At 41.7% G+C, this 144,179-nt stretch overlaps 2 protein-coding genes across 3 annotated transcripts; both read left to right on the top strand.

Annotated features, from left to right (window-relative positions):
- The first annotated feature begins 27,905 nt into the window (after window positions 1-27,905).
- Window positions 27,906-61,319, top strand: actr6 (actin related protein 6). Its single transcript, XM_034175762.1, has 12 exons — window positions 27,906-28,075; window positions 32,878-32,995; window positions 33,116-33,184; window positions 33,269-33,392; window positions 35,544-35,679; window positions 36,392-36,448; window positions 36,579-36,677; window positions 46,728-46,806; window positions 51,367-51,538; window positions 52,614-52,752; window positions 59,387-59,595; window positions 59,665-61,319. The coding sequence occupies exons 1-11, from the start codon at window positions 28,008-28,010 to the stop codon at window positions 59,514-59,516; spliced, it is 1,191 nt and encodes a 396-aa protein (XP_034031653.1). The 5' UTR covers window positions 27,906-28,007; the 3' UTR covers window positions 59,517-59,595; window positions 59,665-61,319.
- An 847-nt stretch (window positions 61,320-62,166) lies between these two features.
- sycp3 (synaptonemal complex protein 3) lies at window positions 62,167-142,038 on the top strand. 2 transcript variants are annotated; one of them, XM_034175763.1, is made up of 8 exons: window positions 62,167-62,528; window positions 69,244-69,328; window positions 69,456-69,490; window positions 97,180-97,297; window positions 100,387-100,486; window positions 114,274-114,372; window positions 118,413-118,517; window positions 141,699-142,033. In XM_034175763.1, exons 1-8 carry the CDS (start codon window positions 62,408-62,410, stop codon window positions 141,750-141,752), a joined length of 717 nt encoding a protein of 238 aa, XP_034031654.1. In that variant the 5' UTR covers window positions 62,167-62,407; the 3' UTR covers window positions 141,753-142,033. The 2 variants fall into 2 exon arrangements, with proteins under 2 accessions (XP_034031654.1, XP_034031655.1); XM_034175764.1 differs by lacking the exon at window positions 114,274-114,372 and having other exon boundaries at window positions 141,699-142,038.
- Window positions 142,039-144,179: the final 2,141 nt, after the last annotated feature.

The following is a 144,179-nucleotide window of genomic DNA, read 5'->3' as shown; positions in this document are numbered from 1 at the left end:
ATAAACGAGGGACCACTGTAACACTTATTGATTATATACTACAAAACAATTGATACGACGGCTGCTTTTGATGCTCTATTGGCACGTGTCGTGATTGGTGGAGTTCTTTTTCTTTGCCATCTTCCTGGCTTCCATGTCGTAAAATGAGGGTGTGTCTGAAGCGGAGTCTGAATATTTATGGGCGTGTTTATTATAATTACGATTGTTTTCACCCGCCGCATTTATCAAGGTCACGTCAGGCGTACGCCGGAAATGGGCAGGTGTGCACTGCTTGATACATGTCACGGCAACTTTGGTGTACTTCAAATTTACACCGGAAATTTACGCCACAAGTGAGCAATGTTGATTCATGAGGCCCATTAAGCGTTTGGGAACTGAGGACACTAATTGTTGAAGCTTTGTAGGTAGAATTCTTTGCCATTATTGCATGATGTACGACTTCAGTTGTTCAACAGTCCGGGGTCTCCGTTGTCGTATTTTGCGCTTCAGAATGCGCCACACATTTTCAATGGCCGACATATCTAGACTGCAAGCAGGCCAGTCTAGTACCTGCACTCTTTTACTATGAAGTCGCGCTGTTGTAACACGTGCAGAATGTGGCTTGGCATTGTCTTGCTGAAATAAGCAGGGACGTCCCTGAAAAAGACGTTGCTTGGACGGCAGCATGTGTTGCTCCAAAACCTGGATGTACCTTTCAGCATTGATGGTGCCATAACAGATGTATAAGTTGCCCATGCCATGTGCACTAACACAACCCCATACCATCACAGATGCTGGCTTTTGAACTTTGCGCTTTTAACAGTCTGGATGATCTTTTTGCTCTTTTTGTCCGGAGGACACGACGTCCATGATTTCCAAAAACAATTTGAAATGTGGACTCATCAGACCACAGCAGACTTTTCCACTTTGTGTCAGTCCATTTCAAATGCGCTCGGGCCCAGAGAAGGCGGCGGCATTTCTGGATGCTTTCACTTTGCATGGTAGAGTTTTAACTTGCACTTGTTGATGTAGTGATGAACTGTGTTAACTGACAATGGTTTTCTGAAGTGTTCCTGAGCCCAGGCAGTAAGATCCTTTACACAATGTCGTCGTTTTTAATGCAGTGCCGCCTGAGGGATCAAAGGTCATGGTCATTCAATGTTGGTTTTCGGCCTTGCTGCTTACGTGTAGAAAGTTCTCCAGATTCTCTGAATTTTCTGATTATATTATGGACTGTAGATGATGGAATCCCTAAATTCCTTGCAGTTGAACGTTGAGAAACATTGTTAAACTGTTGGACTATTTTTTCATGCAGTTGTTCACAAAGTGGTGATCCTCACCCCATCTTTGCTTGTGAATGGCTGAGACATTTGAGGATGCTCCTTTTATACCCAGTCATGAGTGTCCTCAGTTCCCAAACGCTTATTGTGTGTTCTTAGAAGGAAAGGTGATGTAACACAGTGGTAAACATACAACTGTCCCAGCTTTTTTGAAACGTGTTGCAGGCAGCTTCAAAATGAGCAAATATTTACACAAAAACAAAGTTTTTCAGTTTGAACATTAAATATCTTGTCTTTGTGGTGTATTCAGTTGAATATAGGTTGAAGAGAATATGCAAATCATTGATTTGTGTTTTTATTTACATTTTACACAACGTCCCAACTTCATTGGAATTGGGGTTGTATGTCCTCTGCTCTGTAGAGTGACCACAATGACCACAAGCATCCATGTACATGTAAAGTTAGACCCTTTAAACGGGTAAACAGGACCTTACAATGAGCCAAAAAATATTATGAAATATTCTCCTAATGTACCTTGGTGATCACATTTATGTCGGTGAATCGACCATGAAACCCGAAGTCGGGGTGTCCCATGACAAAAACATGAAAGGACTTCCCTCCATCTCGCCAGGATTGACAGCAATCGACAACCTTAATCCACCTCGCTGCGGTCATTGGGGCGGATTTCTTATTATTTACGGATTCAAGGTGGAAAAAGTGTAATTTCTACTTCTCTAGGCAGCGAGCCGGCACTCGCCATGTTGTTTACACGCTGCTAGGATGTGATGTGCAGTGATTGGTTCTCCGGTTCATGTGGGGTTCAGTGAAAATATATTATTTCTCGCATATATATCTCGCTGCTGTGCAGACCTTTGGAGTTAAATGTATTTTTGTATATTTTTAACAAAATTATTGTGTAAAGATCATTTAGACTGATTTTACTGGAACAGAATGTAAAGAAGGATTTTTTTCATCCGATCACCTTACAGTGGGTCACACATAACGACGACAAGTCACGAATGTCACGAAGTACACATTCTTGGCCGCTGATCACGAATGTGATTATTCGGGGCAGAGGCGTCAGGTGTCCTCAGGAACTGCTGCAACCTGTTACCATACGTTACAATTAATGGCACGAGTTGCTGGAGAATTATCAGGAACCATTACGCACGGTCAAGAATAGTGTTCCGCGTTATTGCGCGCTATTGCGTGTAACAGCGCATCGTTAAGTTCTGTCACGTTGTGAACGAGGTGAATTGTCTCCACACACACTCATATTCATCAAACTGAATTCAGATCACTCCAGTTTTTCAGAAGAACTTTGTGACTGCATGCGTAGTTGGGCTCAGTGCCATGGAGTGGTGCAGAGAGGAGGAGGACAGAGCCAGATGTGTGGCTTCATGCGGCTCTCGTCTTGCGCATTTTCCCAAACATCAGGTACATGCAGCAGGTGGAACACCTGCAGGAGCGCGCTGAAGAGCACTGAAATTAGATTTTTAGCCGACTTGGTGTCAGAAATCAAACTGAATGCGTTGCAGCAGGGTTTAATTGTGTGCACGCTTCTTCCTCCGCCGGATTGGAGGATGTGCAGAGATGTCTGGCTGCACGTGAGTCTCGCTCCTCTGGTTCCTCTGGTTGCTCAGACGTGTTCTCCCGCTCAGGTGGAACACCTACAGGAGCGTCCTGAGGAGCTTCAGCAGGAACCATGGAACAACATTTGGAGCCGAGTTTAATTGTGTGCACGTGACAGAAAACGAATTTGTCATGGCGCGCAGTGAAATGTGACTCCGCGTTACAAGTCGTGTCAAAACCTGACAGTTTCCGTGTCACTTCATAATAACCTGTGACAGTCTGGGCTCCAAGAACCATCACAGGAACCACTACGAACGTTGTCAGATTCTATTAAGGATCACTACTCATCAAGACGGATCAATACGCTCAGTTGCGACCTCCACAACATGAGACGAGATGAGGGTGGTGTGTGACATTCGTGGAAGATTTTTTTGACAGGCAAAAACATGCTCCACGAATATCAAGAATATCATACACCTACACACACTATTAAGAAACCTACTCAGATGCGTTAAGTCACATTAAGAATGTCAGGAATGTGTCACGAATGACAGAAAAATGACATTCGTAACGCGTCTTGGTTATGTGTAAACGCACCTTAAGTCTGGTCTGCTTGAGGTTTCTTCCTCAAAAAGCCCAAGGGTGTTTGTCCTTACCACTGTTGCCTTCATGCTTGTTCAGGGGGTGGGTAAGGTTAGACCTTACTCTTTTGAAGTAGCTTGGGGAGACTTAAGTTGTGATTTGGTGTTATATAAGAAAAATTAAATTGAATTAAACAGTGCTATACTGTTCAGTTCAGTGAATGTATTAAGACTTATGAACTTATTCGGACTTATGTCTTCCAAATGAGTCTGATGCCATGCCCACTGCAGTTTCAAATCAGTGAGCAAAAAGAGGACATTTTATCCTTGTATGGGCCATCTTGTGCGTGTCCTTGTGTGTATCATTAATGTGGGAACTTGATGATAATGCTAAAATTTACTGGGTAGTGAGCTCAACAGAAGACAACCAGATACTGCAAGAAGATATCTGTTGGGAAAGTGTAGGAACACGGACCCACAACAGGGGGTGCAAATGAACGGACAATGGAGTAAGTCAAAATAACAACGCTTTACTGTTGTGAATGTGCACAACGAATACAACCAATTACAGAAATGGACAACAGTCAATTCACAAAAGTGTCGTGTGGGCAGGCTCGAAGATAGGAGACGCCTCTCCAAGGTAAGACCGGAACCACACGGCTTCCTCCGCCACAGGACCCCGGGAATACTGGAGCCGCCAAGTCCCGAACTCCCAGGTGGCCACTGCCTCCGCGTGTCGGACCTGGTACTGCTGGCGAGGAACAAAGAACAGTTAGATGGGGGCGCGTTTGCACCCAGAACTCCGAACGGCAGGAAAGGTACCTCCACCTCTCGTTGGAACAGTAATCCAATAAGCTAGCTCAGTCACAAAATATGTACTCTGTGTGCTTCGATATGTTACCTCTCCGGTAGAAACGCTATCTCGGCGATGAGGTGGAGATGCCGTCCTGCTGATATACCCCACTGATGATTGCCGTCAGCTGTCTCAGGTGATGGGTGACAGCTGTTACCGAGGCTGCTCCTGTGGGGCGGCGGCGCCCTCTGGTGCCTGGAGCCCGCACTCCAGGCAGGGCTCCCTCTGGTGGTGGTGGGCCAGCAGTACCTCCTCTTCAGCGGCCCACACAACAATATCACTGAAATGTTTAAATTGTCCACCACTTAGCAGCTATGTACCCTTCAATGCGAAAACTGAAAACCTCACCACATAGGATGCAAAACCCCCAAACACGTTTTCAGTATAAGCATTCAACCACTGCACATTACTGAAGTAGAAAAGAATCTGGGTCTCCAAGTCAATAATAACGTTAAGTTTCATGATCACACAGCAACTGTAATGAGGGGAAAAAAAGCACACAGACCTTAGCAGTTATCAAAAAAGCTTCATACAGCTCGACCAAGAGACATTCCCCCATCTATTTTACGGGATGGTCTGATCAAAAATAGAGCATGCAAACCAATTGTGGGGCCCCAGTAGAAGACAAATATGGACAAATTATGGAAAGTGCAAAAAAGGACAACAAGCTGGTTGTGATCGGGCTTTCTGCTGCCTTCCCCCGCCACCCTCCACCTTTTCAGGGTTACCACCACAGGTCCAGTAGAGATCCATATACAGCAGGTAAAATAATATTGAACACATCACCATTTTCTCAGTAAATATGTTTCTAAGGGTGCTATTGATATGAAATTTTCACCAGATGGTCAGTAACACCCAAGTAAACCAAACCTACAATGAAACCAAAACAAATACGTACAGATATTAAGTAATATGCAATAAAATTGATTAAACATGGAAAAAATAGTGAACACACTCACTGAAATTTATTTAATACTTTGTACAAAAGGCTTTCTCGGTAATGACGCTTCAAACCCATCCTGTATGGAGAAACTAGGTCTCATGCATTGCTCAAGTGTGATTTTGGTCCATTATTCCACATAAACAGTCTTCAAAATCCTGAGGGTTTTGGGAGACCTCCTCTATGATCTTGGTCTTAGTTATTCCATAGGTTTTCTATTGGATTCAAGTCAGGTTGATTGGCTGGGCCATTCTACCAGCTTTGTTATTGTTCTTTGAAATCAAGTGAGTTTCCTTGGCTCTGTGATTGGGATTATTGTCTTTGCTGAAAAATGTCCACCCGTGGTAGATTTTTATCAAGAATGTCTTGGTACATTTTTCCATTTCATCCTTCCTTCAATTATCTGAAGTTTGCCAGTGCCGTATGCTGAAAAACCATGATGTTCCCACCACCAAACTTTACTGTTGGTATGGTATTTTTGGGGTGATGTGCAATGAGTGCCCTTAGGGTGTGTATTATGACATCAAAAGAGTTCAATTTTGGTCTCATCTGACCAGATTATATTGTCACAGTATTTCACAGGCTTGTCTAAATGTTGCGCAGCAAACTTTAAACACGCTTTCAGCATGCTTTTTCTTCAGCAATGGAGTCTTGCATGGTGAGCGTGCACACAGGCCATGGTGGTTGACGGCATTACTTTTCAGTTGTTCAGTTGCTCTCCACAAGTGGTCCTTGGAACCAACTGATATTAATTTGCACTAACAAGGGGAAGGATTGCTTTCTAATTACTGATAGATTTCAGCTGGTGTCTTGATTTCTATGCCTTTTTCTTCACTTTTTTCCTTCACATTACTACACATCACTTAATTTCTGTACGTATTTGTTTTAGTTTCTTTACATGTGTGCATTACTTGGGATGTTAGACATCTGGTGAAAATTTCATGTCAGTAGTACCTTTACCTTTAGAAATATGTTTAATGAGAAAAACGGTGATGTGTTCAATACGTATTTTGCCCACTGTCGATTTTTGGCACGTTATGTCAGATGCCCTTCCTGACACAACTCCAGTTGTACCTGGATAAACGGAGGTCTCCGACCCAAGTTCTAACCAGGAGCCAATCTGCTTAGCTTCTGAAAGCTGATAAGATTGAGGGTACAAGGGCATCAAAGTTGGTAAAATCCATCTAACTTAATATACCACGACTGTTCTACCAGAGGGGCCATGATCCAAGTGTTTCAAATTGTATGAAATATAGACAGAATTTCATCTGAATGTTTGTTTTTTTAACAACACCCACAATTACCATATCAAGAGGCCACTCCCAGAAGCAATATGAGAAACATGTTATCAGTCAACATGCCATCAACTTATGGAACAGTCTACCTGAAAGATTAATTGAATCTGATAATGTGTAACAGTTTAAAAGTCATCTAGATTGGCACTGGGCTGGCAAAAAGTACACAATTTCACCTCTCTAGTGAATACTTGAAGTAATTAACTAAAAATACAGCATAGAATCAGGATAGACAGGCACATGCTTTATTACGCCAGAATTTGAGCTGAATTAATGATAGGCATGTGTGCGTATATCGTTGTTGCCTAAATGATCCTGAGCCACCCAGCTGTAAGCAAAGATTTACATGCATTCTATTAAAGAAAGCTCATTAAATATTCAGTTAGTTTATGTTTGCGTTTGTTTCATTTACATAATATTTTGGAGGTTTGTTCACTTTTAAATTGGAGACCATTGAATATATATTTTCATGTTATGAAAAAAAGGTACCCTTAGGTACCCAAACCTTTGCTTGTATCAAATGTATGTACACTCAACAAAATATAAATGCAACACTTTTGGTTTTGCTCCCAATTTGTATGAGATGAACTCAAAGATCTAAAACTTTTTCCACATACACAATATCACCATTTCCCTCAAATATTGTTCACAAACCAGTCTAAATCTGTGATAGTGAGCACTTCTCCTTTGCTGAGATAATCCATCCCACCTCACAGGTGTGCCACATCCAGTGTTGGGGAAAGTAACTTTGGAAAGTTACTTCATTAGTTAATCTATACAGTTATATTTTACAGTTACTTCTTACATTTACTTCATTAGCAGCTGCGGACACCTTGTCGGCAGCTGCTGAATGTAATTAATAAAGTTACTCATAATCTAATTTGGTTATTTTTAAGATTTAGTACTCAGAAAAGTAACTATTCGTTACTTTGCTGATTAGTTACTTTTCTGATTGCTCGTTCTTACGAGTAACCAAGTTAGATTACTCGTTACCTTATTAGTTACATTACTTATTAGTTGCAAGTTTTCTGCAGATTCTAATAAAGTAATTGCATAAAGCTGCTAATGAAGTAACTGCATAAAGCACCTGTATGAAGCAACTAAAAAAGTAACTTGTCAAAGTTACTTTCCACAACACTGGCCATATCAAGATGCTGATTAGACACCATGATTAGTGCACAGGTGTGCCTTAGACTGTCCACAATAAAAGGCCACTCTGAAAGGTGCAGTTTTGTTTTATTGGGGGGGATACCAGTCAGTATCTGGTGTGACCACCATTTGCCTCATGCAATGCAACACATCTCCTTCGCATAGAGTTGATCAGGTTGTCAGTTGTGGCCTGTGGAATGTTGGTCCACTCCTCTTCAATGGCTGTGTGACGTTGCTGGATATTGGCAGGAACTGGTACATGCTGTCGTATACGCCGGTCCAGAGCATCCCAAACATGCTCAATGGGTGACATGTCTGGTGAGTATGCCGGCCATGCAAGAACTGGGACATTTTCAGCTTCCAAGAATTGTGTACAGATCCTTGCAACATGGGGCCGTGTATTATCCTGCTGCAACATGAGGTGATGTTCTTGGATGGCACAACAATGGGCCTCAGGATCTCGTCACGGTATCTCTGTGCATTCAAAATGCCATCAATAAAATGCACCTGTGTTCTTCGTCCATAACAGATGCCTGCCCATACCATAACCCCACCGCCACCATGGGCCACTCGATCCACAACATTGACATCAGAAAACCGCTCACCCACACGACGCCACACACGCTGTCTGCCATCTGCCCTGAACAGTGTGAACCGGGATTCATCCGTGAAGAGAACACCTCTCCAACGTGCCAAACGCCAGCGAATGTGAGCATTTGCCCACTCAAGTCGGTTACGACGACGAACTGGAGTCAGGTCGAGACCCCGATGAGGACGACAAGCATGCAGATGAGCTTCCCTGAGACGGTTTCTGACAGTTTGTGCAGAAATTCTTTGGTTATGCAAACCGATTGTTTCAGCAGCTGTCCGAGTGGCTGGTCTCAGACGATCTTGGAGGTGAACATGCTGGATGTGGAGGTCCCGGGCTGGTGTGGTTACATGTGGTCTGCGGTTGTGAGGCTGGTTGGATGTACTGCCAAATTCTCTGAAACGCCTTTGGAGACGGCTTATGGTAGAGAAATGAACATTCAATACACAAGCAACAGCTCTGGTTGACATTCCTGCTGTCAGCATGCCAACTGCACGCTCCCTCAAATCTTGTGACATCTGTGGCATTGTGCTGTGTGATAAAACTGCACCTTTCAGAGTGGCCTTTTATTGTGGGCAGTCTAAGGCACACCTGTGCACTAATCATGGTGTCTAATCAGCATCTTGATATGGCACACCTGTGAGGTGGGATGGATTATCTCAGCAAAGGAGAAGTGCTCACTATCACAGATTTAGACTGGTTTGTGAACAATATTTGAGGGAAATGGTGATATTGTGTATGTGGAAAAAGTTTTAGATCTTTGAGTTCATCTCATACAAAATGGGAGCAAAACCAAAAGTGTTGCGTTTATATTTTTGTTGAGTGTATGTACATATTTATAGTATACAGGGAACACGAGGTAAACCTTTGAATCGGTAATTACAACCTGTTGTCTTTTTGTAAGTGCAGTGATATTTCAACTGAAAGTCTTGATTTGCTGTTTTTTAAAAATGTCCTTTAAAAATGTTCATTACTTTATTCTGTACACGCATAAAAGTACAAAAACTTAATCATTCTAGAAAATGCTGCATTTGAGTGCTCAAACTCAAATCTGCAACTTGACTTCATGAACATGTTGAAACTTTTCATGCTGTTGCAAAATTCCATTTTAATTTACAGTAAAGGTGGGTAAAGTTGCTGGCACTATACTGTTATTCTACAGTGTGCTGACTGCAAAATACACGTTTATCACTTTAAATGAATTTATTCTATTAAAAAACCAAAAACAAACAGTACAACAACTCGAATCAGATTTTATCAGGCTTCTTCCATTTTGCTCAGGGTTACTGGAGGAGGGTCAATTTGGGATCCACATGTTGATTTAACGTTTTCTAACACCTCCAGCTGTATACAGAGAACCCGACATGGGAGGACTTTATCCAGGGATATTCTGGTCAGGATACGAGCGTACTAACTGAGTGTGTCCCTGTGCAACACTCTAATGTATTGGTCAACTTAACTCATCTGTTTTGCCTCATAGCCTATTTAACTGTAAACTGATGAGATTTCCAACACTCATCTTAATGTGAAGAATTTTGAAAAATATCATTTCAGTTATAGAATAGAACCTTTATTTTCATTGTACATACATACAACGAAATTAGTCCTCTATATTTAACCCATCCTAATTACAGTTAGACACAATCTAACCACTAGGAGCAGTGAGCAGCCACAGCCTAGCGCCCGGGGACCAACTCCACATGTAGAGACGCCGCCTTGGTCAGGGGCAGAGAAAGGAGCAGGCCCTAAATAAGCATGTTTTTGATTGTGGGAGGAAACCAAAGTGCTCAGAGGAAACCCACACAGACATGGGGAGAATGTGCAAACTCTACACAAAAAGGCCAGGAAGCGATCCTATGACCTTCTTGCTGTGAAGCACCAGTGCTAACCGCTAAGCCACTGTGCCACTTGTAGTATAGGCTTTATCAGGCTGAAACAGATGAGTTAAGATGACCAATACATTAGTGCCTTGCACAGTGGCACACAGTTATTATACTTGCATTACAACCAGAATGTCCTTGGTTCAAGGCCGGCCATGCACTCTTGTCCTTGTACAGTTCTGTTGGAAAAGCCATGTCAGCATGTGGATCTTGAACTGAACCTCCTGTGGTGACCCTGAGCAAAATGGAAGAAAGCCAATGAAATGTCATTGAAACTTTTGAATGGAATAATTCTGGCACCGCAGTTGCTTTGTGTAACTTGAAGGTGCCTTCACACATAACACGAACGTTGGTGAATCAGCTCGATCCAGTCTGAAGCAGGCCGAAAAGGCTACTCCTGAAAAAACTGAACCGCATTTGGGAGGGATTGAAATTTGGCCAGGTACTAACGAATGGTGTCCGAATGGCCAGAATGCAGTTCGAGGCTGTCAGAAATGGATCGCTTACAGTGAGCGTGCGGCAGTTCCAAAATCGAAGTAGCCTGCGCCCGAACACAGTACGAAACAGGAACAAAAAAAAAGAAGGAAAAAAAAGAACACTGCACCTCGACAGTGGTGTCCTTAGGCCTCATGTTCAAAGCGTGCGTACGCACAAAAACCTGGCGTACATCCATCTCCCACATGCAGATGTATCAAATGTGACTTGAGTGCAGAAATGTCACGCAAAATCCTGGCTGACGTACACACATTTCTGCAAATGTTATATCTGCAACATGTACAGGTGATGCGGGGAACCGTTAATAATGTGAAAACAAGAAGTCGTCAGCACACTGATGAACAATTAACGCACTCACGTGTTTGCAATTATATGGATGGATATAAAACCACACGCAAAGTGATGCATAAAATGGCACGAACAGCGGCTGTGTTAGAGGACCTTGCAAATGATGCAAGCTGACGTAAGTGTGTATTCAGGGAATGTGAGGATTTACTTTCAAATGAGGATAATTGACTCATAAACCAATTTTGATTACCAAGGCCACTGTTACAGAGCGCAATACGGTGAGGAGCCAGGGGTTGTCTGTGCGCACAGAGGTGCTGACCATGCTGGGCATCCTGGCATTAGGGGCATTCCAGCGTGAGCTGGTTGATCAGTCAGGAGTGTGCCAGTCAAACTTGCGCCGAGCCACCAGTTGTGTGGAAAACAACCATCCAAATGTCATCCAGGTACAGTAGTGTTAAGAATAATAGTAGTGCTATGTGACTAAAAAGATTAATCCATGTTTTGAGTATATTTCTTATTGTTACATGGGAAACAAGGTACCAGTAGATTCAGTAGATTCTCACAAATCCAACAAGATCAAGCATTCATGATATGCACACTCTTAAGGCTATGAAATTGGGCTATTAGTAAAAAAAAAAGTAGAAAAGGGGGTGTTCACAATAATAGTAGCATCTGCTGTTGACGCTACAAACTCAAAACTGTTATGTTCAAACTGCTTTTTTTTAGCAATCCTGTGAATCACTAAACTAGTATTTAGTTGTATAACCACAGTTTTTCATGATTTCTTCACATCTGCGAGGCATTAATTTTCTTGGTTTGGAACCAAGATTTTGCTGGTTTACTAGTGTGCTTGGGGTCATTGTCTTGTTGAAACACCCATTTCAAGGGCGTGTCCTCTTCAGCATAAGGCAACATGACCTCTTCAAGTATTTTGACATATCCAATGATCCATGATACCTGGTATGTGATATATGGGTGATTCTTTAACTACGGGCACTATTGGCCTTGTAAATGTAATTTCCACCACACCATTGCCTTACAATATAAAGCGCCTTGAGGCAACTTTTTGTTGTGATTTGGCGCTATATACATGTGCTCTGATGTCACTGTTTATCTCCATAGAAACTACCCAAACAATCTTTCATACAAACTGTTTAAAGGGACATTACAGTGTTGTGGTGGGAATTACAGCAATAGTGTGGGACAACTACATTTTGTTTAAAAAAATCACAACAGTTGTATGACATTGAATACCCAAATTATGTTTTGATTATTTTACTGATATTTTATTCAGAGATATTTTAAAACATTAGAAAAACGTTTTTTTACCATTTTTATCATTGAAGATCAAAAGTCTGGGTGTGGGACAAGCACAAAACGGCAATATTTGCATATAATGATGCTGAAAAAAGGTGAAAAAGTCTTCATAGACTACTAGAACAAATTTCTTAAAACACTTTCATTGTAAAGATAACTATAAAAGTGTGAAATTTCTCCTTTTTTCTGTTTTTCATACAATATGATCAAAGGACATAATAAGTGCCCGTAGTCTAAGAATCACCCATATATGGCCAACACCATAGTAGGAGAAACATGCCCATATCATGATGCTTGCACCACCATGCTTCACTGTCTTCACTGTGAACTGTGGCTTGAATTCAGAGTTTGGGGGTCGTCTCACAAACTGTCTGTGGCCCTTGGATCCAAAAAGAACAATTTTACTCATATCAGTCCACAAAATATTCCTCCATTTCCCTGAATTGTGACATCACACGGATTCTGAAGGTCAGTTTTTTTCAGAGGATAAACTACAGATTGTCATAATTGTATTCCTTACAAACTCTATAATTTCACTGTGTGAGAAATTTGGCTGATCCCAGAGGACCTTTTGGTTTTATTGTTTGAAAGTTTACTGCTACATTTCTTCTTTTTCTTACTTTGAAGATTTCTAAAATGGACTCTGTGTTCCTTTAGTGTCATACTTTATGCTCTTTGAAGTGTTTACTGACTGTAATATTACAGTATACATCTGTACTGTGTGTACTGTTTACTGTATGTACTATCTGTGTTTACTGTACTACCTGTGTGTACTGTATGTACATCTTTTATCTTTTAGTTTTAAAGTAATGCACTAATTCTAAATGTTTGAGCATTAAAACTCACAGATGCCCAAAGGCATTATGGGAAACTGAGCCTCCTCATCACTGGTTGGTTGTAAAAAAAACAAAAAAACAAACAACAAACATACAAGTTACTGTAACGTGTGTTGGTTTTTACAAATAAATCTGTATTTGTAAATATGTATTTTTTTTATTTGTAAAAAAAGGCATCTGCAAAACTGAATATTCTATTTAAGCCAGTGCTTTCTCATGAAATATGAAATTTTACTGCTTGTAAAGAAATAAACAGTCAAAAACTGAAGTACGAGGTCTGTCAATAAAGTATAGGTCCTTTTTATTTTTTTCAAAAACTATATGGATTTCATTCATATGTTTTTACGTCAGACATGCTTGAACCCTCGTGCGCATGCGTGAGTTTTTCCACGCCTGTCGGTGACGTCATTCGCCTGTGAGCACTCCTTGTGGGAGGAGTCGTCCAGCTCCTCGTCGGAATTCCTTTGTCTGAGAAGTTGCTGAGAGACTGGCGCTTTGTTTGATCAAAATTTTTTCTAAACCTGTGAGGCACATCGAAGTGGACACGGTTCGAAAAATTAAGCTGGTTTTCGGTGAAAATTTTAACGGCTGATGAGAGATTTTGAGGTGATACTGTCGCTTTAAGGACTTCCCACGGTGCGAGACGTTGCGCAGCACTCCCAGGCGCCGTCGTCAGCCTGTTTCAAGCTGAAAACCTTCACATTTCAAGCTCTATTGATCCAGGACGTCGGGAGAGAACAGAGAAGTTTCAGAAGAAGTCGGTTTCAGCATTTTATCCGGATATTCCACTGTCAAAGGAGATTTTTTTAATGAAAGACGTGCGGACGGATTGCAGCGTCGGCTCGCAGCCGCCGCAACGCGCCGCCACAGGAAAAACGCCTCTGTTGGAAGCCTTAAGGACAAGTTGGAACATGCCCAACTGTTAAACAATTTCTCAGATACTCACTCCACTGAAAGCCATCAAAAGCCGCCTGGATTTTACAAATGGTTATCAACACGGAGGTGTTTTTCCTGTGCCGCCACACCGGACGGGTCCACGCGTCTTTCATTAAAAAAATCTTCAACAGTGGAATATCCGGACAGCCCTCGTATATTGACAGCCCTCGTATATCTCAGACATGTTACATAGCTATTTGGATCCTGTGGAATGTTTCCTTTTCTGTTCTCGGGTTGTTTTTGGTTTATGTGGATGTACTATGTAAAGCACTTTGACATAGCCTGTGTGGCATGCATTATGCTTCTGGATATAAATAAAGCTGAGCTAAATATTTCCTAACTCATCACTTTGTTTCATTTAATGACTAAAGGCTGTTTTTGTTTCAGTGGTAAAACCACTCTTTCCTACAAACCTACGATGGACATGAACTGTTTTGCAGTTGTGAATCTCGCACCATTTCGCGGTCCATGACTCGCGCGCGAGGTCAGTTTCAGCAGAGTTCCAGTTCAGGGCACAATGTAAACAAACCTAGTGAAGTGTGGACAATAAGACAACGTTGGGACGCACAACTGAAGTCCATCACAGGTGCTACACCTCCTCTAGATAATCCTCTCAACTTGGGAGAACGTGTCATCACCTTTCCTTCTAACAACACTCAATAAGTGTTTGGGAACCGAGGACATTAATTGTTAGTGTCATGATTGTATATAAAAGGAGCATCCCCAAAAGTCTCAGCCGTTCACAAGCAAAGATGGGGTTAGGATCACCACTTTATGAACAACTGCATCAAAAAATAGTCCAACACTTTAAGAACAATGTTTCTCAATGTTCAGTTGCAAGGAATTTAGAGATTCCATCATCTACAGTCCGTAATATAATCAGAAGATTCAGAGAATCTGGAGAACTTTCTACACATAAGCAGCAAGGCTGAAAATAATGTTTTTATTTACATTTTACACAGCGTCCCAACTAAGTCGTCAAGGTGTGACAGGGCGTTTACCTTTGGGTTTGTCATTTAGAAAGGTTTATGCCATTTAAAGCTTCTAATGTGGAAATTATGATTGATGGAAAAAGAGGAGACAATTTCTCACATCGACAGTGCAATGGTATGTCGTTTATTTCAAGATCAAGGTTAAAACTCTTCAGAAACAAAGCTTGGCACCGCCCACAAAAACACAGCAGTCCCAGCACCAAAATATCAAAAGGACCCTGTCCCTGTAGCCTTGATAGAGACACACATTGATGTGTGCAGCACACACCTCAAGACATTGTTAAACGTACAACACAGAACACACTAACCACAAATGATAACCAGGAGAACTTTCTACATGGAAGCGGCAAGGCCGAAAAGCTACATTGAATACTGTGACCTTCGATCCCTCAGGCGGCACTGCATTAAAAACCGACATCATTGTGTAAAAGATCTTACCACTTGGGCTCAGGAACACTTCAGAAAACCATTGTCAGTTAACACAGTTCGTCGCTACATCTACAAGTGCAAGTTAAAACTCTATCGTGCAAGTTAAAACTCTATCATGCAAAGTGAAAGCCATACATCAGCAACATCCAGAAACACTGCCGCCTTCTCTGGGCCTGAGCTCATTTGAAATGGACAGACGCAAAGTGGAAAAGGGTGCTGTGGTCTGATGAGTCCACATTTCAAATTGTTTTTGGAAATCATGGATGTCGTGTCCTCCAGACAAAAGAGTAAAAGAATTCTTTCCCAACCAGCGCAAAGTTCAAAAGCCAGCATATGTGATGGTATGGGGGTGTGTTAGTGATGGCACCATCAATGCTGAAAGGTACATCCAGGTTTTGGAGCAACACATGCTGACATCCAAGCAACGTCTTTTTCAGGGACGTCCCTGCTTATTTCATCAAGACAATGCCAAGCCACATTCTGCACGTGTTACAACAGCGTGGCTTCATAGTAAAAGAGTGCAGGTACTAGACTGGCCTGCCTGCAATCCAGACCTGTCGCCCATTGAAAATGTGTGGCGCATTTTGAAGCGCAAAATATGACAACAGAGACCCTGGACTGTTGAACAACTGAAGTCGTACATCAAACAAGAATGGGAAAGAATTCCACCTACAAAGCTTCAACAATTAGTGTCCTCAGTTCCCAAATGGTTATTGAGTGTTGTTAGAAGGAAAGGTGATGTAACACCGTGGTAAAAATGTGTTGCAGGCATCCATTTCAAAATGAGCAAATATTTACACAAAAAACATAAAGTTTATCAGTTTTAACATTAGATATCTTGTCTTTGTGGTGTATTCAGTTGAATATAGGTTGAAGAGGATTTGCAAATCATTGTATTCTGTTTTTATTTACATTTTACACAACGTCCCAACTTCACTGGAATTGGGGTTGTAAATGTGGAAAAGACAAAGGTACACTTTTTCTCTGTATATGGCAGTGTTCTGAAATGAAGAAGTTCTGGGAAGCGGTGAGAAAGTGTATTCAGGATATAATGACCATTCAAATTCCTTTAGATCCAAAATTCTGCATACTGAGTTTAGAGCCAATCAACTATAAGATCACAAGGGGACAGCAAATTTTTTTTTTTAAGATATAGACTTGCAATGTCATGGAAAAATGTGAGTGGGCCAAGTGCAGGTAAATGGATTTCAGAATTACACTCAACAAAAATATAAACGCAACACTTTTGGTTTTGCTCCCATTTTGTATGAGATGAACTCAAAGATCTAAAACTTTTTCCACATACACAATATCACCATTTCCCTCAAATATTGTTCACAAACCAGTCTAAATCTGTGATAGTGAGCACTTCTCCTTTGCTGAGATAATCCATCCCTCCTCACAGGTGTGCCATATCAAGATGCTGATTAGACACCATGATTAGTGCACAGGTGTGCCTTAGACTGTCCACAATAAAAGGCCACTCTGAAAGGTGCAGTTTTATCACACAGCACAATGCCACAGATGTCGCAAGATTTGAGGGAGCGTGTAATTGGCATGCTGACAGCAGGAATGTCAACCAGAGCTGTTGCTCGTGTATTGAATGTTCATTTCTCTACCATAAGCCGTCTCCAAAGGCGTTTCAGAGAATTTGGCAATACATCCAACCAGCCTCACAACCGCAGACCACGTGTAACCACACCAGCCCAGGACCTCCACATCCAGCATGTTCACCTCCAAGATCATCTGAGACCAGCCACTCGGACAGCTGCTGAAACAATCGCTTTGCATAACCAAAGAATTTCTGCACAAACTGTCAGAAACCGTTTCAGGGAAGCTCATCTGAATGCTCGTCGTCCTCATCGGGGTCTCGACCTGACTCCAGTTCGTCATCGTAACTGACTTGAGTGGGCAAATGCTCACATTCGCTGGCGTTTGGCACGTTGGAGAGGTGTTCTCTTCACGGATGAATCCCGGTTCACACTGTTCAGGGCAGATGGCAGACAGCATGTGTGGCGTCGTGTGGGTGAGCGGTTTTCTGCCATGGTGGCGGTGGGGTTATGGTATGGGCAGGCGTCTGTTATGGAGGAAGAACACAGGTGCATTATATTAATGGCATTTTGAATGCACAGAGATACCGTGACGAGATCCTGAGGCCCGTTGTTGTGCCATACATCCAAGAACATCACCTCATGTTGCAGCAGGATAATGCACGGCCCCATGTTGCAAGGATCTGTACACAATTCTTGGAAGCTGAAAATGTCCCAGTTCTTGCATGGCCGGCATACTCACCGGACATGTCACCCTTTGAGCATGTTTGGGATGCTCTGGACCGGCGTATATGACAGCGTGTACCAGTTCCTGCCAATATCCAGCAACTTCACACAGCCATTGAAGAGGAGTGGACCAACATTCCACAGGCCACAATTGACAACCTGATCAACTCTATCCGAAGGAGATGTGTTGCACTGCATGAGGCAAATGGTGGTCACACCAGATACTGACTGGTATCCCCCCCAATAAAACAAAACTGCACCTTTCAGAGTGGCCTTTTATTGTGGACAGTCTAAGGCACACCTGTGCACTAATCATGGTGTCTAATCAGCATCTTGGTATGGCACACCTGTGAGGTGGGATGGATTATCTCACCAAAGGAGAAGTGCTCACTATCACAGATTTAGACTGGTTTGTGAACAATATTTGAGGGAAATGGTGATATTGTGTATGTGGAAAAAGTTTTAGATCTTTGAGTTCATCTCATACAAAATAGGAGCAAAACCAAAAGTGTTGCGTTTATATTTTTGTTGAGTTAGGAAAAAAAAAAACACTTATTCTCTCGGGGGTAAACGATCCCTCTTTGAGGACATCTGGGGTACTTTTTAAAGTTATCTAGAAAGGACAGATCAAACAGTTTTGATGGAAACATCTGGGGATACATAAGTGGCCCTCTGCAGTGCCAGAAATTGTCAAGTTTCTTTCTCTCACTCTTTCTCCTTCCATTTATAATTCTTAAGGATTAGGAATATGGAAAGACTGGAATATAATAAATATAAACCTCAACTAAATTATTGTGTGGGGGTGGGAGGCTGTTCTCTGAGTGAGTGTTAAGCTGCTGCTAAAACTTCTGATTTTGATTCTGATGAATGAATCTTAAAGCTGCTATGTGTATACGAGTACCACATCTTTAATTGTGTGGCTGTATTTATGTGGTTTTGCTATGTGTTTGTGTTGTTAAAATAAATAAAGATAATGTTGGAAAAACAGCAGAAATACATAAAAATTAAAAATGACCTAAAATGGTATCATCACAATTAAGTTTCTTGAATGTGCATTCATGGCTGATTTGGCACTTTGACACTCATGACAACTGTTTGGCTTGTTTTTTGTTTTTTTCAAAAACAGCTCTTGAACTGATCGTGGTTGACTGTTCCACACACCAACTCTTGGCACTGCTCATGAGGTGTCACTAGCTCTCGTTCTGTATCTGTGCTGATTACGAACCAATTTAATTTTCCACTTGAGGTACTGTGGGACAATACTGTTAACAATATTGTACATAAGTTTGTCTTTGTGGTGTATTCAGTTGAGTATAGGTTGAAGAGGATTTACAAATCACTGTATTCTGTTTTTCCAAGTTCATTGGAATTGGGGTTGTATTTACAGAAAGTGTGCAATAATTACTTAAATAAAATTAGGCAGGTGCATAGAATTTGGGCACCCTTGTCATTTTATTGATTTGAATACATGTAGCACTAATTATTGGAACACAAAATTGGTTTGGTAAGCTCACTGAACCTTGACCTCCTTACACAAGTGAATCCAATCATGAGAAAGGGTATTTAAGGTGGCCATTTGCAAATGTTTCTCCTCTTTGCATCTATTCTAAGGAGTGGTAAGCCTCTAAACAACTCTCAAATGACCTGAAAACAAAGCTCATTCAACAACATAGTTTAGGGTAAGGATACAAAAAACTCAGAGATTTCAGCTGTCAGTTTCCCCTGTGAGGAAATGGAACACCACAGACACAGTACGAGTTAAGGCCCAAAGTGGCAGGCCAACAAATAGGATAGTGAGAACAGTCATAGTCAACCCACAGACCTGCTTCAAAGACCGACAACATGATCTTGCTGCAGATAGTGTCTCTGTGTAACGTTCAACTATACAGTGCACTTTGTACAAAGACATCCTGTATGATGCTGTAATGCAGAGGAAGCCTTTTTTGCATACACACCACAAACAGAGTCTCTTGAGATATGCTAAAGCACATTTGGACAAGCCAGCTTCATTTTGGAAACAGGTGCTGTGGACTGATGAAACTAAAATTGTGTTATTTGGACATAACAAGGGGTGGTATGCATGGTTGAAAAAGAACACAGCATTCCAAGAAAAACACTTGCTACCTACAGTAAAATTTGGAGGTGTTTCCATCATGCTGTGGGGCTGTGTGGCCAGTGCAGGTACTGGGAATCTTGTTAAAGTTGAGGGTCACATGGTTTCCAGTCAATAGCAGCAGATTCTTGAGAACAAAGTTGAAGTTGCGCCGAGGCTGGATCTTCCAACAAGACAACGACCCTAAACACTGCTCAAAATCTACTAAGGCATTAATGCAGAGGAACAAGTACAACGTTGTGGAATGCCATCTCAATCCCCAGACCTGAATATTATTGAAAATCTGTGGTGTGATTTTAAGCGGGCTGTCCATCCTCAGAAACCAACAAACCTGAGATGTTTTGTAAAGAAGAATGATCCAAAATACCGTCAACCTGAATCCAGACTGTTATTGGAAGCTATGGGAAGCGTTCAGAGGCTGGTTATTTCTGCAAAAGGAGGATCTACTAAATATTGATGTATTTTTTTCTATTGGGGTGCCCACATTTATGCACCTGCCTAATGTTGTTTAAAGAATTATTGCACACTTTCTGTAAATCCTATAAACTTCATTTCACTTCTCAAATATCTCTTGTGTTTTTCTGCTATATGACATATTTAACTGAAATTACTGATCCAAACAACCAATGATTTATAAAAGGAAATCATGGAAATCATCAGGGGTGCCAAAACTTTTACATACAACTGTAGTAATAGCACGCCAAATGATGAGCTGTATTGCCAAAATATATTTTGTAAATCCGAATCAATTTCACAAGGAATGCATCTGCCATAGGATTTACATCAGATGGTTTCCTGACACAACACATTCCATGGGGAAATGTGGCAGGGGTGGGGTTTGAACCGGGGGCCTTCCACACTGAAACCAAGCTCACTAACCACTTGTCACCTGCCCTGTCCGACTCATATTCCAGCAGATTGTTGTTTAATTCAACACATTTGCACTGTTCTTCTTATTTATCTGTACCTATAATAATTGTTACATCCGCTAAGGATGTAATAAAATCACTGGCATTTATTTATTTGTCTGTCTGTTAGCTGGATTATATCAAAACTACTGCACAGATTTTGACAAAATTTTTACTACAGATACCTGTTAGGCCATGGAAGACTTCATTAAATTTTGGCGGTGATCCGGATCCAAATTCTGGATTGTTTCACTTTATATATGCTTTGAAGGATTACGTTAAAACTACTTCACAGAATCACACCAAATTTGCCCCACACATACATCTTAGGCCATGGAAGACTCCATTAAATTTTGGAGTTGATACAGATTCTGGCTCAGGATTTCACTTTATAGGCTTTTAAGGGTTACGTCAAAATTACTTCACAAATTCTCACCACACATATACAGTATTAGGGCATGGAAGACTCCACTGAATTTTGAAGGTGATGTGGATTCTGGCTCAGGATTTCACTTTATAAGCTTTTGCACCACACATAGATATTAGGGCATGGAAGACTCTATTAGATTTTGGAGGTGATCAGGATCTGTATTCTGAATCAGGTTTCATATTATATAGGCTGTTAAGGATTATGTCAAAACTATATGTATTCTCATTAAATTTGCACGGCAGATACCTATTATAGATAGATATTAGGGCATGGAGGACTCTGCTAAATTTTGGAGGTGATCCGGATCCGGATGGCCAGATGTCAGAAATCTCTTTGCTCTTGATTAATTTTAAGTTGGGCAGCACGGTGGATAAGTGGTTAGCACTGTTGCCTCACAGCGAGAAGGTTGTGGGTTCAATTCCTGTGGCCTTTCTGTGTGGAGTTTGCATGTTCTCCCTGTGTTTGTGTGGGTTTCCTCAGGGTGCTCCGGTTTCCTCCCACATCCAAAGACATGCGGGTTAGTTGGATTGGGATCTTTAAAAATTGTCAGTAGGTGTGTGTGTGGGTGTGTCTGTGTTTGTTTGTCTGTTGATTCAGTTGATTCAATTCAGTTGATTTGACATGATTTGGAAAGACACACACCTGTCAACATATAAGGTCCCACAGTTGACAGTGCATGTCAGAGCGCAAGCCAAGCATGAAGGAATTGTCTGTAGACCTCTGAGACAGGATTGTCTGGAAGCACAAATCTGGGGAAGGGTACAGAAACATTTCTGCTACTTTGAAGGTCCCAGTGAGCACAGTGGCCTCCATCTTTCTACAGCTAGCCAGGCCCCTGTAGTCGGTGCGGACCAAGGTAGCTTAGCCGCCGTTAGTTACCCCCTGGCAGATCCCGAGCAGCCGGGAAAGCAGGCTGACTGGGTGACTGTGAGGAGGAAGCGTAGCCCTAAACAGAAGCCCTGTGTACACCGCCAACCCGTTCACATCTCTAACCGTTTTTCCCCACTTGACGACATACCCGCCGAGGATCAAACTCTGGTTATTGGCGACTCTGTTTTGCGAAATGTGAAGTTAGCGACACCAGCAACCATAGTCAATTGTCTTCCGGGGGCCAGAGCAGGCGACATTGAAGGAAATTTGAAACTGCTGGCTAAGGCTAGGCGTAAATTTGGTAAGATTGTAATTCACGTCGGCAGTAATGACACCCGGTTACGCCAATCAGAGGTCACTAAAATTAACATTAAATCGGTGTGTAACTTTGCAAAAACAATGTCGGACTCTGTAGTTTTCTCTGGGCCCCTCCCCAATCAGACCGGGAGTGACATGTTTAGCCGCATGTTCTCCTTGAATTGCTGGCTGTCTGAGTGGTGTCCAAAAAATGAGGTGGGCTTCATAGATAATTGGCAAAGCTTCTGGGGAAAACCTGGTCTTGTTAGGAGAGACGGCATCCATCCCACTTTGGATGGAGCAGCTCTCATTTCTAGAAATCTGGCCAATTTTCTTAAATCCTCCAAACCGTGACTATCCAGGGTTGGGACCAGGAAGCAGAGTTGTAGTCTTACACACCTCTCTGCAGCTTCTCTCCCCCTGCCATCCCCTCATTACCCCATCCCCGTAGAGACGGTGCCTGCTCCCAGACTACCAATAACCAGCAAAAATCTATTTAAGCATAAAAATTCAAAAAGAAAAAATAATATAGCACCTTCAACTGCACCACAGACTAAAACAGTTAAATGTGGTCTATTAAACATTAGGTCTCTCTCTTCTAAGTCCCTGTTGGTAAATGATATAATAATTGATCAACATATTGATTTATTCTGCCTTACAGAAACCTGGTTACAGCAGGATGAATATGTTAGTTTAAATGAGTCAACACCCCCGAGTCACACTAACTGTCAGAATGCTCGTAGCACGGGCCGGGGCGGAGGATTAGCAGCAATCTTCCATTCCAGCTTATTAATTAATCAAAAACCCAGACAGAGCTTTAATTCATTTGAAAGCTTGACTCTTAGTCTTGTCCATCCAAATTGGAAGTCCCAAAAACCAGTTTTATTTGTTATTATCTATCGTCCACCTGGTCGTTACTGTGAGTTTCTCTGTGAATTTTCAGACCTTTTGTCTGACTTAGTGCTTAGCTCAGATAAGATAATTATAGTGGGCGATTTTAACATCCACACAGATGCTGAGAATGACAGCCTCAACACTGCATTTAATCTATTATTAGACTCTATTGGCTTTGCTCAAAAAGTAAATGAGTCCACCCACCACTTTAATCATATCTTAGATCTTGTTCTGACTTATGGTATGGAAATAGAAGACTTAACAGTATTCCCTGAAAACTCCCTTCTGTCTGATCATTTCTTAATAACATTTACATGTACTCTGATGGACTACCCAGCAGTGGGGAATAAGTTTCATTACATTAGAATTCTTTCAGAAAGCGCTGTAACTAGGTTTAAGGATATGATTCCTTCTTTATGTTCTCTAATGCCATATACCAACACAGTGCAGAGTAGCTACCTAAACTCTGTAAGTGAGATAGAGTATCTCGTCAATAGTTTTACATCCTCATTGAAGACAACTTTGGATGCTGTAGCTCCTCTAAAAAAGAGAGCTTTAAATCAGAAGTGCCTGACTCCGTGGTATAACTCACAAACTCGTAGCTTAAAGCAGATAACCCGTAAGTTGGAGAGGAAATGGCGTCTCACTAATTTAGAAGATCTTCACTTAGCCTGGATAAAGAGTCTGTTGCTCTATAAAAAAAGCCCTCCGTAAAGCTAGGACATCTTTCTACTCATCACTAATTGAAGAAAATAAGAACAACCCCAGGTTTCTTTTCAGCACTGTAGCCAGGCTGACAAAGAGTCAGAGCTCTATTGAGCTGAGTATTCCATTAACTTTAACTAGTAATGACTTCATGACTTTCTTTGCTAACAAAATTTTAACTATTAGAGAAAAAATTACTCATAACCATCCCAAAGACGTATCGTTATCTTTGGCTGCTTTCAGTGATGCCGGTATTTGGTTAGACTCTTTCTCTCTGATTGTTCTGTCTGAGTTATTTTCATTAGTTACTTCATCCAAACCATCAACATGTTTATTAGACCCCATTCCTACCAGGCTGCTCAAGGAAGCCCTACCATTATTTAATGCTTCGATCTTAAATATGATCAATCTATCTTTGTTAGTTGGCTATGTACCACAGGCTTTTAAGGTGGCAGTAATTAAACCATTACTTAAAAAGCCATCACTTGACCCAGCTATCTTAGCTAATTATAGGCCAATCTCCAACCTTCCTTTTCTCTCAAAAATTCTTGAAAGGGTAGTTGTAAAACAGCTAACTGATCATCTGCAGAGGAATGGTCTATTTGAAGAGTTTCAGTCAGGTTTTAGAATTCATCATAGTACAGAAACAGCATTAGTGAAGGTTACAAATGATCTTCTTATGGCCTCGGACAGTGGACTCATCTCTGTGCTTGTTCTGTTAGACCTCAGTGCTGCTTTTGATACTGTTGACCATAAAATTTTATTACAGAGATTAGAGCATGCCATAGGTATTAAAGGCACTGCGCTGCGGTGGTTTGAATCATATTTGTCTAATAGATTACAATTTGTTCATGTAAATGGGGAATCTTCTTCACAGACTAAAGTTAATTATGGAGTTCCACAAGGTTCTGTGCTAGGACCAATTTTATTCACTTTATACATGCTTCCCTTAGGCAGTATTATTAGACGGTATTGCTTAAATTTTCATTGTTACGCAGATGATACCCAGCTTTATCTATCCATGAAGCCAGAGGACACACACCAATTAGCTAAACTGCAGGATTGTCTTACAGACATAAAGACATGGATGACCTCTAATTTCCTGCTTTTAAACTCAGATAAAACTGAAGTTATTGTACTTGGCCCCACAAATCTTAGAAACATGGTGTCTAACCAGATCCTTACTGTGGATGGCATTACCCTGACCTCTAGTAATACTGTGAGAAATCTTGGAGTCATTTTTGATCAGGATATGTCATTCAAAGCGCATATTAAACAAATATGTAGGACTGCTTTTTTGCATTTACGCAATATCTCTAAAATCAGAAAGGTCTTGTCTCAGAGTGATGCTGAAAAACTAATTCATGCATTTATTTCCTCTAGGCTGGACTATTGTAATTCATTATTATCAGGTTGTCCTAAAAGTTCCCTAAAAAGCCTTCAGTTAATTCAAAATGCTGCAGCTAGAGTACTGACGGGGACTAGAAGGAGAGAGCATATCTCACCTATATTGGCCTCTCTTCATTGGCTTCCTGTTAATTCTAGAATAGAATTTAAAATTCTTCTTCTTACTTATAAGGTTTTGAATAATCAGGTCCCATCTTATCTTAGGGACCTCGTAGTACCATATCACCCCAATAGAGCGCTTCGCTCTCAGACTGCAGGCTTACTTGTAGTTCCTAGGGTTTGTAAGAGTAGAATGGGAGGCAGAGCCTTCAGCTTTCAGGCTCCTTTCCTGTGGAACCAGCTCCAAATTCAGATCAGGGAGACAGACACCCTCTCTACTTTTAAGATTAGGCTTAAAACTTTCCTTTTTGCTAAAGCTTATAGTTAGGGCTGGATCAGGTGACCCTGAACCATCCCTTAGTTATGCTGCTATAGACGTAGACTGCTGGGGGGTTCCCATGATGCACTGTTTCTTTCTCTTTTTGCTCTGTATGCACCACTCTGCATTTAATCATTAGTGATCGATCTCTGCTCCCCTCCACAGCATGTCTTTTTCCTGGTTCTCTCCCTCAGCCCCAACCAGTCCCAGCAGAAGACTGCCCCTCCCTGAGCCTGGTTCTGCTGGAGGTTTCTTCCTGTTAAAAGGGAGTTTTTCCTTCCCACTGTAGTCAAGTGCTTGCTCACAGGGGGTCGTTTTGACCGTTGGGGTTTTACATAATTATTGTATGGCCTTGCCTTACAATATAAAGCGCCTTGGGGCAACTGTTTGTTGTGATTTGGCGCTATATAAAAAAATTTTTTGATTGATTGATCTTCTGTAAATGGAAGAAATTTAGATTCACCAGCATTCTTCCTAGAGCTGGCCGTATGTTTAAACTGAGCGATTGGGTGAAAAGGGCCTTAGTCAGGGTGGTGACCAAGAACCCGATGGTCAGTCTGTAAGAGCTCCAGCATTCCTCTGTGGAGAGAGGAGAACCTTCCTGAAGGAGAACAATCTCTGCAGCAATCCACCAATCAGGCCTGTATGGTAGAGTGTCCAGATGGAAGCCACTCCTTAGTAAAAGGCACATGGCAGCCCACCTGGAGTTTGCCAAAAGGCACCTGAAGGACTATTAGACCATGAGAATCAAAATTCTCTGGTCTGATAAGACAAGATTTGGCATGAATGCCAGGTGCTGTGTTTGGATGAAACCAGGAACTGTCCCTACAGTGAAGCATGGTGGTGGCGCCATCATGCTGTGGGGATGTTTTTCAGCAACAGGAAGTGGGAGACTAGTCAGGATGGAGGGAAAGATGAATGCAGCAATGTACAGAGACATCCTGGATGAAAACCTGCTCCAGAGCGCTCTTGACCTCAGACTGGGGCGATGGTTCATCTTTCAGCCGGACAATGACCCTAAGCACACATCCAAGATATCAAAGAAGTGGCTTCAGGACAACTCTGTGAATGTCCTTGAGTGGCCCAGCCAGAGCCCAGACCTGAATCCAACAGGACACTGCAGTCTCGTTTGAACCCTGCATGATGTCACAGGATTTGACCACTTATGAGGACCGCCAGTTCCATTGTGCAATATATACACACCATAACTTTACATGGAAAAATGGTGTTCTATTTTGCTTTCGGCTACAATCACAGAAGCGGTCGTAAAAAATGATTTTTTTTTTCGGTGGAGAAGGGAAGACGAGGCAAATGAGAGACGTTGTGTTGATAAGTGTTAGCCTACACAGCTAACCAGAGTAACTGTGTTGCCTGCAAAACCGCCTCGACATGTTTGTGCTCTGGGTCATAAACAACCGCAACACATGTCCACTTTCCACTGCATCCTGACTTTTTCTTTGCACTTTCACTTTGTTTGCATGTAATTTGCCGAAAAACTCAGCAAATAGTATAGAAATTACATCATTTGAGTCATATTTTACCCCTTTAGCGCCCGCCCTGAAACGAGACTGCGGTGCCCAACTGAATATCTACTCTGGAGAGATCTGAAAATGGTTGTGCAACAGCGCTCCCCATCCAATCTGATGGAGTTTGAGAGATGCTGCAAAGAGGAATGAACAAAACCAAAGGGGTGCACCGAGGTTGTGCATCACCAAAGTATTGAGAATGTGTGAGTACTTATGTACATGTGATTTCTTATTTTTTTAAATTTTTTTAATAAATTTGCAAAAATTAAAAAAAATAAATACATTCTGTTATCATTATATTGTGTTGTGAGTAGAATTTTAAATGGGGGGGGGGGGATTAGAAGGCACACCAGGGGGAATGAATTTATTCCATTTTGGCATAAGACTGTAATATAACAAAATGTGGAAAAAGTGCTGTCAATACTTTCCGGATGCGCTGAAGGAATAGCGGTTTACCGCCGAGATCCAACCTCTGGGTTGGGTTTGTGACATTACGTGAAAACACTCTATTTGGGAACTTTAATACATTAGACCCGGTTGTACCCGGACATTTTTCGAAAAGGACCAAACTAAGAGAATGATTGGTCGGTGCAGCGCACATGTGATTTGCATAACAGAGTTTGATTGGCTGCGAGGTATAGAACCTTTTATTGTGGTTGCCTGTCTCGTTAAAGGCACATTGATTCATTTTATTGTTATTCTCCGCGATTAAGCTAAGTTTCTTAGTGTAATGTATCAGTTTAGACTGTAAAATGGCTACTTTGGTGCTGGACAACGGCGCTTACACTGCGAAAATAGGATACAGCCACGAGAAAGTAAGGTAAGCTGTTTGTGTTAGCAAACTGCTAATATAGTGAGGCGAAGCGGTGTGTTGAAAGTGACTGGATCAGTGGGTTAGTGCTTTAAAACTGACCGAATCAGTGGGTTAGTGCGTTAAAACTGACTGAATCAGTGGGTCAGTGCTTTAAAACTGAATCAGTGGGTTAGTGCTTTAAAACTGACTGGATCAGTGGCTTAGTGCTTTAAAACTGACTGGATCAGTGGCTTAGTGCTTTAAAACTGACTGGATCAGTGGGTCAGTGCGTTAAAACTGACTGGATCAGTGGCTTAGTGCTTTAAAACTGACTGGATCAGTGGCTTAGTGCTTTAAAACTGACTGGATCAGTGGCTTAGTGCTTTAAAACTGACTGAATCAGTGGGTCAGTGCTTTAAAACTGACTGAATCAGTGGGTCAGTGCATTAAAACTGACTGAATCAGTGGGTCAGTGCATTAAAACTGACTGGATCAGTGGCTTAGTGCTTTAAAACTGACCGAGTCAGTGGGTTAGTGCTTTAAAACTGACTGGATCAGTGGCTTAGTGCTTTAATACTGACTGGATCAGTGGCTTAGTGCTTTTAAAACTGACTGGATCAGTGGGTTAGTGCTTTTAAAACTGACCGAATCAGTGGGTTAGTGCTTTTAAAACTGACCGAATCAGTGGGTTAGTGCTTTAAAACTGACCGAATCAGTGGGTTAGTGCTTTAAAACTGACTGGATCAATGGGTCAATGCGTTAAAACTGACTGGATCAGTGGCTTACTGCTTTAAAACTGACTGGATCAGTGGCTTACTGCTTTAAAACTGACTGGATCAGTGGCTTACTGCTTTAAAACTGACTGGATCAGTGGCTTACTGCTTTAAAACTGACTGGATCAGTGGCTTAGTGCGTTAAAACTGACTGGATCAGTGGCTTAGTGCTTTAAAACTGAATGGATCAGTGGCTTAGTGCTTTAAAACTGAATGGATCAGTGGCTTAGTGCTTTAAAACTGAATGGATCAGTGGCTTAGTGCTTTAAAACTGAATGGATCAGTGGGTCAGTGCGTTAAAACTGAATGGATCAGTGGGTCAGTGCGTTAAAACTGACTGGATCAGTGGGTCAGTGTGTTAAAACTGACTGGATCAGTGGGTTAGTGCTTTTAAAACTGACTGGATCAGTGGGTTAGTGCTTTAAAACTGACTGGATCAGTGGCTTAGTGCTTTAAAACTGACTGGATCAGTGGCTTAGTGCTTTAAAACTGACTGGATCCGTGGCTTAGTGCTTTAATACTGACTGGATCCGTGGCTTAGTGCTTTTAAAACTGACTGGATCAGTGGCTTAGAGCTTTTAAAACTGACTGGATCAGTGGCTTAGAGCTTTTAAAACTGACTGGATCAGTGGCTTAGTGCTTTTAAAACTGACTGGATCAGTGGCTTAGTGCTTTTAATACTGACTGGATCAGTGGCTTAGTGCGTTAAAACTGACTGGATCAGTGGCTTAGTGCGTTAAAACTGACTGGATCAGTGGCTTAGTGCGTTAAAACTGACTGGATCAATTCACAATGTAGGTTATTGAGATCACACCAATTCATTGTTTATTAAATCTAAAATAGTAAAACTTCACAATATGACTATGTTTAAGACTGCGCAAATAATGTATAAAGTGAAAAATAAGCAACTGCCCCTCAGAATTCAAGAATTTTTCAAGGAAAGAGAGGGAAAATATAATTTAAGGGACTTGTATCATTTTAAAATTGCTGGCGCTCGAACGACCAAGAAAGGTTTCTGTGTTTCCCATCCACTAGCCAAGCCTAGTGGATGGGAAAATCCTTATTGTTTGGACTGTGCTGGTCTTCTGGAATCTGGTAGGACTGATAATTGCAAGCGCTAAAGGACGTGTTATGGACCACTCCTCATAATTATTTCCTTGGACAAGAAAAAAAGAGAAAAAGAAAGAGTTTGTGGAAATTGACTGTATTTAACGCTCTGGGGTCCAAGGGCATTTTTTGGACAGTTCACTCGCCTGGCATAAATGTTTTATTATTGCTGTTAACAGCTCTCCCTGCATCCCACAATCAAGTTTTATGTCTCTTTTTCAGGACAACCTGGTGCTTGTCAGAATATACATGTTTTTGTTGTGTTTTATAAGTGTAATAAAGGTTTACAATCAAAAATAGGCAAGGAAAAAATAAAGCAAAAAATAATTTTCCACACACATTTATTCAAACACACACAACAAACTATAATAAACAATTATTTTGACACTTTATAAAGGTAATTTGAGGTCTTGTGTGAAAGACTGTACAATAAAAAGGTTCAAACAGTAAACACAAATGCACATTTTGAACAATATATACAAAATGGTCTATGCATTTTGTTGTTTTGATAGGGTAAACAAGTGCTTTATGACGAGAAAGCATCCAGTAACATTCACATAGCAAACTAGTGGAGCAATCCTGATAGTTACACACTCTTTGTTTGGGCATGCGAGATTGTCATCAGAGGCTCTCTGTCTGCTTTCATTGATTGCTGTGAAGTAATGGCGCAAGGCACATTCAAGACCCATAGTATGTAGTCATTGGAGCACCCAGGGGGCTATTAAAATGGGCCAACTAGTAACATATCACTCCTGAAACGATCTTTGGCTTTTCACATGAGTTTAAATCTGTCCTACGATTGGATTTTGGAAAACCATGTGATGGTGAACCAATTCTGATTGGACACTCCATTGCGCACGTCATCACACAGCTTCTGTGAGGAGTACAAAGATGGCCGATGGCTGGCTCGAAGTCCCGCGGAGTTAAACTTTTCAGCAAAAACAAGAGTAAGTTTATATCTCATATCATTAAAAGTTATTTATAATTTAGTAAAGCTTGGTCTTAGGCCGTTGTATAAGAACGGCGTCGGCACCAGAGGGTGAAGGTACTAGTGTGAAAGATTTTTGTCATTGTGTAGTGAACTGATGTGAAATTTGAAGTAATGTACAGATATTTCTTTCCCTTTGAGAGGGTTTTCATTTGATTTAAAGGTGTATTCCAGTTTTTTTTGTTCATAAAGTGTCCTTAAATACACCAGGGTTCAGTTCAGTAACCACACTGTAGGTTAAAGTACTTTCCAGTATCACCTAATAAGTTTCTCAAATAATTCAAAGTTGATCAAGAAAAAAAGAGATTAAAATTAGATTTAACATACTAAAATAGGACCGAAGTTAGTCTTGAATAGGTTAAAAAGCATATTGCAAAAGGTTTGAAAAAAGTCATCTGGGTTTAAAGCTACGTCAATCTCATTCGGTGAGTGATTTATTAATTTTTTTTTGAGAGACCTATTGTGCTGATTGCTGTTGTTGGATTGTCAGAAAACTTTTTTAAATTAGTGCCATCATTATTGTTCTTTGTTATTCCATCCTAGGTTCTTTATCTAACTAATACAGCAGTGTTCTACAAAACCTAAATGTTACCCATGAGTCTGGTTTAATCTTGCTACTTGGTTTTCAGTCTTTCTCTAGAGAGTGAACCTAAAAATTTGATACACACATTGTTAATGTAGTCTATGTGCCACTCAGTATCTGATGCAGTAATTAGGCCTGAATTTGGTTACACAGGTCTGTCCAAAGTCCTTCCCCACCCTCTGATCCAACATATGACCAGATGGTGATCAGTTGACAACTCTGCTCCTCTCTTCACCTGAGTGTCCAAAACATGCGGCTTCAGATCAGATGATACACTCACACAATTGATCATCAACTTTCGGCCTAGGGTGCTCTGGTACCATGTACACTTATGAAGATTCTTATGTTCGAACATGTGTTTTGTTTTGGGACAGTCCATGACTAGCACACAAGTCCAATATCAAACGACTGCTCGGTTAGGGGAGGGCTGTTCTCCCATCATGCCTCTCTAGGTATCCATGTCATTGGCCCACTTGTGCGTTGAAAGTTCGCCCAGCAGAACAGTTGCTGGTCGGTGCATACGCACAAACAGTTGGAGGTTGTCCCTTACGCCACAATCTGAAGGCGCAAGGAGGCAGGGAGGGCGTGGTGTTGCGAAACGAAAGGGGCCCCCTAAGAAGCAGGTCCCCCCTAAAAAAAAACGTTCCCCTAACCTTCACTGTGCATATGTCATTTCGGTGCATCAGCAGCAATTCACAGATTATCGCCTCATTTCTGCTTAAAACTGCACTGTAGTCATCATCTGTCTCAGGGACAGATATCTGAAGCTTTTGTACAACAGTCATTTCCACATAAATTTAGTATTATTCCATAATAAAAGATGAGGTGGGATACAGGGCGATACAAAATAAGACATTGAAAATACCAGGCTTTGTATTGTGCTGCTTTTCATCCAGTCAGGAGCCCCCATTTCTTGGCCCCACCAATGACACCCCCCATTTTGTGTTACCGTTGTGGTAAGTGCAGGATCCTGATACAGGATCCAGATCGAGTCTCATACTGAAGTTGTGAGACATCAATGAAGAGGACACTCATGACTTTATAGAGAGACATAAAGCATTCCATAATTTACATATTGATTGCATACATCATTTACCTGCATTGTTTGTTCTACATGATTCATGTGTATGATTAATGTTCTTTATTTTTGTTGTAATATGTGATAAATATCATTACACATCTGTTTTTGTATCACACCCTGTATCATTCCCCAATGTACATTGGGGAGTGATACAGGGCGTGATACATAAACAAACACACGTTATAAGGTATACCTACCATTTACCATATTGAAATGAATTGTGATAAATAATCGTGAGTTACAGTTACTGCAATCATTACTGTATTTCATCCATTGTCTCTCTCCTCTCTTTCTCAGTGTCATCCCAAATTGCCAGTTCCGCTCCAAGACGTCCAGATTGAAGACTTTCACTGCAAGTCAGCTGGATGAAATCAAAGATCCTTCTGGTCTCTTCTATATCCTTCCCTTTCAGAAGGTGACAGTGTAACCATGTGTATACTTTACATTTAAGCAGCTGGTCACATTTGGATGTTTCTTTTTTTAAAATGGTTTTTAAAAATGGCTTTGTCGCTTCTTTTTTTTTTTTTTTGTTCAGGGATATTTGGTCAACTGGGATGTCCAGAGAAAAGTGTGGGATCATCTCTTTGGAAAGGAGATGTTCAAAGTATTGTTTTTGCTTTATTTTCCATTGGATTTTTTTGGGAACACCACGTGTTGCGCTGCTAATGCCTGTATGTTTTTGGTCCAGGTGGAGTTTGCTGACACAAGCATCATCATCACAGAGCCTTACTTTAATTTCACCTCTATTCAGGAATCGATGAACGAGATCTTGTTTGAGGAGTACCAGTTCCAGTCGGCACTCAGGATTAACGGTGGGTCAGGCTGGATGCTGGGTTTCTGTCTTCTTTTCCAAGTCATCCTCAAATAAAACACACTCAAAGACAGTCAGTGTGTTCTAATTAGTTTTGGTTCTCATCAAAATTTTGTGGTAAGACTATTTGCCAAAAATTCTCCAGACAGCTTTTTAAAGGATCTTTTTTTTTTTTAACCAAACAAACGTGCCATTCCATAGCAAGTCAAGTCTGGGACACAGAGGTCAGTCCAAGAACTAGAGTCTGCAGTCACATTGAGCTGTGTCCCGGCAAGGAGGCATGGTTGTCATTTTGGATCCGGGCAACTCGATGGGAATCGTGAAAGGACAATTGGTCGATAAACAGGTGTATGTTGCCTGCCATGCCTTTGTCAGGACAAATACCATTAACTCTTCACTTATGTCTAGTTGATATTTTGCCCTGCTAAGCTGAAGTCTTGTTAAAATGCTTGTAGTTAGTAATTAAAATTGCTCAACAAGACCGCCAATTTAATTTTTTTATTTTCCGCCTTAAATAACCAAGCCGCTGCTCGCAGATTATAATGATCCACCCTGTGCCGGGTCACAGCCTCACACAGAGATATGCACCCACACCACTGACTTCATGAATGAAACTCAGCCCATAAAGTATAATTGTTTTAAAAAAAAAAAAAAAAAAAAAAAAAAAATATATATATATATATATATATGTGTGTATATATATGTATATATATGTCTCAGATTGCAATAGGCAATCACAGATTAGCCTTTCTGTCCATCATTTACCTGTATTTTGGCATGCTTGGCGCCAGAAAGTTATGTTGGATCCAAAGGGATCCAAAAAGGCTGGGACCAAAAGTTATATTGGATCGGTTCTCACTGACCAGTAGCGTTAGAGCTTACTGCCAATAGCTGGCCAATCAAAGCGCGGCATACAATTATTCATGAGATGACATCACTAATTACGTAGGGGAGGTCAGGAACTTGCTGACAGACGCTGGTTGAAAAAATGGCAACAAACATGTCAACAACAGCAGAAAATTGTCTGCCAGCGAGGTTTGCTGAGTTCACAGAGGAGGAACTAGTGGAAATATTGAACTCCAAGGATGCCAGAAACACTAAGAAGGTAGACAAGCATGCTATTGACATTTTAGAAGCATTCATATGCTGTTCACAACAAAATAAATTGATCTAATTTACTTGACTCTTTGTTGTTTGCTTAATTTGGGAGGGGGGTGGAGAACATAACAATTGACCCTAAAGACTTGGACCTTTTTTCTCCTGCAAAGATATCAACATCGCCACACAACGCTGTCCATTGACCTCATAACTCCATAGCCTTCATGAGCTCTCAATCTCAAAGGGCCCAGAGACATGTATGTTACTGCTGAGATAAGTGAATGTCTCTACAAGTTAAACACTTTCTCCACATACAGATACAAGTGTGATGGCCGACTCCATGAAGTCATTCAAAACCTGGCTCTTAGCCTTGATTCAGGACAATCGCAAACCAAGGCACTCAGACTTCTCACTAAGCTTCTCAAGTGCTGCAATCAGTGCATCCCTTGATTCTGCAAAAATCACAGCATTGTCTGCGAGGCTTAGGTCACTGGTTTCCACAACCCTATCCAACATCCAGTCCATGGAAGCATTGAACAGTTAGGTGTCAGAAAACATCTTTGATGCACACCAGTTTTCACTGGGAAAAACTTGCCGTCTCGGCCTCCATTCTGTGCAGCACTTACAGTATCTGTGTATAGACTGGCTATGATGTCCAATACGTTCTTGGGGAACCTATGAATTCTCAGGATGTCCCAGGGAGCAGTCTGAAAACCTGAATAGACTGCTTTGCAAAAATCAACATTGGCTTGAAAGAAGAACTGCAGATAGCACAGGCGGGACAAAGTCATTCTCAAGTCATGAGTCGGCAAGTCTCAAGTCAGCTTCCAAACAATTGGTGGTAATTATGACTTGACACTTGATTTGGGACTTGACTCGAGACTTGTGACTTGCCGATTCATGACTTGAGAGTGATTTGCTGGTGACTTCGTCCCACCTCTGGCAGATAGTCACACTGTTCCAGAGTAAGAACACATTTTAAAGATTGATTTTATATTTACTTAATTAAAAAAGTTAAATCTGATTTCTGCTTAGCGTCTCTTCTCTGCTCTAGCTGGCTCTCTCAGCGCACATCACTACTTCAACAGAAAGCCATCAGCGCTCTGCTGCTTGGTGGTCGACACTGGTTTCTCGTTCACCCACATCGCCCCCTACTGCCGCAGCAAGAAAATGAGTGATGGCATCTACAGGTTAGAGGGAAGCAGTGACTTTATGTGTCTTATGCCTGGTTCACATGGCAGGATTTTAAAATTATCTGTAGGTTTCCAAAACCTGAGAGAACACACGTGGAGATAAAAAAAATTCATAGCTCTAACAGTTTTGGTCGTACAGTGTGTGGTGTTCAGCCACACAGTAAGAACAACACCACACATGAACAGATTTCACACACGAACATTCCCAGGTCACACAGGAAATCTTGCAAAATCTCTCGAGATTAAACATGACTTCAGAGTAAACAAACGGTGATACTTTGTGGACTATTTACAACAGAGGGAAAAAAGGATACAAAAAGAAAAAGAAAAGGCGCTCCGTACATCCGTCACCTTGCTTTCTGATTGGCTATACGTCACATTCAGCAGACTGCATGCTCGTTTGTGGTCGGAGGACACCACACAGGCTGCGATATCGGGCCAAGACAGTCCAACATGTTGAATATCCGCGATTTGCGATTGGAGCGCCCCTGACGTCCTTCCGAGCAGATCAGAGTGCTCTTAACACACCACACAGGGCAGGAATATCTGAAAGATTATTTTTAGCGTCATCATGATTGTCAGGGCATCCTTAAGATTGTCCTTAGATTGTGTGGAAGATCGGGTCCAATATTGGCCTAATTATCTTGCCGTGTGAACCAGGCATTAGCAGTGAGATCAACTAAGTTGATAGGTTATTTATGTCTTACAGGATCAATGTCGGCGGGAAGCTGCTGACCAATCACCTGAAGGAGATTATTTCATATCGGTAAAAGCATTTTGCACACTGATCCCTGATGCTGCTTTGAGTCATGTTTGGTTGGAGTGGATTAGAACACAGCTATTTTAATGTGCAAATGGTGGTGCAGTGATTTAATTCAAATCCATCTTCTTTCCAGCCAGTTACATGTGATGGATGAAACCCATGTGATCAACCAGGTGAAGGAGGATGTTTGCTACGTCTCCCAGCAGTTTTACAAAGACATGGAGATCGCACAGTAAGCCCAAATACACAACAGGAACAAATATTGAACAGAATGTGGTTTAATGTGAGAACTGAATAACCGAGTGTGCTGTTGTCAACACTGAAGAGCTGCCTGTGGTATGAATGAGTCAACAATAAGCTGTCAGTCACTAAAACCCCCTTTACTCAGGGACGAGGTCCGTCCAGCGGTTCTTGTACAGTCATGAAATCGCGTTGAATGATGCATGACACCAAAGAGGTGCTCAGCTGCCAGCAGGACCTGACAGGGTTCGTTGGTATCCTCTCTCAAACCACCATGATCGCAAAGGTCGCTGTGAAGTGTGAAGCTGCACCTGGTTTCCACAGAAGAGTCATCAAGCCCAGAAGATGTATAAACACCACACAGGTCATGCAAAAACACCTCACAAGCACCCTGTGACCACCCAATGTGTGCCGAAGACGGCGGCGGTGTTGCCAAGGCAATAGCAGGTTGTCGACTGACGTGACGGGAGTGACATGAGTTTGGATGTGAACTCAGGGAAAAAAAAGTGTAATATCATTTCCATAACACAATCAGTGGGCGCGCAATGATTGGGGCTGTGTGCTGTGATTTTTATGAATTAAGTTCATTTTGTAAAGCTGTTTATAAAGCGCAAAATGAGTTCCTTTTCAGATGATGCCCACAGAGTTCATCAGAAAGTTTTGTGCGTGTTTAAATCTGAGCGGAGATCAGGAGGAGAGATTTGTCTTATATTTTTCCTGTGGCTGATGATTCATTGTGGGCTTCTCAAAGCTCTGGTGTCAGTTCAGTGCAAGTGGACATGCAGCTCAACTGTTTTCACGGGGCAGTTTTGTTGCAGCCATAAAAAGTCCAGTGAAAGTTGTTAATTATCCAATGATGTCATTTTTCTGTGGACTTAGCTGACAGCGCCCTTGAATGACGAAGAAACGCACACAAGATAAATCCAACCTGACGAGTGTTAAAAATGAACCATTTAGCTTGTTTTATGCTTGTTCTCTCTCTCTCTCTCTCTCTCTCTCTCTCTCTCTCTCTCTCTCGTAGTGTGCATGAACAAGTGAGGCAATGTGACGGCAAACTGCTCTCAATTGAGCATATATATCAAAAAGCGGCAGATCTCTGTGGAAATATGACGTCGTCCGTAGCGCACAAACTCCATGTGAGACAACACCTCCCCACAAGGGCTGCTGAAGTAGTTACAGAGAAAGGTGTTTTTGCATCACATTAGTGGATCGGGCTCATTTTATGCCGCATGACAGACTCAGCTGCCGCCATCCTGTGTATAGGGGACCTAAATATACCTCTGTGGGTTGTTTTATTTACAGTTGGGTTAATACGATCACGTTTCATTGCACAGTTATCACACATAATAAATCCCACTGGGAAAGCCCTAATTTTGATCCAGGTTCTATCGAGCATAGTACCCAGGAAATGCTTGGGTGTGAGATTTAGTAGATATTTGTGATTGCTTTGCCTCTGACAGTCCAGGTTTGTAGATGAGGCTTCGTGCAGCCACCGCGGATCCATCAGCGCGGAAACACCGAGGCTGCGCGGCACCAGCACAGTGCAGATCCATCCCGGTGACAAACAACGCAGGCTGTTAACATCGGCGATCGTCAAGCTGCCCATAAGCCGACCATGGGGCCTAAGAAGGTTCTGACAGCGGAGGAAGGTGACGATATTAAAAAATCTCTGGACTTTCTATCAGAGGAGATTTCTGTTGTGAAGCAGCAACAGAAATCAATCATGGATCTGGTGGAGGAGGTGAAGGCATTACGGCTCCAGAACGCTGAGAAAGACCGGCGTCTGGTGCAGCTGGAAAATAGAGTGGCTGAATTGGAGCAGTACACCAGAATTAACGACGTCATCATCACAGGTCTTCACATCAAACCACGGTCCTACGCACGGGCAGTAACAGATGAGAGCGGAGGGGAGCCCAGTGAACAGGAGGTCAGCTCTGTGGAAAAACAGGTTGCTGATTTCCTCCTATCTAAAGGTATAGAAATGGATTTAAATAACATTGAAGCGTGCCACCCTCTGCCCCGGAGAAATGACGGTGATAAACGAACTGTCATCATGAGATTCATCAACAGAAAACACAAAACAGCACTGTTAAAACAAGGAAGAAAACTGAAAGGGACAAATGTATTCATCAATGAACATCTCACCAAACGGAATGCCGACATCGCCAGGAAAGCACACTTCTTAAAGAAACAGGGAAAAATCCAGCACACATGGACTTCAAACTGTAAAATATTCATTAAACTGAACGGATCACCAGAACAAGCAAAGGTTATGGCAATAAGGAACATCGAGGAGCTGGACAAATATGAACAATAGGTATGAGGACTCAAACACATCACAGCACCATGATGCAGACTGGAGCAACCCACTCATCCACATCATCTACACCCGGAGACAAGAGAGACATAATGACTAAGGATAATGATCCGTTATTTCTGCCCAGGAGCTCTGTCTAGATACATTTAATTATAATAACTCTGCTAACCACCCCTTCGAATCTGAAAATGATCCTGATACCTTTTTCAGTGAGAATATTGTGAGACAGTGCAATATTTTACAGAAGAACAATTCAAAAATTATAAAATCAATGATGAAGATTTTTCAATTATACATTTCAACAGCAGAAGTCTTTCTCGTAATCTGTCCACTATTAATGATTGTTTGAAAACATCCAAAAAACGTTTTTCAGTTATTGCAATTTCAGAAACATGGTTAAATGAGGATAATAAAGATCTGGTATATCTTGATGGTTATGAATTGTTCCTGGTTAATAGGCAGACGAGAAGGGGCGGAGGCGTTGCATTGTTTGTAAGGTCAGATTATAACTGTAAACTCATCAACAACATGTCATTTACAGTGGACAACATCATGGAATGTGTTACCATAGAAATTACATCTATAAACTCCAAAAACATACTTGTTAGTTGTATTTACAGAGCTCCTGGGACAAATATTGACACCTTTGTGTTATGTGTCGGACGCAGCTCGGAGAACCGACCATCGTTTGAAGGACCCAGTATGAAATAAGCAGAGCACGGTACAAAGGCTAACTGAATTTAATACATAACAGTGATGTGATACAAAACAACAAAAGAATGTGCGGTCTGGCGTGGTGGTGATACGGTGCGCTCCCAGCAGCGCTAACGGTCCGGAGCCAGAAGCCGTTCGGACCCAAGGACCCCGCCGACACCCCCCAGGTGGCCGCAACAAACCGAGTCTCAGGAAGTGTGCTGACGAGCGTGAGACCTCACCCCCTCCTCTTTCACAGACCGTGCATCAAACCCTGGACGTTCTCTGCATCCACTGATGATGAGATGGCTCCCGAGACGACGATCTCACCCGTCTGGTCACAAGGTCGAGTCTCTGGCAAATACACACTGTATACTCCAGTCTTAAATGCCACCATGTTCCAATCCATATAGATGCACCACAGCTGTGAGTCCTGACGAGCTGCAGGTGATCAGGGTGAGGTCCTGATAACCTCAGCAACACAGCCACTCAGTCCCAAATGTAAGCCACCTGGAAGGAAAAACAAAAGACAGAAACAAAAAGGCAGCCAGGCCCCCCAGCCATACAACACTTTGAAGACATTATCTTAGGAATGTACAACAAAATCAACAGAAATAAGCATTTATTTGTCTGTGGAGATTTCAACATAGATTTTTTAAACCCTCACAATCATCCACAAATCACTTCATTTATAAACACCTTGTATTGTTTAGGACTGTTTCCAACCATCATTCATCCTAGCAGAATAACTATGGACTCAACAACTCTCATTGACAATATTTTAACTAACGTTATATCCGGTAATCTTAGTGGGGGACTACTGGTCAGTGATATCAGTGATCACTTGCCAGTTTTCTCAGTCTTTGCATTGGAGGGTTGTTGTAAGTATCGAAGCAATACCAAATTCATGAGTAGAAAAGTAACACCTGAAACAATTGGTAATTTAAGGGAGGATTTATCAAGTCAGAATTGGTCAGATGTTTTTGTTGATGATGTTGACAGGTCATATGATGCTTTCATCTCCATTTTTTCCAGTTTGTATAATAAACACTGTCCATTTGTTGACAAAATATATAGAAATCAATATAGCAACAAACCATGGATAACTAAGGGGCTTCAGAGGGCATGTAAAAAGAAAAACGTACTATATAAACATTTCATAAAACTACGAACTAAGGAAGCTGAAAGTAAGTATAAAACATATAAGAATAAGTTAATATCATGAGACTCAGTAAAAAAATATATTATAATGAGTTACTTGTCAAAAATAGAAATAACATCAAAAACACATGGAACATATTAAATGAAATAGTAAAAAAGAATAGAGTAACTAGAGATTATCCTTCATTTTTTCAGAGTAACAACTACATCATGATTGATAAGGACGAGTCTATTGCTGAACACTTTAATGAATACTTCGTTAATGTGGGTAAAAATCTTGCCAGTAAAATTGACTCATCAACTAATAACTTCTGGGTAAATAATTCAACGTTTAACAAATCTGTTTCAATGTTCATTGGTGGTACTCATGAAAGGGAAATACTTGATCTGGTTCATGGTTCAAAAAGTAAGAAATCGACTGATTTTAATAATTTGGATATGGCTTTATTAAAAAAAGTTATTGATTGTATAGTAAAACCATTCAATTATATTTGCAATATGTCATTAAGTACTGGTAAATTTCCTTCTCAAATGAAAATAGCCAAAGTAATTCCTCTGTTTAAAACTGGTGACAAACACACATTTTCTAATTATAGACCTATATCAGTCCTGCCACAATTTTCCAAAATTTTGGAAAAAATATTTGCTAAAAGATTAAATGATTATTTACTGAAGCATAACATCATTTGTGAAGAACAATATGGATTCAGAAGGTCTCGAACTACATCACATGCTTTGATGGACTTTGTGGAAAGTATAGCAACTGCAATTGACAATAAACAATACACAATAGGTGTTTTTTTTGATTTACAGAAAGCGTTTGACACAACCATGGAATACTATTAATTAAACTGCAGAAATATGGAATCAGAGGTCTGGCATATGAATGGATAGCTAGTTATTTACAAGGCAGATTTCAGTATGTTCAATTCAATAATACAAATTCTGAACTCAGGGATGTCACATGTGGGGTGCCGCAGGGCTCAGTGCTGGGTCCTTTGTTGTTTATAATCTATATAAATGATATAAGTTGGGTGTCGAGTTCACTGAGATGTGTCCTTTTTGCGGATGATACAACTGTGTTCTGTAGCAGTGAAAATCTTGAACAGCTTCTGGACATAGTGGAGAAAGAACTGGAAAAATTTAAGGTTTGGTTTGACGCTAATAAGTTGTCACTCAACCTTGGGAAAACTAAATGTATTATATTTGGAAATAAACAGGCACCCAAATGTAAAAATTTAACTATAAACAATAAGGAAATTGAGTTAGTAACAGAGAATAAATTTTTAGGTGTTATAATTGATAATAAACTTAGCTGGAAACCACATATAAATTATGTGAAATCAAAATTGTCAAAAACTATAGCCATTCTGTATAAAGCCAAAGACCTACTGCCGCAAGAAGGGTTACTTACTTTATATCATTCTCTGATGGTACCATATATGACATATTGTGTTGAGTCATGGGGAAACACTTACAAATCAAATACCAATCCAATATTCCTTTTGCAAAAACGAGCCATACGAATCATCTGCAATAAACAATATCGTGAACCAACTCCTTCTTTATTTGTGTCTTTAAATTTATTAAAATTCATAGATTTGGTCGATTACATTACAATTCAAACTTTATTTCGAGTGAAAAACCAAGCCTTACCGAGACATGTCCAGAGTCTGTTCCGATTGAGGGAATCCAGATATAGTTTAAGAGGTTGTGCAATTTTTATGAAACCACCAGTAAGAACAAATGTAAATGGTTTTTGTGTGTCTGTGGTTGGGGTGAGGAAATGGAACAAATGTTCAACAGAGGTTAGAATGAGTAGTACCTTAGTAAGATTTAAGAAACTACTCAAAAAGAACATCATGTCTAAGTATCATAAAGAAGCAAATATAATTTGATTTATATGGAATGTTCAATTTATAAGTGGGACTCATTGTATATTTGAATGTGTGGGTATGTATATGCGTATGTAGATATATAGATATGGGTAGGTGTATATGTATATAAGTGACTGTGTATATGTATGTATGTATATATTTATGTTTGTAAAGTATATAGGTATGTATACTGGTATATATGGCACAGCCCAAGCAGAGGGTCACCCCCAAGAGCCTGGTCTGCTTGAGGTTTCTTCCTCATAGGGAGTTTTCCTCACCACAGTTGCCTAGTGCTCGCTCTGGGGGTTGGTAAGGTTAGTCCTTACTGGCGTAAAGTGCCTTGATTCGAATTTCTTGTGATCTGGTACTATATAAATATAATTATAAGTGAATAGTATATTGATGTGTATGTCTGTGTGTCGACATGTAGTAGTGAATTTGTATTTATGTAAATATGACTGATAAGAATTGTTGGACTTGTACGAGCAGGGGTGGGCGCTAATAAGCTTTGCTTCAGCCCACACCCTTTCGGACTCACTAGTTTTGTCTGTGTTTGTTTGTGGAATTGTTCATTTGTCACTTTGTCATGATATGCCATGGAATTCAATGGCGTATTGTTTTGGGAATAATTTAATAAAAGCACTGAATTCATATACTTACTTAGATGGTGGTCTGTACTTCTGTATGACATGAGGGGTGGTGATTGTATGAATTAATATACCGGTATATAATGAAAGTTTTTTTTCAAAAAAATTAAGGTCGAAGTTAAGTCAGTGTATATGTTACCTGGCTATAACAGAAGTGTGGTATCCACTGCTTCCTGGTATCATGATATAACGTGCCGCTTGACACTGAACCATAAACCTAATGGCAAAGATTCAGTAATACTATTGTTATGCAACACTGGATAGTGGGGTGGGCATTCTACAGCCTTGAAATGCCTCCTGGTGGCAAATGCATGAACTACAGCAGTGGTTCTCAAACTTTTTCTTCAGGGCTCCCCTTTTGTAAGAACATTTTTGAGTTCAATATATGGTGGCTGGGAAGTGCAAAAACACTTTTACAAGAAGTCCTGAAACAAATGACAGATTCTGATGGAAAGAAAATGTACCAAATGCCGAACGTGACACAAGGGGAATGTACCAAATGACGTATTCTGACAGAATGGAAATGTACCAAATGCCGAACTTAAGGGAAGGGAATGTCTGTCATTTGGTACATTCCCCTTCTGTCAGAATCTGTCATTTTAAAATTTGTTTTGGGACTTGTAAAAATGTTCTGTAATTTGTAAATTTGGTTTGGGTCTTGTAAAACTGTTCTGTTTGTAAATTTGTTTCGGGACTTGTAAAAATGTTCTGCCATTTGTAAACTTTGTTTTGCATTCTGTAATTTTGATTTGCACTTCCTAGCCACTGTATCAGCATTCTAGTTTATACAAAACTTCAACTTCTTCTGGAACAAAACCAAATATATAAAGTAACAAATGATCTTTAGAGTAGAATAATTAAAAGTGACATGTATTTTCTTTTTTTTTTTCTCACAAACCTGTCCATTTTCTGCTGGAAGTCCTCAAGCATGATCATTATCAGTGTTACCAGATACAGCTGATGGTTTCCAGCTCAATAACTCTTCAAAAACAGGCAAAATGCACACCAAATTATCGGACTGTAAAATATTACTTATTTAAAATATAAATATTTTCTGTACCCACCCACTTATATTTCAATTAAGGGTCACGTGGGGGTGGGGGGGCTGCAGCTTATCCTAGCAGCTATTGGGTGAGAGGCAGGGTACACCTTTTATAGGCCAGTCTAGTGTGGGACCAACACATATAGATCGCAAACATAAACAAACATATTAAGTCCTAGGGTCAATTTAAAGTCTCCAGTTCACCAAACCTGCATGCCTTTGGGCACACACACACACACACACACACACACACTACTGAACTAGATTATGAATTCAGTGCTTTTATTAAATTAGTCTCACCTAATGCACTTAATGAATGTATTCCACATATTCTGGACAATAAAATGAATATTATGATGGCCCTTTTTGTTGGTCTGTGATGGACGTGGTGAACGTTTTCTGCAGACACTTGTGCATACAGCTGCCTGTTATACGGTAGTGTTCAGAATAATAGTAGTGCTCTGTGACTAAAAAGATTAATCCAGGTTTTGAGTCTATTTCTTATTGTTACATGGGAAACAAGGTACCAGTAGATTCTCACAAATCCAACAAGACCAAGCATTCATGATATGCACACTCTTAAGGCTATGAAATTGGGCTGTTAGTAGAAAAGGGGGTGTTCACAATAATAGTAGCATCTGCTGTTGACGCTACAAACTCAAAACTGTTATCTTCAAACGGCTTTTTTTTAGCAATCCTGTGAATCACTAAACTAGTATTTAGTTGTATAACCACAGTTTTTCATGATTTCTTCACATCTGCGAGGCATGGAGTCAACCAACTTGACAGCTGTTATTCCACTACAAGATTTTTTAACAACATTCCACAATTCATTCACATTTCTTGGTTTTGCTTCAGAAACAGCTTTTTTGATGTCACCCCACAAGTTCTCAATTGGATTTAGGTCCAGGGATTGGGCAGGCCACTCCAAACATTAGTTTTGTTGGTTTGGAACCAAGATTTTGCTCATTTACAAGTGTGCTTGTGGTCATTGTCTTGTTGAAACACCCATTTCACAGGCATGTCCTCTTCAGCATAAGGCAACATGACCTCTTCAAGTATTTTGACATATCCAAACTGAACCATGATACCTGGTATGCGATATATAGGCCCAACACCATAGTAGGAGAAACATGCCCATATCATGATGCTTGCACCACCATGCGTCACTGTCTTCACTGTGAACTGTGGCTTGAATTCAGAGTTTGGGGGTTGTCTCACAAACTGTCTGTGGCCCTTGGACCCAAAAAGAACAATTTTACTCTCATCACTCGACAAAATATTCCTCCATTTCTCTTTAGGCCAGTTGATGTGTTCTTTGGCAAATTGTAACCTCTTCTGCACATGTCTTTTATTTAACAGAGGGACTTTGCGGGGGATCCTTGCAAATAAATTTGCTTCACACAGGCATCTTCTAACTGTCACAGCACTTACAGGTAACTCCAGACTGTCTTTGATCATCCTGGAGCTGATCAATGGGTGAGCCTTTGCCATTCTGGTTATTCTTCTATCCATTTTGATGGTTGTTTTCCATTTTCTTCCACACGTCTCTGGTTTTTTTTGTCCATTTTAAAGCATTGGAGATCATTGTAGATGAACAGCCTATAATTTTTTGCACCTGCGTATAAGTTTTCCCCTCTCCAATCAACATTGTAATCAAACTATGCTGTTCTTCTGAACAATGTCTTGAACTTCCCATTTTCCTCAGGCTTTCAAAGAGAAAAGCATGTTCAACAGGTGCTGGCTTCATCCTTAAATAGGGGACACCTGATTCACACCTGTTTGTTCCACAAAATTGATGAACTCACTGACTTAATGCCACACTACTATTATTGTGAACACCCCCTTTTCTACTTTTTTTTTTACTAATAGCCCAATTTCATAGCCTTAAGAGTGTGCATATCATGAATGCTTGGTCTTGTTGGATTTGTGAGAATCTACTGAATCTACTGGTACCTTGTTTCCCATGTAACAATAAGAAATATACTCAAAACCTGGATTAATCTTTTTAGTCACATAGCACTACTATTATTCTGAACACTACTGTATGTTGGATGGGACTATCTGCTTTGTCCAGATGAAAAGGACAAAGTGATTATCAGACATTAGAAGCAGTGGAGAGAAGAAAGTTTTCCTTCTCAATCAAAGTTGCTGACTGACACTTTGTGAGTCAGCCTCTGCTGCTGGAAGCGCATCATGTGACGCAGTAGTTTTCTCACTGGTCATTGAGGTCTGCAGCTTGTGGCTAACCCCGAGCCTGTCCTGTGGTGGTAGCTGTTGGAAGAATAATGGTTCTGTTTGTCAGGCTAAAAGGAGAAGACAACACAGTGATGAGGGATTATGTTCTTCCAGATTTCAGCTCCATCAAGAAAGGCTTCTGTAAGGTGAGGCGGCATCTGTGTTTTATTACTTTTATGTTCTTTTTTAGAGTGATGTGAATTGATGACCCCGTGACCCGTTCCCAAGTAAGCAGTTGAAGATGAGTGAGTGAATGAGTGAATTCTTGAAAAGCATCAGCGCTGCAACTGTTTTTATTCTTCAGTCAAAACATCCTGAAAGTATTCACAGCGCTTCACTTTTTCCACATGTTGTTGTTACAGCCTTATTACAAAATGGCGTAAATTAATTGTTTCTCTCAAAATTTAACTCACAACACCCCACAATGACATGAAAAAAGAAATTTTTTTTGAGATTTTTGCTAATTTATTTAAAAAAAAAAGAAGATGAAATCTGTGTTTAAAAAAAAAAAACAACTGACAATTCAACATGCACATCTACGTTGAAATTGCTGTGGGGACCCCGAGTGCAAACAAGGGAGCAGCCGAAGGGGCTTACTTAAATGTGTACACAAGTATTCACACCCTTTGCTCAATATGTTGTCGATGCACGTTTGGCAGCAATTACAGCCTCACGTCTTCTTGAATATGATACCACAAGCTTGGTGCACCTATCTTTTAGCAGTTTTGCCCATTCCTCTTTGCAGCACCTCTCAAGCTCCATCAGGTTGGATGAGGAGCATCAGTGCACAGCCATTTTCAGATCTTTCCAGAGATGTTCAATTGGATTCAGGTCTTGGCTCTGGCCGGGCCACTCAAGGACATTCACAGAGTTGTCCTGAAGCCACTCCTTGAATATCTTGGCTGTGTGCAGTCTGACGTCAAGAGCGCTCTGTAGCAGGTTTTCAACCTGGATGTCTCTGTATATTGCTGCATTCATCTTGCCCTCAATCCTGACTAGTCTCCCAGTTCCTGCTGACAGCATGATGCTGACAGCATGATGCTGCCACCACCATGCTTCACTGTAGAGATGGTGCTTGATTTCCTCCAAACATGATGCCTGGCATTCACGCCAAAGAGTTCAATCTTTGTTTCATAAGACCATAGAATTTTGTTTCACATGGTCTGAGAGTCCTTGAGGTGCCTTTTGGCAAACTCCAGGTGGGCTGCCATGTGCCTTTTACTAAGGAGTGACTTCCGTCTGGCCACTTGACTATACAGGCTTGATTGGTGTATTGCTGCAGAGATGCTTATCCTTCTGGAAGGTTCTCCTCTCTCCACAGAAGAATGCTGGAGCTGAGTGGCCATCAGGTTCTTGGTCACCTCACTGATTAAGGCCCTTCTCCACGATAACTCAGTTTAGATAGGCGGCTAGCTCTAGGAGGAGTCCTGATGGATGTGAACGACTTCCATTTACGGATGATGGAGGCCACTATGCTCATTGGGACCTTCAAAGCAGCAGAACTATTTCTGTTCCCTTCCCCAGGTTTGTGCCTCGAGACAATCCTGTCTCGGAGGTCTACAGACAAATCCTTTGACTTCATACTTGGTTTGTTCTCTGACTGTCATCTGTGGGACCTTATATGTAGACAGATGTGTATCTTTCCAAAACATGTCCAATCAACTGAATTTATCCCAGGTGGACAACAATTCAGCTGTTGGAAACAGCTCAAGGATGATCAGTTGAAACAGCGCAATAGAGTGCAATTTTGAGCTTCATGGGAAAGGCTGTGAATACTTATGTACATGTGATTTCTTAGTTTTTTTAATTTTTAATAAATTTGCAAAAATTGCAAATGTTTTTATGTTGTCATTATGGGATATTGTGTGTAGACTTTTCATGAAAAAATGAATTTCATCAATTTTGGAAAAAGGCTGTAACATAACCAATTGTGGAAAAAAAGCACTGCGCTGTGAATACTTTCTGGATGCACTGTATCTGCTGTCAGTGTTTTTTTTGTAATGTTGTTCTCCTTTTTGGTTGCTGCCATTGTGTTTGGGGTCGCCACATCAGATATAGTCAGAGCCTCATTAGTATAAGGCACATTTTATGCTGGATGCCCTTCCTGACACAACTCTAGTTTGACTTGGAGAAACACGCACAGCCCCTGGTGTTCTGAAGAGGTCTTCCATCCAAGTACTAACCCGGACTTACATTGCTTAGCTTTTGAGATCTGATGGGATCAGGCTAACACAGAGCAGACTGGCTACCAGTGGCTCATACAATGATGGCTGTTAATGCGCAAATTCCTCTTTTATATATGTCTGTCAACACCACGTTATGACTGCTATGAACTGTGCATTTGTCTTAGCAAATCACTTACAAAAGAGTTGCCACTCCACCATACAAATGTTTGGATTGCCCTTGCAATTTAGCACTCATTATCTGGAAGGGCTTGATTTACTAAATGTTTGCATGTTGTAAAATATGCGCAGAGATAATTGTACACCTGCTTACTGAGTTACTAACATCGTGCAACACAGATTGCATTTCTCAAATGCACAAAACAGCACTTATTGTTCAGTTAGTGTTTGCATTCATACATACCCATTTTGGGGTTTGTCCACCTGAGTGTGCAAATGTCAAGGAGGGAACATGCAAATACAGTGGGGTAAAAAATTATTTAGTCAGTCCCTGATTGTGCAAGTTCTCCTACTTAGAAAGATGAGAGAGGTCTGTAATTTTCAAGCCAGTCTCCAGACCTCAACCCCATAGAAAGTTTGTTGAGGGAGTTGAAAGTCCATGTTGCCCAGCGACAGCCCCAAAACATCACTGCTCTAGAGGAGATCTGCATGGAGGAATGGGTCAAAATACCAGCTACAGTGTGTGCAAACCTGGTGAAGACTTACAGGAAGCGTTTGACCTCTGTCATTGCCAACAAAGATTATGTTACAGAGTATTGAGTTGAACTTTTATTATTGACCAAATACTTATTTTCCATCATAATTTACAAATGAATTCTTTAAAAATCCTACAGTGTGATTTCCTGGATTTTTTTTTTTCTCATTTTTGTCTCTCACAGTTCAAGTGTTCCTATGATGAAAATTACAGACCTCTCTCATCTTTCTAAGTAGGAGAACTTGCACAATCAGGTACTGACTAGATACTTTTTTACCCCACTGTAAGTGAGGTTTGCACACACATTACAGTTGATCAAAGTCAAAAAGGAAATTGAAGAGATGCTGATGGCGTCTGTGTTTTGCTTCTTTGAAACCTTTGTGTTAACTTATTAATCTTGTCAGAATGCTGCTCCAGCAGCAGAGACGATTGTACAGAGAATAAAACAAACCCATTCAATGTCAGCATCTTTATTTTTTTTAAAGGCATAACACACACACACACACACATCCGAGTCTGTGTGGACATCACAGCAGTGCACAAAGGGTACACAGCAAGAGAACATGCTCATGCACTGGCTGTTACAACAAACAATCTCCAGTTTCAGACATCATTGCTTCATCCACACTTTTAAAACAAAGTGGAAAATAATTGTGCTGCATACTCTGTGTGTAATTTGTCAATCTCTGTGGGACCATCACTGCTGATGTAATACATTCTGCATAGGTAAAGTCCACAGACAGCTGGTATGTACACACATTCTTCTGTCTGTGAGCATGCCACCGGCAGAATGCAGCACAATAGCATCATTATTCACCAGTTTGCTTAAATACTGTGGGTGGAGCAATAATTAAGTGCCTGAAGTACATTTTATTTACATGCCACTGCATATATATTCCAAGTTCAGACTTATTTTGCTCAGCCTCCTTAGTTATCCTATGTAGAGCTCTTTACTTCAGTCAGAGCAGCTGTGCAGTATTTTATTGTGAAGCTTCAAAATTGATATTTTACTTCAGACCCACGCATTAAATAAGTTGCTGTAGAATGGTTGTACTGAGCTCAGAGTTGCCTGGGGGGACTGTTTAGCAGAACTATGTTGTTTGTTAGTTTGTATGTGGCCCCGTGACAAGTTGCGTCCTGTCCAGGGTGTACCTCACCTCACGCCCTATGACTGCTGGGATAGGCTTCAGCTCCCTCGTGAGCCTTAATGGAAGTAAGCAGTTGAAGATGAGTGAGTGAGTACTTAAGCAGACTCATTTGAACCCCTGTGTGATATCGCAGGATTTGACCACTTCTGGGGACAGCGTGCACAAACACAGCATCACTTCTCATGGAAAAATGATTTACTGTTTTGTTTTCGGCTGCAATCACCGAAGCACTTCTAAAAAGGGCAGTTTTTGTCATTTCCCAGTGGAGAAGGGAAGACAAGGCGAATGGGAGAGGTTGTGTTGGTGTTTTAGCCCACACACCTTGACATAGTAGCTGCGGTCTCTCGCCTGTACAACATGTTTAAGTGCCGGGTCATAAAAAAATCTGCAACAAATGTCTGCTTTCCACTGTAGCTTCACTTTTTCTTTGCATTTTCACGTTATGTGTAATTTGCCCAAAACCTCAGCGAAAGTGCCATGTTTCTGATGGGGACAGATGAGGGCTGCTCCCAGAAGTAGAATTATGCTTTTTCATTTTACCACTTTAGCGCCCACCCTCAAACGAGTCTGTCTGCGGTACCCAGTTGTGTGTTCTTTGTGGTGTTTTTGTCACAGTTTTCTTAGTGACTTGTTGTTTTTTTTTTTAAGTTAAATATATTTATTAATTAATCTTTCCACCAGCCACGTGAGGAGATGGTCTTTACAGGAAAGTACAAGACAGGAGAGCAGATTCTGAGGTTGGCCAACGAGCGCTTTGCCGTCCCTGAAATGCTCTTCCACCCATCAGACATTGGTATTCAGGAGATGGGCATCCCTGAGGCAATTGTTCACTCCATTCAGTCGATGCCAGAAGGTCAGAAAACACACTGCCTTTTCTGCTTAGAGGTCATTTTTAACAGCAATATTTTTAGAGCACTCTAATGGTGTTACTTTATAGCCACAGGTTGTTCACTCTGTCACTGAAGAACTGTTATTATTTTGAATGTCATTGAAAATCATGATTTTGATTTTGTTTTGAAAGTTTTTAAACTACAAGTTTGTCAGACTGAGCTTATCACAATTTTTCACTGTGGAGTGAAACTAAAATGTGATTTTTTTTTTTTTTCTTAAAGACAACACACCATTCACTTGTACTTTTCGTATTGTCCCTGAACCCTGCTCTTAAGTGGAAAATGTAATAAACATAGTGTTAAAAGTGATTTAACCTTGACTGAATCTTAGTCCTCTGCAAAACAGGACATCACTGACAGTTTTAATATGTCTCAGTATCTAAAAGTTCAGGAGTCAGGTCTTTGGAGTTTTAGTATTTAAATATAATGTAATGCTAGAATGTCCTCGGCTGTATGAACATTAAAATAGGAAACAATGTGACCTTTTGACCTCTTCAAGGTCAAGGTTAGCCATCTTTGAACTTGTCCAAGGTCTGTGTCTCAAGAATGTTCCCTGTGAATTTGAAGACCCTGGAAGTAATAGGGCTGGACTTATGCTGAGCACAGACGAACACACGCAAGAGCTTCGCAATACCCTCTGGCCATTTTGGCCTTGGGTTAAAACTATTGAGCATCACTGCAGACAAGGGATCTCATTTCTATGTTGTGTTTTCTAACCGATCTCAACATGTCGTTGGGGTCTGTGACGGTTGTGAACACTTTGGTCATGTTCTTCAATAAATAAATAATTGCAACACAGAGAAGTACGAGGGTAGGCTGAAAAGTTCCAAGGCTCACTATAATGCAGTTAATGCATTACTCCTTCATGGGGAGCCTTGGAACTTTTCAGCCTACCCTCGTAATCTGGATTTTCTTGCCAGGATATTAGCTGTTCATTTTTCAGTATTGTTATGACTGTGTGTGTGTGTGTGTGTGTGTGTGTGTGTGTGTGTGTGTGTGTGTGTGTGTGAAGCCTCTAACTGTGTCCTCTGCTTTCAGAGATGCAGCCCCACTTCTACCAGAATATTGTTGTGACTGGAGGAAACACTTTGTTCCCCGGCTTCAGAGAGCGGCTTGAGGCAGAACTGCGGTCCCTCGTCCCAGCACACCTCCCGCTGTCAGTCCTACTACCTGCAAAGTAAGTGACTACAACTGACAAACTCTGACGTGAAAGCAAGAAATCCTTTCTGTGCTATTGGAAAAGATGAATACGTCTGTCCTCAGGAGTCCAGACTCTCCAATAGTAACATAGCAAATCCTACAGTGCAGTGTTGTCGGTCTCTTGATATTAAAATGCACAGTTATCTTTAATTTAGTAAATCCAGCTTTGTTCAGGCTGCATTCACACTGTCAGTCCAAACGAGACACTCTTCCCCAATATCCAGATTGACTTTTAAAAGTCTAAAAACAAAAAACAACAAAAAAAAAAACAACCCATGAAATCCAATTTGGTACATTTGGAGGTGGTGTGACGTATGATTCTAAGCAGGTTTATTCAGATCACTGTTTCCTAATCCTGGTCCTCAGGAGCCAAAGTACTCCACATTTTCTATTTGTCACTGAACTAATTGGAGCAAATCAGTTCAAAGAGGGGGGATGCAAACCAATGCGCTCCTTATAGTGGATAGAGAGAGTCTCTACACTCTTGGGTTTTTACTTTCAAATTTTTTGCCACCATTTTAAAAAGAAAACCAAACAAACAGCATGTCACTCTGTTAAATCTGTCTGGAGCAGGCAGTTCTCAAAAACTGGGGAATTATACAAGAAGGAGACTCGTGATGGAAGCCACCAAAATGCCTGTTTAAACTCTGGAGTTATAGGCTTCTGGGACTGTGATTGTAGAGAGTGTGCATAGTGCTAACTTAGTCTGTTCCACCACCAGTCACTGGTCACTGTAGAGTGGAACAGAGAAGAATTTTTATACAAGGAAGTGGATCAAAATGAGATTTGAGTCTTGTGCTTTCTTCAGCAAACTATAGCTGAACTTTCCAGTCTCCTTTTTAAGAAAATCAATTTCTGCTCCACACCATTGAGGTGTCATATAATTTGTGATGCAAAATACAAAAGTTGCACTATTCCCAGTTTTTTTTTTTTTTAATATATGGCCATCGGGTATTGCGAAGACCTGGCGTCCGTCCGTCTGTCCGTCTGTCTGTCTGTCTGTCTGTGTACAGCATAAGTCCAGTTCTATTACTGCCACAGTCTTTGAATTCACAAGGAAAATTCTTGGGACACAGACCTTTGACAAGATCAAAGATGGTTAACCTTGATGTATTTTAAGAGGTTTAAAAAGTTGGTTTCTGTTATAAACTAATCTGTTTCTTGCTTGAGTGACATGGGTGAGAGCCAATTAGAGTAGAGCTGCACTGTGACGTCAGTTGCTGATTTCTTCAAAACCGCTTCCTTTTGTGTGTTTATATACAGTAGTGTTCAGAATAATAGTAGTGTTATGTGACTAAAAAGATTAATCCAGGTTTTGAGTATATTTCTTATTGTTACATGGGAAACAAGGTACCAGTAGATTCTCACAAATCCAACAAGACCAAGCATTCATGATATGCACAATTTTAAGGCTATGAAATTGGTCTATTAGTAAAAAAAAAAAAGTAGAAAAGGGGGTGTTCACAATAATAGTAGTGTGGCATTCAGTCAGTGAGTTCGTCAATTTTGTGGAACAAACAGGTGTGAATCAGGTGTCCCCTATTTAAGGATGAAGCCAGCACCTGTTGAACATGCTTTTCTCTTTGAAAGCCTGAGGAAAATGGGGCGTTCAAGACATTGTTCAGAAGAACAGCGTAGTTTGATTAAAAAGTTGATTGGAGAGGGGAAAACGTATACGCAGGTGCAAAAAATTATAGGCTGTTCATCTACAATGATCTCCAATGCTTTAAAATGGACAAAAAACCAGAGATGCGTGGAAGAAAACAGAAAACAACCATCAAAATGGATAGAAGAATAACAAGAATGGCAAAGTCTCACCCATTGATCAGCTCCAGGATGATTAAAGACAGTCTGAAGTTACCTGTAAGTGCTGTGACAGTTAAAAGACACCTGTGTGAAGCTAATTTATTTGCAAGAATCTCCCGCAAAGTCCCTCTGTTAAATAAAAGACATGTGCAGAAGAGGTTGCAATTTGCCAAAGAACACATCAACTGGCCTAAAGAGAAATGGAGGAATATTTTGTGGACTGATGAGAGTAAAATGTTCTTTTTGGGTCCAAGGGCCACAGACAGTTTGTGAGACGACCCCCAAACTCTGAATTCAAGCCACAGTTCACAGTGAAGACAATGAAGCATGGTGGTGCAAGCATCATGATATGGCCATGTTTCTCCTATGGTGTTGGGCCTATATATCACATACCAGGTATCATGGATCAGTTTGGATATGTCAAAATACTTGAAGAGGTCATGTTGCCTTATGCTGAAGAGGACATGCCCTTGAAATGGGTGTTTCAACAAGACAATGACCCCAAGCACACTAGTAAACAAGCAAAATCTTGGTTCCAAACCAACAAAATTAATGCCTCGCAGATGTGAAGAAATCATGATATGGGCATGTTTCTCCTACTATGGTGTTGGGCCTATATATCGCATACCAGGTATCATGGATCACTTGGGATATGTCAAAATACTTGAAGAGGTCATGTTGCCTTATGCTGAAGAGGACATGCCCTTGAAATGGGTGTTTCAACAAGACAATGACCCCAAGCACACTAGTAAACGAGCAAAATCTTGGTTCCAAACCAACAAAATTAATGTTTTGCAGTGGCCTGCCCAATCCCTGGACCTAAATCCAATTGAGAACTTGTGGGGTGACATCAAAAAAGCTGTTTCTGAAGTGGAATAACAGCTTGGAGTGGAATAACAGCTGAAAGGTGCCACAGGTTGGTTGACTCCATGCCTCGCAGATGTGAAGAAATCATGAAAAACTGTGGTTATACAAATAAATACTAGTTTAGTGATTCACAGGATTGCTAAAAAAGCAGTTTGAATATAATAGTTTTGAGTTTGTAGCATCAACAGCAGATGCTACTATTATTGTGAACACCCCCTTTTCTACTTTTTTTTTTTTTTTACTAATAGCTCAATTTCATAGCCAAGAGTGTGCATATCATGAATGCTTGGTCTTGTTGGATTTGTGAGACTCTACTGAATCTACTGGTACCTTGTTTCCCATGTAACAATAAGAAATATACTCAAAACCTGGATTAATCTTTTTAGTCACATAACACTACTATTATTCTGAACACTGTACATGTTCAGAATATATACTGAATATACAGAATTTATACTGTACATGTTTCTCATATGTTATGTAAATGCTAGCGAGCAGTAAGCACTTCTACAACTAAAAAGCTGTTTTTGGGACACATTTGCACCTCTGAACTTATTTATGACACTTTACAGAGGTTAGCCAGGGTTGCTAACTCTCACACTGCACATCTGGCGTGACACTCATGCTTTCAGCATCAATCTCACGCTCTCATGCTCAAGTAAGAAATGTCACACCAAAATAAAAATATCTCCCGTTTATTTTCTGTTGATGACTAGATTAGACCAGACCAGACCACAGCTCATTGTTTCTTAATGAAAAGAGAGGATAAGGAGTGCACCCAAAACAGCTGTTAACATCTACTGACAACATTCTGACTGCAGTATTCTGTGATCACTGATTCACTGAAAACCTGTCACCTGATACATCAGCTGCCTCATGAAGAATTTAGAGAGAGTTTGAGCAAAGCTTCATTGCTTATGGTTCTGAGTCAGCCACTGAGGCGACATAAAAAGTTTTGGATAACAAGGTAAGCCCATAAAAAGCCTAACTTTGGGTCCCTTGCCACTACAGATGGAGCCTCATCAAACTAATTGTGTGTTGAGACAGTTGGCTACAGACTAGTTGCAAACTAGGTAATTTAAAGGACATATCGTATGTTATTTAATGTCCTGGTTAGCAAGTATTAATGATTGTAAGTCTATCTGTGCACATGCTCTGAAAACGTGTGGTTGGTGATGCATTTTATTGATTATATTGACGGAGAAACTGAAGTGTTTTGAACCACTGAATCAATACGAAGCAATTGTGTTGAAATGGTTCAGTGTTTGAAGCAGTTAAATATGTCGACGCCTGCTGGCTAATCTTTAATATAGCACCTGCATGGAACAATTTGAATTTGTATAAAATGTAAATATGCAATAAATAAATAAATAAATAAAATAAAAATACAAAAATATATTAACTATACACATAAATGTAGAAAATACAGGGTAACAGAAAAAAGCCAAAAAAAAAAAAAAAAACTTGTTTCCATTATAGCCCAACAAAATACTCACAGGCAAAAATACATTCATACATAAAAACCCATAACAGTTAATAAAATAAAAATATATAGTATTTTTTAATTTTTTTCTCAATAATAAATAAATTCATTGTTCTCCTGTTGAGCCAATTCTTGGAATAAAAACTGTCTGACACTGTTTTTAAAAAGAGGTTTCGATTCACAAACTCTGATTTAACGAGGCGGATAGTTAAATAATTTAGCTCCAGTGTAGTTGAAGGACGAAGCCCCACAGGTCTTCACCTGAGGAATGACCAGAAACAAGGTACTCCACCGAGTATTAATATTGTGCTGCGCAGCTGTAAATTTAAATGAAAGTGACCAAGTAATTTGAGGCTTGCTTATTCACTATATTAAACATATGATTTAATTTTAATTGTTGAACTCTGAGCTCACCAGGCAACATACTGACCATTCTAAAGTTGGCCTGGCTTTTGTGGGTACGGGGTTGTGCAGACAGGAGAAAGCCAATGATCTTGTTCTGCATAATCTGAAACCTCCCTTGATTACTCTTGGTCAGGCCAGAAAACCAGGCTACACCGGCACAGTACATGTGACACAGTATCAAGGCTGATGGAAGAAGTTTTCTCATGCAAATCCAAATCTTTGGCCTGTCTGTATAAGAACTTTAATTTTGCATTTGACTTGCTGTTCACTTTGTCAGCTATAATAATGGCAGCCAGATAGGGTCTGATATAAATCCAGACCAATATATTTTACACAGGATTTACTCATAATTTTATTTTATTTTACCAGTGTTGTCATTCACTAGGTTGAAACAGTCAGGTGTTTAAAGACATTAATAATATACTTGTTATAATGTGATTGTGGCATCATAAAATACTGTATGTAATAGAGATATAAATTGTGAAATATTTGTTCAGCTAAGCACTGTTATGACCATATTGTACAAAATGAAGGGGGCTTGGGGGCTTCAAATGTTTTTATTTAAAAACAAGATCAATTCAGCAATGTCTGTAGTTCTTCTCTCCAATTTTGGAGAAGACTCATGGGAACAGAAGCTGATGAAGATAGATTTTTTTTTTTCCCAGCTGCCTCCATCCTCCCTATGACTCCTTGCAAATTCACTGCAGAAAATGGTTCTGGGAAGCATTAGCATGGCTAAAAACCATCAGTGAAGCCCCAGCTATTTTAAGCATTTTTCATTATTTGCCTCTTACATGCCGGTAGATGAGCTTACTGAAATATTTTGGAAGAAGGAAGGATCATGGACATGAGAGAATAATCAAACACAGTTTCCCTTCTATTATTATTCTTATTAGTAAAGGAGGACTGCTTTTTTTTTTTTTTTTAAATTAGGGTTGGGGTGCCCAAATTTTTTTTTTTGACGCACGCGCGCAGACTCACATCCAAAAGTTGGCAACCCCGGGTTAGCATGGTGATGTCACTTCCTAGTTTAGCTACTTGCTAACTGCTTCGTTTCTGGTATATTATGTAAAAGCAAGCGAGAAATAAACACTTATAAAAATGAATAGGCTGTTTTTGTAACCTCTGTAACTAAATAACACCTCTGGTGTCATTTTCAAGACATTTGATGGATGTTAGCTTTAATGCTAACTATCGCTAACTCAAAGATAACTTTCTATGGAGTTAAATTTGTCTCATTAATATTAATATGTGCAAATGCACAGAGGGTGATCTACAAATCTGCATATTCTATGACTTGCACAACATCATCAAGTGATGATTTGATTTGAACATGTACAAGACAATAGGATCCTAAAGATTAACTAAACAAATACAAATTATAAATACAATGCTCATACGGGCGAGGGTATGCGTTATTTTAACTCTTATTGTTGTCTTTGCTGTCTTGGTGACTCCCCTCACTAGTCTCCTTCTGGCAGTCAGTTTTTGAGAACTGCCTACTTCAAACACATTTGCCAGAGAGTACAGTTCTGTTTGTAGTTCTTAATGATTGATGTGTAAAGTCCAAGACATATTCACTGACTCAAAAAATGTTCATTTATCCATCTCCCCACTTGTCTAAAGAAAATTGGCTGTAAAAGTGATGATATACTTGTTATACTAAAAGATGCCTTTACTCAGGTGACTCATTACATTGGCTTTGATATTTTTAAACTTATGTCATGTTGTAGAGATTTGTTTTTTATTTGAGTTTAAAGGGTATCATTTTAGAAATCTTAATATGAATTATTGTTATTATTTATTTAATTGGCAGAAAGAAATTGGAATATTTAAAAGCCCATGGGTGTGTGGACTTTCTACATCCACTGTGTGCTGTCAGCAGTTGTGATGTCTGGATGCAAGTCTGATCTGATCACTGCAGACTGTCAAATGATCTGATTTGGGGGGAAATAAATCAGATTTGAGGTCAAGTCTTGCATGCATCATAGGAAGTTTTCCTGGCTTCCTGGTAATTTCTAAAGTATAGTGTTTTCTGTCTTGTCTGCAGTCCGATCTGTTTCTCGTGGGAAGGAGGGAAGCTGTTGTCCAACAATCCGGACTACGATGAGATGGTAGTGACACGGGAGGATTATGAGGAAAACGGACATTATATTTGTGAAGAAAAGTTTGATATTTGACTGGCTGATACTCTTGAGCCTAAAATTTTCCTGGATTTCATGAACATGTAAAATATGTGTCTGAATGAATGAATGAGAAGTGGTGATTGACCTGCTGCCTTTCTGGGTGGTTGGCATCCAGGATCACAGGCATTTCTGCAGTTTGGAGGATGTGGCACCAGCACATGCTCCCACACCTGACCAGACTGAAAATCCGAGCGAACCTGCCAGGTGACTGTATAGCTTAATTCTAATATATTTTTATTAAGAAACAAAATGTTTTTCCTTATGGATTAAGGTTATTTTTTTTTAAGTCAACCTAATACTCATCTTTTCAAACCTGTAGCCACATTTGTTCTGTTAGCCTTGCTATCAGTTGTTTGCGTGGAGGCAGCGTTGCTCTGCACGGATTTTGTATGCTGTTGTGCTTTAGTTTATTTTTATTTTTTGTTTGTTACATGTGTCTGTATTCTAGCTAATGGGCTGAAATGTGTTTTTATTTTTAAGTATGACATATGGCGTATGATGTTGGTTTTAGTTTGCTATATTCACTACGACTGACAACGAAACACATTTTGTGTAATCATTTGTATGTAGGAACAGTTTGCCTTGAAAACTCTCAATTATATATTAACTTATGAGTTAATAAACATTACTTGTAATAGTAATGTGTATTAACTTCTGAGTTAATTGTGATGTTTGTGACAGTTCTCACATTAGCCACCGGGTGTTGTGTTACGCTGGTGTACAAAAGAGGCTTGCTGGAAGTGCTGAAGTTAATAGAACTGCTAGGCTAAGCACTGAGCACGTCGTTCCCAAAGAGGTTATAAATGAGAACCTCTTTTGTTGTTCCGCAGTTCATACATGTCCAAAAATGTTAATAAAACTAGTTAACGAAACCAAAGCTGGGTAGTTCATGACATGGTGTCAGAAGTGGCCTGTGAGAGGAACCAGTTTGAGGCAGTGAAATGGCAATGTTTCATGCACCACAGTCATTTGACGTCATCCAGTCATCGACCTGGCCCATCTGAAGACAACGTTCTCGCTGCGAAGCTTGATGGGAAATTCAAGTCAACACACTGCTGTATGCCATGAGTAAGGAGGCAGAGCCTGTATTCAGCACGTTCACTTTTCCGGAGGACGTTGAGGACTATTATGGAAAAGTTATCAAGCAGTTTGATGAACAGTTTGTGCCGAAGTGGAACATTATTCACAAGCGCATTTTTCCACAGATGCTCACAATGGCAGGGGGAGGTGATCAAGACACTTGTGAGATATTTGTATGAACTGGCGGAATGTTGTGACTTTGGAGCTGCAAAAGATGAACAGATAAGGTATCAGATTGTCATTGGAATTGCAGACATCAAAGTATTTCAGAAACTGCAATTAGAACCAGACGTAACTTTGGAAAAGCCATCAATATTGATCACCAATCTGAGGCATTTTATTGTGGCCAGCCTAAGGCACACCTGTGCAGTAATCATGTTATCTAATCAACATCTTGATATGCTCAGAATTGTGTGGTGGGATGGATTATCTTGGCAAAGGAGAACTGCTCACTAACACAGATTTAGACAGATTTGTGAGCAATATTTTAGAGAAATAGGCATTTTGTGTATGTAGAAAATGTTTTAGATCAGTGTACAAACCGACCAGGGAGTAGTTACCCACCGGAACCGGAGACACCCTCCCAAGTAGAATAGTAAATCTTCCTTGCCAGATGATGATAATAATAATACAAGAAGAAAATGGAGTGTAACACTGTAAGGAATGTGTATTTTTTATGGTATTGAGTTATTGGTATGTTCTGAGAGGTAGTCATACGAAGATCCAGCCACAGTATTTTGTTTTATGTATGTTTTGGTTGTGTACACTGCTGGGAATATTTTTGTTGTTATTAAGGACTGATTTATTTATGTCTTTTTTGGCTAATTTCTTTCTCTTTTTTTATGGAACACAATAAAACATAACATTAAAAACATACATTTTCTCGTAGGGGCAATAAAGGCATTGTCGAAATACAGAGAAATATAAAATAAGAATTACCTAAATAAATACAAGGACTGGGGTTTTACGGATCACAAGGCATGCAATGATATATATATATATATATATATATATATATATATATATATATATATATATGAAGCAAAATCTGGGTATAATTCAAATAAGCACGAAGCGAGATCTATCTCCACAGATCTTTCTATTATGTGGGGAGTATAATTTGTTAAGGGATAAGAAAAGATAAGAAAATAATTTGAAATAATTTATAAACCACTCAAAGGAGGGTTTACTATTTCTCCACTTACTATAATGAATACATTTACCTATTAGTATAATCATATTTATGACGGATATAAAAAAATCGATATAAAATAATATATGAGAAATCTCAAACGCTAGGATGCCATTTATTCTAAGTAACCAGTTTCTTATTTCTACCCAAAACTTCCAGGACATGGGGCATAAGAAAAACGATTTTTTGGTTTAATGCTATAACTAAGGGGGGAGATGTGGTGTGATGTTTGTGACAGTTCTCACATTAGCCACCGGGCGTCGCTGTTAGGCTGAACAGTGTGATGTGAACAAGACTCTTGCCGGAAGTGCTGCAGTTAATAGAAGTACTAGACTAAAATGTTAATAAAACCACTTAACGGAACAAAGGAATGTGCTTAAATCATCTTTACAGTTTATTAGCAAATAATTCCCTTTCAAATTTCCCCGAGATTCTGTATTAAGGAAACATGCTACTACAAGTCAAAAGTCTAATCAGGTCACAGAATCTAATGGTTCACATAATTTTGCGCAACACAGCCTGGACTACCTGTGGCGGGAAGAGCGCTTCGGCCCAAAGAGCTAACAAAGTTTGAAACTGATATAGCTGTGCTAAAATAAGACAGACTGAGAGAATGGCGACAGGGAGAAAACAGATGAAAAAATACAATAACGACAAACTTGATAAAAAACTATTTGAATTTAAGCAAGAGGAAGAAAAGAAGGAGCTGAGTGGTTCAGAGGATGATGGAAAAGGTAAATGTTAGCTTGATACTAGCTAGATAGTAGATATTAACAGCAGTTCACACTTTTATCTTTAATATAGTTCAACTATGACATTTAATCTACTGTAATATTTATTAGAATTCTATTTTCTATGTATATAATACTATACTATAATATACTGTTGTTGACTATAGTTAAACTGTGACATTAAACTCAAGGCTGTATGTGTGTGTAGGTGGTGGGTATGGCACTTGCATGCTTCCATAGTTTAAAAAAAAAAAAAGGAACTGATTCCGTGGCTATGACGTGAAATGATTATAATAATAATTATGTGTGTGTGTGTGTGTGTATATATATATATATATATATACACAACAAAAATATAAACGCAACACTTTTGGTTTTGCTCCCATTTTGTATGAGATGAACTCAAAGATCTAAAACTTTTTCCACATACACAATATCACCATTTCCCTCAAATATTGCTCACAAACCAGTCTAAATCTGTGATAGTGAGCACTTCTCCTTTGCTGAGATAATCCATCCCACCTCACAGGTGTGCCATATCAAGATGCTGATTAGACACCATGATTAGTGCACAGGTGTGCCTTAGACTGTCCACAATAAAAGGCCACTCTGAAAGGTGCAGTTTTGTTTTATTGGGGGGGATACCAGTCAGTATCTGGTGTGACCACCATTTGCCTCATGCAGTGCAACACATCTCCTTCGCATAGAGTTGATCAGGTTGTCAATTGTGGCCTGTGGAATGTTGGTCCACTCCTCTTCAATGGCTGTGCGAAGTTGCTGGATATTGGCAAGACCTGGTACGCGCTGTCATATACGCCGGTCCAGAGCATCCCAAACATGCTCAATGGGTGACATGTCCGGTGAGTATGCCGGCCATGCAAGAACTGGGACATTTTCAGCTTCCAAGAATTGTGTACAGATCCTTGCAACATGGGACCGTGCATTATCCTGCTGCAACATGAGGTGATGTTCTTGGATGTACAGTATGGCACAACAATTGGCCTCAGGATCTCATCACGGTATCTCTGTGCATTCAAAATGCCATCAATAAAATGCACCTGTCTTCTTCGTCCATAACAGACGCCTGCCCATACCATAACCCCACCGCCACCATGAGCCACTCAATCCACAACATTGACATCAGAAAATCGCTCACCCACACGACGCCACACACACTGTCTGCCATCTGCCCTGGACAGTGTGAACCGGGATTCATCCGTGAAGAGAACACCTCTCCAACGTGCCAAACGCCAGCGAATGTGAGCATTTGCCCACTCAAGTCGGTTACGATGACGAACTAGAGTCAGGTTGAGACCCCGATGAGGACGATGAGCATGCAGATGAGCTTCCCTGAGACAGTTTCTGACAGTTTGTGCAGAAATTCTTTGGTTACGCAAACCGATTGTTTCAGCAGCTGTCCGAGTGGCTGGTCTCAGACGATCTTGGAGGTGAACATGCTGGATGTGGAGGTCCTGGGCTGGTGTGGTTACACGTGGTCTGCGGTTGTGAGGCTGGTTGGATGTACTGACAAATTCTCTGAAATGCCTTTGGAGACGGCTTATGGTAGAGAAATGAACATTCAATACACGAGCAACAGCTCTGTGGGTGGGTGTGAATGTCTGACCAAACAATCAGAAACAGACTTCATGAGGGTGGCCTGTCCTGTAATGGGCCCTGTGCTCACTGGCCAGCACCATGGAGCTCGATTGCCATTTGTCATTGAACACCAGATTTGGCATGTCTGCCACTGGCTCCCTGTGTTTTTCACACATGAGCGCATGTTCAATCTGAGCACACGTAACATATGTGAAAGGGTCTGGAGATGCTGTGGAGTATGACCAGTTTGGTAGAGGGTCAGTGATGGTTTGGGGAGTTATGTCCCTGGAAGGATGCAGAGACCTTTACAGACTAGACAATGGCACCCTGACTACGATAAGGTATTGGGATGAAACCCTTGGACCCATTATAGGACCCAGGGTCCACGCTGGTTCAGTGGACCATGGGTTCCTCCCGGTGCATGACAATGCCCGGCCTCATGTGGTGAGAGTATGCAGGCAGTTCCTGGAGGATGAAGGAATTGATGCCATTCCCTGGCCCTCACACTCCCTGACTTAAATCCAATAGAACACCTCCGGGACATAGTTTCGGTCCATCCCACTCCGCCAGGTTGAACCTCAGCCTGTCCAGGAGCTAAGTGATGCCCTGGTCCAGATCTCGGAGGAGATTTTCCAGGACACCATCTGTCATCTTATTAGGATCATGCCCCGATGTTGACAGGCATAAATACAAGCATATAGGGGCCATACAAACTACTGAGTTCCATTTTGAGTTTCTGCAATGAAATTTTGGCAACGTGAACAAGCCTGCTGCATCATCCTTTTGCTTTAATTTTCAGGGTGTCTTTGAATTCAGTCCTATGTAGGTTGACAGTTTTCATTTCCGTCAAACGATGTGACATCCTTTTGTTCCTAACACATTACCCAGTCCATATCAGGAAAGGTATCCAGAGATCTGTTAGTTCTTTAAATTTGTGTGCGTGCGTACATTATGTTACATTATCAACTATTTGGACGGGTTTATTGCTTCTGCCAGTGAAGTTGGGCAGAGGTTATGTTTTCACGCCAGTTTGTCTGTGAACAGCATGTAACCTACAGTTTTTCATATATAGTTATGAATTTTTTTTTCATACAGAGGATTCATATTCTGATAGGCAAGAACCAATTAAATTTTCAAGGTCAAAGTCAAGAGAAATGTTGGAAAATTGGATAAATCCCAATCCCTGAACACTAGGGATGGGTATTGATAAGATTTTATTGATATCGATGCCATTATCGATTCTGCTTATTGATCTGAATCCTTATCGATTCCCTTCTCGATATCTCATGAATTTTGTACTAAAAATAGGCTTTACAGGTTTTCTGTGTATTTCATTGAGTCTTAAAGTAAATAAATATGAAATTAGTCACTGTATCCTTGATCTCTGGACATAAATAAAAATAAACAAAACGGTGTTTCGCTTTGAAGTTATTAATTCAGACTGGATTCTATCGTTCTAACTTGACTCGTCAGAGAGCTGCACAACATTTGGAGCTGTGTGAACAGAACGGAGACAGGAGTCCCAGTTAGTAACTTTAATCCGCACAAAAGTGAATCACGACTCATATTCAGGGATGAAAGTGGTGAAAAACAAAAAAAGCTGAAACCCAAAATTACCCCCCAACACCACCCGCACGAAAATGTTTCAATTCTAGAAGCTCTGAAATGCAATCTGGGACTATTCCAGACGATAAATTGGAGTGAGTGCAGCATCCCATTTAGTGAGGAAAAAAACCAACAAAAAAAACCAACTTTCCTTATTCAAATTCATTCCAGTAGTATTCTGCTCTTACTAGGATGCAGCAGTTTTCTAGTTTGGCAGATAGTTCTGGAGGAAATCACTGAAGAAATTAACACACTGAAAATATGGTTTGACCGAAACAAACTGTCATTAAACTTAAATAAGACAGGGAAGAAATGGAGATGTAAGAGTCACTAGGTGTTCACAGGAAACAATTATTTATTTCTGTATATATGTATGTATGTATTTATTTATGTTCATTGTTAATTGCTATTATATATTTTCTGTTGTGTTTCTATTCGGGTTCTTTTTGTCTCGTTCTCTAAAATTGTATATAATAATCATTAGATTATTAATATATAAACAAAAATAAATTTAAGAAATATTACAATTTGAAAACAAATGCACCTGAACGTGATGAAAGCTTCAGCTACTAAACGCTAACTTTTAACATTGAAAATGCCATAGACATGCTAACGCGTTAGCATCGCTCCCGTTTTTAAGTTATAAAATACATCTATCAACTGTTTCAGAAGACCATAACAGGTCTGTTTAACATAGAAAAAGTAAATAATACGCACAGACGTATGCTCTTTGGGGTTTTAGCGGGGGAAAATTAAACGAAAGAAAGAATAAACGAAGCAATCGATCGAAGCATTGCTTCAATCTGCGAACCACTGCTTCGATTGGTTCAAGGTTCAAAACAAAGCCGCGCTGCAGAAAAGTTGATTAAGGACCCGCTACAGGGTCTGTAATCAATGTAGAGAAATGATCATTTTCCTGACAAACACCCGCCAAAACAACGGCCACTCTGAAGGACCGATAACAGAATCGTTAAGCACAAAGCTTATTGATGTCGGTGGATCGAATAATTTCTTAACGATACCCGAAAGGAACCGGTTCTCGATACCCATCCCTACTGAATACTGAATGAATTTTCAAAAATTCATAACTCTGTCAAAAAAGATGCATGTAGGATGATATCCTTTATCGACGGGCAAAGTTAGTGTGGATCAGATCTGGATTACAGATTTTGTGGTCATTTAAATTTAACATTGAAAACCCCATTTAATGAATATTTTACATTATGTCTTAATCAAACGTGCCCCAATCACTCTCATATTTGAAAGTGAGGTGCAGACTGGCGCTCACTATCGCCTGACAAAGTTTGATCCGGATTTTGGAGTTTGTGGACATTTGAATTTAATATTGAAAAGCCCATTTGGTGTACATTTTGCATTATATCTCAATTGAAAGTGCCTCAGTCACTCTCATTTGTGACAATGAGGTGCAAACTGGCACTCTGAATGAATAGACTAAGTTTGATCTCATCTTCTGATCCGTATTGCGGATTCAGCAAATATTTGATTTTAACATTGAAAAGCCCCTTTGATCTATATTTTGTATTGTATTTTAGCTTATAAAAAGCCACTTCTAACAGGACTTTGACCTTGAAAATGTTTTCCAAAGTAAGAATTGGTGGAATTGGAAACTAGTGTTGATGGAGGTTTGCACTTTATGAGCATGGTGCTATAGTTTAGATATGTAACATAAAAGGAAAAAATAATAATTATACTAATTTAGTCACTCAGATCGTCCTTTGGGATCTTGCTGTTCCATTGTAAAAATGTGTAGGATGCAAATGTGATGTACGGTAGCTCGTTTCCACTCTTGTACTGGGCAAATTTGCCATTTCCACTTTTGCATCCCACATATACCATCCACGGAACAATGTGTACCTGACATGCTGCTTTAACACTGCTTAAAGCTGCTAATGTACAGTGAGGAAAATAAGTATTTGAACACCCTGCTATTTTGCAAGTTCTTCCACTTAGAAATCATAGAGGGGTCTGAAATTTTCATCTTAGGTGCATGTCCACTGTGAGAGACATAATCTAAAAACAAAAATCTGGAAATCACATTGTATGATTTTTTTAATAATTTATTTGTATGTTACTTCTGCAAATAAGTATTTGAACACCTGTGAAAATCAATATTAATATTTCTACAGTAGCCTTTGTTTGCAGTTGCAGAGGTCACACATTTCTTGTAGTTTTTCACCAGGTTTGCACACACTGCAGCAGGGATTTTGGTCCAGTCCTCCATACAGATCTTCTCTAGATCTTTCAGGTTTGGAGTTTCAGCTCCCTCCAAAGATTTTCTATTGAGTTCAGGTCTGGAGACTGGCCAGGCCACTCCAGGACCTTGAAATGCTTCTTACGGAGCCCCTCCTTAGTTGCCCTGGCTGTGTGTTTGGGGTCATTGTCATTCTGGAAGACCCAGCCATGACCCATCTTCAATGCTCTTACTGAGGGAAGGAGGTTGTTTGCCAAAATCTCACAATACATGACCCCATCCATCCTCCCTTCAATACGGTGCAGTCGTCCTGTCCCCTTTGCAGAAGAGCACCCCCAGAGTATGATGTTTCCACCCCCATGCTTCACGGTTGGGATGGTTTTCTTGGGGTTGTTCTCATCCTCTAAACATGGTAAGTGGAGTTGATTCCAAAAAGGTCTATTCTGGTCTCATCTGACCACATGACCTTCTCCCATGCCTTCTGTGGATCATCCAGATGGTCACTGGTGAACTTCAAACGGGCCTGGACATGTGCTGGCTTGAACAGGGGGACCTTGCTGCCCTGCAGGATTTTAAACCATGACAGCATCATGTGTTACTAATTTAATCTTGCAGAATAAGAGGGCTTCTTAAAGAAAAATTAACAGGTCTGTGTGAGCCAGAATTCTTGCTTCTTGGTAGGGGATAGTTTTAGATTATGTCTCTCACAGTGGACATGCACCTAAGATGAAAATTTCAGACCCCTCCATGATTTCTAAGTGGGAGAACTTGCAAAACCGCAGGGTGTTCAAATACTTATTTTCCTCACTGTAACTTTATGGGCAAAATATAAATAGATCACACACTCCAGTAATGCGACTTCTACGCTTTGTTTACTAAAGTAGGTAAACGTGAACTTTGACTGGAGGATTAGACATTGTCATGGCACATGCATGTTGATAATGCTGATTTAGCTTATAATGCACCTTATCTCAGATCAACTGTGAGCAGATACACTCAGCTAAATGGTTCACCTTCACAATAATGTTAGCCATCAAGCAAAATAGAACACAATGTAGTTTGGTTTTTTTTTTTGTTTTGTTTTTTTAACCTTGCCAAAATCACATACTCACTTATACTTTGTGGCTCTATGTACCTACCTCGTTTATTACATTTTTGCAGTTATTGACAATTTGATAAACCGTTGACCAATTTCTCAAAAAACAAAACAAAAAAAAAAACAAAAAAAAACAGAAAAAAAACATTTTAAGTGTCATTTGCTTTACAAATGGTTTTAGTAATTTGGGTTTTTACTCCCACTGTTACAAGATAAAATATTAGCTGTGGACAAGTCATCTAAGAAGAGGCCTGCAGCTGACTTTGAAGAGGAGGAACCAACTAGTGCTGTTGGGTACTCGACATTAGTTTTATTTTATTACATATATTTGATATGTTCCAATTATATATTTATATTTGACATGGTTGTTTTTGACCAAATGAATTAAATACTAAATTCATTTTTTTCTTAACTCCTCCAGAAATGAGGTGCAGTCCATGTTGGAGAAATTCGGAGGTAAGCAGTTTTGTTGTACTTTGTCCTCATTATTAGTACAGTGTGTTTAACCTCAGTACTTGCACTGTAGGCTAATAAAATAAATTTGTTACATTTAGTCAAGTATGATTTATAAGGAAAAATATATTTTTAAGTATTCAAGACACTTTAGAAAATCTTCTAATATTTTGGCAAAAAGGTGTATTGGTCCAAGAATAAAGTGACTATTTTCTGGAGTATAAGTCATGGTATGCTTACTAGTTTGGGAGGCCCTGTGACTTATACACTGGTGTGACTTAATATACCAAAAAAAAAAAAAAAAAAAAAATCACATTTGTTATTATTAATAAAAAACTATTGTGACTCTTTACATAGGTATTTCTCAGGAATCAAAGCAATAAACAAAATAAATAACATAAAAGAGTAATTGGCAATAATTAAAAAGTACACCTCAACAATGCACAAAAATCTCAAAGGGCTGATAATATAGGAAAAAAGGTATGACTTATCTATGGGTTTTTCCCTCTTCAGGAAACATTTTGGTGTGACTTATACACCGGAAAATATGGTAAATTATGATGACAGTAAAGTTGTAATTCTTAAAACATATACTCACAGCTGAATAAAATTGTAATTTTATGAAAATGAGACTGCTTCTGTCTCACAGATTTCATCATATTTCCAGAAATGGTTTGTAATATTTATGTTCATAAGTTGTTTTATGTGGTGCTGATTCTGAAGCATTTTGCTATAAAATATCAAACATTTTCTAACCACATTGACTTTTTTGACTCGTAACTCTGCATTAATTCTTGGTGAGCAAGTGAGTTGAGCATTGTGAGTGTGTAGGGAGCATCCAGCAAGTACTTGAATGTACCTTTGCACCAATACTTTTCCTCGTACAGATATTGTACTGTGTGCTCAGAGTGCAGAATTGCTCCCTTGTGAGGATAGTTTTCTGCTTGCATACACTGTTCTTTCTACTTGTGTTTCATTATTTTTATGTGTGGGACTTCTGGAACAAAATTAACAACATACACCTTGTCACCAAGCTGTGCAGTTTGTCTTCTCTGGATCATATTCAGAGTCTTTTAAGACAAAAAGAAAAAAAAAAAAAATGCCTCCCCCTGTGACTGTTAGCATCTCCACTGCAGTCCCTGGCTACCTTCAATGTCTTGTCATAGATGAACTCCCATAACAAAGAAAGTGAATTCAGCCCTGTTAAAACATTTTGGAGGAAGAAAATACATAATTATGTGCTTCTGCCAAGCGGTTCATGTGGTTCCTGGTTGAAGACCGCCCCTGTCCATTTTCCATGTAATGTGGAGTTGTATCAGGAAGGGCATCCGGTATAAAACCTGTGCCAAGTCACCTTGCAGGTCCATAGCAGGTGTGCTGTGGTGACCTCAAGTGAAAACCAGAAAACCATTTCTACCTATAGCGGTAGGTAGAAATGCGCCTTGCTCGAAGCGTGGTGTTGCCAGATACAGACGATGGTTTCCACCTCAAAAGTTATAAAACCATTTCCATCTACTGCAGCAGTCTGAGTGGCTGAGTTCTCTATGAGGAAAGAGTTCATGCACTCTTTAGTTTTGTTTTAAAATGTTGTGTGGGCCGCTGAAGAGGAGGTACTGCTGGCCCACCACCACAAGATGGCGCCCTGCTTGAAGTGCGGGCTTCAAGCACGAGAGGGCGTCGGAGCAACCGGGAGTGACAGCTGTCACTCATCATCCATACCAGCTGTCACTCATCCACTACACATCACCACCACCATAAAGGCCGGACTGCAACTCCAACTCCCCGCCGAGAAATCAGCTACCAATCAGGTAATTTCTCTGCTAAGCTTAACTGTGACTAATAGTCTGATCTCATTTGCAGCCGTATCTGTTGAATTGGCGTTTGGTGTGGACTGCGACGGCTTCGCCTCACACCCCAAACCAGATAAGTGGTTTCACAGGAGCTGTACGAGTGTGTGATTGGAGGTGGAGGTTCTCCCTCCTAACTAAACACTGACTGTGGGATTACTGAGTGTGCAAACTCACACTCATCAGTACTGTCTCTGTTCTCTGCCAGCAGTACCGGGTCTGACTGCTGAAGACAGTGGCCACCTGGGGCGCAGGGCTTGGCGGCTCCGGTGTTCTTCAGATCCGTTGGTGGTGGAAGCTGTGTGGGATCCGGCTCTTCTCTCGCCAGATGTCTTCTATCGTCGAGCCTGCCCACACGTCATCTTGTGTATAATTGACATTCCACCATATTGTTATTGTCTGTACTTCGTTGTGCGATTCACAACATTAAATTGTTACTTTTTGGCTTATCCATTGTCCGTTCATTAACGCCCCCTGTTGTGGGTCCGTGTCACGACACTTTCACAACATTAAAATATATTTAAAATATGCCTAACTGATCCCAAACCAGACAGCATTTTATTCATCCACCCAATTCTATTTTTACAATTTCATCAGATGAGACAAGACGAAATACCTTCACCAATGACCTTTTTTTTATGACAGGCTGGACGCAATATATAATATAACACAATGGTAAAATACCCTCGGCCGTATGAGCATCTATATTATAATAGCCAAGTGGCCTGTTGTGTGCATCTGTGTGTATGGCTTCAATCACCCAAAAGCGGGGAGAGCTGACATTTGCCATTTGGTATGCTTATGTATTTTGGGTCAAGGATAAATGTTTTGAAAACGGAAAGTCTATAGGACAAATATTTTTTGAGAAATTATTGATTTTATCTAACCAGTAAACAATGGACTTTGTGCTCCCAAGCACCATGGGAGTTTGGGGATTTGGGGTTTTAAATGTTGTTGTGGTTCATGTTAGTTTTACAATGTTGTTAGTGTTATTGAGTTATTGTGTTTTGTAGTTCAGATGATTTAGTCAGTTTAGTTAAGTGTTATGTTGCTGTTACCATGAGCGACTTGAGTATCATACTCTTGGTACCATAAGTGAAAAGTGTAGAGCTTTTAATGGCTTCTGCCACAGTCTCTGTTCATCAAATTAAAAGCACCTGCTTATAGCAGAATTCAGAAAAGACAAAAAGCTCTGCTTCTATGCATACAATTTTGATCGCAAACTGTGGAGAGCTGACCCTTTCCATTTGTTATGTTTATTTATTTTGGGTCAAGGACGAATGGTGCCAAAACTGAACGTTGATACGATTAATATTTTTAGAGAAGTTGCATATATTAGCTAGCAACGCTGAACAGTGGACATTAATATTTACATTATGACTCTATGAACATGGCATTTCAGCCGGGGGCAGTAAATCATCTATATATTAAAAGCGTGTGTGTGTGTGTGAGTGAGAATTTATTTAATAAATTCAATGTAAGTATATAATTGTAAATATGTTTAAAAATACATGGATGACACAAGAAAGTGAAAACACTTATTTCCATTGTGGTCCATTTAAAAATCAAATGACAAACTGTGTGGGCGAATGTGACAGACAAATTCCCTCGGCTCTTTCTTTCTGGTGGTGCATTTCACAATCATTCATATGGGCAAGCTACCACTGCCAGAACATGTATGATGTTTACAGCAGCTGCTACAGAAAACTCTGATGTACTTGTCTGTGCTGTGCTTTTGTTTCGCCATTTTAACATTTCTGACTTGATTCATTTAAGGAATTTTACCACCATTCATCGTAGTCTGAGTTCATCATGTTACTGACTTGCAGTAATGATAAAAATTTCAGCCCCACTGCTGCATGTCATTTCCTGATTTATCAGTCTCTCTCTCTTATCATTCTTCCACTGCCACTATCAAATGAAGTCACAACACTAGAGTCCCTTGATTGATGAGAGTAGTATCAACTCAGAACATGACCCCACTTTGGTTCCAACTGCACTGAACTACTGAAAGAACCTTTTATGTTTTGAGCAATTTTAAAAGTAATTTAACCACATACAGCAACACATCCAGGTACAGGTACTATCAAAATAAATATAAAAATAGTTAAGCTATCACATTTACATAAATTTACAATTTATGATGATTTATGTAATTAATTTAAAGCCTGATTTATGCCTCTGCAGCTCTGTACCTCTGTGCCATGCAATGATGTGCGTGACAGTTTAAAGTTCTCCATCACTGGATTATGTTTTATTCTGGACTAATTTGACCCTCAACAAGCTTTTCTTTCTGCAGTCATCACATCCAAATCAAATTTAAGCTGAACAAGTTCCTCTTTTATCGACTTCATGCTTTCAGAAAGCACTGTAACTAGGTTTAAGGATATGATTCCTTCTTTATGTTCTCTAATGCCATATACCAACACAGTGCAGAGTAGCTACCTAAACTCTGTAAGTGAGATAGAGTATCTCGTCAATAGTTTTATGTCCTCATTGAAGACAACTTTGGATGTTGTAGCTCCTCTGAAAAAGAGAGCTTTAAATCAGTGCCTGACTCCGTGGTATAACTCACAAACTCGCAGCTTAAAGCAGATAACCCGTAAGTTGGAGAGGAAATGGCGTCTCACTAATTTATAAGATCTTCACTTAGCCTGGAAAAAGAGTCTGTTGCTCTATAAAAAAGCCCTCCGTAAAGCTAGGACATCTTACTACTCATCACTAATTGAAGAAAATAAGAACAACCCCAGGTTTCTTTTCAGCACTGTAGCCAGGCTGACAGAGAGTCAGAGCTCTATTGAGCCGAGTATTCCTTTAACTTGACTAGTAATGACTTCATGGCTTTCTTTGCTAATAAAATTTTAACTATTAGAGAAAAAATTACTCATAACCATCCCAAAGACATATCGTTATCGTTGGCTGCTTTCAGTGATGCCGGTATTTGGTTAGACTCTTTCTCTCCGATTGTTCTGTCTGAGTTATTTTCATTAGTTACTTCCTCCAAACCATCAACATGTCTATTAGACCCCATTCCTACCAGGCTGCTCAAGGAAGCCCTACCATTAATTAATGCTTCGATCTTAAATATGATTAATCTATCTTTATTAGTTGGCTATGTACCACAGGCTTTTAAGGTGGCAGTAATTAAACCATTACTTAAAAAGCCATCACTTGACCCAGCTATCTTAGCTAATTATAGGCCAATCTCCAACCTTCCTTTTCTCTCAAAAATTCTTGAAAGGGTAGTTGTAAAACAGCTAACTGATCATCTGCAGAGGAATGGTCTATTTGAAGAGTTTCAGTCAGGTTTTAGAATTCATCATAGTACAGAAACAGCATTAGTGAAGGTTACAAATTATCTTCTTATGGCCTCAGACAGTGGACTCATCTCTGTGCTTGTTCTGTTAGACCTCAGTGCTGCTTTTGATACTGTTGATAAAATTTTATCACAGAGATTAGAGCATGCCATAGGTATTAAAGGCACTGCGCTGCGGTGGTTTGAATCATATTTATCTAATAGATTACAATTTGTTCATGTAAATGGGAAATCTTCTTCACAGACTAAGGTTAATTATGGAGTTCCACAAGGTTCTGTGCTAGGACCAATTTTATTCACTGTATACATGTTTCCCTTAGGCAGTATTATTAGACGGCATTGCTTAAATTTTCATTGTTACGCAGATGATACCCAGCTTTATCTATCCATGAAGCCAGAGGACACACACCAATTAGCTAAACTGCAGGATTGTCTTACAGACATAAAGACATGGATGACCTCTAATTTCCTGCTTTTAAACTCAGATAAAACTGAAGTTATTGTACTTGGCCCCACAAATCTTAGAAACATGGTGTCTAACTAGATCCTTACTCTGGATGGCATTACCCTGACCTCTAGTAATACTGTGAGAAATCTTGGAGTCATTTTTGATCAGGATATGTCATTCAATGCGCATATTAAACAAATATGTAGGACTGCTTTTTTGCATTTGTGCAATATCTCTAAAATTAGAAAGGTCTTGTCTCAGAGTGATGCTGAAAAACTAATTCATGCATTTATTTCCTCTAGGCTGGACTATTGTAATTCATTATTATCAGGTTGTCCTAAAAGTTCCCTGAAAAGCCTTCAGTTAATTCAAAATGCTGCAGCTAGAGTACTAACAGGGACTAGAAGGAGAGAGCATATCTCACCCATATTGGCCTCTCTTCATTGGCTTCCTGTTAATTCTAGAATAGAATTTAAAATTCTTCTTCTTACTTATAAGGTTTTGAATAATCAGGTCCCATCTTATCTTAGGGACCTCATAGTAGCATATCACCCCAATAGAGCGCTTCGCTCTCAGACTGCAGGCTTACTTGTAGTTCCTAGGGTTTGTAAGAGTAGAATGGGAGGCAGAGCCTTCAGCTTTCAGGCTCCTCTCCTGTGGAACCAGCTCCCAATTCAGATCAGGGAGACAGACACCCTCTCTACATTTAAGATTAGGCTTAAAACTTTCCTTTTTGCTAAAGCTTATAATTAGGGCTGGATCAGGTGACCCTGAACCATCCCTTAGTTATGCTGCTATAGACTTAGACTGCTGGGGGGTTCCCATGATGCACTGAGTGTTTCTTTCTCTTTTTGCTCTGTATGCACCACTCTGCATTTGGACCATTCAAGATCCTCAAAATCCTCAGTCCTGCCGCAGTGAGGCTCCGACTCCCAGCTTCACTGCGGATCCACCCGGTTTTTCACGTGTCCAGACTCAAGCCTCACCACACCTCACCCCTCTGTGCTCCCGGTCCGGCGCCGCCTCCTGCCCGGATCATTGACGGGGAGCCGGCTTGGACAGTGTGCCGGCTCCTGGACGTCCGTCGAATGGGCCGGGGGTTCCAGTATTTGGTGGACTGGGAGGGGTATGGACCCGAAGAATGCTCCTGGGTGAAGAGGAGCTTCATCCTGGATCCGGCCCTCCTGGCCGATTTCTACCGTCGACACCCGGACAAGCCTGGTCAGGCGCCAGGAGGCGCCCGTTGAGGGGGGGGGTCCTGTTGTGTGGGCCGCCAGAAGAGGAGGTACTGCTGGCCCACCACCAGAGGGCACCCTGCCTGAAGTGTGGGCTTCAGGCACGAGAGGGCGCTGCCGCCACGGACAAAGCCGGGAGTGACAGCTGTCACTCATTAATTCCTGACAGCTGTCACACATTCTTCATCATCGCACTCCATAAAACCCAGACGTCATCTCCACCTCATCGCCGAGATATCGTACTTCATTGGAGGTAATATCCTCAGCCATTTGTGTTTACTGATATGCTGTATATTGTGAGTGTTTGCAGGAGTACCGGTCCCTCTTCCTGTGGAGGCTGAGTGAGTGCAGGATGGCACTCTTTTCCTCTGAGGCATCACTGTAAATACATCAGCATATTGAGTGAGAGGTGGAGGTGGTATTCCCACCGTTGTTGTTACTGGGTGTGCACACAGCTACACTTGACTGTCTTTGTTCTCGCCAGCAGTACCAGATCCGACAGTCGGGGACGGTGATCACCTGGGAATTCGGGACTTGGCGGCTCCAGTATTCACCAGGTTCGGTGGCGGCGGAAATCGTGTGGTTCCGGCTCTTCTCAGGACAGAGGTCTTCTATCCTCGAGCCTGCCCACACGTCACCTCTGTGGATTGACTGTAATCTTATTCTGAGATTGTCTGTATGTTCGTTGTGCTCCTTCACAACATTAAATTGTTAATTTTTGGCTCATCTATTGACCGTTCATTTGCGCCCCCTGTTGTGGGTCCGTGTCACTACACTTTCACAACAGCCACAATGGAGTTGGAAAAAACAATAATTAATAATTAATTTAAGGGGTTTAACAAAAATATCACTTATTTATTGAACATGGGCAGTGTATACATTAGTCTCCATTTGAAGGCCTCATGTTGCTATGAGTCACTTTTACAGACAGTTTTTCTTTGGACAAGCGGGGATGGATACATGAATATTTCCAAGACACTGAATAAGTGTTTGACTTCCCTTACATCAGGCCTTAATGAATACAAACAGTGTGGCACTGGGCCTCATGTATCAAAGTTGCGTACTTGTGGTGTAAATTTATGGTGTAAATTTGAAGTACACCAAAGTTGCCGTGACATGTATCAAGCAGTGCGCACCTGCCCATTTCCAGCGTACGCCCGACATGACCTTGATAAATGCGGCGGGTGAAAACATTCGTAATTATAATAAACACGCCCATAAATATTCAGACTCCGCTTCAGACACACCCTCATTTTACGACATGGAAGCCAGGAAGACGGCAAAGAAAAAGAACTCCACCAATCACGACGCGTGCCAATAGAGCGTCAAAAGCGGCCGTCGTATCACTTGTTTTGTAGTATAATCAAAAAAGTGTTACAGTGGTCCCTCGTTTATCGTGGGAGTTACAATCTAAAAATAGCCCGTATTACGCGAAATCCGCGATGTAGTCAGCGTTATTTTTTACAATTATTATAGATGTTTTAAGGCTGTAAAACACCTCACTACACACTTTATACACTTTTCTCAATCAGGCATGAACATTTTCTCACTCTTCTCTCGTGTGTAAACACTCTCAAAGTTCAAACCTTAGTAGGAAAATAAGACCAACCTGTTTTCAGGCCCAAACATTTGAGAAATAAAAATAGAACGTTTTCCTATAAATAATTATGATGGCTTTTAGAACTAACGAATTTAATTTTAACGATCAACCTACGAGGTTGGACACATAAGAAATTATTAATAGTGACTGACCAGTATTTCACAGATCCTCTGATCGCGCCTCTTCGTCCTGGCGCCGCGCCTTTTTCCACTGAATCAAACCTCGCTGCAGGTGTCTTTTTCCGCGTGAAGAACACAGTTATGAGTAGTTGTTGGCGCTCTTTTTTCTTCTGGGCGAGAAGATTCTTATTAACAGACACGCAGAACACAGAACACTGTAAAAAAAAAAAAAAAAAAAGCATGCAAAATTTGACTAAAAAATCTGCGAAACTGCGAGGCCGCGAAAGGCGAACCGCGTTATAGGGAGGGACCACTGTATTCTCTTTTCACATGTCAATAATTCTTGACGTGGATATTTGCTAGCTCAGTTAATAAGACACGCCTAATTTTTCAGATTCCTTTATTTTTAAAATGTATTTATTTATTTTATGTTAACAAACGAATGGAGAAGTCAAAACCTGATTGCAGCACGGGCGAAGGGAATGACAACACTACAGTTGTAATTTTCAATTTCATTGTCTAAAACGATCACACCACATATAGTTAAGCTCAGCGCTGCTCTGGCTCCAGGCTCTGGAGAAAAAGGCGAGCAGCGCTTTCTTTGCGGTCAGCGCTGTGGCCACGGATCGTGCTCGAGCAAAAGCAGGATTTGTATTAATTATTATGTAGTATAATCAAGAAAGTGTTATTTATGTAACATATGCATTGATTTGTATAATGGCACTGTTTATCATGTTGATCATTTTCGTTTTTATGTGGATTCCAGTGCTGGTTCATTTTGGCATATAATTTACACCACCTCTCGACCTGGTGTATATTTTCAGTGCACCGTGCGCCAACGACCACATTGATAAATGCCAAGTAGCGCAGCCATTTTGGCGTACACCCCATATACGCTCAAATATCGCCGTACGCAACGTTGATACATGAGGCCCAGTGTGTGGTAAATCTGTCTGAAGTAGGCATTTCAACACACAAGAAGCACCTGTCATTGTGTCTTCATCCCTAAACTCATACCTGATTATGGTGTCATTTCATGCCTCTTCACCAGCTCTTGTGTCCTTGCCTCTCACTTTGATTCTGTCTGCTTTGTGTTTTCATTCACTCACACTCTTGGCACCTGCTCACGTACCTTTGTCCCCCCCCCTTTCTACATAATTCACCTCAGTGCACCTTGTTAACACCTGTCTATTTAAACTCCGCCCAGCCACCTCACCTCTGCCAGTTTGTTGTCTGTGTACCCATCAAGCTCTTGATTTCAGTCCTGTTCTTGCCTTGCCATGTCCCGTAATCTGCTCTGTGTTTTTTTGACTGCACCTTTTGCCTCATCTCTGATGGCTGTGTTTGTTCTTGCCTGACCCTGATTGTACCTCTGCTCTGCTGAATGACCACATGTGTACCGTACCTAAGCCTGGAATAAAGACCATGATTTCTCTTACACCTAAGCCTGGTCTGGGAGTCTGCAGCCGCTTCAGGTGCGTGGCACCCGCCCATCATGACATACACAAGATTTAAGAAACAGTTTCCTTTAAGGCACACGGGAGACTTGAGCCTCAACTTTATCTTGTATGAAAATTCTCTCTCCCTCTCCTCTGTTTTGCACCGTCATCCACCTGTGTGGTTGCCATCCAGGATCCAAAGGGATTCTGCATTGTGGTAGATGAGGCAACACTCGGCACCAGCGCATACTCCCAGGTCTGACTTGTCCCAGTCCAGACAGATTGACCAAACCGTGCCGTAATGTTTGCATTTCTTCCTGACTGATGTAAATTAAGTCCAATACATATTCAAGGATTTGCAAATGTTCGTGTGTCTATTCCCTGAGAGGACCACATACTGGAGAAAGACGTACAACAACCCAGCAAGCAGCAGAAAAAAATCATAATTGAAAGAGTTAATGACTGCTAATAGTGGCCAGGTGTGAGCATTTGCATAACCAGTGATAAGTTCAAGGGACTTTGGAAAAGTGTATACTGGAGCAGAATAAGCTGGAAACATGCATTATATACCTCTAAATGTGCTTCATTATAAAAGCATATTAAGGCCAGATCAGCATGCGTGCAGTCTACGTGGCCCCTGACTTAGTTCAGGTCATAGTGAGTGCAGGCAACAGAAATGGGAACAGCTACAGAACTAACTACTTAACAAATTTGATTAAGTGGTTATCTTTAATTCATTGAAAAGGTTTCACACTACTTCACTTTCAAAGATGCTGTCTTGGTCAGGTCACTCTTGGAAAAGAGATGTCAATTTCAATGAGTTTTTTACCTGGGTAAATAAAAGAAATGAATGAAAAGACTTTATTAGCAAGGTGGCCTTCTGATATTGGCTACATTGCCTTTTTTTATTACTATTTTAATACGTACAATTACAATAACTGTTGCAGTAACTTTTCAAGTTTGACTTTTTCTTCAACTGTCACAATGAAAATGTTTTTTCCTTAAAGAATAGAAGCACTTCACTTACAACAGCCGTCATTTCAGCGACAGTCTGAAATGTCATCTCTTGTTCAGCGCTGGGATTCAGTTACTATAACCACCTTTAATCTCAGCGTACACTGTGCCTCCGAGAGGAAACGCAATCCCTCACCAGCACTAATGAGAAAAACCGCACACCAGGATTCTTCGTTGGCGATGTCAAATAATCTACAAAGGGCAGTTATTTATGGAGGGGAGTCACATTAATAATACATTAAAAATGCACCCTTATTTCTCGAAAAAGAACCTTTTATCTTAAGCTCATCGCTGCCTTTCAGTGACCTTTGCTGTTGTTGGGCTTTTATGTGCGGTTTCCCCTCGGGTTGGGCTGATGTGAACAGGCCTGTTACAGATGGATGGTTGTAATGGCTTCCTTCCATCTCAGCAAAACAAGACTCTGGGGACCATGCATTTTTTAGTGTTATGCTAATAGATGCCAAGCTTCCACACTGAGCACTGATGCTTTAAAACAAGCTGTTGCAGTTTGCTACTGTGGCGCTCCAGTTCTCTTCCTGGTCTAATATATCCTGGGTTTCGGTGTTAGATATTGATATTTGAGTCGCCTCTCTAAATAACAGGCTGGAGAATGTATAGGGGAATGAATATGGCCCTGTGTTGTTTGATTTAGCAGATTTCTCTGGCAGTCTCCAGAGCTGCACTCATCAGGTAAATGCTGTCAGACTCCAGTCAGCCAGTTTCCACTTCAGTCACATAAAGTTTATGGTGTGTAACATTTACCTCTGCCGAGGACCTTATGCTTTTTGTTTCCGTGTGTCTGTTAGTTGTTGGCTTATTTAGCAGGATATTTCAAAAGGACACTGAACGAATTATTTTAAAATTTGGCTTTTGTATAGAAAGAAGTGGTTAAAGTTTGATATGTCTCTGGGATCAAGGTGCAGGTCTGTCCTTTAAACTTTGATCCTGATTCCTTTGATCCGCATCCTATTTGATCATTAATTCTGATCAAGAGGCAGATGCTGCGTTGCAGCCTTGATAGATAGATAGATAAATATGTGTGTGTGTGTGTGTATTAATGCTGTCACGCAATAAAAAATTATTACAAGGTTTGCAACGAATTTAAATTAATTACATGTACAGTTTTTAATCACTCTTCTGCTCTCGGCTGTTCCCGTTAGGGGTCTCCACAGCAGATCCATTGTTTCCACCTCACCCTGTCCTCTGTATCTTCCTCTGTCACACCATTCACCTGCTTGTCCTCCCTTAGCACATCCATAAGCCTCCTCTTTGGCCTCCCTCTTCTCCTGCCTGGTGGGTCTATCCTCAACATCCTTCTCGCTACATTATAAAAATAATATAATTACTTGTTACAGTATGGAGAGTTAGCTTAACTGAGTTGGTTACTGGTTTCTTTCTTTGCGCACGATTGTTTCTTTTGTTGTGTTGAGACATTTGGTTCACTGATTAATCTATATTGTCTGCGCTTGTTTTTGTTTTTCCTCTTCCTTTTTGGCACTTGTTATGAATATGTATATATATATGTGTGTGTGTGTGTGTGTGTGTGTGTCTATATATATATATATATATATATATATATACACACATACACACACAGTTGTATGTAAAAGTTTGGGCACCCCTGATAATTTTCATGATTTTCCTTTATAAATCATTGGTTGTTTGGATCAGAAATTTCAGTTAAATATAACATATCACAGATGAACACACTGATATTTGACAAGTAAAATAAAGTTTCTAGTATTTACAGAAAGTGTGCAATAATTATTGAAACATAATTGGGCAGGTACATAAATTTGGGCACCCTTGTCATTTTATTGATTTGAATACATTTAGCAATAAATATTGGAACACAGAATTGGTTTGATAAGCTCATTGACCCTTGACTTCCTTACACAGGTGAATCCAATCATGAGAAAGAGTATTTAAGGTGGCCATTTGCAAATGTTTCCCCTCTTTGCATCTCTTCTAATGAGTGGCAACATGGGAGCCTCAAAACAACTCTCAAATGACCAAGATTGTTCAACATCATAGTTTAGGGGAAGGATACAAAAAGCTATCTCAGAGATTTCAGCTGTCAGTTTCCACTGTGAGGAACATATTGAGGAAATGGAAGACCTCAGACACAGTACTAGTTAAGGCCTGAAGTGGCAGGCCAAGAAAAATCTCAGATCAGCTGAAGTGAAGGATGGTGAGAACAGTCATAGTCAACCCATAGACCTGCGCCAAAGACCTACAACATGATCTTGCTGCAGATAGTGTCTCTGTGCATTATTCTACTATACAGCACACTTTGCACAAAGAGATGCTGCATGATGCTGTAATGCAGAGGAAGCCTTTTCTGCATACACATGACAAACAGAGTCACTTGAGGTATGCTAAAGCACATTTGGACAAGCCATCTTCATTTTGGAATAAGGTGCTGTGGACTGATGAAACTAAAATTGAGTTATTTGGACATAACAAGGGGCGGTATGAATGGCAGAAAAAGAAGACAGCATTCCAAGAAAAACACTCACTACCTACAGTAAAATTTGGACATGGTTCCATCATGTTGTGGGGCTGTGTGGCCAGTGCAGGTACTGGGAATCTTGTTAAAACTGACGGTCACATGGATTCTAGTCAATATCAGCAGATTCTTGAGAACAATGTTGAAGAATCCGTGACAAAGTTGAAGTTGCGCCGGGGCTGGATCTTTCAACAAGACAGTAACCCTAAATACTGCTCAAACTGTATTAAGGCAGAGGAACAAGTACAATGTTCTGGAATGGCCATCTCAGTCCCCAGACCTGAATGAAAATCTGTGGTGTGATTTTAAGCGGGCTGTCCATGCTCGGAAACCAATAAACCTGAGATATTTTGTAAAGAAGAATGGTCCAAAATACCTTCAACCAGAATCCAGACTCTCAGTGAAAGCTATAGGAAGTGTTATTTCTGCAAAAGGATGATCTACTAAATATTGATGTATTCTGTTTTCTGTATTCTGTTGGGGTGCCCAAATTTATGCACCTGCCTAATTTTGTTTAAAGAATTATTGCACACTTTCTGTAAATCCAATAAACTTCATTTCACTTTTCAAATATCACTGTGTTTGTCTGCTATATGTTATATTTAACTGAAATTGCTGATCCAAACAACCAATGATTTATAAAGGAAAATCATGGAAATCATCAGGGGTGCCCAAACTTTTACATACAACTCTCTCTGTGTTTGTGTGTGTGTGTGTGTGTACGAGGTCTATTAGAAAAGTATCCAACCTTATTATTTTTTTCAAAAACCATATGGATTTGAATCACGTGTGATTGCGTCAGCCAAGCTTGAACCTTCATGCGTATGCGTGAGTTTTTTCACACCTGTCGGTTGCCTCATTCGCCTGTGAGCAGGCTTTGAGTGAGGAGTGGTCCACCCCTCTCGTCGTTTTTTTCATTGTTTAGGAATGGCTCAGAGACTGCCGCTTTGCTTGATCCAAATTTTTTCAGAAACTGTGAGGGACATCAAAGTGGACACCATTCGAGAAATTCACATGGTTTTTGGTGAAAATTTTATGGGCTTCAAAGAGATTACGGAGTGTTACTGTCACTTTAAGGACGGCCCAGAGCGACTGGTGGTGTGCCGCGCTCCGAAGCTGCCATCGACAGGCTGAGCGACCATTTCATTTCTAAACGGATGACTGTATGGATCCGTGACCATCGTGTGCAATTTCTCTGGTTATCACAAGAGCTGGACATCAACCATTTTCCGGCAGATTTCACTTTTAACAAGAGATTTTGTCATGGAAAGCCGAGCGGAAGCTTCGCGCAACACGATGGATTCGCTACTGGAGTAAGACAAAGCCACCTCCGTTTTGGTCTCACAAGACGGCTTTGAGATGGCATTCAGACAGCTGTCAGTGGTTTTTCCATCAAGTGATTATCCGAGAAATTGTGGATGTGCCTGGACATGCCAGAACATGTCCTGTGAGGCTTCATCACCGCACTGCCGCGACGCGCAGAATTCCTCCGCACGTCTGTCTCAATGTGCCCAAAAAGTGCTGATGTCCACGTCTTTTCACAATTCCTGTGCTAGCCAGATGACATCCCGGATAAAACACAGCGTCCAGTTTGGAAATGAATGGTACATTCCACTGTTACAGGAGTTTTTGTCATGGAAAGAGGAGCGGAGGCTTCGCGCGTCGCGGTGGAGCCGCATGTCGCAAAGCAACGCCGTGATGAAGCCACACAGGACGTGTTCTGGCATGTCCACGCTCATCCACAATTTCTCGGTTAGTCACACGACTGAAAACCCACCGACAGCCGTCTGAAAGCCATCTCAAAGCCGTCCTGTGAGACCAACACGGAGGTGGTTTTGTGCCGCAGTCCTCCACTTTTCTTTCCATGAAAAAAACTCCTGTAACAGTGCCGAAAAAGTACTGATATCCCTCCTTTTCTTTACTGCATGCAATTTCACAGTGGACTGAATTTTTTTTTGTTTTTGTTTTGTTTTACATTTTGCTTCTGTAAAAATGAAGGTTTCTTTTTGCTTCACAATCAACAGGTTTATACTGTAAATTTGAATGTGCAAAACTCAAATAATACTGTAAAATTTAAGGTCTTCAGATTTTTTTTTACATTACAGTATTTTCTTTTAAACTTTATGGATATTTGCTCATTTTCACGGTAAATTTTATCATTAAAAATACAAAAAACTGTAAAAATCAAAGTTTTTTCCAGTCTCTCAATAAACTGTTATTTAACGTATTTCATACAGTAAAAGAAAATTTTTGGTTTTACGGTGCTTTACTGTTGCTGTTTGATGGTCTTTTGCTGTATATTTTGCTGATTTTTTTTTTTTTTTTTTTTTTTTTTACAGTATAGATGAGACGTACGTATGCACGTCATTTAGGAGAGAATAACTCAACTGTTTCAGACAAATATCAAAATTTAAAATTTTATACTCTTCTGTGACCCTTCTAAACAAGTACTGGTCATTCTGAACATTTTGAATACCTTGGAAAATCTGTAGCTGCTGCAGTTTCGCAAATACAACTGTATTTGAAGCAATATTTGTGACAAAAAAGGCGTGGTCATGGTTTAAAAGGGTGTGGTCATTTTGGGGCTGTTCATCCCGGATAGAGATTTTGGCACATATCCCAGGTTGTTCACTGGGGTCATACTCGTCTAGAAGAGTTGAGTTATCCTCTCCTAAATGATGTGCAAACATGTATAAGCTGGGAACTAGACTATAATCAAAGCTCACTGATCAGCATCACAGGGCATGTTCAAAGTTCATAATGACCACGATGATGGGGTGGAGATTAGTTGTTTAAATCAGAGAGAATCTTTACTGTGGGCGGATGGTTTATATTTAGCAGCGGGTTCAGACGCCATCAGAGCTGATCCAAGCATCTCTACCACGTATTTCTGCTCACGCGTTAAGTTCCGGGGGGAAAACTCGGCATATGGAACAGAGAATACATCTTGTTAGAACAATGCACTTACACTTCTTTAGTTGTTTATATGAGATGCAGCAAAACAGACTTTGCTGACTGGTGCGTCAGCTGCACTTTCATCTAAATCCACAGAGGAAAAGATTTCAGCATGAACAGCTTTAAAAACTACTGGGTGTTTTATTAGATGGAACAACAAAATTAGATCAAATTTATTCATATTTCAGTCAAAGTCTTTGTGTTGAAGAGTGGGATCACCAACAGGATTTTATCAGACCACTTCTGAAGAAGTAGTGATTTTTTTTTTTTTTTTTTTTTTTTACAAAGTATATATTTGTTGATACAAATGAAGAGCAATAAGAGATGATGCATCTGAAGTTCTCTGAATAACAGACCACACTTGACAAGTTTCAGTGAAACAATCAGCCAACTGGGGCAAAGTGTCCTCACAGGGGCGGTGCTCATGCAGTGCACATGGTGAAAAGCAACTACAGCACCTGATGACAGGTGTCTTGGTGCCGCAAAGTTTTGCCGTCAATTTTCAATTTCAATTTATTTTCATTTATAGAGCACCAATTCACAACAGAGTTGCCTCAAGGTGCTTCACACAAGTAAAGTCTAACCTTAGTAACTCCCAGAGCAACAGTGGTAAGGAAAAACTCCCTCTGAGGAAGAAACCTCAAGCAGACCAGACTCAAAGGGGTGACCCTCTGCTTGGGCCATGCTACAGACATAAATTACAGAACAATTCACAAAACGAATATACAGTGGTTCCTCGCTATAACGCGGTTCACCTTTCACAGCCTCGCAGTTTTGCGTTTTTTTTTTTTTTTTGTGCAATTTTGCGTGCTTTTTTTTTTTTTTTTTTTTTACAGCGCATTGTGTTGTGCGTTCTCATCAGGCGGGCCGGTCACGGCACTGGTCGGCATCACCGCGATTGGCTAAGGGAGAGCACACGCATTGTGTTCTGCGTCGTGATTGGCAAAGGGACTGTACACCATTGTCAATCAGTCTCCTCCGTGCCGTGTCTGCTGTACAGTACAGAATGCGGTCAGCTTGCCAAATTTGTTTATAAGAATCTTCTCGCCCAGAAGAAAAAAGGAGCGCCAACAACTACCCATAACTATGTTCTTCACTCGGAAGAAGACACCTGCACCGAGGTGTCACTCAGTGGAAAAAGATGCTGCAGCGGAGCAGCGCCAGGACGAAGTGACGCGGTGGAACTGTGAAATACTGGTGAGTCACTATTAATAATTTCTTATGTGTCCAACCTTGTAGGTTGATCGTTAAAATTAAATTCATTAGTTCTAAAAGCCATCATAATTATTCATAGGAAAACGTTGTATTTTTATTTCTCAAACAAATGTTTGGGCTTGAAAACAGGTTTTGATCTTTGTTTCATTCTATAATACTGGACTTACTGTTGTGAAAGTGTTGTGACACGGACCCACAACAGGGGGCGTTAATGAACGGACAATGGATAAGCCAAAAGTAACAATTTAATGTTGTGAATTGCACAACGACGTACAGACAATAACAATATGGTGACTGTCAATCATACACCAGGTGACGTGTGGGCAGGCTCGACGATAGAAGACGCCTGGCGAGAGAAGAGCCGGATCCCACACAGCTTCCACTGACAACGGAGCTGAAGAACACCGGAGCCGCCAAGCCCTGCACCCCAGGTGGCCGCTGTCTTCAGCAGTCAGACCTGGTACTGCTGGCAGAGAACAGAGACAGTCCTGATGAGTGTGAGGTCGCACACTCAGTAATCCCACAGTCTGTACACAATTAGGAGGGAGAACCTCCACCTCCAGCAACAATTTCACCCGTGCAGCTCCTGTTGGTCTCTTTCCTGGATGGAGTGAGAGGCGAAGAATGTCGTCCTCTCACTGTCCGCCAATCCAGCCTCCGACAGAGCCCGCAGGAACATGGCTGCACACAGAACAATGTTTTGGACAACAATGATTACAGCAGAGAAGGTTACCTGAATGGTATCTGATTTCTCGGCGGGGAGGTGGAGTTGCAGTCCGGCCTTTATGGTGGTGATGATGAGTAGTGGATGAGTGACAGCTGGTACGGATGATGAGTGACAGCTGTCACTCCTGGTCGCTCCGACGCCCTCTCGTGCTTGAAGCCCGCACTTCAAGCAGGGCGCCATCTTGTGGTGGTGGGCCAACAGTACCTCCTCTTCAGCGGCCCACACAACAGGACCCCCCCCCCCCAACGGGCGCCTCCTGGCACCCGACCAGGCATGTCCGGGTGACGGGTGTAGAAGTCGGCTAGGAAGGCCGGGTCCAGGATGAAGCTCCTCTTCACCCAGGAGCACTCTTCGGGGCCATAACCCTCCCAGTCCACCAGATACTGGAACCCCCGGCCCTTTCGACGGACGTCCAGGAGCCGGCGTACCGTCTACGCGGGCTCCCCGTCAATGATCCGGGCAGGAGGCGGCGCTGGTCCCGGGGCACACAGTGGTGAGGTATGGCAGGGCTTGAGTCTTGACACATGAAACATGGGGTGTATCCGCAGTGAAGCTGGCAGCTTCAGCTTCACTGCGGCCGGACTGAGGACTTTGAGTATGGGAAAAGGTCCGATGTATCTGTCCTTGAGTTTGTGGGATTCCACCTGCAGGGGGATGTCCTTAGTGGATAGCCAGACCTCCTGCCCGGGCTGGTATGCAGGGGCCGGGGAACGCCGGCGGTCTGCATGGGCCTTAGCCCTTGTCCGGGCTCTGAGCAGGGCAGAGCGGGCGGTACGCCACACCCGACGGCACTTCCTCAGATGGGCCTGGACCGAGGGCACCCCGACCTCTCCCTCCACTAGCGGAAACAATGGGGGCTGGTACCCCAAACACACCTCAAACGGGGAGAGGCCGGTGGCAGATGAGACTTGGCTATTATGAGCGTACTCGATCCAGGCCAGATGGTCACTCCAGGCCGTTGGGTGCGTGGAGGTCACGTAGCGGAGGGCCTGCTCCAGTTCCTGGTTCGTCCGCTCTGCCTGCCCGTTCGTCTGGGGGTGGTACCCAGACGAGAGACTGACGGTGGCCCCCAGTTCCCTGCAGAAACTCCTCCAGACCTGGGAGGAGAACTGAGGACCACGATCCGAGACAGTGTCTGATGGAATCCCATGCAGATGCACGACGTGGTGGACCAGGAGGTCTGCAGTCTCCTGGGCCGTCGGGAGCTTCGGGAGGGCCACGAAGTGGGCCACCTTGGAGAACCGGTCCACTATCGTTAAGATGGTGGTGTTGCCCTGGGACGGCGGGAGGCCCGTGACAAAGTCCAGGCCAATATGAGACCAGGTGCGACGAGGCACGGGCAGAGGCTGGAGGAGGCCTTGGGCCTTGTGGTGGTCGGCTTTGCCCCTGGCACAGGTGGTACAGGCCTGGACATACTCCCGGACGTCGGCTTCCATAGACGCCCACCAGAAGCGCTGCCGGACCACTGCCACGGTCCTTCGCACCCCTGGATGACAGGAGAGCTTGGAACCGTGACAGAAGTCAAGGACTGCAGCCCTGGCCTCTGGTGGGACGTACAATTTGTTCTTCGGACCTGTCCCCGGGTCCGGGCTCCGTGTCAGGGCCTCCCGGACGGTCTTCTCCACGTCCCAGGTAAGGGTGGCCACGACAGTGGACTCGGGGATGATGGTGTCAGGGGGGTCTGACGGCTCGGTCTTGACCTCCTCTTCATGCACCCGGGACAGGGCGTCAGATCGTTGGTTTTTTGTCCCGGGGCGGTAGGTGATCCGGAAGTCAAAACGCCCGAAGAACAGTGACCAGCGGGCTTGCCTGGGGTTCAGACGCTTCACGGTCCGGATATACTCCAGGTTCCGATGGTCCGTGAAAACCGTGAATGGTACCGATGCTCCCTCCAACAGGTGTCTCCACTCCTCAAGAGACTCCTTCACCGCAAGAAGTTCCCGATTGCCGACGTCATAGTTCCGTTCAGCTGGGGTCAACCTGCGGGTTGAAGACCGCCCCTGTCCATTTTCCATGTAATGTGGAGTTGTATCAGGAAGGGCATCCGGTATAAAACCTGTGCCAAGTCACCTTGCAGGTCCATAGCAGGTGTGCTGTGGTGACCTCAAGTGAAAACCAGAAAACCATTTCTACCTATAGCGGTAGGTAGAAATGCGCCTTGCTCGAAGCGTGGTGTTGCCAGATACAGACGATGGTTTCCACCTCAAAAGTTATAAAACCATTTCCATCTACTGCAGCAGTCTGAGTGGCTGAGTTCTCTATGAGGAAAGAGTTCATGCACTCTTTAGTTTTGTTTTAAAATGTTGTGTGGGCCGCTGAAGAGGAGGTACTGCTGGCCCACCACCACAAGATGGCGCCCTGCTTGAAGTGCGGGCTTCAAGCACGAGAGGGCGTCGGAGCAACCGGGAGTGACAGCTGTCACTCATCATCCATACCAGCTGTCACTCATCCACTACACATCACCACCACCATAAAGGCCGGACTGCAACTCCAACTCCCCGCCGAGAAATCAGCTACCAATCAGGTAATTTCTCTGCTAAGCTTAACTGTGACTAATAGTCTGATCTCATTTGCAGCCGTATCTGTTGAATTGGCGTTTGGTGTGGACTGCGACGGCTTCGCCTCACACCCCAAACCAGATAAGTGGTTTCACAGGAGCTGTACGAGTGTGTGATTGGAGGTGGAGGTTCTCCCTCCTAACTAAACACTGACTGTGGGATTACTGAGTGTGCAAACTCACACTCATCAGTACTGTCTCTGTTCTCTGCCAGCAGTACCGGGTCTGACTGCTGAAGACAGTGGCCACCTGGGGCGCAGGGCTTGGCGGCTCCGGTGTTCTTCAGATCCGTTGGTGGTGGAAGCTGTGTGGGATCCGGCTCTTCTCTCGCCAGATGTCTTCTATCGTCGAGCCTGCCCACACGTCATCTTGTGTATAATTGACATTCCACCATATTGTTATTGTCTGTACTTCGTTGTGCGATTCACAACATTAAATTGTTACTTTTTGGCTTATCCATTGTCCGTTCATTAACGCCCCCTGTTGTGGGTCCGTGTCACGACACTTTCACAACATTAAAATATATTTAAAATATGCCTAACTGATCCCAAACCAGACAGCATTTTATTCATCCACCCAATTCTATTTTTACAATTTCATCAGATGAGACAAGACGAAATACCTTCACCAATGACCTTTTTTTTATGACAGGCTGGACGCAATATATAATATAACACAATGGTAAAATACCCTCGGCCGTATGAGCATCTATATTATAATAGCCAAGTGGCCTGTTGTGTGCATCTGTGTGTATGGCTTCAATCACCCAAAAGCGGGGAGAGCTGACATTTGCCATTTGGTATGCTTATGTATTTTGGGTCAAGGATAAATGTTTTGAAAACGGAAAGTCTATAGGACAAATATTTTTTGAGAAATTATTGATTTTATCTAACCAGTAAACAATGGACTTTGTGCTCCCAAGCACCATGGGAGTTTGGGGATTTGGGGTTTTAAATGTTGTTGTGGTTCATGTTAGTTTTACAATGTTGTTAGTGTTATTGAGTTATTGTGTTTTGTAGTTCAGATGATTTAGTCAGTTTAGTTAAGTGTTATGTTGCTGTTACCATGAGCGACTTGAGTATCATACTCTTGGTACCATAAGTGAAAAGTGTAGAGCTTTTAATGGCTTCTGCCACAGTCTCTGTTCATCAAATTAAAAGCACCTGCTTATAGCAGAATTCAGAAAAGACAAAAAGCTCTGCTTCTATGCATACAATTTTGATCGCAAACTGTGGAGAGCTGACCCTTTCCATTTGTTATGTTTATTTATTTTGGGTCAAGGACGAATGGTGCCAAAACTGAACGTTGATACGATTAATATTTTTAGAGAAGTTGCATATATTAGCTAGCAACGCTGAACAGTGGACATTAATATTTACATTATGACTCTATGAACATGGCATTTCAGCCGGGGGCAGTAAATCATCTATATATTAAAAGCGTGTGTGTGTGTGTGAGTGAGAATTTATTTAATAAATTCAATGTAAGTATATAATTGTAAATATGTTTAAAAATACATGGATGACACAAGAAAGTGAAAACACTTATTTCCATTGTGGTCCATTTAAAAATCAAATGACAAACTGTGTGGGCGAATGTGACAGACAAATTCCCTCGGCTCTTTCTTTCTGGTGGTGCATTTCACAATCATTCATATGGGCAAGCTACCACTGCCAGAACATGTATGATGTTTACAGCAGCTGCTACAGAAAACTCTGATGTACTTGTCTGTGCTGTGCTTTTGTTTCGCCATTTTAACATTTCTGACTTGATTCATTTAAGGAATTTTACCACCATTCATCGTAGTCTGAGTTCATCATGTTACTGACTTGCAGTAATGATAAAAATTTCAGCCCCACTGCTGCATGTCATTTCCTGATTTATCAGTCTCTCTCTCTTATCATTCTTCCACTGCCACTATCAAATGAAGTCACAACACTAGAGTCCCTTGATTGATGAGAGTAGTATCAACTCAGAACATGACCCCACTTTGGTTCCAACTGCACTGAACTACTGAAAGAACCTTTTATGTTTTGAGCAATTTTAAAAGTAATTTAACCACATACAGCAACACATCCAGGTACAGGTACTATCAAAATAAATATAAAAATAGTTAAGCTATCACATTTACATAAATTTACAATTTATGATGATTTATGTAATTAATTTAAAGCCTGATTTATGCCTCTGCAGCTCTGTACCTCTGTGCCATGCAATGATGTGCGTGACAGTTTAAAGTTCTCCATCACTGGATTATGTTTTATTCTGGACTAATTTGACCCTCAACAAGCTTTTCTTTCTGCAGTCATCACATCCAAATCAAATTTAAGCTGAACAAGTTCCTCTTTTATCGACTTCATGCTTTCAGAAAGCACTGTAACTAGGTTTAAGGATATGATTCCTTCTTTATGTTCTCTAATGCCATATACCAACACAGTGCAGAGTAGCTACCTAAACTCTGTAAGTGAGATAGAGTATCTCGTCAATAGTTTTATGTCCTCATTGAAGACAACTTTGGATGTTGTAGCTCCTCTGAAAAAGAGAGCTTTAAATCAGTGCCTGACTCCGTGGTATAACTCACAAACTCGCAGCTTAAAGCAGATAACCCGTAAGTTGGAGAGGAAATGGCGTCTCACTAATTTATAAGATCTTCACTTAGCCTGGAAAAAGAGTCTGTTGCTCTATAAAAAAGCCCTCCGTAAAGCTAGGACATCTTACTACTCATCACTAATTGAAGAAAATAAGAACAACCCCAGGTTTCTTTTCAGCACTGTAGCCAGGCTGACAGAGAGTCAGAGCTCTATTGAGCCGAGTATTCCTTTAACTTGACTAGTAATGACTTCATGGCTTTCTTTGCTAATAAAATTTTAACTATTAGAGAAAAAATTACTCATAACCATCCCAAAGACATATCGTTATCGTTGGCTGCTTTCAGTGATGCCGGTATTTGGTTAGACTCTTTCTCTCCGATTGTTCTGTCTGAGTTATTTTCATTAGTTACTTCCTCCAAACCATCAACATGTCTATTAGACCCCATTCCTACCAGGCTGCTCAAGGAAGCCCTACCATTAATTAATGCTTCGATCTTAAATATGATTAATCTATCTTTATTAGTTGGCTATGTACCACAGGCTTTTAAGGTGGCAGTAATTAAACCATTACTTAAAAAGCCATCACTTGACCCAGCTATCTTAGCTAATTATAGGCCAATCTCCAACCTTCCTTTTCTCTCAAAAATTCTTGAAAGGGTAGTTGTAAAACAGCTAACTGATCATCTGCAGAGGAATGGTCTATTTGAAGAGTTTCAGTCAGGTTTTAGAATTCATCATAGTACAGAAACAGCATTAGTGAAGGTTACAAATTATCTTCTTATGGCCTCAGACAGTGGACTCATCTCTGTGCTTGTTCTGTTAGACCTCAGTGCTGCTTTTGATACTGTTGATAAAATTTTATCACAGAGATTAGAGCATGCCATAGGTATTAAAGGCACTGCGCTGCGGTGGTTTGAATCATATTTATCTAATAGATTACAATTTGTTCATGTAAATGGGAAATCTTCTTCACAGACTAAGGTTAATTATGGAGTTCCACAAGGTTCTGTGCTAGGACCAATTTTATTCACTGTATACATGTTTCCCTTAGGCAGTATTATTAGACGGCATTGCTTAAATTTTCATTGTTACGCAGATGATACCCAGCTTTATCTATCCATGAAGCCAGAGGACACACACCAATTAGCTAAACTGCAGGATTGTCTTACAGACATAAAGACATGGATGACCTCTAATTTCCTGCTTTTAAACTCAGATAAAACTGAAGTTATTGTACTTGGCCCCACAAATCTTAGAAACATGGTGTCTAACTAGATCCTTACTCTGGATGGCATTACCCTGACCTCTAGTAATACTGTGAGAAATCTTGGAGTCATTTTTGATCAGGATATGTCATTCAATGCGCATATTAAACAAATATGTAGGACTGCTTTTTTGCATTTGTGCAATATCTCTAAAATTAGAAAGGTCTTGTCTCAGAGTGATGCTGAAAAACTAATTCATGCATTTATTTCCTCTAGGCTGGACTATTGTAATTCATTATTATCAGGTTGTCCTAAAAGTTCCCTGAAAAGCCTTCAGTTAATTCAAAATGCTGCAGCTAGAGTACTAACAGGGACTAGAAGGAGAGAGCATATCTCACCCATATTGGCCTCTCTTCATTGGCTTCCTGTTAATTCTAGAATAGAATTTAAAATTCTTCTTCTTACTTATAAGGTTTTGAATAATCAGGTCCCATCTTATCTTAGGGACCTCATAGTAGCATATCACCCCAATAGAGCGCTTCGCTCTCAGACTGCAGGCTTACTTGTAGTTCCTAGGGTTTGTAAGAGTAGAATGGGAGGCAGAGCCTTCAGCTTTCAGGCTCCTCTCCTGTGGAACCAGCTCCCAATTCAGATCAGGGAGACAGACACCCTCTCTACATTTAAGATTAGGCTTAAAACTTTCCTTTTTGCTAAAGCTTATAATTAGGGCTGGATCAGGTGACCCTGAACCATCCCTTAGTTATGCTGCTATAGACTTAGACTGCTGGGGGGTTCCCATGATGCACTGAGTGTTTCTTTCTCTTTTTGCTCTGTATGCACCACTCTGCATTTAATCATTAGTGATTGATCTCTGCTCCCCTCCACAGCATGTCTTTTTCCTGGTTCTCTCCCTCAGCCCCAACCAGTCCCAGCAGAAGACTGCCCCTCCCTGAGCCTGGTTCTGCTGGAGGTTTCTTCCTGTTAAAAGGGAGTTTTTCCTTCCCACTGTTGCCAAGTGCTTGCTCACAGGGGGTCGTTTTGACCGTTGGGGTTTTTCCGTAATTATTGTATGGCCTTGCCTTACAATATAAGGCGCCTTGGGGCAACTGTTTGTTGTGATTTGGCGCTATATAAATAAAATTGATTTGATTTGAATTGATTTAAAGCTGTGGAGTTTTCTGATCCATTTGTAATCAGCGTGCGCACTGCAAAAACTATTAAAATATGATGGCAGATGAAGGAATGAAAGCAGAAAAGTGTCAAATCACAGCCTTTTGTGTCTGATTTAACAGTTGCACGTCTAGCCTGTGGGTCCGAGTCTGAGCACGGTGTGAAAAAAACATTTTATGTGATGTGAATGAAAAATCCGTTATACAAAATCCGTTATATATGGTTTAGGGCTGCAGCTATTAATTATTTTAGTAATCAGATATTCTATTGATTATTCTTGTGATTAATCTCTCCCTAAGCAATGGCACAATGTCACTGTGCCAGTGAGACATTTTGCTGAAATGGTGATGGGATGTGGTTTCTGTTTTGTTTTGTTTTTTTCCCATCTTGTAAAATTTAACCATTTTTGATTTTTTATTTTTTTAAAGGTTGGTGGACTGGCTCCCGTTAATTTTTTTTAATCCCTCTTTCTCTGCAATTCAGCAGATGCATTTCAGCTGGAGGTTGAACATGCAAGCCTCGCAGTCAGTTATTTATTATTATTATTATTATTTTATTTTATTATTTTATTCAAATTACAGTGTTTGTGAAGCTTTGTGTGTTGTCTAAAAAAGTGGCTATTAAAAAGTGAAACACTCATTGTGAGTCTGAGCAAAACACAGAAGAAAGAGTGGACTTTTGCCGAGAGGATCTTTCAGAAACTGTTTGTCAGTGTGGCCGGGGATGGAGCTGTGACTCACCCAGTGTGAGCAGAGTGCTGAGCCCCTCACACCGGGGAGAGAGAGACAGCAGCCGGCCGCCAGGCAAGTCACTCCCCATGTAGAGCGGACTGTGTCCTTTTTAAAAATAGACAAACACACTGTTTCACTTTATGCAGATGGTCAGCATGGACCCTCTTTTGCTTAAAAGGCTTTATTTTACTCTGTGTGTCGCGTTGGAAAGCGGTAGCTTTTAGATTAGCCTTTACATGGTTTATGGGCATGCTCTAGTCTTCTTGTGTTTTTTTTTGGGGGGGGGGGGGCGTTACAGCACCACACACAGGCCTGGCATATGTACTACAGCGTTAAACTAAGCTTAGAGGCACAGAATTTGCCACAAACATTTTTTGTAATCAAATTATTCAAGTTACTCGACTAATCGTTTCAGCCCTAATATGGTGTTTATTTCATGGAAAACATACAAAAACATTGGGACTTTTTTTGTCTGGTGACTGCGAATATCTGGTTTATACAATGATGGTTTGGGTGAGTTTTATTGAATGTGGGACCGAACAATAAATTTGCTTTGCAAAGCTTTGATGATGATGTCGCCTTCCATCCCACACGGCTAACTTTATTTTCCCAAATTTTTCTTCTGTTCCAATCTGAAGGGAATCTGTACATCTTGAAGCCCTTGTGTCTATTTCTGCATCCAAATGCAAAGCAACCCAGCATTTTCAGTGAATAAATAAATACATAACTAAAATGGCTGGATTTCCATGCATACAGATTAATAGAGAATGCTATTTTGGACCCAAGATGGCACCATGTGTCTATTTCTGCATCCAAATGCAAAGCAACCTGGCATTTTCAGTGAATAAATAAATACATAAATAAAATAGCTGGACATGTTCAGGAAAGTTGTAGTTATGATTATAGTTAATAAACACCTGTGTGGTGTTGGTGCAACTTTGAAAAGTTGTGACTGTGTGGTACGTTAATGTCACTTATACTAATGCAGCATCACAATGTTTACTTTGCTTCCAGCTGACATTAGCAAAGTAATGCAAAGCAAAAAGAAACGTCTGGAGAGTCTGACAAAGAACTACATGAAGGGGAGCCAAAGCAAGCTGGAACAACTGTGGAATAGTTATCACAGCCAAAGGTTTGCTCTATTATTTCTAATCTTCCATATCACTTTTTGTGTGACAGGTTAGCTTGTTTCATCAAGTGTAAAGAATATGCAACCAGTGAGTCAAATGGAATCATTACATTCATGAGCTGAATCTGTGGAGGTGTTTAAAAACAAAAAGTATAAACTGTATCAAATACTGTAGAGAAAGAACAAATGAATACATTTCAATAACACATTAATTTGAGGACCTCCAACCAGTATCAGAATCAAATTTATTGCCAAGTAAGGTCTCACATACAAGGAATTTGATTTGGTGGTTTTGATGCATAAACAACAATAAAAAGCTACTTCTCTAAGAAGTAAAAGAGTAAAAAAGGCAAGACTATGTTCACTGTTAAATATAACGTAATGGATGGAACTGTGCAAAAGCACATGCTTGGTGTGCAGGTGTACAGTACCTTACAGTAGAATGCACACATGCATGTGTGTGTGTGTGTTTGGCTTCAATCCCGCAAAAATCAGGGAGAGCCAACATTTGCCGTTTGGCATGCTTATGTATTTTGGGTCAAAGTTGAATGCTGCAAAAACAGAAAGTTAATAGGACAAATAATTTTTGGAGAAATTAGTCATTTTAGCTAACCAATAAACAGTGGATGCTGTGCTGCAATGCACCATGGGTTTTGAGGCTTTAAATGTTGTTATTGTGGTTTATGTTAGTTTAAAAATGTTGTTAGTGTTATTGATTTAGTGTGTTCTTGTAGCTCAATTGGTTTTGTCAGTTTAGATAAGACTCATGTTGCTATTACCATGAGTGACTTAAGTTTCCTGTTGGTACCATGAGTGACAGTGCCACTGTCTTTATTTGTCAAATTAAAACCACCTGCTTACAGCAGCTTTGCATGCTTGTTGCTAAGTACTTTCTGGACTCACGCCATTCTACAACCCCTGGCAATAATTATGGAATCACCGGCCTCGGAGGATGTTTATTCAGTTGTTTAATTTTGTAGAAAAAAAGCAGATCACAGACATGACACAAAACTAAAGTCATTTCAAATGGCAACTTCCTGGCTTTAAGAAACACTATAAGAAATCAGGAAAAATAATTGTGGCAGTCAGTAACGGTTACTTTTTTAGACCAAGCAGAGGGAAAAAAATATGGACTCACTCAATTCTGAGGAATAAATTATGGAATCACCCTGTAAATTTTCATCCCCAAAACTAACACCTGCATCATATCAGAGCTGCTTGTTAGTCTGCATCTAAAAAGGAGTGATCACACCTTGGAGAGCTGTTGCACCAAGTGGACTGACATGACTCATGGCTTCAACAGGAGAGATGTCAATTGAAACAAAGGAGAGGATTATCAAACTCTTAAAAGAGGGTAAATCATCACGCAATGTCACAAAAGATGTTGGTTGTTCACAGTCAGCTGTGTCTAAACTCTGGACCACATAGAAACAACATGGGAAGGTTGTTAAAGGCAAACATACTGGTAGACCAAGGAAGACATCAAGCGTCAAGACAGAAAACTTAAAGCAATATGTCTCAAAAATCGAAAATGCACAACAAAACAAATGAGGAACGAATGGGAGGAAACTGGAGTCAACGTCTGTGACCGAACTGTAAGAAACCGCCTAAAGGAAATGGGATTTACATACAGAAAAGCTAAATGAAAGCCATCATTAACACCTAAACAGAAAAAAACAAGGTTACAATGGGCTAAGGAAGAGCAATCGTGGACTGTGGATGACTGGATGAAAGTCATATTCAGTGATGAATCTCGAATCTGCATTGGGCAGGGTGATGATGCTGGAACTTTTGTTTGGTGCCGTTCCAATGAGATTTATAAAGATGACTGCCTGAAGAGAACATGTTAATTTCCACAGTCATTGATGATATGGGGCTGCATGTCAGGTAAAGGCACTGGGCTGTCATTACATCATCAATAAATGCACAAGTTTACGTTGATATTTTGGACACTTTTCATATCCCATCAGTTGAAAGGATGTTTGGGGATGATGAAATCATTTTTCAAGATGATAATGCATCTTGTCATAGAGCAAAAACTGTGAAAACATTCCTTGCAAAAAGACACATAGGGTCAATGTCATGACCTGCAAATAGTCCGGATCTTAATCCAGTTGAAAATCTTTGGTGGAAGTTGAAGAAAATGGTCCATGACAAGGCTCCAACCTGCAAAGCTGATCTGGCAACAGCAATCAGAGAAAGTTGGAGCCAGATTGATGAAGAGTACTGTTTGTCACTCATTAAGTCCATGCCTCAGAGACTGCAAGCTGCTATAAAAGCCAGAGGTGATGCAACAAAATACTAGTGATGTGTTGGAGCGTTCTTTTGTTTTTCATGATTCCATAATTTTTTCCTCAGAATTGAATGATTCCATATTTTTTCCCTCTGCTTGGTCTAAAAAGTAACCGTTACTGACTGCCACAATTTTTTTCCTGATTTCTTATAGTGTTTCTTAAAGTCAGAAAGTTGCCATTTGAAATGACTTTAGTTTTGTGTCATGTCTGTGATCTGCTTTTTTCTACAAAATTAAACAACTGAATGAACATCCTCCGAGGCTGGTGATTCCATAATTTTTGCCAGGGGTTGTAGCAGGGGGCAGTTCAATGTAAGGACATAATATACCTGTAAATGCATTAGAAATACATGGATGACACAAGAAAATGAAAACGCCTACTTCCATTGTGGTCCATTTAAAAATCAAATGACAAAATAGAAGTAGAAATAAAATAATAATAGTGTGTATGTGATAACAAGAACTTAAAGAATTTATAAATACATTAAGACAGTAAATTAACATTAAAAAATTACATAATTAACAAGAAATAAAAGGGTTGAATTCTACTTCTATGTAAAAATTGTTGAGGCCTAAGGTTCTAAAAACATTCTGGACTCACACGCCATTCCAACTCATTATACAAGCTTTGATTAACTTATTACCACCCTTACCACAAAAATGTCAGCTGCCTATTTTATAAACACTACCCAATCTAGAGCCCTTGGATTGCCACGGGCAACACGCTAGTTATTTTTGTGCTACATAACAGAAATAATTTTGTCATTGTGCTGACTGTTCCATATTTCTGTGTTGACAGGCAGAAAGCAACACAGCAGTATTCTCAGCAGGTTTCTTCTGCGCTGCAGCAGTGGGAGTCCGAAGCTCACCGAGCAGAGGAACAAGAGGAAAAACTCAATGTCAGTTCATATCCATGTTGACCTACTCTCAAAGTGTGCAATCAAACTTCAGCTTGGCATGAAACCACATCTAAAATGTTTCATATATAAAAATCTCATTATAGAATTTAAATATTCCCCCAGCATTTCAGGATAATTTTAAAAGAAAATTCCTTTTCGATACTATTATGTCAGCTCTCATAATATGTAGTCTGGGACACAAAGTCCTTCCAGTGCTGTCTAAAGGCCTAGTCACAGGGCACTTAATGAAGGGCAGTGAAACCCAAACAAACAAGAAATCCGGACTTTCGTTGGCTTTTTATGACATTGACCTTCACCTTCATTAACCTTTTTGACATTAAGCTTCATTCCTGCATGTGGCGCTTCGTCAGGATTTTTAAACTCGAAAAATTTGAACGAATGCCACTTGCTGTTCTTGACGATTTCTTATCATTTGCTTAGTTTTTGTAACGTTAGTGTTTAGTTTGACTTCGTTTGACAAGCTGAATGTTTTCATACAGTACAGAAGCTGGTTTGTGAACGCTACTGTGGAGGAGAGATGCACCTCCTCCGTTGGAGGTGTTGATGTGTGGTGTGGGGCTTCTGCTGCTTTGTGTGATGATGTGAGTGCGGTTGCTGTCATGCCGTGGTGCTGGCTGGCCAGGAAGAATTTGTCGGCCTCCTTCGCCAGCGCACGGCAGTCTGTGATCGTGGTGTTGGCCAGCATTGCGTGCACCTTGGGAGGGAGCTGCTGCACAAAAAGTCCGGCCGGTGTCCTCTCAGGAGCTGCAGCATTCTGTGAACTCTGAAGGACTTGCTGTCCTCCAGCCCGTGCAGAGAGACGAGCCTGCTTTGAGGAGGTGATCCTTGATCGCTGTGTATTTCTTTACAGCAGGGGGGCGTTGCAGTAGCGTGATCAGCCTCATTGCTGTGGAGCTGCTGAGGGCTGACACGACATAATAATATTTTGTGACTTCTGCGGTGATCTCTCAGAGCAAACTGTGTCTCGGTTTCTGCAAACCATGCAGCAGTTTGCAGAAGTGGGACATTGAGCATCAAGTGTGGGAAAAAAGTTCCAGCAGCAGCGGACATTCGCGTGTGAACAGCTTTGAGCCACAAAGGCGTGACATATGAAAACAGAAAACCCAGTGTGATCGTAAATGGCTGCATTCTTTTCTGAACAACATTTCAGTCACTGAATTATGTACGAGACAGTCCTTTTGTGCGTGTGCATGACTGACTGCTTGATCCAGACAACCGCAGCACCCGGTGTTCTCCCCCCCCCATCTCACTCTCAATGCTGAAACTCCTCTTTCCATGACAAAAGTAATGTGCTGAAAAAGTGGTATGTCCACCTCGTCTGCCATTTCTGTAGTAGTCAGATGACGTCCCGGATCAACACAGCTTTCATTTTGGAAATGATCTGGTCGTTTCAGCCTGTTGATCGCCGCTCGGAGCGCAGCGCGCCCTCTGCCATTGTGCGCCGTCTTCAAACCGGTTGTAACACTCCTTAATCTGTATGATCCTTATAGAATCGTCCCTGAAAGCCGTCTGAATCTTCCGAATGGTTTCCACCTGGCTGTCTCTCACAGTTTCTGGAAAGATTTGATGCAGCAAAGCTCCAAATTGTTCAGACATTTTCCTCACAATAAAAATCCGACGAGGAGGGTGGACCACTGCTCACTCAAAGCCTGCTCACAGGCGACTGACGCAACCGACAGGCGTGAAAAAACTCACGTATGTGCACGAAGGTTCACGCTTGGCTGATGCAAGCGCACATGATTCAAATCCATATAGTTTTTTAAAAAAATAAAAAGGTCGGATAGTTTTCTAACAGACCTCGTATTTGGCGTGTTTGGAATGTGTAATATTTTGGTGGAGTATTTAGTGTGTGTTTAGTGTGGTGGTGTTTTGTTTTTCTTTGTAAAAAAATAGGCATCTTATGAATGTTGAGCAAGCACTTCAGTTTTTTTTTTTTAATTGGAGCAAGACGGAGCGTGCAGCGCATCATCAGAGTCTGAACCAGACAGTGAAGATTCTGATGATGAAGGAGTTGAACTCTCTTTTGTTCTGGACGACCAACCTAAGCAGGTGGATCCGACATGCACAGATCTCCGCATTGGGTCGGATCGCGCGGCTCTCTTTGCAGCTTCTCCATGACTCAGCCACTACAGTGCTCAGTCCTAGTGCAGAGTGATGGGAAGACTAGAAAGCTCATTCGTCCACCTTTTCTCGATGATTTATGACATTTTTACTTTTTTTTCCCCCTTCGTTTGTATGCCATGTTACCGGGCCATAAGGATTCTCAGAAGACATCTAGCACTAGAGACATCCAGTCTTTGTCTTTGGTCAGTGGTTACTGTGCAGGTCCCGCAACCATAGAGTAAGACAGGAGGCACCTGGGCCTCATGTACTAAGACTTGTGTGGATTTCCTATTGAAACATAGCGTACGCTAAAACCCAGAAACTGTGGTACGAGCAAAAATATTCAGATGTATTGAAGTGTCCACATGCATGGATCCAAGCACATTCCCTTTGTACATCCCTGTCAATGTGGAATTGAGCGCACATGCAGAAGTACTAAACTCCTCCCTGTCCACGCCTTCATCAGAATATGCAGAGTTATTTAAATAGTATGGTTGTGTCATGTTGACAGTACCATAACTGTGAAGTGTACTGTGTTTGATGACATCCACCATTGTCTCTGTGTTGTTGTGTCGGTCTTTGTTCTCCCATGCAGCTCGCCACAATGTGAAACGAAAAGGAAATGAGCGCTTGTGTGTGAGGTTTTCAAACGCTGAGGCTCAGACCAACGCACACACACTGAAATAAAAAAAATGGTCAGACTGAGGATTTCAAAAGAGAGGCTGGAGTGGAGGAATTCACCACCATTGACAAAAACATTGAGCACTATAGCAGGGCTGTGAAAACTCTGCGGATCCCCGAAATTCCACATGGGGGGGGTGTTAGTGTTTTACTCTGTAATCATGATCGTCACTGAATTTTTAAAATGTCTATCGCAAAGTGTTCTTTTGTTTACGACATTGTGCAAGTTTTGTCTGTGTGTTACAGATGTAAATCAGTGTCCTCGGATCCGCAGAGTTTCGAGGAGAAAAATCCCTCTCTCAAAGCCTGGCTGTTGTGACAGTTGTCGTAAAGCGGGACTGGTTGGTTGCCGCTGTGATGCCGTGTGGCTTCTGCGTGAAGCTTAAGCTAAATGTAGCATGTGGACATCGCAAACCTTTAGAGCTCTAAAGTTTTCAAAAGAAGAATTGTGCAGCATGTCTGTCACGGACCGACATCAGACAGAGAGAAGCTGGCGAGAAAGACTGTTTGAAAAAGTCTGATAAGGACAAGAATCTGTGGAATTGTCGCTGGCTTCATGAACACACCGGAAAGATTAAAGAAATGTGAAAAGCGAACTGTGCCATCAGGAAACATCAAATCAGTTTATTTAAGAATTTAAGAATTTTCTTTCTTTCACTGGAAAAAAGATTGTTTGCTTTGAATGGATTTACATGAATTTTCACAAGAATGTAAATGAGTTTTTATCAATGTAGACTTTTTCATGGGAAAAAGACACTGTAGCTTTGAATGGATTTACAGGAATTTACACAAGAATATGTGACTTTTTAACTATAAGGTATGTTATTGATATTTTACCATGATTTTCAAAATATTCTACAAACTTTAGCTGTGGTTTTTGAAATCCTGTAACAGTCTTTTCAGTCTTCATGAATTTCATGTAGTTTAATTGTTCTGAGTTAATGCATAATTTGGTTTACAATTAAAGGTAAAATCATTCCAGGTCCTAATTCCACGTCATATTCTGTTATTTCAACATGATCATTGACAGTTCAAATGAAAGGGTGAATATAGGGTCATTTAAATATACACTAATTTTGAGATTTTTTTGTTCCAGGAGATGCTGAAAATGTATCATTCGATAAAAAATTCATTTGGTTTCTGGGATCCCACGGGGCCTGAGTCCCCGGCTCCTGGGCCCCTGTGTCCCCCAGACCCCTGCAAATTTTCCTCAGATTTCACAATTTTCATTTCACAACTCTGACTATAGTGGGTGACACAGCTCAAACTGGAGTGGTGGAAGCCCATGAAGGTGACATTGATCATCTTATGCACAACCCATAGATGTTGTCATACAATAAGCTGCTCACAATACAGAAGTGAGGTTTCACCAGCTCTGCTGCCCTCAGCATCTCCATGCCAGCTGCTAACATCTGGCTGACTGGCCATGTCTCAAATGCCCCCTCCACTACTGTCTGAGTGCAGGAATGGAGTTCACTGTACTGCCTCTCTTGGTCGCTGTTGGGTTTTGTTCTGCAGCTCTAGTTTCACCAGGAAAACACAAAACAAAACTAATGAAAATAAAGAAAAACATATTTGAATGCACACATGCCCAAATGTGCCAACGCTGATTTTCATTTGGAACAATTATACAAGTAAACTACCAAGCATGAACCCATCGTGCACTATGCCAGCCTCTATCCTGATGCGCACCTGCGCATCACATATGATTTGTACATTGATGGATTGTTTCGTATTAACAAAAACAAATTCATCATGTGATGGTGCTTTTCTAGCGATATGTGTGCAGTCAATAGCTTCATTAGGGAAACCTGCTCTCGCTGACAGTTGCGCTGTAATGTTGGAATGTACCTGGGTGACATTCGGATGAAGGTCAGCTCCAGGATGACGCCATATCTGAAAATAAACATTAGTTAATTTAGAACATGTGTGCCAAATTCCATGCTTTTATCACAAAATTAACAATTGTTTTTCTATGCCGCCTCACTTTAGGTGTTTGTTAAAAATCGTACTCTGGTGTCCTCAAAAAACTTGTAGGACTGGATTAAAAGTCTTGGTGAATTTAGAAAAAGTTAAAGTTTTGAAAGCGAAGTAAAATTACAAGAAAGGAAAAGAAGCTTTTTGTTGGGAGAGGGTCGTAACACGGACCTGCAACAGGGGGCGCAAATGAACGGACAATGGATAAGACAAAGAGTAACAATTTAATGTTGTGAATCGCACAACTAAATACAGATACAGATAATGCCAATTGTACACAAGGTGACGTGCGGGCAGGCTCGAAGATAGGAGACCTCTGGCGATCGGAGAGCCGGGACCCACACAGCTTCCACCACCAACGGCCTGAAGAACACCGGAGCCGCCAAGTCCTGAGTCCCCAGGTGGTCACTGTCTTCGGTTGCAGACCCTGGTACTGCTGGCAGAAGATGACAAAACAGTTATGGTGAGTGTGTATCCACACACCCAGTAATCCTTCTTCTACAGATCTTCGCGGAGGGAAAACCTCCACCTCCGATACAGAATCACCCGTGCAGCTCCTGACAGTTGCTCTTTGGATGGAGTGAGAGGCGAAGACGTCGCAGACTCTCACTGCACGCCAATCCAATTACTACTGACTTCAGGAATCCGGCTGCACACAGAACAATAATTAGTCTTCAGAAAATATAACTTGCAAAGAATTACCTTCGACGGTAGTTGATTTCTCGGCGAGGAGGTGGAGTAATGATCCGGCTTTTGTAGAGATGGTGGTGATTGGTGACAGCTGGTGTAAACGAGTGACAGCTGTCACTCTCTGTCTCGGCGCCCTCTCATGCTTGAAGCCCGCACTCCAAGCAGGGCGCCGACTGGTGGTGGTGGGCCAGCAGTACCTCCTCTTCAGCGGCCCACACAACACTTTTCTGTAAATTTTCTATTATTTTGAAAAACTCTGCTAGGAAGTTATCTTATAAAAGTGAAAAACTTGACAAGCCTTAAAAGTAGCTATAAAAAGTTACCAAAAGTCACGAAACAAAGGATGAAGCCATGTGGTAGCTTTTAGCTAACTTGACCTGTTTCAGCCTTAAAGCACTTGCAAAAAGAGAGAAGAAAGAGAGACAGCGAGCAAGAGCAAAGACAGGGAAAAGCCAGAGCAAGAGCGCTGCAGAACACAAACGTTCTGAACTTGAAAAGTGGACTCCATGTCATAAACTCCACCCCCTGGGGTGTGTATTTTCAACCAGCGAAAACGTCATATGTGGATAGACGAGTTAAATACTTAAAAAAAAATCAAATATGTTGTCACACATTTCTTAGATACCTTTTAACTGAATATACGGTTATTAAAGTTTCCCAAATACAACATAAAACATTCCATTGATTAAAAGCCAAACATTTCACCATCAAAGTATTAATAATTCGAGAATCACATTTAGCATACCAAGTTATAAAAGGAGAACATGCCAGGTTAAATTGAATATATGCAAAGAAGTGTTTTTGCTTAATTATACACACAAGAAAAACATAACTTTTCATATGTGGATAAAAGAATGTTCTTGGCACTGAAAAACAGATGCATTCTTTCTCTTTGAAGTGAAAGGGGGAGGCATCCCTGCTTGGTCTATAAAGCTTCTGATTTTGACGCTTGGCTATTAAGATGTCCTATAACCTACACTGACCGGAATTTCACAGATAGGTATAGTTTCAGGGACACCTTCGAAGAACTCTAAATGATAGTCTCTGGATAATGCAACTGGAGGGAGTGTTTCAGCTGATATTTCCACGTGGACCAGGAATTCAAGTCAAAAGTGAAACAACAGGCTTTTCTCAGGAGTTTGAGATCAGCCTTTTAGGAAAGAAAATTAATGCAGTTTACTGGTTCACTGCTAAATGAGGGCATCTTCGCTGCTCTCTGTGCTGGGAAAGGTCTTTGCAAGGACTAGTCTTAACAGGATTTAGCCCCAGTTATTTGCTGCTCAGCAACCATAGCAGTCTGGCTTCACTCAGAAAAAGTCAACCATTTACTTAATCCGAGCTCTGCAAGTACTCACAGAACACAAGTGCAAATATCACAGGTAGTTCTTCACAGATTATTTTGACATCATAGCTAGCCTCATACACAAGGTACTGTGTGTAAGTGTCGTTTCAAACTGGGGCATAGACTTCTTCCCAGTGAATTCTGCCATTCGTCAGGGACTTGCTGTAATACTTAATTTATTTAATTTACGATAGCGCCATATCACAACAAAGTTGCCTCAGTGTGCTTCACACAAGTAAGGTCTGACCTTACCAACCCCCAGAGCAAGCACATAGGCAACAGGAAGAAAACTCAAGCAGACCAGACTCAAAGGAGTGACCCTCTGCTTGGGACATGCTACCGACACAATTGACAAAACAATTTGCAAAACAAATATACAGGAAATTTTGCTGGTGCACAGGATGGGAGGGTTACAGAAGTAGACACCACTCCCATCTCTGGATGGAGCTGCACCTCAAACAGAAAGAAAAAATGGAATCAGGCATTGGAAAGACAACAAACACAGTATCATTTTTCAGCATTAAGCAACAAGAAAAACAGAAGAAATACTAAGGCGATCGGCGGCCACTAGCCCTAAGCTTCACTAAAAGACCCAGACTTTAAGGCCTGGTCACACGGCACAAAGTCCAAACGAAACCTGAAATCTGGACTTTCGTTGGCATCATTTAACCTTCGTGCAGCTTTGTTCCTGCAGCTGGCGCTTCATCAGGATTTTTAAACTGTTGAAAAATTTGAATGAATGCCACCGAAAACCTTAATTCATCTGTATTTTGTTTTGCTGTTGTTCTTGACTGTTTTTTATAGTTTGCTTAGTTTTTGTAACGTTATTGTTTAGTTTGACTTAGTTCAACCAGCTGAATGTTTTCACACAGTACAGAAGCCAGTTTGTGAGCGCTGCAGCTCCTCCGTGGCGGTGCTGGTGTGTGGTGTGGGGCTTCTGCCGCAGCGTGTGATGTGGCGAGTGCTGCCACGGTCATGCTGTGGTGCTGGCCGACCAGGAAGAATTTGTCGGCCTCTCCGCTAGTGCATGGCAATCCGTGATTGTGGTGGTGTTCCAGCGCTATGCGCACATGAGGAGAGGGTTGCTGCACAAAAAGTCCACCCGGAGCTGAAGCATTCTTTCCATGAACTCTGAAGTGCTTGCTGTCCTCCAGCCTGTGCAGAGAGAAGAGCCTGCTGGTCCTCTCAGCATCTGGCAGTTCAAAAGTTTTGAGGAAGTGATCCTTGATCACTGCCTATTTGTTCGCAGTGGGAGGGCTTTGCAGGACGATCAGCCTTGTTTGTTTCCATGGATTTGCTGACGGCCGACATGATGGTTGATGGCTGTGTATTTGTTTGTCGTGTGAATTTCAGGTGTACAGACAGCTATTTGAGAGATTGGAGAAATATTTGGCGTGTTTGCAATGTGTATTTTTTTGGTGGAGTATTTACCGTGTGTGGTTAGTGTGGTGGTGTTTTTATTTTGTAAAAACGAGGTGTCTTGTGAATGTTCAGTTTTTTAGTTTTTTTTAATTGGAGCAAGATGGAGCACGCAGCGTGTCATCAGAGTCTGAACCAGACAGTGCAGATTCTGATGATGGAGATGATCCCTCTTTTGTTCTGGACAAGGAACCAGAGCAGGTGGATTCCACCGACGTGCGCACAGATCTCCACAGTGGGTTGGATCACACGCTTCTGTTTGCAGCTGAGCTCTGTCCCAGCTCCAAGCCCTGGAATGCAGAGATGCAGACACACTGCTCCAGCAGTGGCTCCAGGTGCATTTTGTTTAAAGTGTTGAGATCAACGTTAGCTTCCGTTTAATTTTGTTCTTCTTTTGTCCCTTTTGCACTCTTGATTCCCAGGCTATTTGCTGATAAAGTTTTTTGTCCACCTTTTCTCAACAATTTGTGACTTTTTTACTTTTTTCCCATTGTTAAGGAATCGTTGTATGCCGTGTGATTGGGCCGTTAAACCTACAGCTGCCCTCCCCTTAAATGAGGCCTGCCCACTGGTGTACACATTTAGTCCCATCCCTTGTGATGTGAAGCAAGGTCGGGGTGTTGCTCTTATTTATAAATCTAGGTTTAGTTTATTAGCTGTTGGGGGTCACAAATATAATTCGTTCGAACATTTGATCCTCTGCTCTGTCCACGATGCTATGTATTGCCAAGGTCAGAAGACTAAAATCAGCCGTATTACTTTGTCAATGTGTATAGGCCCCCTGGCCCATACTCTGAATTCTTAGATGAATTTGGGTAGTTTATCTCTAACGTGTTGACTAGTGCAGATAACATTCTGATTATTGGTGACTTCAACATTCATGTAAACATTCATATTCATATATGTCTTCTGATCCTCTCTGCAAATCATTTATAGAATTTGTGAATGTATTAGGATTCCAGCAGTGCATTCAGGATTCAATGCACATTAGTGGAAATACCCTCGATTTGGTTCTCTGATCACTCACTTATTAGGTTTACAGTTTCGCTGCCGTGTTTAGTGGAACAACAACCTTATTTATCACCGCGGCAACACCTCAGCTTCTCAACTACGACTGAACTCAAAGCTAGACTGCCTGATAGCTTAGCTTCACATTTGGAAAATACCCAATCTGTAGACAGTCTTGTGGATAGTTTAAACTCAGCGCTCACAACTACACTTGACATGATTGCACCACCTATATTAAAACCACGCCCCCCCAAAACACAGTCACCTTGGTTCAGTGATTACTTGCGTGACCTCAAGCATAAGGCTAGAGATCTAGAATGGAAATGGCGTAGTTCAGAATTAGAAGTATTACACCTCGCATGGCGTGATGATATCTTAGACTATATGCATCCACTGCTGGCTGCAAAGCGGACCTATTACTCTGATTTGATCAACAAAAACAAGCATAATTCAAAGTTCTTGTTCAACACGGTGGCAACACCCGCTTGTAAGTCGCTCTCTTTTTATAGCACAAGATTTCTTGGATTACCTAAAGATTTCAGTGGTTTCAGTGCAGAAGGTTCCCGGTTCAAATCCCGCCCTTGCCACATTTCTCCATGTAATGTGTAGTTGCTGTTGGGGAAAGTGTAATGCATGGACTCACAAAGGGCGTAAATGAACGGTCAATAGATGAACCAATAATATACAATTTATTGCGGCAAATGTGCACAACAGGTCGAATACTGCTTTTAGACAATCAATCACAAAATACAACAGGTGACGTGTGGGCAGGCCTGAGGGTAGGAGACGCCTATCCAGAGAAGAGCCGGGGCCCACAAGGTTCCACCGCCAACGGAGACCTGCAGTATGCCGAAGCCGCCAAGTCCTGAGTCCCCAGGTGGCCTCTGCTTCCAGCTGTCAGATCTGGCACTGCTGGCAGGAACAAAAACAGGTTAATGGTGGGTGTGTGGACACCCAGTAAGTAGTCAGCAAAAAAGTCACAGTTTCTTCCTGAGGGAAAAATCCACCACTCCCAGAAACAGGAACGCTGAGAACATGCAGTACCAATAGTATACTTAATGTTAATGTTTCAGGAAAGTGAGGAGTAGGAAATGCCAACTCCCTCCAACTTCCACAAAACCCAGCTCCAAGCTGCGAGCATACAAAGGTTACGACTGCAAACTCAGTAGCAAATAATGTGCAAACGGCACAGAAACGGCTGAGAGGTTACCTGAGTGGTAAGCTGATATCTCGGCAGAGATGTGGTGTCTCCTCCAGGCTTTTATTGTGCAGCTGATGGTGATTGCTGACAGCTGTCAGTCCTGGCTCCTGGATGGCAACTGCACCCTCTGGTGCCTGAAACCCGACAACAGGCAGGGCGCCCTCTGGCGTTGGCCAGCAGTACCTCCTCTTCGGGCAGCCCACACAACAGTTGCGTCAGGAAGGGCATCTGGCGTAAAACCTGTGCCAATTCAACATGCAGATCTACCATGGATTTGCTGTGGCGACCCCGAGTGCAAACAAGGTAGCAGCCAAAGGGACTTACTTACGCTTGCATGGTTGACATCATACCTGACCAGTCATTCTCACTTTGTTTTGTACAATAACAGTACCTCTAACCTTAGTGACATGAAATTTGGGGTTCCACAGGGGTCTGTCTTGGGCCCCCTGCTTTTCTCCCTTTATATAGAACCCCTTGGCCATATATTGCGGCGTTTTGGGAATACCTTTCGTTGCTTTGCTGATGATACTCAGTTATACTTGTCAACTGGTAATCTCATTCACATAATGGCCCGATCATGCATTGATCAAGGATCACTTCCTCAAACTTTTGAACTATCAGACTGAAAGGGCCAGCAGGCTTTTCTCTCTGTACAGGCTGGAGGACAGCAAGCCCTTCAGAGTTCATGGACAGAATGCTGCAGATCCAGCCAGACTTTTTGTGCAGCAACTCTCTCCTTATGTGTGTGCAGTGTTTGAACAACACCTTGATCACGGACTGCTGTGCACTGGTGGAGAAGGCCAACAAGAAGTTGGACAAATTCATCCTGGCCGGCCACCACCACCGCATGACCACGGCAGCACTCGCCACATCACACGCAGTGGCAGAAGCCCCAGACCACACTCCAGCTCCGCCACAGTTAGGAGCTGCTTCTCTCCTCCAAAGCAGCGCTCACAAACTGGCTTCTGTACTTTGTGAAAACATTCGGCAGGTTGAACGAAATCAGAATAAACGTGAACGTTACAAAAACTAAGCAAATGATAAAAAAACTGTCAACAACTACCGCAAGATGAAATATGGACGAATTGAGGTTTTCAACGGCATTCGTTCAAATTTTTCGAGAATTTAAAAATCATGACAAAGCGCCAGCTGCAGGAACGAAGCTGCACAAAGGTTAAACGATGCCAATGAAAGTCAATGAAAGTCCAGATTTCTTGATTCGTTTGGGCTTCGTTGCCCTTCGTTAAGTGCCGTGTGAGCAGGCCTTAAAGTCTGGGTCTTTTAGTGAAGCTTAGGGCTAGTGGCCGGAGATCATCTTAGTATTTCTTCTGTTTATCTTGTTGCTTAATGCTGACAAATTATGCTTTGATTAATGATCTAATTATGCCATAATTATATGCGCCGCGAGGCAGGGCATATAGCATCCGGGTTGTCCGTCCTTCCGTCTGCCTCTTGTCCATCTGTCTGTCTGGCCGCAGTTCATTCGCCGCAACATAGCTCGGCACCCATTGCTCACAAAAACTTCATATTTGGTGGGTACATGCCTTGGAGGAGTACTTCCCATGGGTTCAAAGGCCGGTGACTTTGACCTACTTTTCAAGGTCACCAGTGGTCACAACTGTCAAATCCTTCGTTGGCCACATCCTCTAAATAAATATGTCAATCTCCATTCCACTGTGTATCCCAGTTTACATCAAACACATGAGGATTCAACCAAATACCTACCCCACACATGTACATATTACTGCACTTTACATGGAAATAGTACTGCGCGCGGGGCATTTCATGATGAATGTCTCTAGTTGTCTTGATGGATCATTGCTGGGGTTTATTTTTGTCGCGAGCAGAATACTGAAGACGCGATGGATAGCTGTGGTGAACACTGGAACCCTTGTGACTAATAAAATAAATACAGAAAACACTTTCAGCTCTTAAAATAAGTGATTTATTTTGTGCTTGATGGTGGCTGAGGAACGCACCGGGAGAGGAGCTTCTTTAAAACCGCTGTGGTTATTCACATGCAATTCCACCATAAGGAATTAAAGTAATTCAGTAGATCATATGTGGATACATTTTCATCAAGCTGTGATTTTTAACTTTGAGAGAAACAACACCAAAAGATCAGATTAAAAAAACTTCATTTACACTGTGCGCTGCCACCACGTCTCCTTCAAATGATGCAAACTTTGTTTTTGTTCATTTAAAGTAGAATTTAAATACAGGCTCTAACAGCAATTCTTACGTTTTGCTGGCACTGGATTTGTTAAGAATGGAAATAGAGACATTAACGGCGTCGGGTTCAGACAGAAATATGAACCGCAGTTCAGGAAACGTACACTGTAATGACCAACACAAATGAAAGTAAAGCGTAATATTCCAATGTCACTTTGATTTTTGAGGAAGAGTCACAATGTTGGAACATCAGATCAACATTTTATGGTTGTGTACAGTTTACATGAACAGTTTGGTTTGTCTGTGGCATATATTTAATTATCCATAAGTTTCCCAGTGAATCTACAGTTGAAGTGTTGGCTTCAACCTGTGTGCTGCCAACATGTTATGAACATGTTGAGGTTACTCATGTATTAATGTATTTATTTTACTTATTCAGAGTGTGAAAGTATAGGTACCCTGACACCTGCATGCATTTTGTCTCCGCCCTCTCACACACAATCCCACCCGCTGTGTTCCCAGCTGGATGCCATGCTTTGTTTGTAATGTTTATGTTGTAATGGCTTGGTAACAGCTGCATGTTCATTCCTTCTTATGAGCAGCTGTAGAAGTATGTTTATGATAGATTTAACATCTTGTTATAATTGTTAAGATGAGCTGCGCTGTGATCCGGTGTGCTGATGCACTCACATTCAGTGTTTAATTGTTTGCACAATGTTCACGTGAAGTTCTCATAATTAATGCGTGAGAGATTATGAACATTTCAAAATGTTCTTTGTGCCCATGCATGAAACCCCACATACTTTACAACGGTTTACAGTGGTATGCAATGAATTTAATCTCCTGCATGGCAGAGTACTTGCACGTGTCAGGGCACTTGATGAGGAAAAGACAAAAAAGTTCAGCTCTGCAACAGCATCGGTAATCTTGGCTTCTTTCTTCAGCCACTTCATATAGTCTGACCATCCATAGACTGTGTGGGTTTCACAGGCCCAACATGGTGGCAGAACGAAGCCATGGCGAAATTCATAACTGTGGGGTGTTCAGTTGAATGTTTCCTCTTGGTACTATATTCTCTCTGACTACACTGTAAGTAATCTCCATGACTGCATTGTACAGTCAGTGTTGAATGTAGAAGTTTTACATTTATTACTCTGCTGTTTCTTTTTACAGAGTCTGTTCAGACAGCAGCAAAAAATTCTCCAGCAGGCCAGAGTTGTGCAAAACCAGAAGCTAAAGACTGTCAGAGAGCTCTACGAGCAGTTTATGAAGGTGAGGTCTTTAAAATCTGGAGTGTTAAGGAACTATGGCTAGAAAAAAGACTGAGGAAAGGGACAAAGTCACTCCAGGACTGAGTGGTCTGGCTAGGAGATGGTGCACTACTTCTGGGTCACCAGCATTCAGGACATGTATATAGGCCTGTTGCGATAATTACTATTTCGACTTACTGTTTGATATATGAAGATGAACATGGCCTCGATATGTCACCCTTTACATGTATTTGTTTCCCTAATTCACTGACATTTCAGTGAGTCGCACTGTTTCAGTTCCTCGGTCTCCTGCTCTGTCAGCCTGCTCTGTGTGGGAGGTGAGACGCTCGTCTCCCAGTGCTGAAGTCCCTGACAGAGTTCACTTGTCTGCTGATCAATAGACTGTATGTAGACAGAAGATATCAAAACTATGGTTTAAAAATGGTTACATCCGAAGACGAAACACGGGTGCAGTTCTGTGTGACAGGCCTCCATAAAAAAAGCACCATTCATTTTTTCAATATGAAAAAAGGAAGAAAAAAAAAAAACACTTATTTTTTCGGTATTAATTTCCTAAACAAAATAACCAGACCGATAAGGCCTTGTTTTCCAATTTATTATTATTTTTTACCTATAAAAAAAAAACACAACAAGCGCTCATCACATTTTTTTATTCGACACATATATGTTATGTTTCGGACGCGGTCGGAGCACCGACCCAGCGTTTGAAAGGACCCAGCATAAAATAAGCAGAGCACGGTTCAAAAGGTAACAGAATTTAATAAACATAACAGTGAGTGAAGTGCTAAACAACTAAAAAGTCAGCGGTCTGGTGAGGTGGAAACACGGCGCGCTCTCAACAGCACAAACGGTCCAGAGCCACAGCAGTTTGGACCCAGGGACCCCGCCGACACCCCCCAGGTGGCCGCGACAAACCAAGTCTGTGAAGAAAGAAAACATGGAGGTGAGTCCAACTCCACACAGAGAGACACAACTCAAAGGTGCACGCAATCAGCAAACACTTCCTGGCTTAAATCTATACATCAGCTTCTCACCCTGCAGGCACGGAACAACTCAGTTCAAATCTCCACTGCAGCAGAAGCTGATTAGACAATTAGCATAACGTGACAGCTCGATACAACAAGGTGTGAGGGACACCAAATCCACTGTCATTACTTCATAAAAGTCACCAAAACCAAATTACCTCAGGAAGTGTGCTGAAGAGCGTGAGACCTCACCCAATCCTCCTTCACAGACTGTGGCGTCAAACCTGGAGCGGTCTCTGCGTTCGTGATGGTGAGATTGAAGTCCGGCGTAGCAGACGACTTGTGTTTTTTTGTGAGGCAATTCTAAATCATGAATGAACGTGATAGGTTGAACTTCTGACACTATCCTGGGAATGTCACCCAGAGAATTATCCAGTTAGAATAACTCCAGTGTTAGGCACACAGGTCCGTTGCAAACTAGGCACAGTAGGAGGTTCACTTACAAAACAGAACTTATTTATTGAAACTGATTTATTATAAAAACAAACAGCAATCATAAAACATTCAAACATAAATCACAGTCCCCATCTGCAAGTGGCCTCTCTGAACACCAGAGGGCACGATTGCACCACCAACTCCACAAACAGGTGTCAGCCTAATCTCCAGGCTGACCAGGCAGGTAGCAGCAGACATCAGGGTGGAACAACTGACTCAACTCCAGGCAAAGCAGTAGTAGCATCTGCAGAGCTCACTCCTTTCCATCATGAACCTGTAACTTTAACAACACAAACATAAGTGGCACACAGATGTCTGGAGGAGGAAGCCAAGCCACCCATACATACCACTCAGTCGGTCTCAGCCGATACAGCACAAGCTGAGGAATCAACACCGTGCCGGAGCATCCAGTAGCCAGCAACCACCCGTGCCGAGCAGCGCACAACCAGTGACAAGTCTCCCACAAGTCTCTATTAATGAAACCATTTGCATAAGCACTTTAACAGTGCAAACACCTCAACACACACACAGCTGTGGCCGGCACCTACCTCCCTTCACAGGAACATGGAAGTGGAAACGTCAGACCAACACCTGCCGCAAACCTCCACAAGCGAGAGAAAGAAGAGCCCCTTTTATGAGAACACTTTCCTACACTGATTGGCTGAAATCCACCCACCAGCTGAAAATAATTAAGCTCACTCATTCTGCTACACGAGAAAAATCGTCTTGACCAGTGTTATCAGACACTCTGTTGGACAAACTGGCTGTCTGTAATTTATTTGGATCTGGAGAGTCCATCTCTTAAGGCCCTGTTACACCTTGACGATTTAGCCAGCGTATGCCAATCGTATTAAAAATGCCGGCATAAGTCCAATAAGTTAAGGGTAAGTTTTTTTTTATAAGTTAAGAGCATGTTGAAACACACTGAAGCTCGATGATGTACGTTCTAATAAGCTGAGCTCCTCAATAAATTTTGGGTATGCTGAAAATTTTCAGTGCATGCCAGCGTGTGACTCACACATCCCGCAGGGACATAAGTTGTAGGTGAGTTATGTGATTGTTGGCACACGTTTCTTATAATTGATTCATAAGTCTAAACACATCCATTAATGCTGGCTACTGATTGGCTGAAAGCTGCGGTCCTCATGCGGACAGACTGTTTCATTCACACACGGAGTAAATTTGACCTGTTAAATTCAGTCCAATTCACCATCACAGACGGACATGAATCCACATAAAGCTCCTGACTTTTGAAAATGAGGTCTGAAAATACTTTAATTTGTGGCTGGAAACTTAGCATTTTACAGCAAGTCCCTCTGTGTTTTTTCTGCTGCAGGTGCATTTCTCAGCATGGTCTGATCACACAGAAGTGCTGTGATGATTTAAACTTTTAAAGCACCGTCGCTGTCGGTGTGATAATCAGACAACCTGATCGATCGATCGATCATGGTGATCACACCTGATAAATGCGCTGTAACTTTAAAGTGCTGTCGGTGTGATCATCAAACAACATGATCGATCAGGTGTGGTCATGCTTGATTAATGCGCTGTTTAAACATTTAAAGTACCATCACTGTCTGTAATCACCACACCGACAGATCATACAGCACTTCATTCAGGTCACCCCTGACCTGGCGCTTTAAAAGTATACATCATCACAGCGTTTCATTATTCAGGTCTGTGATGACCTGATCAGGTCTGATCAGCGGATCTGAATGCAACCACATGGTGCTTTAAAAGTTTAAAGTGTCACAGCACTCCATTCATTCACAGCAGCGTTTACCACAGCCAGTCCACTCATCAGCATTCCGTACACAATGAAAATGGTCCACCAAGAAAAAAATGAAAATAAAATAATGTTAAATTACTCTGATTATGACCCACACCAACCATGCAGTACCGACCCAAACCACTGGGTGCAAAACAGGCTGTCGGCATGTGCTGGTTAATCGTCAAGGTGTGACAGCTGCCAATGTTTTTAATATGGTCGGCATACGCAGGCTAAATCGTCAAAGTGTGACAGGGCCTTTACCAGCAGATGGCCAAACTGTTTTGTGTTCTGCCTGGTGGCTGTGGAGAGGGAGCTTTGTTACAGTGATGGTAAAATTTCCTACAACTGCTACAGGCTCTTTGGTTTTTCTGCTCTTTTACTAGCAGGGCTTGTACAAACATGGCAACTCCTTGCAATTTCTCTGGCAGATACATCAACAGTGCTGATGTTTATTATTACCTACTCAGCATGAAGTGCTGTGTAACTGCTCTGTTTGAAAGAGCATTGAAGGAGGCCTGCACTGAGTCCCTCAGCAAATGCAGCTCATACCACATCCTGTGGTATGAGAATCCTTTGGTCCGCTGGCTATTTGCTCTGTGCAGTTGAATAAAAACACTGTTTTGGGGTCATGTGATAGAAGAGACATTGGCATCACTGGCTTAAATGTGCCCTGCCCATTCTTGGGCTGAACATCGCCACATGGTTATATCAGTATGCATTACAGAATGATTGGAGGGAGGATAGTGTAGCTTGGATAGGCAAGTGTGTTTTTAAGCGACATTGAACTGAACTGTGTTCTGTTTTTTCCAGAACATGGAGGATATGGAAAAGAGCCATGAAGCTTTTATGCAAGGGGCACAACAAGAGCTGAGGAAGGAAATGGCCACCTTGCAGAAGAAGATCCTCATGGACACAGTGAGTTCAGTTAAGCTTATGGACCAGGGGTAGGCAACCTGTTCCAGAAAGAGCCATGAGGGTGCAGGTTTTCTTTGCAGCCACTGACTCCACCAGGTGATTTCACTGATTAACTGATTCCATCTGCTCAAAGTGATATTAATCAGTAAAATCACCTGGTGGAGTCAGTGGCTGCAAAGAAAACCTGCACCCTCATGGCTCTTTCTGGAACAGGTTGCCTACCCCTGTTATGGACCATTGTAAAAAACAAACCTAAAAAACATCCCTTGATGAGTGCTGCCCAGTCGTCAGAAAAATATTTTATATGTACAATATCACCTTTCTGTTAGCCACATGAACTTTGACATTAAAAAGGGTCATAAATGTAACTCAAGCAGTTTGGAAGCAATACAGCTTAAACAAGAGATCAGAGTGATGATCAGGATGGTTTATCAACTATGAATTTGCATTTGAATCTATGTATGAATTTGCCCTGTAGTATGGATTTTGATTATACCCCACTAACCAGCTTGCACCAGTGAATGGTCTGGAAAAAGAGAGCATGGTACTTTTCGGGTCACCCCACCCTTTGAGACCTCCACCACAGGAGTAAATTTTACTGTCTGCTTTACATCCACTTTTTGTGAAAAGTGAAAGAAAGCGTGACCATCTTCAGCTAAAATGAAATTGAGAATCAGAGAAATAGAACGTTAGTAGCACCAGTTCCCATTAATGAATCCACTCTAATTTAGCGTAAATTCTCCAAGGTAAAAATACTTAAGATATATATTTTGGTAAACTTACTAAATGAATTTTCTGGGAATTCCCTGAAATCTGGGTATTTACTTCTGTGGCAAACATTTCTGGGTTATTTTTGTTTTCCTGGCCCTTGTCGGTTTTTGTTTGTGGGCTGATTTCATGATGTTTGTAAAATCATTTGGAAACGTCTTTGATGAGACACCGCAGTGGATATTAAGTCTTATGTTTTCACATCCTGATCCAACACTGAAAGATGAATATAATGTCCCGCCACTCGTCCACACAACAGCAAATGAGAGGCACGTTACAGATTTTACTGAGAATTCCGCGTCATGCTGAAGCGACAAAACAAATGGATGGAATGTTGTTCTGCTGCAGGGAGATGATTTAAAGTTCATGAAGGACCAAAACAACGACCCGACTTTTTTTAATCATCATTTATACAGTAAAGCTAACACTCCCAGTAAGTCTTTGATTTTTATATCATGTTTCAAAATGTGTCTTTGGGAAGAATTTACTTCACATTGTCTCCATGCAAACTCTACCCTGCTAAATCTGCATTTTATGGTTCTTCTGTTACATGGGTGTGAAATATTCAATTGGAGGAAAATATGATTAACATTTAACATGCTCTAAAAGTTAAATATTGATGTGAAAACATTTGTGTGTTGTATTGCTGATGTCATCAATGGACAGAAAAATCTGTTATTGCGTTTTCCATTTATATAAGTGAATAAGAATCAAATTTAAACCCAAATCAGTGTTCCTGAGAACTAAAAGTTATATTGCTAACTTATTGAACAGTAAGTGCAGCTTTACTTGTATCAATTTTTATTAACTTAATGAACAGTAAGTGCAGCTTTACTTGTATCAGTTTTTATTTTTTGCATGTTAAGATACTATCAGTTGTTTATAAAAGCACAAATTGCTGAAGTCAAATGTTTAGCTAAATGTAGAGAGAGAACAGTAACAGTCCAATGCAAATATGTGATTTTTATGGAATAATAATAACCCCGTATTCTAATCCATGTGTCAGACCAGGGGCAGTCCTGGAGGCGGGCCGACTGGGCAGGCGCCCGGGGCGGCATTGGGGGGGCACGACCATGCGAAAAAAAAAACTGCCCCCCCCCAAACTCAACTTTTGTTCAGAATCATCTTCTTATCACTGGTAACGACGCGGCTTTCCTCTCACTCATTCAGCAGCTTCACAGTGCTTCAATAGCGACACAAAGACTGCAGCGAAACGAGATGAATCATTGGATAAATGATGGGCTTTGTCCCGCCCATCGGACGCTCAGCGTGTCTGGGGGTCTATGGGGCAGTGGGCTGGCCTTGGCTCAGCTTCTGCATGATGATTGGATGATCTGTCTGAGGCTGAATCCCTTTTTGATTGACAGCGAAATGAGCGAATCAGCGATCTTTTGGTGTAAACATCCGTGGGAGCATTTTTTAGTTTTCATTCTGTTCTGAGTTGAACCGGAGACTTTCCTAATCCTCTTAGCGGCACTTTCTTTGTTAAAAAAGACTAGCGACAAATCGAGCTTCTATTTCTGGTGTTTTTTTTGTAGCTGCTTGTGTTTGGAGACTGACTTCTATCACTCTTTCTGACTTCTATCGCAGTTTCTGTCCCTACCGAGCAGCGGGTGCTGCTGAGCTCCTCCACCGTCACAAAGCACTCACAGGCGGACAAACTTCACACTAGCCTCGCGCCAGTCCCAGCTAGCGAGCTAGCTAGGTAGCAAGCTGCACATAATGGCAGACAATTTGAATGTTGTGGACCGGATTTTGGAGGAGCCATTTGATAGTCTTCCTTACGAAGAAGCCATGGCTGCTGTCATGGCTTCAGCTCTCAATGGTTTGCAGGCCAAAGTTAAAGCAATAGCCCCCAGTGCAATGTTTGTGCATTGCTATGCACACAGACTGAATCTGGTTCTGTCTCAGGGGGCTAAATGCTTATCTGAGTGCAGAATATTTTTTGCATCACTCTCTGGGTTTGCCACATTTTTTCTCAAAATCCACAGAGGATGTCTTTTCTTGAGTCTGCAGGCTGCTCAAGGTTGCCCAGAAATGCTCCTACTCAATGGAATTTCACATCACGGATCGTGAGCACTGTGGCAAATAATTATGATGCCCTCCTGCAAACATTTGAGATGATCATTGCAGATAAGTCCATGGATGATGACACATTAGACTGTGCGAATTTCTTTGTGTTTGTTATTGCAGTAGTCATTAAAACTGGAAATTTGTTCTTGAAAATAGCTGTTGTGAGTTAATTTGTGGGATTGTGGTTGTTCTGGACGAAGTTAGTGTTTTCATGGGTGGTGGGGCGGAGGTGGTGGCCACGTTAAGTGTGCGGGGGGGGGGGTTTGCCCGGGGAGTAAATGTCTGTCAGACTGTGTATTATAGTTCTGTCATCTTGCCAATATGGGAAAATATGCTTTTTATGATTTTAATGAGCACGAAAATGGGACTGAGAAATACAGTAGCTCTCATTTAGCTTATTAATTGCACCAAATTGTGTGTAGTATTTTCTGCAGACTCCCCACTAACTGCGGCAGCCCCAATGTCATTAAAAACAAAAAAACTTCAGGGTTTTTTTCCAAATGGCAACTTTAATCACAGAAACTCTCACAAATAACTGTTTTATTTAGTTCCTTTAGTCATAGCATTTATGAAATATGACTTAATAAATAAAATATACTTAATTGTGATCACTGCCAATAAATTAGGCTTAAATCTGTTGAAGCATTTGTCTTTCCTAAGAGCAATTATTAGGAAAATATTGAGAACTAATTTCAAGGTCCTTCTAAAGCCCTCTTCACACCAGGCTAGCATACAGTTGCTTTGTGATGCATATGGGGTATACTGGAAAATTGCATGCATTTGGCGTAGCCCTTGTGTAGGCTGGTGTGTGATGGCGCATGATTGGGTTCCTAGTGTTGCTTACAGTTGCATATGGTTGCTAACTCTATGCTTATTGCCACATATGTAGTCCTCGCCACTATATTTCTGCCTCTCAAAATTCACTCCTGCCTACATTTTGTTTTTCTTTTTTTTTTTTTAATTGTGGAATTGTGCTCCATTCTCTCACGTTTCCAGTCGTACAGCGGGACAGACTGCTGTCTTGTCGGGCTTGTAACATCAAAGTTCAGAGTCCATTGTGTGTTCCACAAAAAAAGAAAGTAGAAAATATTGCCATTTAAACTCACAAACATACTTAAACATCACACTTCTTGTTTCATCATGAGAGAGAGACAGAGAGAGAGAGAGAGACAGAGAGAGAGAGCGCTGTCTGAGGTCCTGAAAATAGAGCTGAGCAGAGACAGCAATGTCTCTCTCTACTATTTCTTCAGGACCTGCTGCTTCTGTTCTCTGGATTTTGAAAGAAATCCAGTTTATGAATAAAAAGAATGTAACCATGTGTTCTGATTGTGCATAAACTGATGTTTATGCACAATCAGATTACAACAGATGCATCCCTGCTGTAGACTGGCTCATGCACACGCAATGGCTCATTCAGCCAATTTGTTCAGATGTTTTAAACACACACAGGTGCTATGGGCTGAGTTTCACCGCACATTTGCGTGTCCATTTGATCTTCTGTTTTAAGCACGCACAGACGCTGCGGACACGGATCATTTCACCGCACACTCACGCGCCCATTTGATCGCCTGTTTTAAACACGCACAGGCGCTGCAGGCACAGATCATTTCACCACACACTTGTGCGCAGGCTAGATTAACCTGAGCACTCACACATGCACCAGTTCGATCGCCTGTTGTAAGCAGGCACAGACGATGTGGACGATGTGGGCAGTCACACACACGTGCGTCAGTTCGATTACCTGTTCTGAGCACGTACACGACCACCAATTCGATCATCTGTTGTAAACACGCACAGTCGCTGCGTGGCTACTGCAGCCACGCACACATGCTACACCTGTTCTCCTCCAGCTGTTTCACTCTGGATGCATGTACTCAGTATTTAGATGTGTATAATTGTGCAGTGTTGTGTAGATTTGCATACAGTAGTGCAGTTTTTTGCAGACCTGCTTAAAAACTGCGTGCTTTCTGTGTACATTGCTCTACGCAGAAAAAATTAAACATGTTTAATTTCTTGCATCTGCCTCACGTACCCCTCAGCATACTGCTGCGTAGGGGACAAAAACTCGGCATATAGCTACTTAAACTCTACTTAAACTCGGTGTAGAGCTGCATAACTTGGTGTAGTCGGTAAGCCGCAATATGCAACTCTATGTTGGTCCCAGTGTGAAAGGGGCTTAAATTATATGTATTTAATGCAGTTCCAGTTCACAGTTGGTAAATGCTGTCAATGTGTTGCTGCACTGTTTCGTTATTTTAGTAAAGTTACAGTCTTTATATAACATGGTCTATAATTGGCTTAGCGCTAGCTTTGCTTTAGGTAGCAACACAATGATATCCCACCTACCGTTAGCATGAGCTGGGTGCCTCCATTGTGAGCAACAGGATTTATAATGCTCTTTAAAAAACATACTTGTCATTAAGGACTTGTATAAATCAGTGCTTCACAATAGATTTAGTCATTCACGTGTCCTGAAAACTAACTCGCATCACATAACGCAATGATAATGAGCCAACACTAGCATGAAAACTTGCTAGCATCGTATAATGACGGGATTTATAATATGGTTTAAAAACAATTAGTTACAATTTTGCTTTGAAAAATATACTGTAATTTCTGGAATATAAGCCACTACTTTTTCCACGTGGTTTGAACACCCCGGCTTAAACAATGATGTGGCTAATTTATGAATTTTTACAGGCTTTCTCATAAGTCAAAATACGTCAATTGATGCTGTCCATTGATTCACTAAAAACTGCGGTCCTCGTGCGGCGTAAATTCACACACAAAGTAAATATAAAGTCTTACCTGTTCGTTTTAGTGGATTCATCATCATGTCCACACAAAGCCTCCTGATTTTGGAAAACAACATCTGAAAATACTTTAATTCCTTGTTGTGGCTGAAGAAAAGTCCCTCTCGGACACTTTGCTCTGTCAGATCAGTCAGCAGAGCCTTCTCCCCCACCGGCTCTCTGTCTTTGCGCCACAAGTTGAAAAAGTCACAGTGCCTCATTAACGTCTCATTTGCCACAGGCACCAGGTGATCCTGGCTGCATGCAATGAAATTATCTCATGATCAAGAAAAAAGGTGAAGTTACTAATTTCTCTGTGTGGAGCGGAGATGGTGCACGCCACTGTGTGCGCACTGCATGCTGTGCTGGTCCTGTAACACCTTCAGCAAAAAAAAAAAAAAAAAAACATTTACACTACGTATTTAATTAAAAGTTAAAAAATCTTTTTGTCTAACATCTTTCTATGTAAATATCTCATGTTACAACGTGGGAACCTGCAGCTTATAGAGAAGTGCGGCCTATTTATGTACATTTTTTTTTTTTTTTAAATGATGGGTGCGGCTTATATTCAGGTGCGCTCTACAGTCCGGAAATTACGGTAACTCACTTCTTCAGGTAAATATTGAAAAATCTATTGTGTCAATGTACCCAAAACGGTCTACTCAAATCTTTTCTGCAGGCATAATGAGCTGCATCCTCCTAATTGGGTGCAAATGTAAGCGGGACTTTTCTTATCTCTCTTTCTGATCGGAAAAGTGAGTTGAGTCAGGTTGGATGTGTCAGATTTTCCTGCTTTTGATTGCTAAATTCAGCAAATGTTTCTGTCTGGAAATTGCTTTTAAACAACAAAAGAAGTCTTCAAATCAAGGCTGTTGCCACAATCAAAGCTTCTCTACCAGGACGAAACCATACTACAACCCCTGGCAATAATTATGGAATCACCGGCCTCGGAGGATGTTCATTCAGTTGTTTAATTTTGTAGAAAAAAAAGCAGATCATAGATATGACACAAAACTAGTCATTTCAAATGGCAACTTTCTGGCTTTAAGAAACACTATAAGAAATCAGGAAAAATAATTGTGGCAGTCAGTAACGGTTATTTTTTTAGACCAAGCAGAGGGAAAAAAATATGGACTCACTCAATTCTGAGGAATAAATTATGGAATCACCCTGTAAATTTTCATCCCCAAAACTAACACCTGCATCAAATCAGATCTGCTCGTTAGTCTGCATCTAAAAAGGAGTGATCACACCTTGGAGAGCTGTTGCACCAAGTGGACTGACATGAATCATGGCTCCAACACGAGAGATGTCAATTGAAACAAAGGAGAGGATTATCAAACTCTTAAAAGAGGGTAAATCATCACGCAATGTTGCAAAAGATGTTGGTTGTTCACAGTCAGCTGTGTCTAAACTCTGGACCAAATACAAACAACATGGGAAGGTTGTTAATGGCAAACATACTGGTAGACCAAGGAAGACATCAAAGCGTCAAGACAGAAAACTTAAAGCAATATGTCTCAAAAATCGAAAATGCACAACAAAACAAATGAGGAACGAATGGGAGGAAACTGGAGTCAACGTCTGTGACCGAACTGTAAGAAACCGCCTAAAGGAAATGGGATTTACATACAGAAAAGGTAAACGAAAGCCATCATTAACACCTAAACAGAAAAAAACAAGGTTACAATGGGCTAAGGAAAAGCAGTCGTGGACTGTGGATGACTGGATGAAAGTCATATTCAGTGATGAATCTCGAATCTGCATTGGGCAAGGTGATGTTTGGGGATGATGAAATTATTTTTCAAGATGATAATGCATCTTGCCATAGAGGAAAAACTGTGAAAACATTCCTTGCAAAAAGACACATAGGGTCAATGTCATGGCCTGAAAATAGTCCGGATCTTAATCCAATTGAAAATCTTTGGTGGAAGTTGAAGAAAATGGTCCATGACAAGGCTCCAACCTGCAAAGCTGATCTGGCAACAGCAATCAGAGAAAGTTGGAGCCAGATTGATGAAGAGTACTGTTTGTCACTCATTAAGTCCATGCCTCAGAGACTGCAAGCTGTTATAAAAGCCAGAGGTGGTGCAACAAAATACCAGTGATGTGTTGGAGCGTTCTTTTGTTTTTCATGATTCATGAGAATTGAGTGATTCCATATTTTTTTCCCTCTGCTTGGTCTAAAAAAGTAACCGTTACTGACTGCCACAATTTTTTTTCCTGATTTCTTATAGTTTCTTAATGTCAGAAAGTTGCCATTTGAAATGACTTTAGTTTTGTGTCATGTCTGTGATCTGCTTTTTTTCTACAAAATTAAACAACTTGATTCCATAATTTTTGCCAGGGGTTGTAGTTTTTCTGTAGGTAGTGCCCAAGGTGCAATTTTTGCACAACTGTTGTTCAGTTCAATGCTTGGAAAAACAACTGTCAGAAACACAGAATGTACACCACAAGACTGCAGATGACATTTCTTTCACATCACATTGATGGATAATGATTTGGATTCAGACAAATAATGATCACTGTCTTTCATTGTTACTCGTTTGAATCCAAATCATTGTCCATCATTGTGACAACAAACAAATGTCACTGTCATCCAGATGTGTGCTTGTCTAATCCGGATCTGTGAAGTATATTGGAAATGACAAACTCGTGTTTTTAGTTTTTATTCTTGTATTTAATGTCTTGCACAACAATGTATGCTCTACCCTCAGATGGATGCTTTGCGTTAAGCCATCCATGAAAATGTTCGGTCAAAAAATAAAAAATTTCCACCAGCATCCATGAAAATATCAGGGCTATGAAAACTCTGCGGATCCAAGGAATTCCGCAGATTTCATCATGCGGGGGGAGGGGGATGTTAGTTAGACAATAAGCGAAGTGCGCAACACATCTGCGCATGTGTGGGTCAAATGGGGTCAAAAATTCCAGCTACCAAACTCACACCGCTATGATTGAATTTTGTATATGGTAGCATTAGTGAACTGTGAAAGTTAAGGCTTACAGGGATTGTTTCAAAGGCTTTAAGCCTTAAGCTATCAAGACTGGAAAACGGGTGTGACAGGATGCAAATGCTGGACTCGAACTCAAGGCTTGGTAGACAAAAACAGTTTACTTGGGCAAAAAGCAGGGTCTGGTACGGGTCTGGTACACGGGTAGGCAATCCAACAAAGCGAACAAGAGCAAAAACATCAGGCAGGTGCGTGGTCGAAAATACAAGCGAGATGTCAAAGCACACGGGAAGCAAGCAGGTCGAGAACAAGACAAAGAAGGCTGGAGAGAAGGCATAGAGCGCATCAGTCTGGCGAGGTAACAGAACAAAAAGAGGATCTTAAATACACCCAAGTGATGAAGTGTAGATTGGGAGCAAGTGTGCGTGGAACTCACCAGAATGCGGGTGTGGCCAGGGAGAGGGAAACACCCACCACCAAGAGACAGGAGATACAACCAAGAGAGACAGGGACAGTAAAACCCAAGCAAGGAAAAACCCAGACAAGAGAATAAGACTACAGCGAAGCAAACATAGCTGTTGTGAAAGTGTAGTGACGCAGACCCACAACAGGGGGCGTAAATGAATGGACAATGAATGAGCCAAAATACAACACTTTTACTGTTGTGAATGTGCACAATGAAATACAGACGATTACAGAATTTATATGCAGTCAGTCCACAGAGGTGACGTGTGGGCAGGGTCGAGGATAGAAGACGTCTGTCCAGACAAGAACCGGATCCCACACGATTTCCACTGCCACCGAACCCGGAAGATACTGGAGCCGCCAAGTCCCGAGTCCCCAGGTGACCACTGTCTCCGGCTGTCGGATCTGGTACTGCTGGCAGGAAGCAGAAACAGTTAGGTGTGGGTGTGTGCACACCCAGTAAGTCAGCAATACAGGTGGGTATTACACCTCCACCTCTGCAATTACGAACACAGTCTTTTACAGAACCTGAACAGTCACTTGTCACACTGATCGTGAAGGGTGCGCTCCGTCACTGACCAGCTCAGCCTCCAGCTGACGCAAGTAACCAGGTACTCCTGTAACAGACAGACAAACGGAGTGCGATACGGCACAGATACGGCTGAGGATTATTACCTCCAATGGAAGGTGATATCTCGGCAGCGGGGTGGAGATGTCGTCTGGCCTTTATGGAGTGGTTGATGAGATGGTGATAGGTGACAGCTGTCATGAGTTGATGAATGACAGCTGTCACTCCCAGCTGTTCCTGTGAGGCGGCAGCGCCCTCTCGTGCCTGAAGCCCACACTTCAGGCAGGGCGCCCTCTGGTGGTGGGCCAGCAGTACCTCCTCTTCAGCGGCCCACACAACAGGACCCCCCCCTCAACGGGCACCTCCCGGCGCCCGACCAGGCTTGTCGGGGTGTCGGGTGTAGAAGTCGGCCAGGGGGCCGGGTCCAGGATGAAGCTCCTCTTCACCCAGGAGCGTTCTTTGGGTCCATACCCCTCCCAGTCCACCAAATACTGGAACCCCCGGCCCATACGATGGACGTCCAGGAGCCGGCGTACTGTCCATGCGGGCTCCCTGTCGATGATCCGGGCAGGAGGCGGCGCTGGTCCGGGAGCACAGAGGGGTGAGGTGTGGTGTGGTTTAATCCTGGAGATGTGAAAAACAGGGTGGATCCGCAGTGAAGCCGGGAGCTGGAGCTTCAGCAGGGCTGAGGATCTTGAGGATTTTAAATGGTCCAATGTACCTGTCCTTCAACTTAGGGGAGTCCACTTGGAGGGGGATGTCCTTAGTTGAAAGCCACACCTCCTGCCCGGGCTGGTATGCAGGGGCCGGGGAACGCTGGCGGTCTGCATGGGCCTTAGCCCTCGTCCAGGCCTTCAACAAGGCAGAACGGGCGGTGCACCACACCCGACGGCATCTTCGCAGGTGGGCCTGGACCGAGGGCACACCGACCTCTCCCTCCACCACGGGAAACAATGGGGGCTGGTACCCCAGACACACCTCAAATGGGGAGAGGCCGGTGGCAGAAGACAGCTGGCTGTTATGTGCCAGATGGTCACTCCAGGCCGTCGGGAGCGCGGATGTCACACAGCGGAGGGTCTGTTCAAGTTCTTGGTTGGCCCGCGCTACCTGTCCATTCGTCTGTGGGTGATACCCGGACGAGAGGCTCACGGTGGCCCCCAGTTCTCTGCAGAAGCTCCTCCAGACCTGTGAGGAGAACTGAGGACCACCATCCGAGACAATGTCAGTTGGTATCCCATGCAGACGCACGACGTGGTGGACCAGGAGGTCTGCTGTCTCCTGGGCCGTTGGGAGCTTCGGGAGGGCCACGAAGTGGGCCGCCTTGGAGAAACGGTCCACTACCGTGAGGATAGTCGTCATGCCCTGGGACGGCGGGAGGCCCGTGACAAAGTCCAGGCTAATGTGGGACCAGGGGCGACAAGGCACCGGGAGCGGTTGCAGAAGTCCTTCAGTCTTGGAGTGGTCTGCCTTGCCCCTGGCACAGGTGGTACAGGCCTGAACATATTCCCAGACGTCGGCTTCCGTGGACGCCCACCAGAAGCGCTGCCGGACCACTGCCATGGTCCTTCGCACCCCCGGGTGACAGGAGAGCTTGGAACCATGACAGAAGTCCAGGACTGCAGCTCTGGCTTCTGGTGGGACGTAGAGGCGGTTCTTCGGGCCTGTGCCTGGGTCCGGGCTCCGTGCCAGGGCCTCCCAGACAGTCTTCTCTACGTCCCAGGTGAGGGTGGCCACGATAGTGGACTCAGGAATGATGGATTCCGGCGGATCCGACAGCTCTGTTTTGACTTCATCTTCATGTACCCGGGACAGGGCATCCGACCTTTGGTTCTTGGTCCCGGGGAGATAGGTGATCTGGAAGTCAAAACGCCCGAAGAACAATGACCAGCGGGCTTGCCTTGGGTTCAGCCGCTTGGCGGTCCTGATATACTCCAGGTTCCGATGGTCCGTGAAAACCGTGAACGGCTCCGAAGCTCCCTCCAACAGGTGTCTCCACTCCTCAAGAGCCTCCTTCACCGCAAGAAGTTCCCGATTGCCCACGTCATAGTTCCGCTCTGCCGGGGTCAACCTGCGAGAAAAGTAGGCACAAGGGTGAAGAACCTTGTCGGACTCCCCGCTCTGGGATAACACGGCTCCTATCCCTGAGTCAGAGGCGTCCACTTCAACCACAAACTGGCGGCAAGGATCGGGCTGCACCAGAACTGGTGCAGTCGAAAACCGACGTTTCAACTCCCTAAACGCGGCTTCGCACCGGTCCGACCAGGTGAAGGGGACTTTTGCGGAGGTCAGGGCTGTCAGGGGGCTAACTACCTGACTGTAGCCCTTAATGAACCTCCTGTAGAAATTTGCAAAGCCGAGGAACTGTTGCAGCTTCCTACGGCTTGTCGGTTGGGGCCAATCTCTCACCGCCGCAACCTTGGCCGGATCAGGGGCGACGGAGTTGGAGGAGATGATGAACCCCAGGAAGGACAAAGAAGTGCGGTGGAACTCACTCTTCTCACCCTTCACAAACAGCCGGTTCTCCAACAACCGCTGCAGGACCTGACATTCATGCTGGACTTGGGTCTCAGGATCCGGGGAAAAGATGAGTATATCATCCAGATATACAAAGACAAATCGGTGCAGGAAGTCCCGCAAGACGTCATTTACCAAAGCTTGGAACGTCGCGGGGGCGTTAGTGAGGCCGAACGGCATGACCAGGTACTCAAAGTGACCTAATGGGGTGTTAAATGCCGTCTTCCACTCGTCTCCTTTCCGGATCCGAACCAGGTGATATGCATTCCTAAGATCTAATTTGGTGAAAATTTGGGCTCCATGCAGGGGCGTGAACACTGAATCCAACAGGGGCAATGGGTATCGATTGCGAACTGTAATCTCGTTCAGCCCCCTGTAATCAATGCATGGACGGAGTCCGCCGTCTTTCTTGCCCACAAAAAAGAAACCAGCACCCATCGGGGAGGTGGAGTTCTGGATCAGCCCGGCAGCTAACGAATCCCGGATGTAGGTCTCCATTGATTCGCGTTCAGGACGTGAGAGGTTGTACAGTCTACTGGACAGGTACTCAACGCCCGGGATCAAATCAATGGCACAATCGTACGGACGGTGCGGGGGAAGAGTCAGTGCCAGATCTTTGCTAAAGACGTCAGGAAGATCATGGTACTCCTCAGGCACCGCCGTCAGATTGGGGGGAACTGTTACCTCCTCGTTAGCAGTCACACCGGGGGGAACCGAGGATCCTAAACACTCCCGGTGGCAGGTTTCGCTCCACTGAGCCACTCAATCTCCTCCCGATGATTCCCAGACACTATCAGAGTTACTGGCAGTGTCTTGTGTGTGATTAAAGGGAGAAGGGTGCCATCTAGTGCCCGCACCTTCAATGGTGAAGGGAGCGCCACTAGAGGGAGCCCTACTTGCCCATCTGCTGTCCAGCAGATTCCCTTCTGACCCCATGTCCACCAGTGCTGGGGCCTGAAGGGTTAGATCCCCACTCAGGATCGTAACTGGGAGACGTGCAGATATGCGTGTATGTCCCATGTGAATGTTATGACCCACCCTTAGCCCAGTCTCTAAATGCGAGTGTTGTCGTTTTGGCCGTTTGGGGCAGTTTTTCTGTATATGCTCTTTTGAGCTGCAGAGAAAACACTCCCCACGGGCCAGCCTCCTCATTCTGTCATCTGATCTCCTTTTGGCCCTGCTCGTCTCCCTAACAACGTCAGCAGGAGGAGCTGTTGCCACATGGAGCGCTGAGGCTGTTGAGCGTGGGGAGGGCGGAACCTTTTCGGACCTGGAAGGGAGAGGGACGGCGCGTGCCCGGCCACGTCCTTCGTCTCGCTCCCGACGGCGTTGTTCTAACCGATTGTCTAATCGTATGACTAGATCAATAAGCCCGTCCAAATCCCGCAGGCTCGTCCTTAGCCACCAGATGCTCCTTTAGGACCAGAGACAGTCCGTTTACAAAGGCGGCGCAGAGTGCAACGTTATTCCAGCCGGACCTCGCAGCCGCAATGCGGAAGTCGACTGCATACACGGCTGCACTCTGACGCCCCTGTCTCAGAGACAGCAGCACCGTTGAAGCGGTCTCGCCTCTATGTGGGTGATAGAACACCAGTCTGAACTCCTTCACAAACTCAGTATACACCGTTCGGAGCTGTGCATTCTGCTCCCAAAGCGCCGTAGCCCAGGCGCGTGCCTCACCTCGAAGCAAATTAATTACATAAGCCACCTGACTGGAGTCTGACGCGTACATCACGGGACGCTGTGCAAAGACGAGTGAACACTGCATTAAGAAATCCGCGCACGTCTCTACACAACCTCTGTATGGTTCTGGGGGACTTATGTATGCTTCAGGGGATGGTGGGGGGGGAGTCGTTGAATGACCATTGGAATGTCTATATTTGGCACCGGGTCAGCAAGAGGAGAAGCTGCAGCAGCGCCCTGAGCGCGCGCTTCCACCTGCGCGGTGAGAGCCTCCATCCTGCGGTTGAGGATGACGTTCTGCTCGGTCATTAGATCCAACCGAGCAGTAAAGGCGGTGAGGATTTGCTGCAACTCACCAATCACGCCTCCTGCTGACGCCTGTACACCCTGCTCTTCCATTGGTTGTCCAACAGATGGTTGATGCCCCTCGTGATCCATGACGTTGGCCGAGATATCCTGTTGTGAAAGTGTAGTGACACGGACCCACAACAGGGGGCGTAAATGAATGGACAATGAATGAGCCAAAATACAACACTTTTACTGTTGTGAATGTGCACAACGAAATACAGACGATTACAGAATTTATATGCAGTCAATCCACAGAGGTGACGTGTGGGCAGTCTCGAGGATAGAAGACGTCTGTCCAGACAAGAACCGGATCCCACATGATTTCCACTGCCACCGAACCCGGAAGATACTGGAGCCGCCAAGTCCCGAGTCCCCAGGTGACGACCATCTCCGGCTGTCGGATCTGGTACTGCTGGCAGGAAGCAGAAACAGTTATGTGTGGGTGTGTGCACACCCAGTAACAGTCAGCAATACAGGTGGGTATTACACCTCCACCTCCGCAATTACGAACACACAGTCTTTTACAGAACCTGAACAGTCACTTGTCACACTGATCGTGAAGGGTGCGCTCCGTCACCCTGCCGTCACCGACCAGCTCAGCCTCCAGCTGACGCAAGTAACCAGGTACTCCTGTATCAGACAGAAAAACGGAGTGCGATACGGCACAGATACGGCTGAGGATTATTACATCCAATGGTAGGTGATATCTTGGCAGCGGGGTGGAGATGTCGTCTGGCCTTTATGGAGTGGTTGATGAGATGGTGATAGGTGACAGCTGTCATGAGTTGATGAATGACAGCTGTCACTCCCGGCTGTTCCTGTGAGGCGGCAGCACCCTCTCGTGCCTGAAGCCCGCACTTCAGGCAGGGCGCCCTCTGGTGGTGGGCCAGCAGTACCTCCTCTTCAGCGGCCCACACAACAATAGCAAAAGCATGAAAATACAACCAGGCAGAACCTCACATCCTGACATAAGCGACGTATAAAATAATGACAGGTGCTCATTGTGCTGTTTTCACATGCTCAAACGGAATTTATAGGCTTGAAAGGTGGCTGAAAACACACGATTGCAGGGCTTGTCAAGTCCACTTAAAGATGGAAAGAAGAAGAAGAAATGTGGTTGTAAACCTCCGTTCATTCTACACAATTTCCCCACAGAAAAGAAATATCCAGACGGACGTTAAAGATGGACTAAAATTGTAAGTTTCTTGCACACATTTATTTTCTCAATATCCTGAAACCGTGCCGAATTATAATGTGGTTGATGACGCCGTTTTCGTGCATCGGCTTATGACTGTGATGTCATGCCATGAATGACATGGCGTGTAATATTGTAATATTGACATGTTCTATAAATGAACTGCATGCATGCACATATCACTATATGTCTGTCAACTTATCAAAACAAACGTGACACCAAAGAGGTTATATGTAAGATCCACCTTCCTTGTCATCATTACGAAGCTGGTGGAGTAGCGATTTCTCATCCCTGCTTAGCAAATATTCTGCAATATCCAGTTTCAGACTCTGGACTTCGTCTAACCATGCATCAGTTGCCTTCAAGGGGTCAGAAATTTGTTTGTCTCCAACTGTCAACAAGGACTGGTCGTCATTTTCGACAGCAGCTCTCTCTTCCTCCTTTGTTAGTACCGATGGTAGTTTCTGTACCGTTGTAGCATACACAAAGGCAGCCTGCTCTTCTTTCTGTTTCTGTTTACTGCCGTACGCAGTCCTGGTTGTAACAGGCAGTCTGCGTAGTTTACAAAAACGCTTTAAATCGTAGAACTCCTCGCTGCTTTCTGCCTTCTTTGCATGTGGATTGGTACCCGAAGAATTTACCGTACCCATAATGCACCGTGTGGCCCGAGATGTGCACTTCGCTCATTAGAGCAGTTAGACAATGTGTAGCTTCATTGTCCCCTCACTTGTGAACAAGACCCTGAGGTACTTGCACTCCTTCACTTGGGGCAAGACCGCTTTCCCTACACGGAGTAGGCAATCCATCGGTTTCCTGCTGAGAACCATGGCCTCGGATTTAGAGGTGTTGATCCTCATCCCAGCCACTACACACTCGGCTGCGAACCGATCCAATGAGTGTTGGAGGTCACCGGCCGATGAAGCCAACAGGACCACATCATCTGCAGAAAGCAGTGATGAGACCCTGAGCCCACCAAACTGGAAAGCCTCCTCCCCTGACAATGCTTTGATTTCCTGTCCATGAATATCACAAACAGGATTGGTTACAAGGCGCAGCCCTGGCGGAGGCCAATCTCCACTGGAAACGAGTGCGACTTACTGCCAAGCACCCAAACACAGCTCTCGCTTTGTGAGTACAGAGGTTGGATGGCTCTGAGAACCCCCTCACTCCATAATCCCGCATCACCTCCCATAGTATCTCCCGGGGTCATACGCCTTCTCCAAGTCCACAAAACACATGTAGACTGGATGGGCATACTTCCAGGCACCTTCCAGGATCCTTGTGAGAGTTAAGAGTTGGTCGGTTGTTCCATGACCAGGACGGAACCCGCATTGTTCCTCTTCAGAGGTTTGACTGTCAGCTGAACCTTCCTTTCCAGCACCCTGGAGTAGACTTTACCAGGGAAGCTGAGTAGTGTGATGCCCCTGTAGTTGGCACACACTCTCACTTTTTAAATATGGGGACCACCACCCCAGCTTGCCACTCCTTAGGCACTGTCCCAGACCTCAGCGCAATGTTGAAGAGACGTCTAGACGTGTAGACTTTCCTTCATCGGAGAAAAGACATTGGCTTTGAGTGGATTTACAGGAAGTACACAAGAATATAAGTTTACTTTTTATTGATGTAGACTTTCTTTCATTGGAAATATAGACATTGTGTCTTTGAATGGATTTACAGGAATTTACACAAGAATATAATTGACTTTTTTACAATAAGGTATGTTATTGATGTTTTACCATGGTTTTCAAAATATTCTACAAGCTTTAGCTGCGGTTTTTGAAATGCTTTCACTGTCTTTTCAGTCTTCATGAATTTCATGTAGTTTCATTGGTCTGAGTTAATGCATAATTTTATTCACAATTAAAAGGAGAATCGTTACAGGTCCTAATTCCATGTAATATTCTATTATTTCAACATTATCATTGACAGTTCAAATGAAAGGTTTAATCTAGGATGATATGCACTTCTTTTGAGATATTTTGTTCCAGGAGATGCTGAAAGTGTATCAGTAAATACAAAATTAATTTGGTTTCTGGGGCCCCGCGGGCCCTAGACCCCGGCTCCTGGGGAGCTGTGCACCGACCCCCTGCAAATTTCCCTTGGATTTCACAATTTTCATTGACAGCTCTGAAATATGTAATTTTCTGCAGCTGTAAGATGATGGAAAACCTTGAAATGGCTTAAAAAGTGTTTGAATGTGACACTGGAAGTGCTGTATGAACCCCTTGTGATAATTGTGGGTATATATACCCACTGGTCATGAAAATTTGAGGTACAGTGGATGTTTTGGGGGTACAGTGAAAAACAATCTCAACAACTCACCAAAAATGAATATTGTTTTATTTTTTAGGCGATAGTTATTGGATTTATTGGTTTTTGGAGCCACCGACAGCTTTAAAAATTGTGACTGCTTAGTGTGTTGCTCAAAAATTTGAAGAGTGGTGTTTTGTCCTGGATTTGTGAGCTTTAACTGATACCCTACGTTATCGATTTAACTGAATTTTTATCTGAGCGCTTCCAAAGGATCACGGTGCCCGTGCGTCCTGTCTGGCCACGAGGAGATGTTCTATCTAATGGAATTAAGATTTATGCGTGGACCAGCTGTGCGCATATGCATTCAAGCTGCCACAAACAACTATTTTGATAGTCGATTAGTCAATGATTATTTTTGCGCTTAGTTGACTAGTTGGATCATACGTAAATTTCAGCTTATCGCATTTTATCGATATCAATATCATTATTGATTCCGCTTATCAATCCAATTTCTTATCGATTCCCTTATCGATACCTCCTGTGAATTTTCTGTATGCTACAAGTAGGCTTTACAGGTTTTCTATTTCACCAACATTTTATTGAGTCTTAAAGTGAATAAATATGAAATTGGTCACTGGATCGTTAAACTCTGGGTATAAATAAACTCTACATGGTGGATCCTTGATCTTTGGACATAGATAGAAAAATCTGTAGTTTTTGGAAATAGCATTTCCTTTCAGACATTAATGCCATGGATGTCACTCCATACATCTGCGCTGAGCTCAGCTGGCTGCTGGAGTCTGCAGGTCAGCAGCCATACAGTCTTTGGCTACTGCATGTCAGCCAGGACATCTCATTTTGGGAGGAAAAAAAACCCCATTTTGATCAATTGCAGTTTATTGTTTGTATTACAACGTTTGGAAAGATGTGTCATTAGATTTAAACAGCGATTCGCTTTGAAGTTATTAATTCGAAACGGGCTCTATCTTTCTAACTTGACTCGGCGGCACCACATTTGGAGCAACGGTACGGAGAATGATTTTCATTTCTTTCTCGGAACAAGAGAGGAGTCCCAGTTAGTCACTTTAATCCGCACAAAAGTGACTCACGATTGACATATTTTAATGGCTTTAAGAGGGGATAAGAAGAAGAGTTGCTGCTTCTGAAGAGGAGCGAAGCAAGATGCAACGAAGCAGCGAATTGAAGCACTGCTTCATTGGTTCAAGGTTCAAAGCAAATGACTTGTCGACTACTAAATTAGTTGTCGATGGTTTCAGTAGTCAACGTAGTCGTGCTTGCTTAGTCAACTAGTCGTGGCAGCCCTAGCATGCATGCTGGACGTGTCCTGTTTGACCACAGTCGTTGCACAAACCAAATTTGTTGTATTTTCTTCTTTTTATTTATTTTTCTGAGACCATTCGCAGACCGAATGGTCTCCCCTAAAAATCGGTCAGCCTTGCTTCACTGCGCATGTGTCATTAGCCGCGGTTCACAGATTAACACCTTGTTTCTGCTTCAAACTGCACTCCAGAGACAGATATCTGAAGCTTTTGTACAACAATCATTTCCACATAAATTCAGCATTATTTCATCATACATTCTGTACATTTTGTAACATTGTTATAGTGTAAAGTTTTATTATATATTACTTGTTTTACTGCTCTATTTTTTTTTTTATGTTAGCACCAAGTACCGCAGCAATTTCCTAATGTTGTGAACTTGTTCACTCATATGGCAATAAAACCTTTCTGATTCTAATAAAACATGGATGAAGCGATCAAAGCGCTGGCGCTAAATGAGCTGCTAGCTGATGCTTTCACTGCGTGTCGGTCATTTAAAACGTCACGGAATTTTGCTGAGTTTCTGCTTTGAACGGCCTTGTTTGTACTTAAAATGGACTTTTAAGAGGTTTTATCTTTATCATCTGATGCTTAATAATCCCATTAATCCATTTGATTGCTTTGGGTTTAAGAGACTCCGTCTCAGATGAGCTGCTGAGCTCCGAAATGACACATGCTCATTGAAGCAAGACGGACAGATTTTTAGGCGGGACCGTTCGGTCTGCGGCACCAGGTCTGCAGCGACCCTCGTGCATGCAGCGACAGTGAGCTTCACCTGTGTGGACAATGTGGATGAGGCGATCGGGATTTTTTTTTCCATTGTTTGTAAGGACGGCAGTGGAAGTTGAAAGACACAGCTCCTGGACATCATCAGACATCTAAGTTTTCCGTGGAAATACAGATTTCCCCTTTTTTAAATTTTTCCCAAGAAAACCTGATCAAGCAGGTCCGTGGATTGCTCCGCGGCTCCACCACGACTGACTGCCTTTGCAGTCTTCATCAGGCCACGGCCTGCATCAATAATTCATTGTTCTGACCTGTTACCTCTCCAAAAGCTGCATTGACATGTTAACGTTTAAATCAGTCCTCTGCATTTTTCCATGCTCTGAACTGCAGCGATTACATGATTGTGATTTTGTGTCACGGTGACTTATTTTAAAGTTGGCAAAAAATTACGTTCTGTTCGGAAGAAATGCTGCAGCTCCGCAGCAGATTTGTTTGTTTACAATAAAGTGTAAAACTTTCTCCTGGTCCATAATTTTTAATTAAAAAGACAAACCCATCAATTCTCAAAAACAATTGTCATTGTTAAACTTTGAATATTATTATTATTATTTATTTTATTTTATTTTATTTATTTATTTTTTTTTACTGAGCGATCCTGGCCCTTGAGTCCCAGAAAAATCCGTAAACCAATAAATCCAATACATATGGCGTTATTTGTAGACATTATAGAATTTGGACATTGAGCCACAGGAGAGTGAAGCTTTTGTGATGTAATTTTTTGACAGTCACAATCTCATGTTTCAAAAACACTTTAGTAAAATAGTGACTATACCACGATTCTTTTCTGTCGCTTCACATTTTTCTAGATATAGATAGGCTACAGCTAAATAAAAAAACAGTTGTGCATGTGTCACAAGTCAAGACAAAAACAACAGACATATTGAAGAAAGAAGAAAACTATTGTCTATCTTAAATAATTATTCAAATTAAGATCCTCCAGACTGTAAACTTATGTGAAACAATAAAAATAAATAAATAAATAAATTACTCAAGAAGAACAAAGGTGACAGGAATAAATAAATGTTAACACTTTAGTTAACATTAATTTATAAAGACATTAAAATAAGAAAACGCAATATATTCAGATTGGATGGATGGATGGAAGTTAGTGAAATACAAAGACTTGAGTTTCTCAGTCCCACAGTTTACAATTTAACTGTCCAAGTCTGCAGTGTTGTAGTGAAACAATAATTCTCAAGCACAAATCTCCCCCTTTGATATAAACGACAATCAGGTGGTCAGCCTTCAAAATACAAAACAAACGAACAAAAAATCCCCAACAAAAGACAACAAATTACCAGCCTTGTACACAATTTTCCTTGTTCTCAGCACTGAAAAAAATAGACGTCTCTGCAATAATTTTCATGTAGCTTCATGTTTTCTGTTGGCTTTTTATTATTTTTATTTTGCTGTATTCACTCAAGCAGTAAACATCAGATGTCTAACCAGTGGGTATTGCTGCTTGTTAATAAGCAAGTTAGACTATGAACATAACAAAGGCATAAAAATAAATAGTGTCCCTGTTCAGGTAATTATGGACCTGACTGTATTTCCATAGTTGCACAAAAGCACTACAGAGTTTAACAGTTTTTCAGCAACTCAGTTCATATATAAAACAAACTTGCTAAGCTTCTGAAGATGTATGGAAAACATTGAACATATTACAATATGGTTAAAACCAAAATCATTTACAACTGTATGTATGTAAAACATTTGTTAGCAAGTCAGAAGAAAATAAAAAACAATACTGTAATGCGGATATTGTAAGTTTGCGTGTTTGTATATATAATAGCCATATAATAAACAAATTATTAACCTTGCTTGCTCGGTCCGTACGGGGATATCAGACGTTTATGTTTTTCACAGGGACTTCGCTGACACTTAGTCCATCCTTACACCTCGGTCTGATATTTCCCCATGCAGACCTCTACCTCGGTTAATAATTTTTAACTGTTTAACCACCTGGTCTCAGGCCAATACCACTTCTCTTAAACCAGTGCAGTCTTTCAATCCACTGCAAATTATTTGGTTCTTACCAAGATAAAAAAGTTTAGATTTAGAAGTGTTCAGTAATTTATCTTGTTTAAAAAGTTAATTTTTTATTTTGTGTTCAACTTTACACTATAATCTCAAATCAAGCAATCTCGTCATCTGAAATGATCTTGCTGCATGGACAGATAATTTCACTTGTTTTGAGTATCTTTTCACTCAAATGTAGCGTTTTTATCTTGTTCTTAGAAGCCCATTTTTTGCAGTGTAAACAAAAGCTTCAAGTTAAAAAACACAATTTTATAATCTTAACAAAATATAAATTATTTCAGCGGGAAAAACCTGATACAAGTCAGAGATTCTTGTCATATATAACATTATTAATTGATTGGCATCTCCTGTATATTAACACTATTTGTAAAAACAGGTTCAACAGCTATATACAGTTGTATGCAAAAGTTTGGGCACCCCTGATAATTTTCATGATTTTCCTTTATAAATCACTGGTTGCCTGGATCAGAAATTTCAGTTAAATATATCATATAGCAGACAAACAGTGATATTCAAGTAGTGAAATGAAGTTTATAGGATTTACAGAAAGTATGCAATAATTATTTAAACAAAATTGGGCAGGTGGCACCCTTGTCATTTTATTAATTTGAATACATTTAACACTAATTATTGGAACACAAAATGGGTTTGGTAAGCTCATTGACCCTTGACCTCCTTACACAGGTGAATCCAATCATGAGAAAGGGTATTTAAGGTGGCCATTTACAAATGTTTCCCCTCTTTGCATCTCTTCTAATGAGTGGAATTATGGGAGCCTCTAAACAACTATCAAATGACCTGAAAACAAAGATTGTTCAATATCATGGAGAAGGATACAAAAAGCTATCTCAGAGATTTCAGCTGTCATTTTCCACTGTGAGAAGCATAGTGAGGAAATGGAAGAGCACAGGCACAGGCCCGAAGTGGCAGGCCAAGAAAAATCTCAGATAAGCTGAAGCATAGGATGGTGAGAACAGTCATAGTCAATCCACAGACCTGCTCCAAAGACCTACAACATGACCTTGCTGCAGATAGTGTTTCTGTGCATTGTTCAGCTATACAGTGCACTTTGCACAAAGAGCTGCTGTATTGATGTTGTAATGCAGAGGAAGCCTTTTCTGTATACATGCCACAAACAGAGTCACTTGAGCTATGCTAAAGCACATTTGGACAAGTCAGCTTCATTTTGGAATAAGGTGCTGTGGACTGATGAAACTAAAGTTGAGTTATTTGGACATAACAAGGGGCGGTATGCATGACTGAAAAAGAACACAGCATTCCAAGAAGTTGATATTAGTAATCAGTTTATTTTCAAATAAGTTGTATTTTAAGGATGTTACAATGATATAGGATGCATATGTCGACTATATATGATGTAATGTTATTGGTGTTTGTTTTACAGCAACAACAGGAGATGGCCACAGTCCGCAAATCACTGCAGTCCATGCTGTTCTAATGTGTTAACTATGGTTCCAAAAATTGTGAAATTAATGTTATTATTGTTACTGTAATTTTGTCATACAGTCAGTTTAATTCCTCTTTGTTGATTAATTGATAGATTTCTGTTTTTGAAGTTGAATAAAAATTTCAGTTTTACTGTATGTGTTAAATATATTTGATTCATCCTCCAGAGAACCTCAAATGGGTAGTTTTGTGGAGTCAGATCAGTGACTAGCAGCATTCATAGGGAAAGTAAAATTTAGAATTGAAAGACAAAATCGCTGCTAAAAAGAAAACACTCGAGAATTGCAATAAAGATTTTAAAGGAATCCAAGTTGAAATTTTTCAAAAGGGATTTGAAGACAAATTTCCTTTTGCACATTTAAAATTAAGATCTGAACTTACTTAAAACATTATTTTCAGACTTTTGGGGGGATATTTGCTATATATTTACTGGAATTTTAGGATGGAGTCCAGAAAAAAAAATTACTGCAACATGACATTGCATCAAATATATGGTTTAAAATGTAAATGTTATAAGCACCCATGCTCAGATGTGTATATTTATCTCAAGAAACATGATATTTTTATATTTTATATATTTCTTTTTTTTATTTTCTACATTTCTGTCAGTGCCACAACATACTTGATAATTAGCATATTTTTTAGGATGTCTTATTGAAAACTGGCGGGTTTATTACATCTGCCAGGGACATAATAAAATCATTGGCATTTATTTATTTATTTGTCCATCTGTTTGTTAGCGGGATTACGTCAAAACTACTGCATGGATTTTGACAAAATTTTCATCCCAGATACATATTTCACCATGGAAGACTCCATTAAATTTTGGAGGTGATCTGGATCTGGATCTGGATCCGGATTCTGGATCAAGTTTCACTTTATATAGGCTTTGAAGGTTTATGTCCAAACTACTTCATGGATTCTTACCAAATTTTCACCACAGATACATATTAGGCCATGGATGGCTCCATTAAATTTTGGATGTGACTCTGATCCAAATCCAGATTTTGGATCAAGATTTCACTTTATATATTGCTTTGAAGGATTACGTCAAAACTATTTCATGGATTCTAAGCAAATTTGCACCACAGGTAGATATTACGGCATGGACTGTTGTGAAAGTGGAACACGGACCCACAACAGGGGGCGTAAATGAACGGGCAATGGATAAGCCAAAACAGTAACAATTTAATGTTATGACGTGCACAACGGAATACAGACAAAACAGGTTTGGAAAAACAGTCAATTATACGTTGAGTGACGTGTGGGCAGGCTCGAGGATAGGAGACGTCCGTCCAGAAACGAGCCGGATCCCACACGGCTTCCACCACCAACGGATCTGAAGAACACCGGAGCCGCCAAGTCCTGGGTCCCCAGGTGGCAACCGTCTCCAGCTGTCAGACCTGGTACTGCTGGCAGAGAGAACAGAAACAGTGCAGGTGAGTGTGAGTTTGCACACTCAGTAATCCCTCAGTCTGTGTTCCGTAAGGAGGGAGAACCTCCACCTCCAATAACACACTCGTGCAGCTCCTGTGAAACCACTTATCTGGTTGGGGTGTGAAGCGAAGCCGTCGCAATCCACACCAAATGCCAATACAGCAGACAAGAACACCGTCACAGGAAAATGGCAGCAAATGAGATCAGACTATTGTTGTTTTAGATACAGCAGAGAATTACCTTTAGGGTAGCTGATTTCTCGGCGGGGAGGTGGAGTTGCAGTCCGGCCTTTATGGTGATGGTGATGAGTAGTGGATGAGTGAAAGCTGGTACTGATGATGAGTGACAGCTGTCACTCCCGGTCGCTCCGACGCCCTCTCGTGCTTGATGCCCGCACTTCAAGCAGGGCGCCATCTAGTGGTGGTGGGCCAGCAGTACCTCTTCAGCGGCCCACACAACAATGGACAACTCCACTGAATTTTGGAGGTGATCCGGATCCGCATCCGGATTCTGGCTCAAGATTCACTTTGTATAGGCTTTGAAGAATTATGTCAAAACTGCTTCACGGATGCTCACAGATGTAACAGGTTATCATAAGAAGTGCTAGAAATTGTGTAAACACAATTACAAACCAAATTGAATTTTCTAAGAATTAAATAATTTGCAAATCAACATATATTGTGGGAATGAAAATTATTTTAGAAATGAGATTTAGTTTAAGTGTTGCGAGAGGACCGGGAACTGAAACAGACTCAAATGCAGTGAGACAGGAATGATAAAGAATAGTTTATTTTTATAGTGCTGAGGATATAGTGGATGTGTTCCAGGGGCCTCATGTACAAAGCGTGTGTGTGCACAAAAACGTGGTGTATGTCCATATCCATGCCAACGTTCAGATGTATCAAAAGCGAAATGGCTGTGGAAATGTGTGGTGTGTCAAGCAAAAATCCTGACTGGCGTACGCACGTTTCTATAGCTGTTG

Source organism: Thalassophryne amazonica, chromosome 8 (assembly GCF_902500255.1).
Source record: "Thalassophryne amazonica chromosome 8, fThaAma1.1, whole genome shotgun sequence".
NCBI classification, from domain to species: Eukaryota; Metazoa; Chordata; class Actinopteri; order Batrachoidiformes; family Batrachoididae; genus Thalassophryne; species Thalassophryne amazonica.
Note: the sequence above shows the minus strand (reverse complement) of the source record. Positions and strands in the feature narration are given on the sequence as shown.

Excerpts from the sequence above, each read along its gene's own strand:
- actr6 (XM_034175762.1), top strand. The coding sequence starts at position 28,008 with ATGGCTACTTTGGTGCTGGACAACGGCGCTTACACTGCGAAAATAGGA. Across the intron at positions 51,539-52,613 it reads CATTCAGTCGATGCCAGAAG|AGATGCAGCCCCACTTCTAC; the intron begins GTCAGAAAACAC and ends CTCTGCTTTCAG. Across the intron at positions 52,753-59,386 it reads TCAGTCCTACTACCTGCAAA|TCCGATCTGTTTCTCGTGGG; the intron begins GTAAGTGACTAC and ends TCTTGTCTGCAG.
- sycp3 (XM_034175763.1), top strand. The coding sequence starts at position 62,408 with ATGGCGACAGGGAGAAAACAGATGAAAAAATACAATAACGACAAACTT. Across the intron at positions 62,529-69,243 it reads TTCAGAGGATGATGGAAAAG|AAGATAAAATATTAGCTGTG; the intron begins GTAAATGTTAGC and ends TCCCACTGTTAC. Across the intron at positions 69,329-69,455 it reads GAACCAACTAGTGCTGTTGG|AAATGAGGTGCAGTCCATGT; the intron begins GTACTCGACATT and ends TAACTCCTCCAG.